Here is a 107,980-nt window from a genome sequence, read left to right as displayed (position 1 = left end):
CTGTAGAATAACTCCTCCTTTCCCAATAAGGATTACTTACTGTAGAATACACTCCATCCCTTCCCAATAAGGATTATTTACTGTAGAATACACGCCTCCTTTCTCAATAAGGATTACTTACTGTAGAATACACTCCTCCTTTACCAATAAGGATTACTTACTGTAGAATACACTCCTCCTTTCCCAATAAGGATTACTTACTGTAGAATACACTCCTCCTTTACCAATAAGGATTACTTACTGTAGAATACACACTCCTCCCATAGAATAAGGAATAACTTACTGTAGAATACACTCCCCCTTTCCCAATAAGGATTACTTACTGTAGAATACACGCCTCCTTTCCCAATAAGGATTACTTACTGTAGAATACACACCCCTTTCCCAATAAGGATTACTTACTGTAGAATACACGCCTCCTTTACCAATAAGGATTACTTACTGTAGAATACACACCCCTTTCCCAATAAGGATTACTTACTGTAGATACACCCCTCCTTTCGCAATAAGGATTACTTACTGTAGAATACACTCCTCCTTTCCCAATAAGGATTACTTACTGTAGAATACACGCCTCCTTTACCAATAAGGATTACTTACTGTAGAATACACTCCTCCTTTCCCAATAAGGATTACTTACTGTAGAATACACTCCTCCTTTCCAATAAGGATTACTTACTGTAAATACACCCCCTTTAAATAACGATTACTTCTGTAGAATACACGCCTCCTTTACCAATAAGGATTACTTACTGTAGAATACATCCCCCTTTCCAATAAGGATTACTTACTGTAGAATACACCCTCCTTTCCCAATAAGGATTACTTACTGTAGGATACACGCCTCCTTTCCCAATAAGGATTATTTACTGTAGATACACGCCACCTTTACCAATAAAGATTACTTACTGTAGAATACACTCCTCCTTTCCCAATAAGGATTACTTACTGTAGAATACACTCCTCCTTTCCCAATAAGAATTACTTACTGTAGAATACACGCCTCCTTTACTAATAACGATTACTTCTGTAGAATACACGCCTCCTTACCAATAAGGATTAATTACTGTATAATACATCCCCCTTTCCCAATAAGATTACTTACTGTAGAATACACGCCTCCTTTACCAATAAGGATTACTTACTGTAGAATATACGCCTCCTTTCCCAATAAGGATTACTTACTGTAGAATACACACCTCCTTTCCCAATAAGAATTACTTACTGTAGAATACACGCCTCCTTTACCAATAAGGATTATTTACTGTAGGATACACGCCAACTTTACCAATAAGGATTACTTACTGTAGAATACACTCCTCCTTTCCCAATAAGGATTACTTACTGTAGAATACACGCCTCCTTTCCCAATAAGGATTACTTACTGTAGAATACACTCCTCCTTTCCCAATAAGGATTACTTACTGTAGAATACACTCCTCCTTTCCCAATAAGGATTACTTACTGTAGAATATACGCCTCCTTTCCCAATAAGGATTACTTACTGTAGAATACACACCTCCTTTCCCAATAAGAATTACTTACTGTAGAATACACTCCTCCTTTCCCAATAAGGATTATTTACTGTAGGATACACGCCACCTTTACCAATAAAGATTACTTACTGTAGAATACACTCCTCCTTTCCCAATAAGGATTACTTACTGTAGAATACACTCCTCCTTTCCCAATAAGAATTACTTACTGTAGAATACACGCCTCCTTTACTAATAACGATTACTTCTGTAGAATACACGCCTCCTTTACCAATAAGGATTACTTACTGTATAATACATCCCCCCTTTCCCAATAAGGATTACTTACTGTAGAATACACGCCTCCTTTACCAATAAGGATTACTTACTGTAGAATATACGCCTCCTTTCCCAATAAGGATTACTTACTGTAGAATACACACCTCCTTTCCCAATAAGAATTACTTACTGTAGAATACACTCCTCCTTTCCCAATAAGGATTACTTACTGTAGAATACACGCCTCCTTTACCAATAAGGATTACTTACTGTAGAATACACTCCTCCTTTCCCAATAAGGATTACTTACTGTAGAATACACTCCTCCTTTCCCAATAAGGATTATTTACTGTAGAATACACGCCTCCTTTACCAATAAGGATTACTTACTGTAGAATACACTCCTCCTTTCCCAATAAGGATTACTTACTGTAGAATACACTCCTCCTTTCCCAATAAGGATTATTTACTGTAGAATACACGCCTCCTTTACCAATAAGGATTACTTACTGTAGAATACACGCCTCCTTTCCCAATAAGGATTACTTACTGTAGGATACACGCCTCCTTTCCCAATAAGGATTACTTACTGTAGGATACACGCCTCCTTTACCAATAAGGATTACTTACTGTAGAATACACGCCTCCTTTACTAATTAGATTACTTCTGTAGAATGCAGCCTCCTTTACCAATAAGGATTACTTACTGTAGAATACACACCTCCTTTCCCAATAAGAATTACTTACTGTAGAATACACTCCTCCTTCCCAATAAGGATTACTTACTGTAGAATACACGCCTCCTTTACCAATAAGGATTACTTACTGTAGAATACACTCCTCCTTTCCCAATAAGGATTACTTACTGTAGAATATACTCCTCCTTTCCCAATAAGGATTATTTACTGTAGAATACACGCCTCCTTTACTAATAACGATTACTTACTGTAGGATACACGCCTCCTTTCTCAATAAGGATTACTTACTGTAGGATACACGCCTCCTTTCTCAATAAGGATTACTTACTGTAGGATACACGCCTCCTTTACCAATAAGGATTATTTACTGTAGGATACACGCCTCCTTTACTAATTACGATTACTTCTGTAGAATGCACGCCTCCTTTCCCAATAAGGATTACTTACTGTAGAATACACACCTCCTTTCCCAATAAGAATTACTTACTGTAGAATACACTCCTCCCTTCCCAATAAGGATTACTTACTGTAGAATACATGCCTCCTTTACCAATAAGGATTACTTACTGTAGAATATACGCCTCCTTTCCCAATAAGAACACCCATATCTTTCATGTCCTCCCATATACCATTGACATCTTCCACAGGTAGAGGTGTTTTTGTAGTCTGTACCAATAAATACAAAACATTTCAGTAACAATTTGTTGTCAAATTCAATTTTACATCAAATCAAAATTAATATTTTTTTTAAGAAAGCATACTTCATTGACAATGCCCGTGTATTAATGAGGTCACATGATTATCTAGTGCATGAATTACGATTGTTAAGTTGTCAAGTTGTAGGTTTGCCTACATGTATTGAAGTGAAGAGCCCAGCTCATACTGCTGGCAATCTCGGGCGTAGTAAAAAACACAGAGGGCAACCATGGGATAGGGGTTTTTCCTAGCAACCACAGGATAACTCTTATCAATTATTGGAGAAAAAGTAAATTTATCATTCCTTTCTGCCCCACTTTCCCCTCCAAAAACAAAAGTAACTAACTTTTGGGTTACAACTCTTTATCTGTGAAACACTTAATTGGTTATTGTTTTACAGAGAGTTCAGGTTCATAAAGTTCATTCATTCATTCATTCATTCATTTATTCCGTAGGCCTTTCGACCTATAGTTGAACACAACAAATAAAATTAGAGCATACAATCTGTCATACCCTAGTGATTGACAAATAAATACAATGTATCTCATCTCTTTAACCAGTGACAAATCAGTGAATGGTGGGAGAACTGTCTATCTTAACCCAAATGTGATCAGAACCTTTTCTCCTTCACCTAGTTTTTTCTATTAGAAGGAACATTACCAACCTTATCCTGAACCATCTCCACACCAATCATAAGTCCTTTTCCACGAACATCTCCAACAATCTCAAACTCATCACGTAACTTTCCCAGTTCTTGTAAGAAAAATGATCCAACAACATGGGCATTGTTCTGGATTCCTTCCTCCTCAATGACCTAAATAACAAAACATTATACATTATATTACTATATTGATATTATTATACAACATTTCCTATATAGCTGAAAAAAAGGCTCTTGATTTCAACACAAAAGTGACCATCATCAATATCTTATTATACAGCTACTGTATTCACCATAGTTAGTGCCACTCTCCCTATAGACGCCCCCCCCCCCCCCCTCCCTCCCCCCCCATCGAATGGAATAAGCAATGTTTTACGCTGTTTGATGCTAAATATAACATCGGAATTGTACCCAAAAAAACATGATATTCATGTTATACCATGAATATAAATCTATGCAATGTTTTAATGGTTTTTTTTTTTGGTTTTTTGGGTTTTTTTTTTAACAAAGCAAAAAAAAATTTTTTTAGGACTATGAATTTTCGTTTTTGAAAGAAAACTAGTCGAATGACAACTTTGAATCGACTTATTATTTTCCTGTAATAAGAAAAAAAATCAACCAATCAAAAATTCTACCAGTGAATTCTTACCAATATCAGTTTTCGTGCACACTTTTTTTTTTTTACCAAAACCAAATTTTATTCATATAAATGTTTACTGTGGAAAACTATTGAAGGTGCCATGATCTTTGTTTCATTTCTAAGCACCCTGGGAGTTAATAACATTGAATACAGTATTGTAAGTTATCAATTGAAACCTTCAAAGTATTTTTATATTTACTACATGTAAATCTTACATCGAGCACAGATGAACCGACAGCACAGGACAGAGGGTTGCCTCCATATGTATTGAAGTGAAGAGCCCGGCCCATACTGCTGGCAATCTCGGGCGTAGTTACCACTGCAGCTAATGGGAAACCATTACCCATACCCTTAGCCATAGTAACTGTAAAAAATACAAAAGACTCAGCAGATCACGTCATAGTGCATAGTAATGGAGAGATAATTCACCTCACTACAAAATGTATAGTATTAAGGCAGATTCACTAGATCATTTCATAGTGAATAATAAAGGGGAGATAATTCACCTCACTACAAAATGTATAGTATTAAGGCAGATTCACTAGATCATTTCATAGTGAATAATAAAGGAGAGATAATTCACCTCACTACAAAATGTATAGTATTAAGGCAGATTCACTAGATCATTTCATAGTGAATAATAAAGGGGAGATAATTCACCTCACTACAAAATGTATAGTATTAAGGCAGATTCACTAGATCATTTCATAGTGAATAATAAAGGGGAGATAATTCACCTCACTACAAAATGTATAGTATTAAGGCAGATTCACTAGATCATTTCATAGTGAATAATAAAGGGAGATAATTCACCTCACTACAAAATGTATAGTATTAAGGCAGATTCACTAGATCATTTCATAGTGAATAATAAAGGGGAGATAATTCACCTCACTACAAAATGTATAGTATTAAGGCAGATTCACTAGATCATTTCATAGTGAATAATAAAGGGGAGATAATTCACCTCACTACAAAATGTATAGTATTAAGGCAGATTCACTAGATCATTTCATAGTGAATAATAAAGGGGAGATAATTCACCTCACTACAAAATGTATAGTATTAAGGCAGATTCACTAGATCATTTCATAGTGAATAATAAAGGGGAGATAATTCACCTCACTACAAAATGTATAGTATTAAGGCAGATTCACTAGATCATTTCATAGTGAATAATAAAGGGGAGATAATTCACCTCACTACAAAATGTATAGTATTAAGGCAGATTCACTAGATCATTTCATAGTGAATAATAAAGGGGAGATAATTCACCTCACTACAAAATGTATAGTATTAAGGCAGATTCACTAGATCATTTCATAGTGAATAATAAAGGGGAGACAATTCACCTCACTACAAAATGTACAGTATTGGGGCAGACTGAGTCTGTCACAGAAAAGGGGAGATTATTCACATTAAAACAGTTTTAAGAGAAGAATTTACTTGACTGCTTCATAGCATATATCAAAAGAGATAAAATTCTCTTCAAATTAATGGGAAGAGGAGATAATTCAAAAGATCACTTAACGACAATGAACATACTAAATGTGGGAATCATTAAGACTAAAAATAAAAAAAAAGATAGGTTATGTATCACTGTATTTCTAGGTAGGTAATGTGTTGTTAGAGGGAGATAATTCAGCTCATCATTACATTTAAACAGCAGAAACTCATGATGATAAAAAGATTTTAACATTACCAATATCTGGTACAACATCATGTCCCTCAAATCCCCAGAAATGTGTACCAGTCCGGCCAAAGCCTGTTTGAACCTGACAATAAAAAGCAGTTAGGGTATAGATGATCACGATAAAGGCAGTCTAATAGTTTTCCAAGGCGAACATGCATACTTAATAAAATGTGAAATAGATAACTGTAATGTTTTATCTCATGAAGATGATATCAATTCCATTTTTTTCATATTAAGCTGTTATTGACAATTATAAAGGCCCACTTCCTCAAAAATTAAATGTTTCTTAAAACCAAGAAGAAAGTACATATCGCCGGCCTAAGATGAGGTAACAACATTTAACAAATGCAAAAATTTCTTGCTAATCTATATTAACAATGAAGATCGATTTCGCTGTTTTGACATATGGCGCAGTTATCATAAGTCAACCTACATGCAGGAATGAGGACGATGGTAGGAAATAAGATGACTCGCATTATGAAAATCAACATTTCATTTATTTCAATTAAATTGTTCAACAGGTGATGATAAGTGTAAGTGGTATGCAAATAACTTAAACAACTCTACAAAATTATCAATCTCATTTTACATTCCCATTAAAGAATTTATGTTGTAGCTGCTCACACCCATCTCACCTCATCAGATATACAGAGACCTCCATGTGCTCGTACTCTCTCAAACGCCTGCTTCAGGAAGTTCTTAGGGAACTGGACTGTTCCTCCAACTCCCTAGGAACAGATACAATAAACAAAAACAGTCACCTGTTTTATACATGTACAGTGTAAAGAACAGAACTATTTATTGTTTATATGCCAATTGCTAGGTTTTGTCTTATTAAGACAAATCCCAGTCAACTGTATGTGTATACAGTATATATATGCTTTTGATAAATGTCTGTATAATAAATACACATTTTTCAGAATACAGCTTCATCTTTTTAGAACATGAGATAACATTATTCACAAAAACAGCATGAGTATGTATGGGCTTGTATGGGAGTTTAACATTAGATTTTTAACCTTTACAGTAAGTACTGTAACAGACAATATTGATGCTATTAATGATTTTGGAAAACATTTATTCCTTCTTTGCATATTATTAAGTTACCTCCCTTACAGATAGGTATCCATTACGATGTCTTTATTTTGTGAGCAAAATCCATGTTGTTTTCTCTGAAAAGTATGATGTTGCGCTCACAAACACATGACATCACAATCAAAACCTATCAAGGGCAAATAACTCAACACCAGAGCTATAGAATATATAGAGTATAAAACTATTTCTACCTGAATAGATTCTGCAAAGAAAGCACCAACTTTGCCCTTTGGCATTGAGAACCTTAGGACATCCTCCAACTGATCAACGTATCGATCACCAGCCTCACATTGACCCTCGGCACAGTCACATGACCTCTGGACCTAGAAATGGAATTGAAAACTAAAACACGAGTCTGACTAATCCTTTAAATCATGGACTTTTTCGTTTTTGCAAAATACTTTGATAAATCTATGCAATTTATTGCATAAATACCATGATACAGAATTTTCATTTTTTTATCAATTTTTGTTTTGTTTTGCAGGGATATTATTTTTACTTAAATCAATTACAGCCAATCCATGTGAATGGGATAATGTGGTTAATGACAAGAACTTGACTAGAAATCAACAGTTGCAAGATACTGACCAATGGGTTGGTGATTTTTCTATAAGTATTCTGGCTTTTCTTATAAGCATGGCTGTTAATAGAACGAAAATTACAGGCAAACAAATGAAGCAATTATATTCAAAGTTTAGATCACTGTAAGTGCTACTTGATGTGTTACATTTGCTTTTGTTCTTTAGACACTCTTCCAAAACCATATAATAGCTAGATGTCGGTGTTTAATCTCATGACAAAGAGGATACTCTCACCTGACAAGGGGAGTCCCGACAATTTGCCCCTCCCCAGGGGCCACGGTAAGGATCAGGGTTCATCGTCTGTAAAACACAGATAAAATTATCAAAATTTCAGTATCAATCTCCGTCATGTACAACAATAATTCCTATTAATTATCTGATAATAATATCTGAACAGTTTATTAAAGCTTGTTTAATTCCTTACTATATTAGCTATAGAATTTAGAGCAGTCAGTGATCTAGGCACAGTTAATCAGTATGGTTTTGTAGAAGAACAGGGAAAATTACGCATGATTCCTGTCAGGAACCCTGACCACACCGACCATATTTAACACTATATATTAAATCTACACTGACCTGCTCATTTTACAGTTTCATAAATACAGCATCAATAGATAATCTGGGGAGATTGGATGCAAACAATATATATACCATCGATATTTGATGAATATCCATGGTATATATCATTACAAATATAATTAAACTAGATATATCTTTAAAAGACTACTATCTTTCTGAAATATAAGAAAATTTATATTGATGGCCCAAGATGAGGTTAAAAACCAAACAAATGCAGGTTCCCTGCTTAATCTATGTTAACAGTGAAAATTCATTTTGCTGTTTCACCGTCTGGCACAGTTATATTCAACTAACGTGTGGTAATTAGGACGACGGTGGGAAACATAATACGACCTGCGTTATGAAAATCAACTTTTAATTTATTTGAATTAAAATTGTTCAGAAGCTGATGATAAGCGTAGTATTAACTTTAAGATAATAATTTTTGAAACTCTACAAAATTATCAATCTCATTTTACATTGAATTCCCATTTCAAAAAACAAAAGTCATTTTGGAAAGGTAATGGGTCTTAAAGAGATAAATATCCACACTTTCATATATGAAAGTGGTACAGTACAGTACAGTACAGGACGTGTCAATAGGAGGCTGACATATGGCTAGATAACACTATATGCATCGATATTGTAGAAGAATATTTTTGTAATTTTTTATTTTTTCAAATTTTGTAACACATTTGACATGACAAACGAGGACACTTTCATTCTTCACATACACACACATACACCTTATACTATCAAATATACACACAGAGAGACGAAAGACAAAAAAAACAACAGAAAAGAAAAACAAAGAGAAGGGAAAGAAAGATAGAGAGATAGAGAAAAAAAAGATAGATAAAGGGGAGGGATAGACAGAGAGATGGTATTTAGAGTGGCACGTACAGTAAGTGAAGATCGAAATAATAAAAAGTTATATCGGCAAAAACAAAAAAAAATGATAATAATGGAAAAAAAATTAGATAATTAGAAACAAAGAACAAAAAAAAATCTAAATATATCCAAAAAAAAAAAAGTATACATCTATGATAATCATATTGCGAGTATTTCAAGGTGAGGTGTACTAATAAAAGATTAAAGTTTAGCTATTTTTTCCCATTTTTTCCAGTCTTTCTCAAATTTAATTTTTGCTCTTTCTCCTTGGCTGTAAGCTATATATTTCTGAGTATTATAATAATCTTTTAAAATATTGACAAGACCATTAGTGCTGAGTGACTTATGGAGACATCTCATTCTATAAATATACTGTTTTATAACTAGCAGAATTTCATTGTCAGCTTTGAAGGAAATGGAGTTGGAGGAATGTAGACCAAAAATAAAAGTTTGTTTATTGAAACCAAGAGGAATGAATAAAACATCAAGTAGAGCTGTGAAACAATCTAAAAGATTGTGTACTTCTTTACACTCCCATAAAATATGAGTTATTGTTTCATTTTCAGAATTACATAGATTGCAGTAAGGAGAAACAGAAAGATGTGCTTTAAAAAGAAAAGTGTTTGTTGTTAAGATGTGGTGATTTATTCTGAACTGTAGCCACTGTAACTTTGTATTCTTAGTAATATGGAATGGAATTTTGTAAATTTTAGACCAAGTTGCATCATCAAGATCAAAGTCTTTGTTCCACTTAACTTTACCAGAAGGCACAGCTTCGTTATGTATTAAAATATTATAAAAATCTTTAGTACCTTTTCTTTCCTTTAGAAAATATTCAACGCTAATTGGTACAAATGGATACTGAAGTTTTGATTGGGGAATTACAGCCGATGATAAGAACTTTTTTAAGAACAAAATTTATTGGACATGATAATGAAGAAAGTTGGTATTTACATTGTACCTGTGAAGAAACTCATTGAAAGTGTAAAAACTCTTTGTAGTACTGTCTCTTAATAGATCATTGATTGTAATAACATTTTTTTCAAAAAGATTTTTATCATAAATGAACTTCTTATCAACAGTTATATTTTTATTAAACCAAATAGGGGTTTTCAGAATAGATACCTCTGTAGTAGTGTTCTTATCATTCATCTTGATCAGTGTATTCCATGCTTTAAAAACATCAATCCAAAATTTATTGGACATTTTTTTCTGGCAAATTTGTAAATATTCATTTCCACCATTAACTAAAATATCTACATTTACCAAACTCTTAAAAACAATTTGCCATTTAGCTGTAGTTTGAAAAAATCTTCGAATCCAACCAAGTTTTAAAGAACACAAGTAAGCTTTCAAATTAATCATTTTCAGGCCACCATTTAAAAAATCTTTAATAATTACATCCCTTTTAACTTTATCAACCTTGCTGTTCCATAAAAATTCAAAGATAGTGGTATTCAATTTTGAGATAAATGATTCATCAGGATTTGGCAATGCCATAAACAAATGATTAAATTGTGAGATCAGTAAGGATTTGATTATCTGAATTCGTCCTATTGGAGTAAGTGATCTTCTTTTCCAAGTTTGTATCAAAGACTTCAGTTTTATCAATTTTTTGTCATAGTTCATTTTTGGCATCTCATGTAAGTTAACATGGAAGTCAATACCTAATAGAGTAAATCTCTGTTTGCCCCACTGTAAGTTCAACTCTGGGAGATAAGTGTCTTCAGAGAATTTCTTACTGCCAATCCAAATTACATTTGTTTTAGAGACATTCATTTTTAAACCAGATATTCGTTTATAAAAATTAAGTTCAGTAATGGATTCTTTTAGTGATTGTTCTGAACCATCAAGAGCGAGAGAAGAATCATCAGCATATTGTGACAGAAGAAGAGGACAATTATTAATTTCAATACCTTTGATATTACTATTCTGTCTTAATCTTAAAGCTAAAATTTCAGCACAAAGGATAAAAATGTAAGGTGCAATAGGGTCCCCCTGCCGACAGCCTCTTTGTACCTTAAAAAAAGTTGAAAGATTTCCACCCTGATTGATTGTTGCACTAACATTACTATGGAAAACTTTTACCCAATTTATAATATCTGAGCCAAAACCAAAAAATTTAAAGACCTTTTCAATGAAATTCCAAGACACTGAATCAAAAGCTTTCTCAAAATCAATTAACAAAAGCATTCCAGGAATATTTTTTTCTTCTGTGAATTGCATTAAATCATAAATCAGCCTTGTGTTTTCCCCAATAAAACGTCCCGCAAGAAAACCAGTTTGATCTTTATCTATAATCTTATCTAATACAGTTTTTATTCTACGAGTTATTGTACCTGAGGCAATTTTATAGACAACAGTGAGCAGAGTGATAGGTCTCCAGTTTTTGATGAAGTGTCTTGGTTTATCTCCCTTAGGTATACACGTTATAATTCCACGTCGTTGAGAAATAGAAAATTCACCATCATAAAACCCAGAATTGATTGATCTAACAACAAAGTTACCTAAAAATTTCCAAAAACATTTAAAAAATTCAACTGTAAAACCATCAATACCAGGACTTTTGTTATTTTTCATGTTTTTCAAAGTTACCCCTGCTTCGTGTAAAGTAATTAATCCTTCCAATTTTTCTGAGTCATTTTTATTAATTTTGCAAACATCATAATCTTTAAATACATCATTTAAATCAATATCTTCCAAATCAAAATCAGGGCTGTAGAGATTTTTATAAAAATTTTGAACCTCATGTAGAATTTCTTCTTGCTGTGTAATAACCTTTCCATCATCCAATTGAAGTTTTGGTATTATTTTAGAAGTGAAGTTCCTATTTTCTAAGTTAAAAAAATAATTTGTGGGTTTTTCACCTTCCTCAATCCATTTAGCTTTAGATCTTATTAGACTGCCCTTAACTTTTTGTTCTCTTATTTTCTCTAATTCTTTCTTTTTTGCTTCAAGCTGAACTAAATTAATATTATTTTCCTGCTCAAGTTTCATGATATCATTCTTAAGTTCATCTTCAATTAAATTTTTCTGTTTTTTCAAGTGAGATGAGTATGATATTGTTTTACCCCTAATGTGTGCAAGCAGAATCTCAAGAAAAGTAGGATCAGAAATAGAAAGTTGAATATTCTTATCTTCTATAATGTTGATGTTATCTAAGTTATAAACTGGAAGACAAAACATTGTCTTATACTCTGTAATACATTCTTTTACTAATTCTAGATAGTTCAAGTCTTGTAATAAACTATTATTGAATTTCCAAACACCTTTTCCTGCCTTAAAATCTGTTAGTTTTAGAGATATACTAGGGAAAGAGTGGTCTGACCTGTAGCCAGGCTCAATATTTGACTTAACTACACTGGAGAGAAGATTATCTGAAATGAGGAAAAAATCAAGACGAGCCTGTTTAAGCGGATTACTTTTTCTCCATGTGTACCTTTTCAAGTTTTCATGATGCTCCCTATAAATATCAATAAGTGCAAAATTCTCTATAATTTCCAATACCTTATCTCTGGCTTTATAATTATTAATTTTCTTATAGCTATTATCATAATCTTTTTCTGGATCTAAAACCAAATTGAAATCTCCACAGACAATAACATCGTTATTTCCAAATTCTTCTATAGTTTCAGTCAAAATATTATAAAAATCTGGATTGTCATCATTGGGACCATACAAGCTGATAAGTGTGACGTTATGAGATTCTAATTGAATTTCAATTGCTATAAATTAAATTACCATCAGGCTCACCCCCTTTTTTCACTTTGATAACTTTGAACTCAAAATTGTTTCTAAACAAAATGGCCACACCCCTGGAATTGGATTTAAAGGAATTAAAGAAACACTGAAAACCCCATTCATTTCTAATAACATTTTCATTTTCTTTTGTGAAATGTGTGTCCTGTAAACATATAATGTTAGTTTTCAAAACTCTAAAATAAGAGAAAAGATCTTTGCGTTTTAGTTTTTCACCTAAACCACGACAATTTGCCGATATAATAGAAATATTATTATCTGTCATAATAAAAATAGTATGGAGTGAAATAATTGAAGTGTGATAGTACATGTGCCGACTCGAAGAGATAGGAAAGGAGCGGAAAGGAAAGATGTGTAGATAGAAAGAGAGAACATTTAAAACAAATAAACATAAGGTCACGATACTCGTGAACACTGTCAACCAGCACACTTACCCTCAAAAACATACCAATGCAGTAATACTGTTATAATAGAATATAAACATGCACGAATCTGCAATAATCTCATACCGGAAGTAAAACACAGTAGTATAAGTGATAGATCCATATCCGACCTCAAGATCCGGAATTATATCAGTATATATATAAAATATGAAGCAACACATGTATACATTGTCTTAGTTTTCTAGTAAGTTAAAAGGTTGCCGAACTGTTGAAATTATAGAAAAGATTTAATCACTTGCAGCAGTAATACTATCATATTACATATAGAGTATGTTATAGTAGTTAAGCACGTAGAAAATCTACATGTACGAAAAATTTAATAAATAAATATATTGAACATAGAGCAGATCAAGTAGTAATGCAGTCATATACAAGTATGAAAATCGAAATAAATAAATAAAAAAATAAATGAATGAAAAAATAAATAAATAAATAAATAAATAAACTCTTACCTGTAGTATGGAAATATTTAAATCCCCAAAATCACTTTCAATCATGACACTGACACACAAAACGAAGAATTAACACACAGAAAAAAAACTCATAATAGTTAAAATTTCGGTATATAATCCAGAAAAAAAAAATCCTGGTGGCACCATAGTGACATATGGCTAGATAACACTATATGCATCGATATTGTAGAAGAATATGATAGGAATACCTGGTGCATGCCGAAGCCTGAGGGTACATTATAACGCCAGGTATTCAGAGCAGTGAGGCCCATCAGGTAAGGGCTGGCACCATGGTAACAGTTTCTGAAACGAAAGATGCAAAAATTAATGAAATTCTGCTAATTTGTTACATATGACCTAAAAGTCAAAAAGGTTCTGACTATCTGGTATACCACTCACTATTTGGTATGCTAAGTAAACTTGCCAAAACTGCTCATCTATCTATATACGATTATGCAATAATCACAATTCTTTTCTTTTTTTTCAACAAAAAAAATTATGTAACACACGTTTATTCTTGTATTCCAAGTTTACTATTAAATGTTGTTGTGACATGTGATATCACGCCACAATTAAAATGGAACAAAACTCACAATTCAGTCATTCTTTTTTTAACTTTCTTCTTTTACTACAGGTGGATCTTTAAAGAATTGAATCAAAATACCTGAGGGAAATGATATCATAATTGCCTGTATACATTCTGGCCATGAGAACAGCCATATCATTAGCTTCTGACCCACTGTTTGTGAAGTAACAGACCTGAAACAGATACAACACTGTATATACACTATAATACCAAACTTTGAGGGCTAAATAATCCACCACCAGGAAACACAATATCAATATGCAGGGTCCAGTGAAATGACCAGATTTCTACGTAAGTATTGTATGTTTAATTGGGGAAATGTTGATGTAACTTTCTCCACATACTCATGTATGACTGAGTATAATGTTTACAGAGTACAAGATCTACCTTGAGATTGCCCAGTAATGTTCAGGTAAGTTTCTCCCCATACTCATGTATGACTAAGTATAATGTTTACAGATGTAGAAGAACTGGGAAAATACACATTCCTGTCGAGTGCTCCGACCAGGAATCGAACCCGGGTCTCCAGCATGGAAATCTATGGCTCTACCGACTGAGCCAGAGGAGCATGCTCCGTCAGCTGAGTGACAGAGATCGTATTTAACACTATGTACAAACCACACCGACTCGCTCCTTTTACACTACTCCCCCTGTTTTTCTTGAGATTTCCTAAATCTCTAACCCAAGACTCTTTAACCACCTTCCATGGGTTATTTAGTTGGACGCCAATGTAGAAGACCAGTAAAAATACACGTTCCTGTCGAGTGCCCTGACCAGGAATCGAACCCGGTCTGCGGCGAGGAAATCTACGGCTCTACCGACTGAGCCAGAGAAGCATGCTCCATCAGCTGAGTGACAGAGACCGTATTTAACACCATGTACAATCCACACCGACCCGCTCCTTTCACACAGAGTACAAGATCTACCTTGAGATTGCCGGGTAATGTTGAAGTTAGTTTCTCAGCATACTCGTGTATGGTTGAGTGAAGGTAGATGTTAGTTGTGTGCCACAACTTTCCCAACTGATCTTCTGCTCTCTTCCTCACTGTCCTAAACAAAAGCAGAAGAAAATAAATTACCCTAAAGAATGTTTTGGAAACATTGCCTTCAAAACTTTCGTCAAATCATCTTTTTGAACATTTGACTAATTTAAAATTCTACAGACTTTGATTCAAACTATTCTATCAAAATGACAAAACATTTGATGTCAATCCTTTAGATCATAATTTTTAAATTTTTACCTTCGTCCTGTGAAAAATTGGTTAATGACCTATAGCTTCTACACAGCCATCTTTATGGCCTTTGATATTAACCTTTTTAATGACAAATTAGATTCTTATTTTGATAAAATGTTAACAACATCAAAGTTCAACAATATACATGATCCTGCGGTTTGTTTATATTATGATACGTACGGATGACAATGACCAACACTGACAGTGACAATTCCCCCGAACAAGTCTAGGTAACGGGTGCCGTCCACATCGTACAACCACTGCATGTGACCCTGGTGTACTAGTAGGGGTTTCTTATAGTAGGTAAACAGGGCTGGATTCAGGTTGTCACTCCTCACCTGCTTCACTTTGTCCATCTCCATGCCCTGTCAATACATACTGATCCATCAGAGTAACCTCCCTTTCCTTTCACTCGATCAGACGATATCATAGAAACTCTTGTTAGCAGAGGATGTATATGGGACCGAAAATGTGTAATGAAAATCAAATTATAATGAATGCATGCATCTCTAACTTATAGCTAAACATATGTAAAATACAGTATAACAGATTTATAATGAAAATGCCTACATAATTCATGGTTATAATATAGGAATATTCATTTCCCATCAATGGTCCTTGAATGAATACATTTGTAAAATTCGTAAAACAAATAGTAAAATAGTGAAGTGATTTTGTTGGTCCTTAAGGGTTCTTTATAACAGAGTTTTACTGTATATCTGATTACCTTCACTGAAATTAATTTGGTCAACTAATAAATATGTTTATGTTTGATTAGGAAAGACATGTCAGATTGTTTTCTCATTTGCACTGACCTTGTATGTTTCTGGCTGGAAGTCACACGCAGGCATTGATGGAATTGGGGAACTAGTCATACCCCTCTGGCATGTCCCTGAAGAAAGAAATACATTGGTATATCATATAGGTCAATATGAATTTTTGTACTTAAAATTTCCACATTTTCTATCTTCATGCAAAGACAGAATATATAGGTATTGATTGTGACGTCATGTGTTTTGCGATCATAATGTCATACTTTTTGGAGAAAACATTGTGAATTGCACCCACAAAATAATGGCGTAACAATAATGGATACCTACCCCCAAGAGAGCTAACTCTGTAATGCAAAGACAGAATTTTGTAACAAAACAATTAGATTGATAAAACAACATTTAACATGCTATGTCTATCCCGCACCTCAAATTTCCATATTTTCTCCATAAAAATAAAGCGAAATGCGGATGGAAAAAGTTTTCTACATTTCCTCTGCATTTTCAAGTGGAAAAACTGTGGAATTCTACATAAAATGTGGAGATCTAAAGTACGGGATATCAAAAAGAACTTTTTCGATGATTTCTGAGTCTTAAACTAAAAATTAAAAATAAGCAAATGGGCAAATAAGTTGCAAGTTTTCCTTTGTGTTTTTTATTACCAATTTATTGTCAAAAGCATCAGATATTTAATGATCATGCTTATGTCTGTGAAAAATAGATCTGAGAAATATTATATTATGTGTTTATGCTTTCCATCTGTGTGACACAACAGCTTAATAGAAACCAGACTGCTATACATATAGGAATATCAAAACTTCAAGCGATGCAAACATTTTATGAATCAATATTAAGTCTCTAATTCTGTAACATGTGTTAGGAGTGGAACTGACCAGTTATTTTATCTGAGTCATATTAAAATTCAATCCCAGTGTAGAATTTCAATACATATGTGTATATATATCCAGTATCATGCATTAATGTAATAATTATGTGAACCAGATGTACAATGTATATCATGTCACAAACAGGTATCATTATTCTAACTTATATGTAATTATTACTACACAATTGTATATTACCATTGGTGTTAGCTCTTTTGTCTATGGAATGCTGCTTTTCATTTGATATTATACAAATATTTCTGTTATGATTCGTTTCCATGGAAGTAACAAAATAGAAGCCTGTGATCATGATCATGATTGGTCAAAATCTAATTAGTGCTAGAAAAAAGAAAGATGAAAATTGGTACATAGGGGTTATAAGGAATAAATAATAAGTCCAGCTTCCAGATGTTTTTTTTAAAGATTTTAATTTTAACTTTTAGCACTTTGTATTAAAATATAATTTAATCATAATTAAGCATGGTGTACAGTATGTGGCTAAAGCACTTAAAACTATTTGTGATTAAAGTGTATAACAAAACTGTATATTGTACATGTATCAAATGGAGGAATTAAACTTTTAAGTACATCTTAAGATCTCAAATATAATATGCTTTAAAATCCATTACAATCACTTGCAGACACTTTGGGTTTTTTTTTCTTTTAAAATTCTGACTTAAGATGTGAAGACATTTAAAATTTTAGTTAAAATAAAAGAGTCGTAAAGTTGAGTAATCATTCAGCTCAATAATGTTATACAGGCTTGTCATGGTTGTGAATATTTATCAATGTAACAAGGTAAATGTTGTGGTGGGCATGACTTGCTCTGGATAATCAGAAAGGCTTTATAAAATATGTAGATAACATACACTCTTTTTCAGCCATTTCTATACAGGTTTTCCAGTTGTGTATGCACAGACACGTGTGCACAGTAAACACACTTATCACACATGTGTGTCTTGGATATAGGGCATTTTGTTATAGCCTGTATACAACATTTGCCTATAGCTACATGTGGTACACTGACATATGTCAGTGCCCTATTATTTTTGTATATGATCTTAGCTTTTAATTAAATTAGGGTGGTCCGTTTATGACTTTTTTAAGAATCTATCTCGTGTTTTTTATTTTGGATATCAATACTCTTAAAATTTTATCAATTGTTTAATTTGTGTCTAAACAGTTTAAAACTACTTTATATGCAACCGTCAGCTTTAATTAGATCAAGCATGCTCCACCAGCTACCATAAAGCTTTTAATCCTCTAGAATATGGAATCTTGTATCAAAGCTTAGATTGAACTTTACTTGAATTTTAAGAATCATTAATCTTTTAATCTGTATTCAAAGTATGTTGTGGATTCAGAGATCAGTGTATTAACATATATAAATGTTGACCCAATATGCTGTCAGAAACTAGGTCATGTTTACGTGAATTGATTAAGGAAGCTTTGCATTACTACTGAACAGGAAGAATGCGCGTGGTAATTGATGCTCATAATCTAAAAATAGAATCAATCGAAAAATGTTATCTAAAATAAGAATCCATACTTACATATTCGAGAACCTAGGCAAGTCCTAAAGAATCGAGTCCTGCTTGCGAGAGCCATGTTTTAAAATGTGTGTACATATGATACGGACTGTAGCAGATAGCGTACACGAGAGTGGCCTTTGACCTAGACCTTTTGACCCATATGCTTGCATTGGCGCGCTAGCGCTAGCTGGATGCTGCAAAATTACAAGTTGCAGAGCCTGGAACTACATGTACGTGAACTATTCCCGCGCAAATTTCCAAGGATTTCACCACGTTAATACTTTGTTTATCAATATGCATTTTCTACTTGTTTTAAGAGTTATTTGCAAGTATACAGCTGTCTATTGATTCCGAAAGCCATCTGTCTCTGCGGTTGCATCTAAAAGGCGACTACATTTGGAATATTTCTTTTCACTTCAACCAGAAACATACATATTTTTATATGTTTCTGCTTCAACTGATCGATATTCTTAATACTACTCGTCTCTCTTGACGTCGTCTCATTTTAGACACAATGTGCACTATCTAATGCTGTCGACCTACATGTAGCTGTTATTGCGATTTTGACCGTTTGTTTGTTTGTTTTAACGTCCTAATTAACAGCCAGTGTCATTAATTTTAAAAACGAAAAATAGGAGGGAAACCAACGAAAAACGGAGAGTATTTCTGGCAAATGGCCCACATGGTATTCGAACTCACAACTCAGAGTTTGTGATGGCTACCGCAGTCCCTCTAATTATCAACCAGAGCTAACCGAAAGTACCCGAACCGAAGTGATAAAACTAGCAAAAAATATTTCAGGTCAGTACTAAATTGGGCGTGTACCTTTCAAACACACGGTTAAATAGTTTACGTTTTCAAACTAACATTCTTATTCTTCAATCGACCGTATACCATTTTCACAGACATGTACATAGTGTATGTATAGAATGAGTCATACAAGTCAACATCTATAACGTAATTGTGTTGAATAGATACCGTATTTAGTGTTATTAAAGCAGTGCTATGGCACGTAAAACGCTGCATTATTCAACAATTGTTAATCTACATGTAGTTTCATTGATACTGCATGTAAGAATATAACTTAATATTCAGTAATTGTCACATGATTTGTAATTATATTAAATATTTTAGGATTTTTATTATTTAATTACGCATTGATATTAAGATTTCATAAAAAAAGATTTCCTCAAGAAATTTGAAATTTTACGGGTTCAGATTGAATCTACTTTCGCGCACGATTTATTTTCGCGAATTTCGTGATAAAGATACTGTACATTGTAAATTGATGAAAGTTTATCTCCGCGAATCGTTAATTCAGAGGTCTTCGCGAATATGTTGTGAAACGGAAATTGCGAAATAATGTAGCTGCAGAAGAAAGTTGGTTTACAGCTTAAGATTCACTCGAAGACAAAGGAGTAATTGTTCAAGGTTATAATCAAATCTCTCGATTTTCATTCATTAACAATTTGGTATAATGAGATACAACGATAAAATGACATTGTCTTAATAATAGTTACAATTATTTTTTGCATCAAATGTCCAGATCAGTCATGCAGTTTTATTAAAAGAAGGTGAACATGTGCAAAGGCTAATAATTCATGATGAGTGACTATGATTTATCATTTTTAAAGATTTTCTCAATCAAAACACGAGCAGGCAAATTGGTATTTTTAGCTACTTACTTTTAGTTATTTACTTTACCACGATAGGGAATGTACGTCACAAACGTTACTAAGAGAACAAAGAAATGGCTGCCGTGAGGTGAGGGTAAGTTTACCTCTGTTTGTATTTTTATCAATAAATCTATTAATTATCAATGCATTCTGAAGTACTGTTAATTCATTCAAGATTAATCGGTTGTTACTGGATTTCTTACAGAATGTGGTTAGCTTAAATTCCTGGTAGCAGCTATGATCATCGAAGGACATGTCAATTTTGCTGGCGGAGGAAGCAGGATCCAGAGAAAAAATACTGACCAGCGAGTACCTGCCCCACATTGGATTCGAACGTACTACCCAGAGGAGGTGGGATTTTGGTAAATACATTTATATAATATGTGTGTTGGGATATCTTTTTCCCCTAAGGATAAAAATCATTTGATTTTCCCGTCAATAGGGACCCGGGGTTGATTCCCTCGAACTTCACAAAACAAACGAATAAAATAACTAAATCAGTATCTACACTATTAACTCTAAATACAGCAATACATAGTCTAGAGAAACGAAAGTGATTTAGGAATAAGGTCATGTAAGGACGGCCCCTCATGTACATATATGCGGTGTGTTGCGTGTATGTTGTGCGAGGTTCGTGTTTTGGGAGATCGAGTGATAAAAATAGGGTAATGATCTTGATCACAACCATGAACATCTTTTTAAAAGTACTTAATTCCGAATATAGGTCTCTTCACACTTTCCATTATTACCTTAAAGTGAATAGTCGGGCAAAGAAAACCAGTCTAAATGCGGTCATTGGCCTTCCAAAAGTTCTCACATATTAATACGACGGTCAAGTTCTGCTTAGTTTCCCAGTTCTGACCATTAAAGTAAAGAAAAGTTGAAAGCATTGAAAGCGAGGCTGCGTGGAAATGTAACCACGGACATAGTGAGCCGGGAGGACGTTTTAGAATTCACAAACTTTAAATCAATTTCTTCGTACGCAGACAGATTTTGACGAGAGATTTTATTTTTCCATTTCATAAGAAATTATACTGGATACATTCACACAATTTTTACCGACTTTAGCCATCCTTGCCCGACTGTTCACTTTAATACAGCTGTTGGTGCTCATCAGCCAGGTCCATCCATCTTCGAGGGTTTCAACCCTTATCCTAGAACTCTCTCCGGATGGTGTAACAGTAGGGGTGATCAGTCCCGACTCTGCGACGGTTGGCTTTCAGCTACTCTCGCCTCTGCATATCCACAGCCAGCGGGATGCTCTCTCTGCCCTTTTCCCCAACTCTCTAATGGTAGTCTTCCTCGATTTCCCCGCAATGCAGAAAGCACCTAACATCCTCCAGCATGACTGGCTGGGGAATTCTCGGCAGCCTATATTGGGAAGTTCCATGCCTGACAGCCTTTTTTCCTCAATCGTCTGCCAATTCAGCATACTTTGTCTTAATTCGCTCGTGCGCCAATTCTCATATTGTTTCCCAGGACACAGTCAATCCAACCATTACCAGTTTCTTCTTGCTAGAAGGTATTAGTATTATGTCTGGTCTTAGTGCTGTCTCTACCACCTCTTGGAAGGCCAATTTTTTCCCCTCCCAGATCAACACGCACCCCCCTCCACCGTCTTGCACATCACTGGATGCCTAGATTGTTCTTCCACCATACACCATTTCACCATTTGTGAATATTGGTAGGTATTGGAAGCACATCCTAAACTGCTCTCACGATGAACTGGAGCTGTCATGGCATATATTTCCAGATCTCTGCCTAGGACATTTTCCTCTCTTCTGTTTCCCACCGGGTCCACGCCCTCTGTCTATGAGTGTCATGACAAGTCTTGCTTTCCCGGTCTTGAACTTCTCCACTAATGATGTTAATGGGATCTGTAGTTTTGATGTCCGGCTTTTTAGTCCTGTTGATGAGATGCACTTATTCTCCTCTCAGGTCCATTGACTGTTGATACGGATATCTCGTATAACATAAACGGCCAGGATAGCCGTGGTAGTAGTCCTTGTTGGAATATCCATGCCTTGAAATTTCCTGGTAGGCCTGTCTTGTCGATATTCCTCAGTCCTTCACAAACGTGCTGCTCTTCCTTGTTGTTGTTGGAGTCTTTCAAACTGTCGTCGTACCATTTCCTAATACACTAAATAGGATGACCAACTATAGATGGAATTTTCCTCTCCCTGAATAAAAAGGCGAAATTGTCTCGTCACTCGGCCTTTCTTCACTATCAGATATCTGAATTGACTGGTTTACATGTCATCATAGCCGAGGATACTGTGTCCTTCAATGTTGTTAGGATCCATCTTTCATGGAAATGCGTTGTTGCGGTGATTGTCAGATCATCCATGAAATTCCCTGCTCGATGGTTGTCTAATGTTTGTCCTGGACAGCGGGCCTCTCGTCCCTCTTTTCGCTGCTACGATGACAATGTTCATAGCCATAATGAACAACAACACCACAGAAACTGTGCAATCTGTCGCGATCCCCTTCTTCAATTTCTGCCATTATGTTACATTATTCTTGACCGTAATCGCAGACGAATTCCTTGGAAATAACTTTGGTTGATTTCCTTCACCTTTAAGGGATTTGGTACTGATCGAGAGGCCGTCTATCAATCCGTGTGGGGCGGTGGCATACGCATTCGCCAGGTCAGGTCAGGTATCCGCGGTTCACATTCGCTTTCCTGATCAATTGACTCAACACACTTCCAGAAAAACCGGGTACTCCACCTTTCTGTGCTGATGTATCCACATACTCGTTACAAGTCATGTATGCTGTCATACGCCTGGCAAATATAGATAAGAAGATCTTTCCTTCCACATTCAACAATAGGTTTTTATGAACAGTCCTACCATTTAGAATTTTCCTCCTTTGGTCTTTCCCGGAAGTCACCTGTCTTTCCAGAGGCCACCGCCCTATTCTTGGTTGTCAACTAGTCTTTCCTAGTGACCACTGGATTCCTCCAGATGTAGAATACTACCTAAATACAGCTGTTGGTGTTGCTGTTCAATCGTCGTGCCGTCAGCCAGGTCCATCCAAAATAGAAACATTATTTTCCGCGAGTCAGTGATACAATAAATTGTGCATTTGTAAACATATATTAATACCAAAATAGCATATTTGAAATACGATTAGAATGATAATGTTTCGCCAGATGTTTTCATAAAGTATTGATTTTTGCTTTATCTGCATTACCGAACATCATTTTAATGGTGGGTTCATTGACAACTGTTCTGAAATCTCTTGCTTTAGGAGAGTCCTTATGTCATAACTTTAAAGTAAACACTATCCAATACTACCTGTATTTTCTCAACAATTTGTTTTTAAAATAAATCATTGTTGTAGATAGTTTGTAGTATTAGCTTAATTCAAAGTTTAAGGTCAATGTTCATTACGGCAATATCATTCTTGAGGTTCAGCCATTTAAAGAGGTAGTCGGTCTGTATATTGGCCATATCATAGTTGATGCACGACCCTTTTTGTAGACAAATCTTAGTTGATGTACGACTCTTTAAGAAAGTAGTTGGTATATGTATTATGAAGTACGACCCTTTTGATAGTCGGTCTATATATTGGTCAAATTATAGTTAAGGTATGACCTTTTAAGAAAGTAGTCTATGTGTGTTTTGGTCAAATCTTAGTTTAGGTTTATCTATATGTATGACCATTGAGGAAGTTTGACACTGTAAAAAGGCAGTCGGTGTGTCAATTAAACTAGCCAAATCCTAGTTGAGGTACGACCCTTTAAGAAAGTAGTAGGTGTGTATATTTGTCAAATCGTAGACAGACAAATTATTATTTTTTTAAGCTACAAAATTTACACCATTACCACCATTGAAAAGTTTAAGCTTCTTAAGATAATAATATTAAAAATATTTAATTGCATCCCAGAAAAAATCGATGACACTTTGCTCCTTATGGAATAAAATACTGATTGAGCATGCATCAAACAAAAAACTTATTTATTTCATGTGTAATTTTGTGTTAATTTGACAAATTTATATACGATTAAACACCAGTTATTGTTCAAATGGTGTGTATCGTTTATCGATAGAGCATCTTTAATAAGATAGTCGGTGTGTAAACATCCACGTTGAGGTGTCTATTTTAGACAAATTCTCTTTAGAATGTTTCCCAAATTTGTCGAATGTAGACTATGATTGACAGATTTTTGAGGATCAATGCTGATGCGTATCTTTGTTTCATTTCGAGGGGACACAGAACATTAACTATTCTTCAGGCTAATTTCCAGCTCTCCAAGAACCATCGTAATTCAACGCATTTGTGTCCTGTTCATGGCATTTGAAAAACCAAAATCTTGTCCATATTTGTCAGGTAATTGTGAAATGACATGCAGTTTTATCATCGAACCTTTCATGGTCGGTTACTCTTGTAAGCAACCTGCACTTGACATTGGTTTCTGAGGGCGTATATACTTTTGTGGTCGATAGTTCTTATCCCATCTGTTGACAATATGCCTATCATAAATTCTATGATATCAAATATTAGGTATTATGATTCATTGTCATGCTATTCGCTAACTGAAACAAAAGTCTTGTTTACTCGAATAACATTTTTATTTGCCAAACAAACACGATACAGCATTAAATGGCTCCTGCGATATTTGAATACACAGACGAGAAACATAATGGCGTATTTTACCATTTGCTAAACTACAAGTACTCCGTGTATTTTCTAAGGTCTTACAGGAACAAATATTTTATAATAGTTTGAAATTCTGGTACGATTGTTATGACCGAATTTATGGAAGTAAAGTCCAATAATGATATTTAGAACACAAAAGACTAAGAAGATTGCTGACACAATACAACATACTCATAGATCACCATCCATGTTTGTTCAACCGAAATGCACTAGCCATTTATATCTACATTTGTATTTGTTATATAAAGCCGGTAAGAGTGGGTACTGGAACTATTTGTTATTGTCATTCTTTTCTGCGTTTTAACTACACAGTTAGTGTACCTAGTATATTTTGGAATGTTACCTTCAATCACCACAGCTGGTAGAACTCTTCTTTCATGTTGGTTTAAGTTTTATACTCTCTTTTTCTGTATATATTTAGTTTTTTTTTGTAACAAAGGGCTGGACAAATCGTTGGTGGCCAATTTTAATTTTCGCAAATACAGTAATTAGATATGTAAAAATAATGGGGAAAACATAATAATACATGCATGAAATGTTTGTAAATAATTATTACACTAAACTTACAACCGATCTATATTGTCCGCAATAACATAATTTAACGTTCATGAGTACAAATATCTAATACTTGTACAGTTTTATACAACTATTCGTTCCCACATTTCTTAACTTTAAAAGATCGTTTTGAAGACAAAATCACATTTTTTGTTAGAGTTGAGCTTCAAGAATTCATTAGAATTAGATATTTTATCTTAAACAGAAAATCAGCTTGCACACTGAATTGATATTTGTTTAATGTTATCAGACTACTGATTGCTTCAGCGTTACTTATTTGCTATTTTTTCGTCCAACTTGTCATACATATTGCATATGCTTTTTCTAATTCCCACTTACTTCACGGTTACCCGTTTGCTAGTTTTTGTGTTTACCTTGTCAACAATCTTGTATATGCATTTTCTAATTACCAATGACTTCACTATTACGCATTTGTTTATATATGCCTTCTTATTACCAGTGACTAAACCATTACTCGTTCGGTCTCTTATCGTGTCAATTATCCTTTATATATACTTTCTAATTCACCATTTCCGTTTGCTCATTTACCATATCAAATAACCTTTATATTACTTTCTAATTACTAATGACTTCATCATTACTCGTTTGCTCTCTTACCTTATGAAATATCCTTTATGCAGTCGAGACTGTCATATGTGACTTTCCAAGGGACCGTTAATTATAAGTAACAAAAGACAGGGAGTCACTTTAGACAGTTCAAGTTCATCCGCAACATCACTGTGCAAAAAACTTTCATGATCCGTAGAAACTGGTTACACAGTAATGTACTCTTATCATAGTCAACAGTCAATGTTTAGTTCGATGTTCATACCTCTTTATCGATCCTAACGCGCTACATTGAATATGTCTGTATCCCATTGCGTTCATACCATCTTAAACGCATCCAAAACACCGTTCAATCTCTACATGATTTCTCTTGAGAAAACAGGATGTTTTGTCAGATATGTCAGAAAGAGATTTGATTTTTTATCGTGTGGTGTAGATGTGGAATCGTACGAGTTTGTGTGCCAAATTAAACAATGCAATAGCAAGTTATCGCAAGGGGAAGTTTAGGCCCATTGTCAATTAGAACATTTAATACATTACGTAAACACACTGGCCGACTTTGCCAAATTTAAAGGAAGTTGTATGACTATGAGAATTAATAGAAAGTTAACGAACACATTGTATAATTTGATAATAATTCCTTTAATATTGACCGATATATAATGATAATAAACGTTTTAAATGTTAAGATTAAAGAGAAGCATGTATGTTGTAAAATCAAAGAATTCTTACTGAGAAATACTGGCAAAACTTGTCAGTTATCAAAATCACACTCAACAAAAGCACATACGTGTAAACGGAAGAAGAATGATACCACGAAAGAATAGTAATTTGAATTTAAATTGTTTCAAAACCATGGGCATTTCCACTTTACTGTACTGAAACGTATATTTTGTTGCGGGCTCCTGTGTTGAAACTAAAGATGTGAATTGTTTTTACCATTACTTACACACTGAAATAAAGATAGGGACCAACTGGCATTAAACTGACTTAACACACTGAAATGGGAATGAGGAGAGTTACAATCAGTCTAGCTACACAGTGATTATAAACACTGATTTTAATTCGGGTTTTCAAACACTGAAATTGAGGAGAAGACCTGTGTCCATCGCTCAAACTACAAACACTGAAATTGAGGAGGAGACCTGTGTCCATCGCTCAAACTACAAACACTGAAATTGAGGAGAAGACCTGTGTCCATCGCTCAAACTACAAACACTGAAATTGAGGAGGAGTACTTTGTCCATCGCTCAAACTACAAACACTGAAATTGAGGAGGAGTACTTTGTCCATCGCTGAAACAACAAACACTGAAATTGAGGAGAGACTTTGTCCATCGCTCAAACTACAAACACTGAAATTGAGGAGGAGACCTGTGTCCATCGCTCAAACTACAAACATTGAAATTGAGGAGGAGACCTGTGTCCATCGCTCAAACTACAAACATTGAAATTGAGGAGGAGACCTGTGTCCATCGCTCAAACTACAAACACTGAAATTGAGGAGGAGACCTGTGTCCATCGCTCAAACTACAAACACTGAAATTGAGGAGGAGACCTGTGTCCATCGCTCAAACTACAAACACTGAAATTGAGGAGGAGACTTGTCCATCGCTCAAACACAAACACTGAAATTGAGGAGGAGACCTGTGTCATCGCTCAAAACTACAAACAACTGAAATTGAGGAGGAGTACTTTGTCCATCGCTCAAACAACAAACACTGAAATTGAGGAGGAGACCTGTGTCCATCGCTCAAACTACAAACACTGAAATTGAGGAGGAGACCTGTGTCCATCGCTCAAACTACAAACACTGAAATTGAGGAGGAGTACTTTGTCCATCGCTCAAACTACAAAACACTGAAATTGAGGAGGAGACCTGTGTCCATCGCTCAAACTACAAACACTGAAATTGAGGAGGAGAGACCTGTGTCCATCGCTCAAACTACAAACACTGAAATTGAGGAGGAGTACTTTGTCCATCGCTCAAACAACAAACACTGAAATTGAGGAGGAGACCTGTGTCCATCGCTCAAACTACAAACACTGAAATTGAGGAGGAGACCTGTGTCCATCGCTCAAACTACAAACACTGAAATTGAGGAGGAGTACTTTGTCCATCGCTCAAACTACAAACACTGAAATTGAGGAGGAGACCTGTGTCCATCGCTCAAACTACAAATATTGAAATTGAGGAGGAGACCTGTGTCCATCGCTCAAACTACAAACACTGAAATTGAGGAGGAGACCTGTGTCCATCGCTCAAACTACAAACACTGAAATTGAGGAGGAGACCTGTGTCCATCGCTCAAACTACAAACACTGAAATTGAGGAGGAGTACTTTGTCCATCGCTCAAACTACAAACACTGAAATTGAGGAGGAGACCTGTGTCCATCGCTCAAACTACAAACACTGAAATTGAGGAGGAGACCTGTGTCCATCGCTCAAACTACAAACATTGAAATTGAGGAGGAGACCTGTGTCCATCGCTCAAACTACAAACATTGAAATTGAGGAGGAGACCTGTGTCCATCGCTCAAACTACAAACACTGAAATTGAGGAGGAGACCTGTGTCCATCGCTCAAACTACAAACACTGAAATTGAGGAGGAGTACTTTGTCCATCGCTCAAACTACAAACACTGAAATTGAGGAGGAGACCTGTGTCCATCGCTCAAACTACAAATATTGAAATTGAGGAGGAGACCTGTGTCCATCGCTCAAACTACAAACACTGAAATTGAGGAGGAGACCTGTGTCCATCGCTCAAACTACAAACACTGAAATTGAGGAGGAGAGACCTTGAATGTCCATCGCTCAAACTACAAATATTGAAATTGAGGAGGAGACCTGTGTCCATCGCTCAAACTACAAACATTGAAATTTAGGAGAAGACCTGTGTCCATTGCTCAAACTACAAACACTGAAATTGAGGAGGAGACCTGTGTCCATCGCTCAAACTACAAACACTGAAATTGAGGAGGAGACCTACTTTGTCCATCGCTCAAACTACAAACACTGAAATTGAGGAGGAGTACTTTGTCCATCGCTCAAACTACAAACACTGAAATTGAGGAGGAGACCTGTGTCCATCGCTCAAACTACAAACACTGAAATTGAGGAGGAGTACTTTGTCCATCGCTCAAACTACAAACACTGAAATTGAGGAGGAGACCTGTGTCCATCGCTCAAACTACAAACACTGAAATTGAGGAGGAGACTTGTGTCCATCGCTCAAACTACAAACACTGAAATTGAGGAGGAGACCTGTGTCCATCGCTCAAACTACAAACACTGAAATTGAGGAGGAGTACTTTGTCCATCGCTCAAACTACAAACACTGAAATTGAGGAGGAGACCTGTGTCCATCGCTCAAACTACAAATATTGAAATTGAGGAGGAGACTGTGTCCATCGCTCAAACTACAAACACTGAAATTGAGGAGGAGACCTGTGTCCATCGCTCAAACTACAAACACTGAAATTGAGGAGGAGACCTGTGTCCATCGCTCAAACTACAAACATGAAATTGAGGAGGAGACCTGTGTCCATCGCTCAAACTACAAACACTGAAATTGAGGAGGAGACCTGTGTCCATCGCTCAAACTACAAACATTGAAATTGAGGAGGAGACCTGTGTCCATCGCTCAAACTACAAACACTGAAATTGAGGAGGAGACCTGTGTCCATCGCTCAAACTACAAACACTGAAATTGAGGAGGAGACCTGTGTCCATCGCTCAAACTACAAACACTGAAATTGAGGAGGAGACCTGTGTCCATCGCTCAAACTACAAACACTGAAATTGAGGAGGAGTACTTTGTCCATCGCTCAAACTACAAACACTGAAATTGAGGAGGAGACCTGTGTCCATCGCTCAAACTACAAACACTGAAATTGAGGATGAGACCTGTGTCCATCGCTCAAACTACAAACACTGAAATTGAGGAGGAGTATTGCACGCTGTCTTTGTCCATCGCTCAAACTACAAACACTGAAATTGAGGAGGAGACCTGTGTCCATCGCTCAAACTACAAACATTGAAATTGAGGAGAAGACCTGTGTCCATCGCTCAAACTACAAACACTGAAATTGAGAAGGAGACCTGTGTCCATCGCTCAAACTACAAACACTGAAACTGAGGAGGAGACCTGTGTCCATCGTTCAAACTATAAATATTGAACTTGAGGAGGAGACCTGTGTCCATCGCTCAAACTACAAACACTGAAATTGAGGAGGAGTACTTTGTCCATCGCTCAAACAACAAACACTGAAATTGAGGAGGAGACCTGTGTCCATCGCTCAAACTACAAACACTGAAATTGAGGAGGAGACCTGTGTCCATCGCTCAAACTACAAACACTGAAATTGAGGAGGAGTACTTTGTCCATCGCTCAAACAACAAACACTGAAATTGAGGAGAGACCTGTGTCCATCGCTCAAACTACTAACACTGAAATTGAGGAGGAGACCTGTGTCCATCGCTCAAACTACAAACACTGAAATTGAGGAGGAGTACTTTGTCCATCGCTCAAACTACAAACACTGAAATTGAGGAGGAGACCTGTGTCCATCGCTCAAACAACAAATATTGAAATTGAGGAGGAGTACTTTGTCCATCGCTCAAACAACAAACACTGAAATTGAGGAGGAGACCTGTGTCCATCGCTCAAACTACAAACACTGAAATTGAGGAGGAGATCCGTGTCCATCGCTCAAACTACAAACACTGAAATTGAGGAGGAGTACTTCGTCCATCGCTCAAACTACAAACACTGAAATTGAGAAGGAGACCTGTGTCCATCGCTCAAATTACAAATATTGAAATTGAGGAGGAGTACTTTGTCCATCGCTCAAACTACAAACACTGAAATTGAGGAGGAGACCTGTGCCCATCGCTCAAACAATAAATATTGAAATTGAGGAGGAGACCTGTGTCCATCGCTCAAACTACAAACCCTGAAATTGAGGAGGAGACCTGTGTCCATCGCTCAAACTACAAATATTGAAATTGAGGAGAAGACCTGTGTCCATCGCTCAAACTACAAATACTGAAATTGAGAAGGAGACCTGTGTCCATCGCTCAAACTACAAACACTGAAATTGAGGAGAAGTACTTTGTCCATCGCTCAAACAACAAATATTGAAATTGAGGAGGAGACCTGTGTCCATCGCTCAAACTACAAACACTGAAATTGAGGAGGAGACCTGTGTCCATCGCTCAAACTACAAATATTGAAATTGAGGAGGAGTACTTTGTCCATCGCTCAAACTACAAACATTGAAATTGAGGAGGAGACCTGTGTCCATCGCTCAAACTACAAACACTGAAATTGAGGAGAAGTACTTTGTCCATCGCTCAAACTACAAACACTGAAATTGAGGAGGAGTATTTTGTCCATCGCTCAAACTACAAACACTGAAATTGAGGAGGAGTATTTTGTCCATCGCTCAAACTACAAACACTGAAATTGAGGAGGAGACCTGTGTCCATCGCTCAAACAACAAATATTGAAATTGAGGAGGAGTACTTTGTCCATCGCTCAAACAACAAACACTGAAATTGAGGAGGAGATCCGTGTCCATCGCTCAAACTACAAACACTGAAATTGAGGAGGAGTACTTTGTCCATCGCTCAAACTACAAACACTGAAATTGAGGAGGAGACCTGTGTCCATCGCTCAAACTACAAATATTGAAATTGAGGAGGAGTACTTTGTCCATCGCTCAAACTACAAACACTGAAATTGAGGAGGAGACCTGTGTCCATCGCTCAAACTACAAATATTGAAATTGAGGAGGAGACCTGTGTCCATCGCTCAAACTACAAACCCTGAAATTGAGGAGGAGACCTGTGTCCATCGCTCAAACTACAAATATTGAAATTGAGGAGGAGACCTGTGTCCATCGCTCAAACTACAAACATTGAAATTGAGGAGAAGACCTGTGTCCATCGCTCAAACTACAAATACTGAAATTGAGAAGGAGACCTGTGTCCATCGCTCAAACTACAAACACTGAAATTGAGGAGAAGTACTTTGTCCATCGCTCAAACAACAAATATTGAAATTGAGGAGGAGACCTGTGTCCATCGCTCAAACTACAAACACTGAAATTGAGGAGGAGACCTGTGTCCATCGCTCAAACTACAAATATTGAAATTGAGGAGGAGTACTTTGTCCATCGCTCAAACTACAAACACTGAAATTGAGGAGGAGATCCGTGTCCATCACTAAACCTACAATCATTGAAATGGTGAAGGAGTACTTTGTCCATCGCTCAAACTACAAACACTGAAATTGAGGAGGAGACCTGTGTCCATCGCTCAAACTACAAATATTGAAATTGAGGAGGAGTACTTTGTCCATCGCTCAAACTACAAACACTGAAATTGAGGAGGAGACCTGTGTCCATCGCTCAACCTACAATCATTGAAATGGAGAAGGAGAACTTTGTCCATCGCTCAAACTACAAACACTGAAATTGAAGCAGAAACAAGTTTCCATCGTTCTAACTACAGACACTGAAATTGAGGCGAAGACCAGCTTCCATCACTCTGACACGTGACCTGCATACTGCCTGGATTAGTAGATGTGTAACTACTGTCACACGAGTAACTCACGACCCCTTGGTATGATAAAGATCCATAGGACATTCCAGTAACTCCAGGAGGCCAGCCCGGATCTCCACAATCTAAACGTAAAAAAGTAACTTCTAGATAATCTTATATAGAAATAGTATTGTGACCTCACTTCGAGGCAATGTATCACTAACGTATTAGTGGTTTCTTGTTGATATTGCTAACTGCAAAAATAATTACAAAATTATGAATGATGGTTTTAACACTATGTGGTGTTTTTATACTTCTTAGTTATGGCTATAACTCGAAAGCTGTACAATATGTTGGAGAGAGAAATAAATGGAAGCCCGCAAGGACCGAGAACTGCTATCTCTTACACATTTTACACGGTTTGCAAATTTGCTAGCCAAGGCTATTCAGCACGACACTCCCCTTGGACCCTTGGGGGTTTCACGTCAAAATTGAAGTTCCAGCTATGAAGCTCTTCGCTGGATCACCAGTGGCGTTCCTTCCATTTATGTAATAAGCAACCAATGCAACAGCTTGATATAAAGATTGAGAAAATGACAACGCTCTTTGCAAAATAAAAAAAAAGAAAAAGAAAAAAGAAAAGAAAACATATGCGACTGATTCAAAATACTAAAGCTTTGCTTATTTGTGAGTTATTTGTTCGGACACCAGTACTTGTGTTCCATGCTTCATTGGGAAAAATTATCCCGAGCGAGATTGAACAATACGGTACTCTCTCTGAGTATCACATTATGATTGGATGCGGCTAGGTTCAGCCGACCAATGAAAACGCGCTTTCCATATGTGAACAACACTGAACAGAAGTGATGGCAGTGACCATTGAGGCATGGTATATCTGTCAACAGCATCTTCCAGCGAATTCAAGAAGGGTTATATTTACTATTTATTAAATGTTTTAGACCAACTATATCAGGTAGTTGGATGCCTTTCAAGCAAGGAAATAGATGCATACGTGGTTTCTATTTCACAACGTTAAATAAAATGTTTAAAAAAATAGACTTAAATCTCATAAGATTGGATACACTGAAGCATATCTAACAATTAATATATCTTAAATAAAAAGGGTGAAACTGCGGTGATCCAGCAGATGGTTCAGTGCGGAACATTTTGACGTGCATCCGCCAAGGGATTCAGAAAGAGTAAAGTGGTATACAAAAACAGGAATGTTTCAGAAGGCAAAAATTGGAGCTAGTGCTGTAGATGGGTATACAATGATGAAGTTATAGAAAGAAAGAAAATCCCTGGGGCTTACACAGAAATTCTATGGATATATTTAATTCTGTTCCGGCTATATTGAGGATAAAACTCTCTTCATATTCATTGTGTGAGATTGTATTTACATATGTATTAATTTTTTTTTAATTCCTGGATATGTATTGTGCTTTATCATATGGAATTATGCATGCCCGGAAACCTATTCTCCCGTATTATGTAACTCTCCCATAGGTTACATTTTACTGTCAAATATGTGAGAGTCACATTAAAGACAGTAAACGGTAACATACGAGTATAGGACAGATACGGGTAATTATCTGAGAATTATATACAGAAAGAACAATAGATGACTTTAATTAATGCGCTATTGTTGATATCTTTACATATCAGTTACAATCAAACCAAGAATGAGACTATGTTCAGCTTAGACATAGATATACGAGTTAGGTATCATACATAAACTATGGGACACGGAACACTAAACTACATATACCTGATGTTAATTTTATTTGCAAAATTGCTATCCCAAATGCAAATTAAAGGAGGGGGCTTTGATAGACTTGCCCTACTCTTGTTATCTTTACATCATACAATAAAAACAATCTGAAAGGGAATACCAATTAATCATCATTTTAGTTTCACCTAGTATGCTAGATCAATAAGTTTTATATTTGTATGACGTTATTACATGTTTACTCACATACTGGGTTACACGTGATATCCAATGTTTGCCAGATTCCCTGAGAGTTACAGAACCTAGTTCCGGTCCCAGATACATGTGTATATCCTGTGTCACATGTGTAGGTGATAGTACTTCCGGCAGGTGCCGCAGTTGCCGTTGTTACCGCATTCTGGATTGGTGATACGATCACGCAATCTGAAATTTGAAGGGTTGTTATGTTACAAATTATCGATGTTAGTCTTTCTTTCATTGAAACTTGTTACTAAAATGCTTAGAAACTAAACAATTGAATACGAAACAAACTGGTACTGGTTTCAAACATTTAGCATCTACAACAAAAATGCTTACCTTCTTGATTATAACAAACTAAATAATGTCAATTTATTTACGCGTGCAACTAAATTATATTTTGTGGGCGTGCGCAATTTGAAAAAAATAATCGCCATGAAACAATGCCAACTACAGGACTTTACTCGCGCGTGAAAATGTTATTAGGCACGAATAATGCAAATTCACGTTGCCGCGATAACATAGTGATTTGCAGTAAAAAAAGTTGATTAATTTATGTTAGAGACTATGGATTTTCAAAACAATGAGAAAATTTGAGATGCGTCAAGCCATTTCTCCTTAAAGATAATAACTAATACCAAAATATCAATGACGTGATATTACCCAATTCAACAGTGGAAATAATTCTCAAGATATGATCGAGGTCACTGAAAACTGGGGAGATAATGCAATTAGATTATAAATCGTTCCGTAAATCATGGACGAAATCAGTCATAAAATGTAGGTCAACTTCTTGTCAAATAAAAGTTTCAAATCAGAATCCAGAGAATGCTAGTTTTCAGCACGCAACCCTTTCATATACGATGTTGTTTGGTTTTTATTATATATAGACAGTTGATTTAATTTCATTAAAATTACCATATTTTAGGGCCTGGTGGTTCAATATATGATTAGCTTAATTATTGCATTTGTTTTATCATTGTCAATTTATGACATAAGTTTGATTTACTACAATGAATAATGAATGGATCAATAAACATCATAATTCACTGTTGACATAGATACCTGGTATACATTCCAAAGACGCTTCGGACCAATCTCCATTCGCTTGACATAAAATGTTACCGGAACCGGAAGCGGTAAATGTTGGTCTGCATTGAAATGTCCTATTTGAACCTATCGTTGTATCCCCCGGTGCAATAACTGCATTTGAAACACTTGGAGGTGACCCACAGTCTAAAATAAGAAGAAATACTAAAATCAATAGATATATTACAATTCATTCAGAAATAATAGGGGGATTCACCTGTCTAGATGTATCCTGACACATAGGCACATAATTATTTTGTTACAAAAACCGACCAATATTAAGATAAATTTATAAATTTGTTATGTTCAACATCAACAAACTATATAAATCTCGGTTAAAGAACTCCTAAAGATATTTCCCAACAACGTTGCTATTCACAAAGGACCGCAAAACAATACAATCAAAACAGGGAAAAAGCAACATCCTTGCCATTGCTGGTTTACGTTGCAGACGACGTCTACCTCCGGTCACGTGCTGAGGTTCGAAGGAGTTATTTCACTTGGGATATTTCCCTCAGGGGTTATTTCCCTGGGGTTATTTCACTCGGGGGTCATTTCCATTGGATTATTTCACTCAGGTGTTATTTCCCTTGGAGTTATTTCCCTCGCCTTCCAATTCCGGTGAAATATCTCACTTATTCAATTTCATGTGATCAAGTTTAATCCAATCAGAATATTTTAAATGAAAGTGAGATGTAATAATACAGATCATGAAATGAAGAGAGTCTTATTGTTTTGTTTGTTTTTGTTTTCATTAGAACATAACTTATTTTATTACACTAGCAAGCTTGTTGACTATATATGCTATAGCTAATTTTTGGGAGGAAGCCAGAGTCTGTGGGAGAAAACCTACTGGGACGCTTCCAGTAGTCGTGAAGAACCAGAAGTCGTAATTTCGGGAAAAGATTATTGTTTGCATCTCATGAAACGCACTATCTTCACATAAACAATACAACACCACCATGAAGTACTCTTGAGCAGCTCCAGACAATCGGAAATCTGGACGCACAGCAGAATATGCCCAAAATCACGACTACTGCTGGTTGTATCCCAGTACCTGGTGCATCTAAATTCATCGCTCAGCTCAGAATGCAATCAGAGAATAAGTCATTTAATCTCCTCAAAATGTGGATATTTTATTGTAATTCATATTCTAATGATTATGCTATTAATCATGAAATCAGAAAACAAAAAAAGAACTGTCAAAATCAAAATATCTTATTTCTATATGGCAAGAACAGATTTGTGGTCATGTTACATCTACCTAGTTCTGGACAGGAATATGATATTTTACAGCATGATACGATGGGATTGACTTAGTGTGAGGTTAACTTTTCCAGTGTTTTATTCTACATATGAATTATATGAATTACCTGTACAATGATCATTCGTTTCCGACCAGTTTCCGTTTGCCAGACAGGTGACAGACCTGTATCCTATGTAGCCCGTATCACAATACATGTAGCGTTTGACCCCGACCGAGGTCATTGTGTCAGAATTGTCATATGAGTACCCTTGGCCGCGATGTGAAGGTTCTATCGTAGGCCCGCATGCTGAAACAAAGACAATGGAAAATGGTAATGATTTCTACACACTGTTAGGCTGTCGCTTGAAATTGATAAATATATTAAAATGTTTCCATAAAAGCAGTTATTATTATTGCACAGTGCTCAAATGTTGCCCTCCGTACAGAGTATATTGACAGTAGATGTGGAATTACATATGTCACCATAAGATGAAACAAGACATGGTACTTTGATTGAGTATTACTCAATCAGTTGAGTGGGGTTTCTCAGTTTAAATGACAGTGGAAACTGTTGTATATTTCTTTCAAATTCTAGACTTCATTATTAACTATTTTGATGAAAGGGATCCAGAGGGCACCAACCATATGCTAATCTATGTCAGACCAAGAAGAATACTCTTGTCCCTCTTTCCTTTCATCCTTTTAAATGTTTGGTACAACCATAACGTAAAGCATAACACCAAGCTACCTCAAGTGGCAGGCAAACTTCAATATGGATCTCGGATAAGGTTGAATTTATTTAAAATAGATGTGCATTGGACGAAGAGAATTGGCAGTGAGAAGCACAATCCTCACAACAGTGCCGCATCGATACACCAGAGAATACTTTCATCGATATGCTACCTATTTGGTTTGTTTTAAAATAGATATGATGCATATTTAAATGGCCATAAATCGACGCTTATTTATTGTTTTTTCCACATTCACATTGATGTTATTGTGCAAGATCTACATTACTTAGTGTTTGTGTCATTATATCTATACTTAGTCTAAAAATGTACATTCTATTATCGCCTAAAATATTTCGCACATAGGTGGATGCAACAAAGGGTTTATTCAGATGGTAACCAACTCTACGATTAAGAAATTAGCATTTGTAATAAGTTAGTTACATAGTTCTTTGTAAATGGCAAAAAATAAATTTACTCGAATATACCACAGTCTCCAAAAGTATTTATATAATAAAAAATAAATAAATAAAATTTCGCGTATTTCACAGACAGCCGGAATTCACGAACATTAATCGCCACGAACGAGCACTAACTAGTTATAAATGTTATAAGTGACAAGATTTTATAGAACACCACAAAGTTTAAGTTGCCACGAAAATCATTAGGTTTTAGTATACAAAGAGTAAATACAGCCCTGATAGGTATAACAGAACAATGTAGTATAGTCTGGTCACTTACCTGTTACAACACACACACTGGACCCGGACGACAGAGGGACACATGAAGTGTAATTTGGACAGCTGTGGTCTCGGCACGGTCCCATCAAAGAATTCTGAGGAAAAATGCCTGCTGTTTAACACGATTAACGAATGTGGAGTGATCTAGAGTTAATTTTGCCTTGTTTTCTATAGTGTGTAGAAAACACAACTTGGAACCGTTGCAATTTTTTTTCTTTGTACCGAGACATAGTGTTCGTAATATCGGTTGCATGCATGCACTCAGCGTTGGAAAACGGAATGACAAGGTTGTCCACACTACCAGTATAATGGGGGGAGGGTGTTGTCGGGTAGCCAGAAGAACGTGTATCCTGATTGGGAAGATAAAAACCTGTTAAAGAGGGCTATGCAAATATTCTACAATTAAACAAAAACATCTCTAAATTTGGGTTATTTTTGAGCATCAACTCTACAGCAAAATTTGCCAAGAGTTTTTGTATCTTTTTGGAGACGCTATAATTCTCATTCAACATTTTATAATAGCGAACACTCTTAATAGTGCCGTAATGACACTGTCCTATTCATATGTTACGGAGTATAACTAGTGGATTCCAATAAGGAGCTTAATTCATTTCCTATGTGATCTTACAGTTTAGCATCAAAGCTCACGTTTTGCATCGCTTATCTAGCTGACTTACTCAGCTGAAAATTGTATTTGTTGTTTCGGCACCTAAAGCATGTATCTATATTTGCTTTTAATATAAGATAAGGACAAAATGATTTACATCTCTGCAAGCTCTGCACACATTTTCGCCAAATTAAATTTACCTTTAAAGATGCTACACCGCTGACGAATGATATTTTGCTCTATCAAAAAAAGGAACAGACGAATCTATGCTGTCCTCAGTTACAAAAGTTACTTACTTTACACAATTACCTCCATTGAAAAGTTTGAGCTTCGTATTTTACTTCAAAATATTACAAATAATTGATTATGTACCGAAAAAGCCCATGGTACTATTGAATGAAGTAGTGATTGCACATTCACCAAAAGCATAACAAGTTTTAAGTAAATTATTAATAAAATTATTACCCACTGATCGGATGTTGTCAGATCCAAGTGATAATAAATATCCGAATTTTAATCAGTTTAATGAACCTGGGTTAACGATATTGCAGGAAATGATGAGATGCAGTGATAATAATTATACAAAAAACAGCCCCATCTTTGTATAAAAGGGGTTCTTATTATGATGGTACAGCTATGTGTCAACAGTTAACCTTTACACTTTTGTACTAAAAGTGTAATTGAGTTTTAAACTTGATTCACTCTCAATCATGGTTTCTGTTATTATTAGCCCTTTTTACAAACTGAGCACATCTTTTCTAAGTCACTGATGCATGACTTAATAAGTTTGTATAGTAATATAATACCATGTAAACACTGGTCACGTCGAAATCTTCATCATATCATGCTGAAAATGAACAAGGCTGATTAGATACCAGTAGTTTACTTTATTATCAATTATATTGTCCTCTTCATTTCTGGATTATTATTGGCTGATGTCATCACAATACAAATTCGACCTCTGCTTACATTTATATTATCGTATTAAAATGAATGATATGGTAATTAAATATAGAAAATAACAGTACTAAATACAGTCATTGTGTAAGTAAATTGTCTAGAAATAACCAGGCTCTTGAAAGCTTTCGAGAATGGATATATTCATCATTACATCAACCGAAAAGAAAAATATAGTAGAAGTAATTAATCAATTAAAAAAAAGTTAAAATTAAAAAAAAATAAAAAAAAAAAAAAAAAAAAAAATCAAAAGTGAACAAATCAAAAAATAAATGAGACATGTAACACTCCTTATATAGGATTTTATCCAAAGGAGGATACCAATTCAGAAAAAGGTTTTAGTAAAGAGTACAAATGTCGGTAATGTTTTTCCTTTTTACGTTTTAGTAATGACAGGTATAATAAATACATTTGAATAATTATCCTAATTAATAAGACTAACGTGATGTAATTGTTACACTTTCAGGTACCATTAAGACTACAAATAGCATTAACTTCTAAAACATCCACAACTGAAGAAATTTATTTCTGTTATTATTAGCGGAATGACGTTGGCCACGTTTACGTAGCTCTTTGCTTTCACTTTAATTTAAATTTCCAAAGACAAATTATCGTCAGTGTGGGTTAGGTTGATATCATGAAAGGAAAGAAAAAATGTCAAATTCTAAAGATGCTAACTGTAAGATGATTAACTATATAGAAAGTTGAACAGTTTTAAATACATGACTGTGATAATATTGACTTACCGAGATCACAGATGATCTGTCTCCATAGACACAGTTCAGCTCAAATCCAAAATATTGTGGTGCTGAATTGGCGTCGTCCTCAATAAGTCGACATCTTAAATCTGTTTTATTGAAGGTGAATGACTTACATCCGGTGTCCATTCCACAATACCGGGCACATCTATGTAGACTAGTCCCATTTCTAGACCAGTACCCAGTCTTAGACAAATAAGAATCCTGTAGGAACTGAGATAAATCTTGATGTATCCCAAGGGTCACAGGCGAAATATACAATAACAGTAATAATTTTGTTATTTTCGTCATTTTCACATTACTTTTCACTTAACTTGATTTTTTTATCGTAGATGTCGTGTGATTTTAGAAGATACGTTTGCGAAAACGAATATAGCACATTGAAACACGGAGAGAAGCAATCATTACTTAGAATGAAAGGGACGAGCGTCAAATTATGCTGTTATGGTAACTATCCTATACATCAGGTATTTTTAAGTGATGTTTCCGTTTGTCCACATATCTCAGATTGATCATTGAAGCATAAAACCGTGCTCTCTGTACAAACAAGTCTAATGATATGAGTTTAATTTGTATCACAATACGCTGTTTAATGCTACTTCCATGACCAATGAATGGATGTGTTTACTTTTGCAAAAATACGTCGATACCCTACTTACTGTATAGAATGAGCTTACCATCGTTTTGAATGCTCAATATTATTAACTTTGGTCCTAACTATCTTGTTTTCTCATGTTACATAACCATTCCTTAACGAGACCGATATTCTAAAGCATTCTAAACATGTTTAAAACATTCCTTCTGCGTATATATGCATCAACTGCATAAGACACAGTCTCTAAATTTCTTCTGCTGTGATAATAACAAAACTCATCCAGAAATTTTATAGTTTGTTTGACAGGGATCATCCAGAACGTTAGGTTTCGAATGCTTCGATCGTTTACTTTTATATAACATCGTGTTGTTGATTTTGTGGGTTTTGTTTTATTTACATCTATGAATTAAAAACGAAAAACGGGCATGAGCTAACGAAAATGAAAGTACGCTTTTTCCACGAATACAGTTCTCAGCGGACGCTTACATTTTATAACGTTACGTAAAAAATCCATTTTGTGGATCAAACAAACCAAATTGCGAGGTGGTGTACAAAATATTTTTACGTACGGATTGAGGGGTCATATGGTCATTTAGGGATAGTCTCCACATAGTTATTTGCTGAAATACTAAGTAGACAGATTTACAACTGAATTGTAGCTTTTACATAATATTTCAATGTAATAATGATAGTTTCAGTAAGCAGGCCAATCCATGCTGGGTAAAGCTTATACTCAGGTCTTTTATTGTACACTAAGTTTAGTTATATTCGATTGTTTATACATAACATAACAATTCCTTTTGGCGTTTTGGTGTTTGCGTCCTGTAGTTCGAAGCTTACATATTGATGCCTATATCTCGATACATATGATACATAAACCCCATCGCGTTTTTGTAAAATTATGATTATTGTTTATCAAAGTTTCCCCAGTTTTCATCCATATGGCGATATCAGTTGACGAAAAAATAAATTAGTTAATCAGACATCCCCTCGAACATTTATTATGTGGCAAATCTACCATTGGGCCTTGTTTGCATTACCGTTATGTTTGTCAATACATTGGTAGTTATTTTGTTTTCATCAGATTTCGATGAAAGTCCATATCAAAACCTCTCGAAATCTAAAACTCCTTTACAAGACATCAACAGATTAGATATGTGTAAAAATAGAGCGCAAGTGAAAAGCAAAATACTTTAAATATAATTTAAATATAAATTATTATATATATGTATTTCTTAAATAAAAACAACCATGCAATGATATAAGTTTCTTTCATATGTGAATATAAAGGAGAGAGATATTCCACCCGAGGGTCACACAATATTGTTAAACCAGAGGCTAGCCCAGGGTTTTACAACATTCTGTGATCCCGAGGGTAGAATATCCCTTCATATCCAAATATGAAAGAGTATTTTTCTCTTATACCTCCACGTTTGATATCAATTCGACAGAAAACGGGACTGCTATTTATTTTAGTATTCTAAACAAATAGCTCAAATAGGTGTCATGTACAATAATGATGAAGCCAATTAGGAGGGGAAGGGGGGGGGGGTTGCAACCTCCCGTCTCCATTTCCCAGGATGAGGGGGGCAAACATGTAACCCCCCCCCAATTTTCGCCGAGCGAAATGTTCTAAATAAAATAATTGACAGAAAAAAGGGTCCTGCGCGATATGTTCAAATGTTCAAGCACGTAATATTCAAACCTTTAATAATAAAAGTTTAATACATATGAACTAGATTGAAAATGTCTATGAAGGGATTCTACTATTTCAAAAAATGTCTCTTAAAAGATAAATCTGCTTATATGTCTTAGCAGGACAATTAATTCATTATTATTTTCTGTTACACAACAATGTGCCGACGGTGTGAAGCTGGTATGCTCAGATCGAGCAGGGTTGTACTATCATCTTTCTAAATGCAGGTAACTTTAAATCGGAAAATTACCATGCGGAGAACGCTTTAAAATAATCAAAATACATCATAAAACTCATCTCAGCCATTCTAAATCGTGTTAATTTTTCCCGACAGAGACCCCCTGGACCCTCAAACGCCTTCAGCGCTAGCGAATTCATCAGAATGCAATATGCAATATAAAACTCATCTCAGCCATCCTAAATCGTAATATTTTTTCCCGGGAGAACCTTTTGTGTGCCAAATTAAACAATGCAATAGCAATTATTGTAAAGGTGTGATTAAGCCCATTGTCTATTAGAACATTTAATAAATTACGTAAACACACTGGCCGACTTTGTCAAATTCAAATAAAGTTGTAAAATTACGCGGACTAATAGAAAATTAACGTACACATTTTGTGATTTAATAATAATTCCTTTAATATTGACCTATATATACGGTGGCTGATTTATGCCATTTCGTCTTTTCGCCCTGAAAAGACGAAACTTAAATGTCTTGATTCTCGTCTTTTTGTCTTTTCGCCCGAATGACGAAAATTAACAAATTTAAATTTCGTTTTTTCGCCGCGAAAAGACGAAAGTCAAACACGAAAAGTTGAAAGTGATATACGCTAATTAGCGCCTTTAATTTTCGTCTTTTCGCCTTCAAAAATCGGGGCGAAAAGACGAAAATTAACAAACCTTCAACTTTGTCTTTTCGCTCCGAAAAGACGAATATTGACAAATTTTAAATTTGGTCTTTTCGTCTTTTCGCCCCGAAAATTAACAAACCTTAATTTTCGTCTTTTCGTTTTTTCGTCCCGAAAAATTACAAATTACAGATATACTTCATATACGACGGAGATTATAATGTAATTTCTAATGTACAATTATGATGAAGACCATGCCAGGTATCGATTGATTGATGGGGCTTAATGTCCTTGTTCCGGTTATAACATAGCCCAGGACACACCATGTCATGCATGTAGTTTAAATGTCTTTTCAAATAATACAGTACATTTTACCTACTGATTGACTGTTATGATTAACTGTATTTGAGCAATTTCTTGGTACAAGTCCTTCCTATAAAGTCAAAGTCTTGACGAGTTGTCTTTCATAAATTATTTTGTTAACAAGTTGATCTGTGGTCCAAACGCTTTCAATATTACCCGCCGACAATTTTTTTTCAATTTGTGTTGGGGAGGCAACTCCAGTAAGTGCTATGTTTAGCATTTAAAGTTCATAATGTGGCTTACATATACAAGGCAATGTTTTGATAAGCGTAATTACTAAATAGGGCGATTAGAACACAAAAAAATAAGATATTAATAAATTTAAAAAAATGTATCAATCAAGCTAAAAGATTTGCGGAATGATGAATCTGTTATTGGCACGTGCCACTTGTGAGAAATCTACGTAACTGCTGTAAACATATATGTTTACTTCTGTTTTAATTCTTCTAATCTTAGTTATTGATTTAGAACCTGGTAATACTTATCAATTTAATAAATCGATTATTATCATAAACTACTTAGATGCTTCCATATTGAACAATTAACTCAAAAAGAAAAAAAAAATCAAAATGGCTTCCACACTGAACCGGAAGACGAAAAGACGAAAATTAGGGTTTGTTAATTTTCGTTTTTTGGGGCGAAAAGACGAAAAGACGAAAATTAAGGTTTGTTAATATTCGTCTTTTTGGGGCGAAAAGACGAAAAGAAGAGATTTTTGAAGGCAAAAAGACGAAAATTAAAGGAGCTACATGTAATTAGCGTGCATCACTTTCGTCTTTTCGTGTTTTATTTTTCGTCTTTTCGCGGCGACAACACGCAATTTAAATTTGTTATTTTCCGTCTGTTCGGGGCGAAAAGACGAAAAAACCAAATTTAGGGTTTTATTAATTTTCGTCTTTTCGGGTCGAAAAGACGAAATGGCACAAATCAGCCACCGTAGATATATAACGATAACAAACGCTTTTAATGTTAAGATCACAGAGGAGCCTGTATATTATAAAATTCTGAAAAATACTGGCAAAAAATCACACTCGACAAATTCACACACGTGTAAACGGATGAAGGATTGTACCACGGACGAATATTGGTATGAATAGTACATTGGCTAAAATCTACATTGAACAACATATTTACATCTAACTATTGTATCCTACAATAAATAAACAAAACCATGTCCTCAAAACACAAACATACAAGAAAGAACAAACGAACTTGATGTAGATCAACAATGCTGAAATTGTTGTCTATACAAGAACTTCCAGCGGTAATAATACATAAAACATTTTTTTTCTAAATTTTATCATTATTTGGTTTGAAATTTAATCGAGTATTTTCATTGGTGTCGATTTTGTTCGTCAAGCAAGGGAAAAATGATGTTCCCGTTTGTAAAGATTGACTGATACTGTGGCATAATGATTTCATATAAAAATAGAAAATAAATTGATAAATAAATTTCAATTTTGAAGATGGTATCCATAGTAGATTAACTCATATGAATTAGGTTTTATGTTATTGAGATATAACATCCAACTCTTATGATATTCATCATAAACCGTTTTTTTCATGAGTACGCTCAAGTTTCTGTGATAGCATCTCAATTATTAACATAGGTTAATACGCAAGTAAAATAATATGAGAATAAAAAATGAAAATTTCATTTCGCTTCTCCGCTTGAATCACGTTTTATTTGCATCTCAGTATTCTAAGTACACAATTTACACCCGATTTTATAAAACTGTATACCCAAATATATACGTAGTTCCTTAAAGAGTATGACCCAACTACACAATTAAATCTTTCTAAACGTAAACATAATACATATCACGAAACATACTTGATAATACATACCTAGCGATTGATCATTAATGGCTGAAGCGCTTACGTTGTAGCTTGTTAGATTCTAACATTTTATGTCAACCTCTCAACGTTTCACGAGCATTCCTTATCATAGGAAAATTCCTTGACCTCAAATCATATTAAGCAAAGCATAACAGAAATTAAGGACAAATCTAAACTCTTTATTTCTGAACTCAAGTAATGTTTTCCTATTGACAGGTAAGGTAATACATGTTTTAACGAATGTTCATAAAACTAGGTCTTAATTGGCTAGCTTCAGGTTTCAACATTCATTCACAGCAGGACAATGCCAAGCCACAAACAAGTGATCTTAGTAAAAGTATTTTACAGCTGATGAACATTCATCCTATCGATGATCTTCTTTCAAAGAGTTTCTTTCAACACGGGTTCCAATTAGCATTTGTCAAGTCTCTTGTTATTGCGTTTTAAGATTGCATAAAAAGATTAATCAAAGCGTGAATGTACTGTTTCAAAAAACTATATTAACTGTATATCTTACTACGGCCTACTGTGTTGAAATTAAAGAGGTGGGGGAGATCTTACCATTACAAAACTGAAATAGAGCTAATAAAACTAGGTGGCACCAACCTGATTTAAAACACTGAAATTGTAACGAGAAGAGTTACTGTCAGTCTAGCTATAATTTGATTATAAACACTTATATTAAGGAAAGGACCATTTATCATTGATATGAGTTCAAACTCTGAAATCGAGGCGGGTACCAGTTCCCATCGCTCAAACTACATACAATCAAATTGACGCGGTGACCAGTTTCCATCACTCTGACACGTGACCTGCATACTGCCTGGATTAGTTGACGTGTAACTACTGCTACACGAGTAACTCACGACCCCTTGGTATGATAAAGATCCATAGGACATTCCATTAACTCCAGGAGGCCAGCCCGGATCTCCACAATCTAAACGTAAAAAAAGTAATTTTAATGTTATCTCTTTTATTTGTAAGAAAATTTTACTGTGACCTCACTTCGAGGCAACTTATCACTTACGTATTAGTGGTTTCTGGTTGATATTGCTAACTGCAAAAGGAATTACAAAATTATGAATGATGGTTTTAACACTATGTGGTGTTTTTATACTTCTTAGTTATGGCGATAAGTCGAAAGCTGTACAATATGTTGGAGAGAGAAATAAATGGAAGCCTGCAAGGACTGAGATCTGTTATCCCACACACATTTTACACGGTTTGCAACTTTGCTAGCCAAGGCTATTCAGCACGACACTCCCCTTGGAACCCTTGGCGGATCTCACGTCAAGATTGAAGTTCCAGCTCTGAAGCTCTTCGCCACCTGCTGGATCACCACAGTGGCGCTCCTTCCATTTATGTAATAAGCAACCAATGCAACAGCTTGATATATAGATTGAGAAAATGTGGCAACGCTCTTTGCAAAAAAAAAAGATAAAAACATATTTGCGACTGATACAAAATACTAAAGATTTGGTCATTTGTTAGTTATTTGTTCGGACACCAATACTTGTGTTTCATACTTCAGTGACCAATAGTGTCACGATCGAGATCGAAGTTCAACTTCGCTAGCCAAGGGTAACAGTACTATACTCTCCCTGAAGTTCTAGCTTTCACATTATGATTGGATGTGGCTAGGTTCAGCCGACCAATGAAAACGCGCTTTCCATATGTGAACAACACTGAACAGAAGTGATGACAGTGACCATTGAGGCATGGTATATCTGTAAACGGCGACTTCCAGCGAATTCAAGAAGGGATATATTTACTATTTAACAAATGTTGAGACCAGCTATATCAGGTTGTTGGATGCTTTACAAGCAAGAAAATAAATGCATACGTGGTTTCTGTTTCACAACGTTAAACAAATTATGCAAAGATAGACTTAAATCTCGTGACAAAATTGGATACACTGAAGCATAAAACACCAAACAACTAATAAATAAATATCTCATTAATGTTTGGTATTTTGAATCAGTCGCATTTTTTTCAAAGGGTGCTTTTTATCGGTTGCTTATTATTTAATTGAAAGAGGTGAAACTGCGGTAATCCAGCAGGTGGCGTAGTGCGGAGCATATTGACGTGCATCCGCCAAGGGATTCAGAGAGAGTAAAGTGGTATACAAAAACAGGTTTCAGATAGCAGAAATTGGAGTTAGTGTTGTAGATGGGTGTATAATGATGAAGTTACGGAAAGAAGGAAAATCCCTTAATTCTGTTAAGTCTATATAGAGGATAAAATTTCATATAGAAGATAAAACTTCATATTCACTGTGTGAGATTTTTTTTTTAATAACGAAATATTCTTGGTTATGTATTATTCTTTATCATATGGAATTATGTATGCCCGGAGACCTATTCTCCCGTATTGTGTAACTCTCCCATAGGTTACATTTAACTGTCATATATACTAGAGTCACATTTAAGACAGTAAAAGGTAACATATAGGACATTTACAGGTAATGATCCCATTATCTGATAATTATATACAGAAAGAATGATAGACGACATCACAACTGTGTTTCAATCGATGCGCTATTGTTGATATCCTTAACTATCTGTTACAATCAAACCAAGAATGAGACTTTGTTCAGCTTAGACATAGATATACGAGTTAGGTTTCATACATACACTATGGGTCACGTGACCCTAAATGACAAATACATACAGCTGATATTAATTTCATTTTAGAAATGGCTATCCTCAGTACAAATTAAAGGAGGGGGCTTTGATAGACTTGCCCTATTCTTGTTATCATAACATCAAGCAATAAAAACAATCTGAAATGAAATACGAATTACCATCCATTTAGTTTCAACCTAGTTTGCTAGATCAACAAGTTTTATATTTATATGGCGTTATTACAGGTTTACTTACCTACAGGGCTGCACGTGATATCCAATGTTTCCCAGAATCCCTGAGAGTTACAGAACCTATTTCCGGTCCCAGATACATGTGTATATCCTGTATTACATGTGTAGGTGATAGTGCTTCCGGCAGGTGCCGCAGTTGCCGTGGTTACCGCATTCTGCATTGGTGATACGATCGCGCAATCTGAAATTTGAAGGGTTGTTATATTACAAACTATAGATGTTTTCCCCTCATTGGAACTTGTTACTGAAATGCTTAGCAACTAAACAATAAAACGCGAAACAAACTGGCACTGGTTCAAAACATTTAGCATCTACAACGAAAATGCTTACCTACTTGATTATAACAAACTAAATAATGTTAATTTACTTTCGAGTGGGACTACATTTCGCGTATTTTGCGCGCGTGCGGAATTCGCATAAATTAATTAAGAAACAATGCCAACTAAAAATACAATACAGGACTTTACTCGCACGTGAAAATGTTGTTAGACACGAATACGCAAATTCACGTTGCCGCGAAAACATAGTGATTTGCAGTAGTAAACATCGATATTATCAAAATTATGCACACATTCTGTATATATGTCTTAGTTTGTTTGCTATTTAATCTCTGTGCTTTATTTTACATTTTGTGCCAATAACATAATTTATGTTAGAATTTACAAAACAATGAGAAAATTTGAGTTACGTCAAGCCATTTCTCCTGAAAGATAATAACTAATACCAAAATATCAATGACGTGATAATATCCAATTCAACAGTGGAAATAATTCTCAAGATATAATCGACGTCACTGAAAACTGGGAAGATAATACCATTAGATTATAAATCGTCGCGTAAATCATTGACGAAATCGGTCATAAAATGTAGGTCAACTTCTTGTCAAATAAAAGTTTCAAATCAGAATCCGAAGAATGCTAGTTTTCAGTAGTCTGCAAGCAAACCTTTCGTATACAATGTTGTTTACATATTGGTTTGTATTATGTATAGAGTCTGTGGGAGAAAACCTACCTGGAGCATCTAAATATCATCGTGACCAAGAGAAAATCTTTGAACCTTGGCTACATTACCAATAATTCAGTCAACTGAGTTCCAATACAATTGTTGTTGTTGTTGATAATTTAGTAACGAATGTCACTCCATATTTACATGTCTACTAGGAAAACTAGGATATAATAAAAATCCTTCTGGAATATCTCAGCTCAGAATGATATCCGAAACTTAGTCATTTTATCTCCATAAAATATGGATATTTTTAATGTTATACAAGCTCTAATAATTATTTGCGCCGTGTTTCACCTACCATGATTATTTGTTTTACTTATGAAATCAGAACTGTCAAAATCAAAATATCTTATTTTAAGTAACAAGGATAAGCCAAATGGCTTAAAATAATAAAGAACCTGAACCCGAACTTGAAACTACTTACTTACCATTTGTGATGTCATTATGAAAACTCAACACATGGCAATAACGGATTTATGGTCATGTTACATCTACCTAGTTCTGGAGAGGAATATGATATTTTAAAGCATGACACTATTGGAATAACTTAATGTGAGGTAACCTTTCTAGTGTTTTATTCTAAAAATGAATTATGTAAGTTACCTCTACAATGATCACCCGGTTCTGACCAGTTTCCGTTAGCCAGACAGGTGACAGACCTGTATCCTATGTAGCCCGTATCACAATACAAGTAGCGTTTGACCCCCACCGAGGTCATTGTGTCAGAATTGTCGTCAGAGTTATGGTAGCCACGATTTGCATGTTCTATCGTAGGTCCACACGCTGAAACAAAGGCAATGGAAAATTGTTATGATTTCTACACACTGTTAGTTATCGCTTGAAATCGATACATCTATTAAAATATTTTGATAAAAGTAGTTATTATTATTGCACAGTGCTCAAATATCGCTCTCCGTACTGAGTTGTGCATGATACAAAGAAGACGAACAGAAGAATTGATGTTGTTTAGGAGCATATGTCACCATCAGATGAAACAAGGCATCGTACTTTGATTGTGTATTACTCAATCAGTTAGATGACAGTGGAAACTGTTGTGTTTTCTTTCCAAATTCTCGACTGCATTATTTTACTATTTTGATGAAAGGGATCCAGAGGGCACCAACCATATGATAATCTATGTCAGACCAAGAAGAATACTCTTGTCAGTTTTTCCTTCGCCCTTGTAAATGTTTGGTACAACCATAACATATACTCTGCATAACACCAAGCCACCTCAAATGACAGACAAAATTCAATATGGCCATACTCATCTCGGCTGAGGTTGACATATGGACCAGGCACAGGACGAATGGAATTTGCAGTAAGAAGCGCACAATACAGTATATCATCGATACACCAGGGGATACTTTCACTATCGTTATATCCATTTCTGGACTCGTTCATAATACAACTGGAGACAGTTTCTTCTGAAAGCAATCCCTGGTCTATCGAGCTATAAGTATTATACTTGTCACCATTATCTTATCTATCGTTCTTTCTCCTGTTTTATCATTATTAACTATGTCATTTACAGTGTTTTTCTTTTATAAATTCATCTAATTTAGAGAGAACTGTTTGAGACAGTTTCCTTGGTGGGATTGAGCTGAAACCTTGGGATTCAGCGGAAACCTGTCTTGAATGATCGTAATTTGGTCAAGAAAATTGCTATCTTCCGGTTTCAAAAATCAAGGTTGCCAGATCATACTGCAGACAAAGTTATTTTCCCTTGCGATGAAATTTCGCATACAGTCGGAATTCGCGAACATTATCGCCACGAAAGATCACCAACCAACTACATTGCAAGATTTTTAAAGAACATCACGAAACTTAATTGTCCCCAAAATGTTGCTAAACACGAACACGTGAATTAAGTCGCCACAAAAACAATTAGGTTTACAGTATACAAAGAATTTCATCTGGGACAAGATTCAGTCCTGATGGTTATAACAGAACAGTGTAGTCTTGCCTGTTACAACACACACACTGGACCAGGACGACAGAGGGACACATGAAGTGTAATTTGGACAGCTGTGGTCTCGGCACGGTCCCATCTAAGAATTCTGAGGAAAAATGAAAAATGCCGGTTATTTAACAAGCTTAACGAATGTGGAGTGGTCTAGGATTAATTTTGCCTTGTTTTCGACACAGTGATTTGCTTGTATCTACCTTGGCACCATCACAAATTGTTGCTGACACCTATAAATAGCCGCACTTAACCTTTCGGGTTATAGAATTCCCAAACGAACTCGCCTAAACATAACAACAGCTGAAAGTGTGACGCTACGGAAACCTGTCCGAGATATCCCGGTTTTACCTACTTGACAAGTTCACAAGTTACCTGATTTATAATCTCTAGTTGTGTTCAGCAGACGACATATGTGTGCACTATAAAATTTTACACAAAGTCAACATTATCGGTTTATAACAAACATTTTGATAAGAGAAAATCACACATTTTCTGCCAGGCAACCCAGATTGCTTGAATTTCCCGCGATGTGTTTTGATTGTCATCACCAATGTAAATAACATGGCGACGATTCCAATCACTCTACTGTCAGTAAAATACAAACCTCAGAAAATAAGATGTCTAACAATTTTTACATGCCATGAACATTGGTTCTACATCATACACCGTGCAGATAGTTTCGCCTATATACCTACCAGATAAAAAGCCAGTCTGATCTTCATTTATTATCTTACCTAAAACTGTTTTGATTCTTTTTGAGATTACCCCTCAAGCAATTTTATATGTGATATTTAATAGTGTAAATTGCACTCCCGAAATATAAAACGTATTTACAGCGAGACCACCATGTCGCTCAATCGGTAAAGCTCTTGGCTAGTTTTCGGATGTCCCAGTGTTTGAGCTCCGGACTGGCCTCTATACACTTGTCTCTGTTGTATATCAATATATGCGTTTACCATATTTTTAGGTCACCTGAGCCGAAGTCTTAAGTGACCTATTCTAATCGCCTTTGTTCGTCGTCGTCCGTCGTATGTCCGTCGTCAATTTACATTTTCGACTTCTTCTTCTAAACCACTGAAGCAATTTTAATGAAATTTTGCACAAATCTTCGTCGGCATAAGGCCAATCACAATTGTGAATTGTATGGTCCCCACCCCCCAGGAGACTGTGGGAGGGGCCAAAAGTTGTAAAATTGACGTATATTTCAAAAACCTTCTTCTCCACTCACAGATGTGGTAGAAACAAATACTATTCATAGATAGAAAGGTCTTAAGGTCCTTAACAAAAATTGTGAATTATATGACCCTGGGGTCTCTCGTTTCCCCCTGGGGAGAGGGTCAAGTTTACTAAAATTTATATAGGGGAAACACATTTATGAGCATTTTTTGTCATTTGTAATAGGAAATAAGCCAAATATTGTCAGAATTATCAGTATTAAACGGCCATTGAATCCTATTAACAAATATTCCATGACTGACCCCAAGGGGCCTTAGGGGCGGGTTCAAAAGGGGTCAAATAGGTTAAAAGTTCAAAATCTTCTGCTGAAATTCTGGAAATGGTAGGGAATCAAATTCTTTTCATAGAAGGAAATGTCTTAAGGTCCTTTACAAAAAATGTGAATTATATAACCCTAGGGTCTCATGTTTAAGAAGCTAAGATGAGACAGTAATTATTTAGTTAATTTTCCTTTGTGATGAAACATACATCATAATACAACATCACTAGATGCTGACACGTTTAAGTACTTGCTTGGTACCACATTAATTAATTAACATAATACATTTGATCTTCACATTAACATAAGAAAGAAATCTTGTGGGTATTAGGTACCTGCCCACATGTTAACTATTCTGTGTTTGCATATTACAGGGTTATCTCCCCTTTCTGGTAGGTAATCATTTTGACATCATTGCTTTGTGTGCAAATATGAATTACACGGAAAGAGAAATATTTCACAAGATATGATTGGCCAGTTGGTTTTCAAATCTGCTAACATGAGGGAGGAAGGTCAAGAACGGAGATAAATATCAATGGAAACTCCTCGGATGTGACACAAGAGCATCCATTTTGAAACTAAGGGAGCATTTTCATAACAACTGGTTGCCACTTAGGACACAACCTCTCGAAAAGTGTTAGTTCATCAATTTGTTTGTTGTCCGTCTCGAGGAAGATATTGTTAAATTCGATCTTTTAAAATACGACAATTGAAGTTGAACATTACAATATCTATTAATTTTCTTATGCGCAATTAAGGCGTAATTAGGTTTTCCGACGATGAAAATGTTTGATTTTCTTAGATATTCTTACACCTATCACATCCGAGGTAATGTTTCACATTACAGGAGTACCGATTGGACAAATATAGGTTACGACTAACTATCTGTCGGGGTGTATAGGGGTATGCAACTCGCTGGATATCTATTAACTATGTTAAACTTCCGGTAATATATAAAATACGGAATGGGTAAATTAAACGACGCAATGAACATTACACTATGAATTGAACATACATAAAATAGGGACGAAAGTGAGGGTCTAAAACCTATTTCGTCAGTGTTTAGAGTATAATTTTAGAGTATGTTACGTTTTTTGCTGGATGCCTTTTCCTGTATGCTTCCAACGAACTATGTTGTGTGTTATCATTGTAATGGATTTACTCTTGAAATTAATGAATTGCGGTCTTGGCTTCTGAAAAGCTCTTCGGCTGAACAAAAGGAAAATCAAGCAAAATATTAATTTCCTGTCCTGGAGCCGAAATCCTTACAAAAATGTTTCCCGAGTCATTTAATATAGAGTATAAGATAAGAACTGTACGCGTACTTATATAGTAGTATATATATACATAATAGTTATATGTAGACAATAGAATACTAGGAAAAACATGGAATGTGATGAGCATTTTGAGCAGCAGAAAGTTTGGATTGGTATATAAGTAATTTAAGTCATTAGATGTCTAATCATTGTAGCATATAGATGTACACATCTTCGTCTTCGTCCTACGATCGAGTCTTTGGGGTGGACGGGCGTGAGGTCCTCTGACAGAGGTCAGTTATAAAATATCCTCTTGTATTTGTTCTATGCGACTTAAATAAAAACAAAAAGTTGTTCCATACATATCTATGAATCTATCTTAGATTAAATAATCACATTGCTCCCAAGGATGAAATATCGTCAAGTCGGACGACAATCTCAAAACACATTGAGCTACAATATACATGTATACTAAAAAAATTACAGTAGTACAGTACACGAGCATATTTCCAGTGCATCTTATAGAGATCGATACTTTTCATATTTAGAGTCATAAGAATGTAATTTGTCCTTTCTATTTATAGTTCTGCTATAATAGCTATTATGAGGATGAGTTCAATGAATAATTAACCGGAACCACATTTTCCCCTACAGTTGATCTGGTTTACCTGGTGATCACCCGAGGAGGGACGTACCGTCATATATACCTTATGTATAGACAAGCACATTTACATGTTCTATTTTTGTTTGTTTTTAGATATGCATTTTCTGTGAAGATTTTAACAAAACAAAGCATTAGGAATATAGTGAACCCTCAATAATTCGGACACCTTGATTCCAAGCCTAAATAGTCCGAATTACGAATTTTCTGGACAGACGAATTCTATGTTCTTACTCAATATTTAACGACACGTAATCTTAACTCTGACATTTCCGTCCAGACTATCGGTGTCCGGATTATCAGGGGTCCACTGTATTGATGTTTAATACGTAGAACATTTACTTTTGCTGTTAAAATATATTGATACTTTAAATAATTTACTCGATGGCCGGCAGCGACTGGCAAAACACAACTCCTACAAAATGTGTTTCGTAGCTAAATATTCATTGAAGTACAAATCACAAATAGAAATATTTTGTCATGTATCAGAAAATATTTTCTAAAAACATATTGCTTGCTATGACAAATAGTTATGTAAAAATAATTATGTACCGAAACTATTTCCTAAAAATGCTTTAAACAAGCCAAATGGGACATTCACTGTTGCCTTACTCATCGCTGTCGACTACCGTAGTGTGTCGTATGTAGAGTGGATTTAAACCAACTGAAGCAAAATTAATGTCTTGGTAAAATAAAGATGTGGAAATCATCATATACTTAGAAAGCTTTCTCAATTATTGGATGTCAGAAGTCACAACAAGATTCAGTGTTGTGCAGGACATGGTACATGTATATTACAAAGCAAAGTTCTTTGAATGTTTCAAATAAAATCAAAAGGTGTCAGATGCATAAAAAATTAGCTGTTCAATTATGTACATAATTTCTAACTAAAGATATGTTGCTTGCCCTTCAGTTTTTAATCAAATTTCATACGTATCATTTTTGTGGGTGTTTTGAATGTGCATTTACATTATTTTATGTAGTATTTCTCGACAAATACACTAAACGTTTGCTATACACTCTAACCAGACTTTACCCCTACAAGTAATCATTAAATTTTGTCGTCGAAGTTATAGAATTTTTAAAATAAAAAAAAATAAAAATAAAAAAGGAAGCATTTTACGACTATTTTATTTTTTCAGTAAAATATAAAATTGAAAACATTGGAAAGCACACGCGTCATAAAAGCAAATTATGTTATGTATAATCACTTGAGAGATATAAAAAATACATCTATATGACGTGAATTATGGAATAAGGCAAAATATAATAAAATCGTCCTTCGGAATGCTCTCAAGAAATTATGCGAAAATATGTGTCACGCACGCGAAATAAAAGTGGTTTACAGTGGAATGCACGTGAATTGTGGCTGTGTCCAGGTACCATCACTTTGACACGTGATAAACTGATTCGAGGGATCGCTAGATGAATAGAGCATCCCACAATATAATGTGGCAATGCTTGGGTACGTATAACCTTCAGTAGTATCAATGCCGACTATTCCAGTAAACAGCGTTGGAGGCCCACAGTCTGAATAAAAACAAACAAAGTATTGTTTAAGAAATGACTGCTGTAGGATATACAATGTAGATGTTTTATTTTCATTGTGATATTGGGAAAAGGAGTTCATAACATAGAAGAAATTTAAAGAGAAATATGTCAGTGTGCTTGTTTTTGAGCTATTGGCACTCAAAGATACCTTCATTTTATTTCACGAAAAATTGGGATTTTTTTGTTAATTTGCCATTTTGTTACACGATTACTGAAAGCCATCACTTCCAAAATATTTGTTTAATGCATATGTGTGGATATTTGTTTTACCATGGTCCCCATTAAACATACAGCAGTTATGTTTAATAAAATAGAAACATGTGCTACCTCTTACCCTTAATTTTACTTTTCATATACAAAATGCTCTTTTTAAGCCAGAGTTATACTGTATAGAAGAAAGTTTTAATACAAGCTTTGAAAATACCGGTAATTTGCATATCAATAGGGAAATATTGTTCTCTCTAAATAAGGCAGAGAATGTGGGGTCCGTGTGCCAACTTTTTGCCTTGTTTAAATATTTGTAATATTTCAATATTAAGGAGTCAAAATAAAAATAGTCAAATTGCACGATTATGTAAAACAAAAATAAAAAAGTGACAATAGACCTCGTAAAAACATACAGCAAAACTTACCTGGATACAGCTAAAAAATACTGACACAGGGATAATAATTTAAGTAAAAAAATTGTAAAATCTGACTCTTCTCAACACAAAAATTGCAAATGACAACTTGCTACAGATATCAATAAATCTTATTTGAAAATCTCAAATTTTCTTTGATCTAGATCGAAACAAGACTGAAATCTTACAAGGACGGATTTTTAAGTCCGGAAACAATATTTCTGTTTCTCGTGCATGAAATCTACTGCTTCAAGTATTGAAATTGGCTAAAAATTTAGATATTCTGTCAGTAACAACAGAAATTGATCAGCATATTTAATATAGTATTAATTTCAATTATTTTATCATATTTACCAACTGGATCACATGTCATATCCAAGTCTTCCCAGACTCCTTGATTGTTACAGTATCTTGTTCCGGTTCCGGCCGTAAATTGATATCCTGTGTCACATACGTAAGGAATGGCACTTCCGGCAGGTGCAACGGTCTCCGTGGTGTACGCATTATGTATATACGGTTCGATCAAGCAATCTTTAAATGGACAAGATTTGAAAAATGGTATCATCACACACTGTACATGTTTAAAAAATGCAGACAAAATTATAAAAAGCTGAAACAATCATTTTACCTGGTACACATTCAAATGACATATTGGACCAATGACCATCCTGTTGACACTCAATGTTAAGGGGGCCGGAAGCGGAAGTTGTTAATTCACACTCGTATGCCCTGGTAGATCCTATTGTCGTTTTACCGTTGGAAATGACTGCATAGGGAATACTAGGCGGCGTTCCACAATCTATCAAGCAACATGACTGTGATTATTTTATGCTATTTTATGGCAAAGAAATACATGGATTTCTCATATTTTGCTCAGTTATTAGGCATGCAAAATTTCTAAAAACAAATATTTAATGCGTTTACCCGAAATTTAGAGCGCCGTGGAATTTTGGCTAATTGTCTCGGTATTCAACTTCAACTATATCTTCCGAACTTTTGTCACTTTCTTTGATGGATTACGTGGCAATATGTGGATATGGAGAAAGGGCTGTTCCCGGAGGATGGGTACACTACGGTTTTCGTAATGCTAGGTTTACACTATGTTCCCAGTGGCCACGGCAGCCCCGTTTCGGGCCACCGTGGAGAAAACGTGATGACCGCGACACAACGTGAAACAATGCAGATGGACGTGATAGCCAAACGTGAGCGGCCGTGATTAACGTGGATGCCGTGTCAGATTTTTAAACTGTCAAAAAATTTGCCACGGCAGTCACGGTACAGATAGTAAACGTAACATGACGTTATTAAACGGGATTGACGCAACAAAACATAACAGTGCGTACGAAGCCGTAACAGAACTTGCAGACGGTCCGTGGTGGAACGGGCAGCAAGCACGTTCCCCAATAACTCACGGACCAACGTTCTGTTTCGTTTTTTCCAAGTTTTATCACGTTTGATGTAGAATGGCTGCACGTTTTGTCCCGTGTTTTCCAGGTTTGTCACGATTTTCACGGCAAGCAAAGGTGGATGGTCACCGTTTCGATGCGTTCTGTTAAAGTTACTAAATCATTAGATTTGCATATTTTTTAGGGGTTTTGACTTCCTACAAACGTTCTTATACCTGAAATTAGAAAGTTTTCAAAATTACAACATCTTATTTGAAATATTGACAATGTTTATCAGCGTTAAAATATCGCCAAACACAACAAGAAACTGTATCTGTCGGCATTAGCTGTTTATAACGGAAAGAACCGAGTGCAGCTTTGAGTTCAAAATCGGGATCGCTGAAAATCTCATCCGCCTAATGGATATAGATGTAATAACACCACTATAAGAGGCCACTTATATTTTATCTGTTATATTGGCCTGATTCAGTGAAACAGCCGATACATATTGACAAGTAAATCAGCATACGTTCTATGAAGCTTTAGAGTATGTGATGAAAATATGACAAGAAGTGAGAGGTATTTTCACCCGTTAATTATGTATATATTATACAGGAGTATATGTACTTTATTAAGCAAACATATACATTTTACATAAGTCTACAATGTATATGTAAAGTATATTTTTGCTTTGAATACATAAAAATACCCATGCAATTTAGATATATAGTTCGGTTGATTTTTTTAAAGATTTTTGATGATAATGATTTTATTTGCTCCATCGCTGACAAATGGTATTTTTTCACTGTCAAAATCAGGAGCAGACGGTTTAGTGTTTTTCTTCAGTTACAAAAGTTATTTACTTTACACAATTACCAACATTGAAAAGTTTGAGCTTCTAATTTTACTTCAAGTTAAAAATATGAAAAATAATTAATTGCATCCCGAAAAAAATCCGTGGCACTATATCTTATATGGAATTAAGTACTGATTGCGCATGCACCAAAGGCAAAAGAAATTATTTTATACATTTTTTGTGTTAATTAGACATATGTACACGATTAAACATAAATTATTGTTCAAGTGATAAATATCATTTATGCTCTGTCGGCTCTGGAGCATCTTAAGTAAATCAGATGGAAAAAGGTTATATAACTAGTGACATGTAGCTATATAGGGAAATGTCCATTAGACGGATAGAAATTATAACTAGGGATATATATATGGAATGTCCATTAGACGGATAGACATAATAACTAGGGGTATATATAGGGAATGTCCATTAGACGGATAGACATCATAACTAGATATATTTATTACATAATTTGTTTACACCAAATTATATTCGAGGAAATATAATATTTTCATCTATTAATATAAACTTCCGAGGAATCGCGCGTGAGTTACGTTATTTTGACATCATAAAGGTTCACGCTCAATTTTCGCGCTAGCTTTATAGATCCCGAATCAAGCACGTCATGTACACCTTTATCGAGGACGGACACGGCGAATGTATTAGATTAAAAGGCTGCATGCAGGTCTAATAATGTTAAAGAAGACAATAAGACATTAAAACGGGAGTTACAACGAGCGTGACGTACGTGGGTAATACGTCAATCTTCAATAGGACTTGAAGTTTCTCCGTACGGTACGGTGCTGTTGATTTTGTTAAGTGATTGTCGTATTCGTTTTATAAAATAATAAAACAAATATTTCATGGGTTTCTGTGCTCTAGTTCATAATATTTACCACTCGGTGGTGGTAATCAACAAATATTATATTGCACTCGGCCTTCGGCCTCGTGCAATATAACATTTGTTGATTAAAACCAACTCGGGTTAATATTATGAACTAGTAACCCATTCAATATTTGTATAATAGGGAATTTCCATTAGACGGATAGACTATAACTAGGTATCTATAGGAAATGTCCATTAGACGGATACAGTTGTATATATTTTAACTAGGGCTATATAAGGAATGTCCATTAGACGGATATATATTATAACTAGGGCTATATAAGGAATGTCAATTAGACGGATATATATTATAACTAGGGCTATATAGGGAATGTCCATTAGACGGATATATATTATATAACTAGGGCTATATAGGGAATGTCCATTAGACGGATATATTATAACTAGGGCTATATATGGAATGTCCATTAGACGGATAGAGACTATAATAGAGATATATAGGGAATGTTCATTGGACGGATATATATTATAACTAGGGCTATATAAGGAATGTCCATTAGACGGATAGAGACTATAACTAGAGAAATATAGGGAATGTCCATTAGACGGATATATATTATAACTAGGGCTATATAGGGAATGTCCATTAGACGGATATATTATAACTAGGGCTATATAAGGAATGTCCATTAGACGGATAGAGACTATAACTAGAGATATATAGGGAATGTCCATTAGACGGATAGACATTATAACTAAGGATATACAGGGAATGTCAAATATTGATATAATGATAAAAGAAATACATGTACCTCATTAGTCCGCTAAACATGCCTATATTATTAGTTTTTCCTTATTATAAAGTTTATATATTAGGCCATTTTTTTAAACCTAATAATATTGACAGGTTTAGCGGACTAGTACCTAATATCATAACAACTGAAAATAAAATAATGGTAGAAGCAAGTATAAAACCACATAATATAATGAAAACTCTTCTTTAAAGCTGCAAAATCCTGTACAATATATGAATATTTACACTTAGAAACTCTACACAAAACTTCTGCATACGTTTCAACGTTTATTAAATTTAACACAGCAATCAGGTACTTGTAGTCGATAAATTGGTGTTTTCAGTCGATAGCAGATATGTCCATTACACAGATGAGATTTCCTTCGGTAAATGTTCCCACATCGCGCATGCACACCGGGATTGTTCTCCAAAAACACTGCGCTTACCGCTAATAATAACAACATAACTCACAAATAAAATGCAAGGGCTCGACCACGCCGAGGCACAAGGGCTCGACCGCGCCGAAGCTGATTTAATTAACCAAAAACTAAATCACCTTTCACAATACACAAATCCATACCATCCTAAATACACATGAATAATTGCCAAAAACTTGTATATAAAAAAAATAATAAAAATTTTCCTGTAAACTAGCGTGTGAGCCGGTCAACGTGGTCTCGCTGAATGAAAAAAAGCACGTGCCTCGCACTAGTCACCTACACGCGTACCTACACGCCACTCGGTAAAACTCGTCACTTTCCGTAACCGACCGTGCTTGCCACGTGGCGGTTCTCTACGCTTAAGGAGAAAACAATTTCAGTCTAATTCATTACATTCAAACGAATGAAATTATATTTCTCCAAAAAAACACTGCGCTTACCGCTAATAATAACAACATAACTCACAAATAAAATGCAAGGGCTCGACCACGCCGAGGCTGAATCAAAGAAAGGGAAGAATATTGACGTAAAAATTATAAGCCCAAATGTTTTGACACCGAAAGCCTGTGTCCTAAGGAATCTTTTACGTAGCCGTCTTTGGCGTTCTCGGAACGCCACCTGCCGTGTCTTTTGAATAACCTATCTGATATACCCGCGTTAGCCGCGCTCGTTGCTCCACCAGAACGTAAACTATGAAGCCCATACCGTTTTATATCTGGGACAAAAGGACTGAAAGCCTCCATAAAAAGCTCCCTCATTCTGGTGTAAGATACTGCTTTGCTATCCAACCGACAAATAAAACCATTGGCAGTTTTCGATAACGCCTGGAAAATGAATTCGTTTGAATTGAAGCTAGCTGAGGCGAAAAATCGCTCAATATTTGCCACGGGACAAAGCCGAGTCCCTGTGCGCGCAATAACCACCCGGGCTCCATCTCTGTAAACATCTGTCTTACTTTTGCGAACTAGAACCAGCATATGTGTCTCAAAAAACTGAAAATCAGATCTCTTTAATTCTAACAGTTCAGATACTCTGAAAAAACCTGCATATCCAACCAAACATGCGCACACGGTGCGCTGGTTGTAAAGATTATTGTCACTACTGTATTTATCGAACATTCTGCCAAGAATTTCCGGAGTAATAGGATCTTTCTTCATCTTAGGTACCGACAAACGTCTCTTTGCCCCTTCCAGTGTGTTCTTAACTAAGACAGACTCTGTAGGAGAAGATATTCCCACTACATGATGAGCCCATTGTAAACTATAAAAAGCCGTTAACACAGGACTTGGAGAATTCACTTGTTGAACCAGAGATGCTATATACACTGATACGTGAATAGGATTGGCGGGAAAGCAATCACTGTCTGTCAAACCGTTGCTTTTGGCCCACCTTTTCCATCTTAGAAATCCGCGATGATACGTCTTAGCGGTAGTAGTGGCTTTACACTCAGTCAATAAGTCCGGAACTAAGCTCACGGTATCAGCTAATTCACCCGGTAGTTCTGATATATCGTCTCTGAAAGCCTGCAAAAACATTCGTATAAGGAATCCTTAATGCATATACAAACGATTAGTCAAAACACGGCTTACATGTATATACCAGAGTCATTATGTATGTACATGTATCTAAGCTAATCAATAGCAAAACAACAAACGACTTAATTTGACGCCCTAGTCTTATGTCTACCTAGGTCTACTGTACACACTGTGCCATCACCATACCACCACCAATCCGGATTAGTATACACCACTACCACCACCACGAAAATCTAGCCTCAATGCCAGCATTCTGAATGGGAGGTCCACGTTTCCAAACAAATATTTATTCCCCCTCCCGGGCATATACGATTGTTTGTTAGTAGGCAAATACACCATTCCCACCACCTCAGGGATATAGCCATCACCAGTGGGGCATAAAAAAGGCCAAAAACTCGCGGACCTCCACAACGGAACCACCATAGTCCCGTACGCACTACACTGACGCATATATTTCAGTACCCTGTGCACAATACACACGGGTGGCACAAACCAGCCGTTTACACCAAACCAATCGGCTGTAAATGCGTCTACGCCATTACTCTCAATACTCCAATGACGAGAGTAAAAAACTGGGAGTTTACTATTAATATGATTAGCAAACCAATCGATCTCATGAGGGCCCCATAACCCCTCCAGCCACTGGAAAATCTCATCAGAGACTGACCAATCGTCAGAATCAACTAGTCGGCTCAAAACATCAGCCTGGTCATTCAGATCTCTAGGGATCCATTCAACGTCTAAGGAAACATTAGTTCTCAAACAGGTACGAAAAATCGTGTAAGCAATTTCTTGTAAACATGGCTTCATACTGCCTCTAGATACAATTCGTACTACATTTTGGTTATCCGTGAACCACTTCACTCTCTTGTCTCTCAGCAAATGCTCCATAGACATAAACACATTTCTCACTGCTGTAAGTTCCCGCCAAGTAGAACTTTGCTCCTTCTCAGCATCTGACCACATGCCGTGAGCGGTGCCGTTCGGCGTATCTACAACGTAACCGCCATAACCTGTGTTACTGGCGTCACTATATACAACCGTGTGACAAGCACAGTCTTCTGTAAAATTTCTAACATTCAAATCCGACACATTATCTCCCCAAAAATTCAATTGCTTAACACTGTCATCTGACAGCGATATAGCACTGTTCCATGATATAGATTCAGAGATATCTACACTTAAACTCTTTGTCATAATGTACACTACGTTGCCTAAGACATAGGACATTGACACAATCTGCCCTACAGCAGATGCTACCTTACGTACAGGTACTCGCCCACACATACGTATATCTTCCAAAACGTCACTTATATACATAGACAATTTGTCAAGCCTGGGCTGTGTAATACTTAAAATACCTTCAACAGTATCAATGGAGTTGCCCAAAAACACTAGTTTCCTAACAGGAATCCAAGTCGATTTCTCGGGCTTGGGTACAAAACCGCTAGCTATCAGGTCATGCTTGACCTGACTCGCCATATGTGCGCACGCGCTCTCGTCACTATGCACACCTAACCCGTCATCTAGGTACATGAGTATTTGTTTACCCTCGCCACGCCACTTTTTCACTAGTGGTCTGGTGACTTTGGTGTAAATATAACAAGCTGAACTCAACCCAAAAGGCAGTACCATGAATTTAAAATATCTTACTTTGTTTCCGAAAACCCAGGAAAAACCGAGAAAATTAGTATGCGGTTCAAATATTTCGATATGATGATAAGCCGAATGGATGTCAAATTTGAAACAATAACAGCCCTGCGTAACAAATTGCATAGCAGTTCTCATATCTTCAAATTTCACACTGGACTTCCAGATATGTTCATTTACGTGTCTTAAATCTAATATTAACCGTTTTTTTCCCCGGAATTTCGGACAGAAACTGTCAGAGGATTTACAACAAACGGAGGCGTCTCACACTCAACAATCAAAGATCTAACTAATAAGTCATTAATTGCATCTACCACAAACTCTGCTTGTTTTAGAGACGAAACATTGTTCTTCAAAACAATCGAGGGAGGCGTGGAATAAACAGATAAAACGGAATTTTGTAACCAAGTTTCAACGTCTCAATAATGAAATCACTACTGCCAATATATTCCCAAAACCTTATACTGTTCCTGAGTCTACCTCTCACAATTATCTTGGCTTGCCCCTGTTCATATTCGTAATAATCTTCCGTATATTCGGAAAGTTTATCTGATAAATGACAGTTCTCACTGGTATACTTATCTTTTACAAACTTGGCCTCATCACTGTGGTTTTGTCCGGGTAGATGCTGCTGCTGAGGCGTTCGATCTTTGGTTGTTCGGACACTCACTCCTCCAATGGTTGAAGGATCCACAGGAATAGCATGCTCCGTGTTGCTGTCCCCTCCGTGCGTATAATCCAGAGTTCCCGTGAAAAATGGCGGTCCTGCAAACCATTCCTGCACGGAGGGCCCTCTAAAGGGCTGCTGAAGAGGACCAGAAGAATGATTCCCGCCATTGCCCACGCTGCTACGCCCACTAATTTGCCTCTTAGAATTAGCGGCCTTAGATTTCTTCTTTTTGATAGCCCTATTCTCGGCTCTGTTGATCTTTCCCTCATCCTCGCTGTCACTCGCTATAGGATTAGATTCGTATTGTCTAACGGTTTCCCAACCGCCTTCGCTGGAATCTGCTATCTTAATTAGTTTGTTTCTCCTTGAAACTTTGTCCTTCAAGGCACATATAATTTCACTGGCGTACGAATGTTTGGAGTTCTCCAGGGCCCAGTTAACCTGGTCAAAATCCTCACCCAGTTCTGTGTTGAAGGTGTACTGAACTTTATTGCCCTCGTATTTCCACTTATATGAATGCTCTGTTTTAATTCTTTTCACTTGTGACGACACAGACACCGCCGCGCCTTTGACTTCCTCGCGAAGGTCGCCAAGTTCTTGCGACAATTTAGAGTCTATCGCATTAATATTTTTCCCTTGTGCTTGAACTGCGTCCCAAATATCCGCAAGACTAATAGAAGCGTTGCGGGAGCTTGAATTGTCCTCCATGTGAAAAAAAAAAAAAAATTCAAGTAAATGCGATGAGAAAAATTTCCTGTAAACTAGCGTGTGAGCCGGTCAACGTGGTCTCGCTGAATGAAAAAAGCACGTGCCTCGCACTAGTCACCTACACGCGTACCTACACGCCACTCGGTAAAACTCGTCACTTTCCGTAACCGACCGTGCTTGCCACGTGGCGGTTCTCTACGCTATAGGAGAAAACAATTTCAGTCTAATTCATTACATTCAAACGAATGAAATTATATTTTACCTCGCCGAAAGCTAATAATATGAAATAGTGACTATGTCGTTTATATTTATTTTTAGTTTTTTCTTCATTTTGAACAAAATGGTTATACAAACTTTTAAATTTTGTTATTAACACAAAGTACACAACTTTTACCATTATTTTCAGTTCTATAATTCGTTTTATCTTTTAATACATGATGTTTTAACGATTTAGTCCCTTTAAGGCACATCACGGCTTGTAGCGGTTGAAAGCCCGACGCGCTACGGCGTGTTGCGTCATATTACGGTCTTACGTTGCAAGCAATATATGATTGAGTATCATTCCTTGGTCTGGTACATATTTGATACTTCATGGAAAATTTATATTAATGGATAATAGAAATAGTCCATATTAAACACATTTTAACCATCAATTTATACCAAAACTATCATTAAAAATGCCTATTAAGTGAGAACCATAACATAAAAATGATTTGCGTTTAAACATATTTACTTATTACTTAGCTGCTATATAATACATTAAACATATAGAAATGATATATTTATACAATTCTAGTTAAGATTTTTCTTTTCTATTAATACATTCTGTAATTAAAATGAGTTTTGAAGAAATTTTCGGCAAAAGATATTGTTTCATTTCTGAGTGTTTCATTTCAACTTTAATACTCTGAGCATACACCTGCTCCTAAGAGCCCGTCATCAGCTAGCATTGTTTGAGACAATTTACCACTGTTTGTCGTTGCAGAAAAAAACACAACTCCTGACATGTTTTCAGATATGTTTCTATTTCAATTATTTGCTGTTGGACTTCCTTAAAATACTTTCTCTGAATCCTACTACTAATGCACCAAATTATCGTGCAAGTGCTCAATATTAACATCAAGATGGAAAATTACAATAAAATCGTCATTAAGGTTGTCAATAGTTTAATATGACCAAGTGTGGCTACGCAAATCTTTTTTTCTGTAACGTTTCTAAAATTAATTAATCTGCGTTTTGTAATAATAGCTTTGATATCTTTTGTGGTTAAAACGTGTTTGATAAATATTATTTCTATTTATAAATACAAATAATTCCAAGAAGTATCTGATATGTACCAGGTTAGACAATGATACTCCAAAATATATTGATTATTGATAGTCCGTAATAGGACTCATCATGCAGTAGTGCGTCGGGCTTTCAACCACTGCAAGCCGTTATGTGGCTTGACAGAACGCATCGAAACTGCTATCATCCACCTTGGCTTGCCGTGAAAACCATGACAAACCTGGGCAAAACGGGACCAAACGTGCAGCCAATCTACATCAACCGTTATAAAACGTGAAAAAAAGGCAACAGGACGTTACAAAACTTGAAATCAACGTGAGATGTTGATCCTTCAACCACGGACCGTCTGTAATTTCTGTTACGGCCTAGTACGCACATATACGTTTTGTTGGTCTGAAACCTAACATAAAATACGAAAATCTTTAAAATGTATTTTGTCAACACGGATCACAAAACATCTCATATGCTGCAAAATTGAAATTCATTGTGAAATACACAAAGGTTCGAAACAACATTGTTAGTTTTTACTTATCACTTGTGTTAATGGCATAGTGCGCCGTCACGGTTTTGAGACAAAGTTACATATACATGTACAATTGTATTTAGGTGAACTCAATCATACATAATGGTTCGCGAAACATTACAGCATTACTGCAATTTATCACAATGTAAATTACCTCTGCAATGATCTTCCGGTTCAGACCAGTTACCGGACTCCTGGCAGACGACAGACCTGTATCCTATGTAGCCAGTACCACACGACAAGTAGCGTTTGACTCCCACTTTGGTCATGGTGTTTGAATGGACATCGGTGTGCCAGTGGCCACGATGTGAATTTTCTGTTGTTGGTCCACATGCTGAAATGATGTGTACAATGACGAACCTTTGTAATAACATAGCAACTGACGGATCGCCAGTTGTTCCTCAAACTGCTCGGGTACCACGCATTTCTAATGTGTATGCTACGGTATTTGCTATAACATTGACATAGGTTTGGCACACTCCCACATATGACCTTAAGTCCTGCATTTGAGTAATTAATTAGTTCCCAAATGCAGGATTCTATAAAATGAAAATTGATACCCATTTAAGGGAGAGTTTCCAACCTATTGAATAGGTAGCAAGCGTTTGCTAGCACGAGCAATTGCTGCATAATGGCTGGCGATCGGTCAAATTGACACATGGACTGGAACGTTTGCCAAGAATGTCAATAATGTGTAATACTAATGTCTATACTAATATTGGGGAAATGTCGCTAGCCAAATTGGTGTGAAGATATCTGGTAATTCTAATTGAATATCTAGTGTATTTCATGCATTAATAGTGCATTGTTATGGGCTGTGTCGATGGCTGTCTACCGGGTAGCGCAATGGGTATAGCAACCTAGTAACGTCCTGGATTCCGTTAAAGAATCTGGGTCTGGTCGTTTCTACATTATCAGTTTTGTGACTTAACCTTGTTTCAAATAAGATAAATATTATTCTAGATAAGTGAATATGTTTTTTACAATAGAATGAGTGATCAGACCCCAAGATCATAAAACCGACGTGCGTCTAAAACAGTCTTAGTTCATTATTAGCCAATCACAAACGATGTAACAAAATGATACGTCATATTTAATTTGCTGAGCAAAACATAAGTTTAAGAATTTTAATGATCCAGAGGTAAGAACATTAGGTAACAAGAAAATAAAATACTGTAAACTTTACATACACGTCTTCAAGGAGGACAAAAATGTCAGATTGCTGTTATAAAACCGAATCTATCTGTTCACGCAAATTTGTGAAACTTTTTATGTCTTTTCAGGACTGCGTTAGTTGAGTTGTCCCGATAAATTACCATAAGCCCTCCACCTCTTGGTTGCGAGTTCGAATCCCAAGTGGGACAGTTGCCAGGTACTGACCGCTAGTCCTTCACCATCTAAACATGAAACTTTCTGAACATAAAACTAAGCAAATACAACCAAACTATTTGACCGAACAAGGCTGCCCAGCTAACAGTTTTTTTGACCCTCACCAATGAACCCAAGACCTAGTTGAAAAACGGATGACACACGTTATGTAAATAGGATAGTTACCTGTTTTAATACAGACACCGGACCCGGACGACAGACGGACACATGAAGTGTATTTTGGACAGTTATGATTTTGGCAAGCACCCATCAAAGATTCATCCTGCAATGAATGAAAATAGAGAACAATTCGTTAATAAATAAGTTTGCCTCTCAGTAAACAAAATAATATTAGTTATATAATGTTTTGTACAGGGGTTACACGGAAATAATTAGGTTCATGAAAATGCTGAATTCGGCCAGGCGAAGCCAAGACTTAATACTGCAAGTTATATAGTGTTTTACAAGGGTGATATGCAAATATATTAGGTACACGATTTTTTGAAAGCAAAATTTAAAAATAGCTGGAGAAAGTGGTAACCTCTTCACTATACAATTTGATGAATGAACTCTTTTAAATTATGCATAAAATTAAACCAATGATAATTATTTTTTCTTTATTATTTTTACCATAAATATCTACCATTAGATAAAAATTACTTAAAATGTACATCTCGACTCATTCCTCCTTAACAACTACTTCCTGTCTAATCTAACTTCTCCGCCTCTTCTAAATGTCATATATGTCTGAATGAATGTGGTGTACGGAAATCTTTGAATGTATGTAATAATGAAAGTAAACTCTTAGGTCTATATGTATGTGTGCGTGTGAGTGTGTACTTGAAGGTGTGTAAAATTGGCCCAAATGAAATACTTTTATTTTTTGTTCCTGTTATGTTCACTTGTTCTCTATCTTTGTCTGTAAAATTGAAAATGATTTTAAAAGAAAAAAAAATTATAAAAAATGAGATTCTAGAAAGAAAAAGTAGCAGTAATATTAATTTAAGTTTTCAAAGAGAAACATAATAATTAATGCCTGTGTCAAGCTACTTGTAATGTTCTGTAATTGTTTTTAGAATATTGAATTAAATTCCATTCAAATTGATTTTTTATATTATTTTTATCTTAATATCATAACGGATATATAAACAATACTTAACAAATTTCAAAGTGCATTTAGAATACATACAAAACAAATTCAATGAATAGAAATCTATTACGGCTTGTTTTTGTCAAAAAGGGAATTTCGATGATGAATAGAATACGTCGGTTGCGCTATTGAAAGCTTAAAAAACTAACAATGATGCTGTGTTGTGAATAGACGACTACCCTATATATATTGTATGGTGTAACAGGTAAATACACAGTAAATACCGTGGGTAAACGTACGTGGTGCATGTCACGCAAAACCCTTTGATATTTCTTGTCACTAATTTATCAAATGTATCATAATTGAATAAAAAAAACTTTATCGCAATGAGTCAATTTCTACTTTGAAAAAAACCATTGTAAAACTAGTAATAATTTTATTTAAGGATGTACTCCTCTGAGAAGTCAAAATTTTCTTGTATTAGGCTTCTTTTCTCATAAAGATTTTTGGAAATAGGAGTTCATACCATAAAAAAATGAAAAAAAAACAACATTTGTTTGTGTGCTCGTTTTTGAGCTATTGCCACTACTTAACAAAATATTGGATTTTATGGCAATTTTGCAGTTTCGACCATATAACAAGTGATTAAAGCCATAATTTTCTAATGAGGTATTTGATATGCATAAATGCTTATAGAATTTATTTCCCAGTATTCTTCTTTAAAAATATACCAGTTTTGATTAATAAGACTAATATTTTTTTCTCAGAATAACAACAAATGCTACCCCTACCCCTTAATTTTGAGCTACAAAATGTACCATTTTTAGGGAAAGAGTTGTTCTTTTTTAATCAGACAGAAAAATGGGGGTTCGTGTGCTTACTTTTTTGCCCTATTTGAATATTTGTTATTTTTCTGTTATTTAGAGTAAAAAGTAAAGGTGCTCAAATTACCATTAAATGTGAAAATAAAAATGCAAAAAGTGTATCATTTCACACATTAATGCTCAATATTTTAACTGCCACGAACCTTGTAAAGATTTAAAGCAAAAATTAGCTCGGTACAGCTAAAAATGCTGGCGCGGTAATGATTTAAGTAAAACATATTTCAGTAATAAATGGTAAAACTGTGGCTCTGCTCAAAGCGAAAAAGACACAATTTCAACATGGCCGCCAAATGAGCCTTTTCTTAAAATTCTAATATAAAAGCATCTACTCAAAATAGAAATGTAATAAATGTAATTTTTCGACAAAATTTGCAACTGACAATTCACTACAGATATTGATAAATTGTATTTGAAAAATATCATAACTCTTTGATCTTTGTCTAAAGGAGACTTCAACGGGACTGAAACCCAGAAGAAAACATCCTTAGTTTACCGATATTACAGCACTCCTGTCTCCATAAATAGAACCTTGAGAACCGCCATATTGTTCTGGTGCTGTGTCGGCGTCATCCTCGATTAGTCGACACCTTAGATCTGTTGTGTTGTAAGTAAAAGATTTACATCCGGTATCCAAGCCACAATATCGGGCACAGCCGTACAGACCAACCCCAGTGATCGAGTGGTACAACGCACTGGACAAATAAAAGTTGGGTACAAACTGGGGTACCTCAAGCTCTACTCCATGGGTAGTTATAACTAATACGATATATGTCATTATTAATATCATTTTGGATTCTATATTATATAACCAAAAATGATGGTACGTTAATACCACACTATTCGAACTTGTACTTCTGAAGTAATATGAAAGTTATAGCGATGATTAGTATTATACTATACTTACAGATATAAACGTCCTCTTAATGGACAAATCTAAAAAATTATTTGGATCATGGCGATATGGACACTTCTTTTTTATTAAGCATTAATGTTATATGGTCATCGAACTTCTCACCTCACGATTGTTCTATTTTTATATATAAAAAAGTCTTTTATTAAATGTTTACTTTTGAATGTGATGGTTCCGTTTCATTTTGATGTGTTGAATTCATAAATACAGTACATATTGTGCATTATGTTTTAATGTACCTGATACGCGTGTACCTACCGACATTAGCGTAAGTGTGGTGATCGCCCGGTGTATATATCTCAATCATATCCGACGTCTGTTTGTGGAATGGGAAATGACATACTTATCCACAACTGAATGATCAAATACTAATTATAAAATCAATACATGAACGTTAGTTGTCAAGCTTAAATGTTTGTTCATTTAAACGTTTAATGGGCGATGGACATCAAAAAGTAATTGACAAATATCGACGTAGAATGACCCGACCTCAAAATCGATTACACCAAAGAAAACTTTTACAAAACAGGACCATTACTTTCAGAGGAGTATCCTCGTCTGATACCCTCGTTATCAGTCCACACTTGCATAATGTAATGACGTCACTGACGTTATCATTCACCAATCAAATGGATCGTAAAACCGGAGTATTTATATCCCATATCCTCGGGTGTCTACATCAGTCCTTTTCCGTTTTTTTAGAATCAATGTTTCCATTGCCAGTGCACATTGCATAGTTCAATCAATTGAACCAAATGTATCTTAACTCTCTTTGAAGTCAATTTCTATATTTACATTTTCACTGCAGTCCCACTATGTAACCTACCAACGCAGTTGGCATTCATATCTATGAACTATATCCGCTTATTATGACGTCTTTACCACTGCGATGTCACAATTGTCGTACCAGCGATTACGGAAAATGGCTGTTCAAAGGGCTGTTCCATCCTTGACGATAACGAATGATTTATTCATTATAAATGCAAAATCCCTTGGGAAAAATGTAACAAATTTACAAAATGTAAATATAAGCATTGAACGTCTTTCAGTTGGCATTCATAGCCAAAATGAAGACAAGTGGGCAGAGGCAAATTATACATGAAGCGCTAGTGCGCTTCATTGACTTTGCATCTGTCCACGCCTATTGGCAATGAATGTCAATGCTTAAATGACTTTATAACTGTAACGTTTATAGTTTATAATATTCGATTGTCAGTTGCATGCTGGCTGTTTTGTCTAGATTCACACTGACCCTAAATAGTGTAGACTGTATATGCGAAGACTGCAGTTAATAACAGTTGTGTGTGCATGTTTTGCAAATAAAAAGATGCAATACCCTATCTACATGTACATCTTTACGACCAACATTTTTAACATGATATTAAGGATCTGCTATGGTGAAAGGTCTTTTTTCTGATGACTAACGTTTTTTCTAATATAGATTTTTGGAAATAGGAGTACATACCAAAGTTGAAAACGGAATAAAACTGATATGGTGGTGTACTTGATTTTGAGCATACATGAATCAAAGATACCTATTTGACACAAATACACAAATTGTGATTTTTATCGGAATTTCACAGTTTTGTGCATACACACAAGAAACTAAAGCACTACTTGCAAATTGGTTATCTGGTAAGAAATTATAAAATTGTACAGTGAAACCTTCATTTTTGCTAAGAATATCTGTATATATTACCCCTACCCTCTAAATTTTGAAGACTAAGATACCTCGTTTTTAACAATTTGTTACAGATTCAACGCTTTACGGAAAATGTTTTGATGACTTACTTTTTCTAAAATGTTGCAGTTCAAAAGAACAAAGTGACTGTTTCTAGAATCATCATGAAAAGTGGGGCAGTGTGCTTATAATTTGTTGTCCCGATACAAAATGCACTATTTTTCATTATGTCATAATTTCACACTTACATGTTAAACATGTTCATCTCAGTGATCAATAAAAGGTTTTACAGCAAAAATTAATTTGATATAGCTAGAAATGTTGCATAGGCGATTTCAGAGAAAATATTGAGGTTAAAAAAATGGTCTGTGTAATTTCATCTCTGCACAAAATGTAACAAATACACTTTTTTTTCAAAATGGCCTCCAAATCGATCAATGTTGAAATACGTGGATAAAAAATCTAGCAACAACAGCTGTTAATTTTTTGACATATTTTCTATATGACAACTTGCTACCAATAGAAACAATTATTTTTTGAAAATTACAAAAAAAACCCTCTTTGATCAATACTGAACCCTCACTGGAGCAGATCCGTACCGTTGTCGTAAACAGACGACAGTAAAACGTGCCGTCTCATCTCGTTGTCGATACTTGACAAGTTTACAAGTTACCTGAATAATGATCAGTTGTGTTCAGCAGACGACATATGAGTGCACTTTAAAATTTTACGCAAAGTCAACATTCTCGGTTTATAACAAACATTTTGATAGGAGAAAAGTACACATTTTCTGCCAGGCGACCCAGATTGCTTGAATTTCCCGCGATGTGTTTTGATTGTCATCACCAATGTAAATAACATGGCTACGATTGCAATCATTCTACTGTCAGTAAAATAGAAACCAAAGAAAATAAAGATATCTAACAATTTGTACATGCCATGTTCTACATTATACACCGTGCGGATATTTTCGCCTATATACCTACCAGATAAAAAGCCAGTCTGATCTTCATTTATTATCTTACTTGAAACTGTTTTGAGATTACCCCTGAAGCAATTTTATATGTGATATTTAATAGTGTAAAATGCACTCCCGAAATCTAAAACGTTGTATTTACAGCGAGACGACCAGTTCGCTCAATCGGTAAAGCACTTGGCTAGTTTTCGGATGTCCCAGTGTTCGAGCTCCGGAATGGCCTCTACACTTGTCTCTGTTGTATATCAATAAATGGGTTTACCATAATTTTCGACTTCTTTTCCAAAACTACTGAAGCAATTTCAATGAAATTTCGCACAAACCTTCTTCGGTATGAGGCCAATCAAAATTGTGAATTACAAGTCCACACCCCCCAGGGGACTGTGGGAGGGGCCAAAAGGTGTAAAATTGACTAAAATTTCAAAAATCTTCTCCACTCACAGATGTGGAAGAAACAAATACTCTTCATAGATAGAAAGGTCTTAAGGTCCTTTACCAAAAAAATGTGAATTATATGACACTGGGGTCTCTCGGTTCCCCCTGGGGAGAGGGTCAAGTTTACTACAGTTTTTATAGGGAAACACATTTATGAGCATTTGTTGGTCATTTGTAATAGGAAATACGTCAAATGTTGTCAGAATTATCAGTATTAAACGGCCATTGAATCCTATTAACAAATTTTCCATGACTGACCCCAGAGGCCATAGGGGCGGGTTCAAAAGAGGCCAAATAGGTTAAAACTTCAAAAATATTCTTCTGAAATTCTGGAAATGGTAAAGAATCAATACTTTTCATAGATGGAACGGTCTTAAGGTCCTTTACAAAAAATGTGAATTATATGACCCTAGGGTCTCATGTTTCCCCCTGAATAAGAAGTTAAGATGAGACAGTAATGATTTAATTAATTTTCCTTTGTTATGAAACATACATCATAATTCAACATCACTAGATGCTGACATGTTTAAGTACTTGCTTGGTACCACATTAATTAATTAACATAATACATTTGATCTTCACATTAACATAAGAAAGAAATCTTGTGGGTATTAGGTACATGTACCAGCCCACATGTTAACTATTCTGTGTTTGCATATTTCAGGGTTATCTCCCCTTTCTGGTAGGTAATCATTTTGACATCATTAATTTGTGGGCAAATATGAATTACACGGAAAGCGAAATATTTCACAAGATACGATTAGCCAGGTGATTTTCAAATCTGCTAACATGAGGGAGGAAGGTCAACAACGGAGATAAATATCAATGGAAACTCCTCGGATGTGACACAAGAGCATCCATTTTGAAACTAAGGGAGCATTTTCATAACAACTGGTTGCCACTTAGGACACAACCTCTCGAAAACTGTCAGTTCATCAATGCTGTCTGTTGTCCGTCTCGAGGAAGATAGTGTTAAATCCGATGTTTTTAAATACGACAATTGAAGTTGAACATTACATTAACTATTAATTTTCTTATGCGCAGTTAAGGCGTAATTAGGTTATCCGACGATGACAATGTTTGATTTTCTTACATATTCTTACACCTATCACATCCGAGGTAATGTTTCACATTACAGGAGTACCGATAGGTTACGACTAACTATTTGTCGGGTTTAACAGGGGTATGCAACGCGCTGGATATCTATTAACTATGTTAAACTTCCGTTAATATATAAAATACGGAATGGGTAAATTAAACGACGCAATGAACATTACACTATGAATTGAACATACATAGAATGGGGACGAAGGTGAGGGTCTAAAACCTAGTTCGTCAGTTGTTAGAGTATGATGTTAGAGTCTATATATGTTATGTTTTTTGGTGGATGCCTTTACCTGTATGCTTCCAACGAACGCAGGCCTATGTTGTCTGTTATCATTGTAATGGATTTACTCCTGAAATTAATGAATTGCGGTCTTGGCTTCTGAAAAGCTCTTGGGCTAAACAAAAGGAAAATCAAGCAAAAATATTGATTTCCTGTCCTGGAGCCGAAATCCTTACAAAAATGTTTCCCGATTCATTTAATATAGAGTATAAGATAAGACATTTACGCGTACTTATATAGTAGTATATACTGTGTTAGTATAGTATATATATTCTTATATAATAGTTATATGTAGACAATAGAATACTAGGAAAAACATTGAATGTGATGAGCATTTTGAGCAGCAGAAAGTTTTGGATTGGTATGTTAATGCTTTAAGTCATTAGATGTCTAATCACTAAAACGTATAGATGTACACATCATCGTCTTCGTCCAACGATCGAGTTTTTGGGGTGGGCGGGCTTGAGGTCCTCTGACAAAGGTCAGTTATAAAATATCCTCTTGTATTTGTTCTTTGAGACTTAAATAATGTGTATTATAAAACATGCACCGCAAGTAATCCACTCGTTAACAGTTACGCGTCACCACAAATATATTGTATCCATCGAACATTAGTGAAGTTGTTCCATACATATCGATGAATCTATCGTAGATTATATAATCACATTGCTCCCAAGGATGAAATATCGTCAAGTCAAACTTATAATATACATGTATTCTAAAAACATTTAGAGTAGACAGTACTCGAGCATATTTCCAATGCATGTTATAGAGTTCGATACTTTTCATATCTATTATGCACAGACATTTATACATACAGTCATAAGAATGTAATTTGTCCTTTCTATTTATAGTTCTGCTATAATAGCTATTATGAGGATGAGTTCAATGAATAATTAACCGGAACCACATTTTCCCCTACAGATGATCTAGTTTACCTGGCACATTTATATGTTCTATTATTATTTGTTTTTAAATATGCATTTTCTGTGAAGATTTTAACAAACAAAGCATTAGGAATATAGTGAACCCCCAATTATCCTGACAAGTTGATTCCAAGCCTAAATAGTCCGAATTACGAATTTTCTGGACAGACGAATTCTATGTTCTTACTCAATATTTACCGACACGTAATCTTAACTCTGACATTTCCGTCCAGACTATCGGTGTCCGGATTATCAGGGGTCCACTGTATTGATGTTTAATATGTAGAACATTTACTTTTGCTGTTAAAATATATTGAGACTTTGAATAAGTTACTTGATGGCCAGCAGCGACTGGCAAAACACAACTGCTACAAAATGTGTTTCGTAGCTAAATATTCATTGATATTAAGTACAAATCACATTTTTCTAAGAATAAAAATATTTTGTTATGACAAATAGTTATGTAAAAATAATTATATACCGAAACTATTTCCTAAAAATGCTTTAAACAAGCCAAATGGAACATTCATTGTTGACTTACTCATCGCTGTCGACTACCCTAGTGTGTCGTATGTAGAGTGGATTTGAACCAACTGAAGCAAAATTTATGTCTTGGTTAAATAAAGAAGTACAAATCATCATATACTTAGAAAGCTTTCTCAATTATTGGATGTCAGAAGTCACAACAAGATCCAGTGTTGTGCAGGACATGGTACAAGTATATTACAAAGGAAAGTTCTTTGAACGTTTCAAATAAAATCAAAAGGTGTCAGATGCATAAAAAATTAGCTGTTCAATTATGTACATAATTTCAAACTAAAGATGTGTTGCTTGCTCTTCAGTTTATAATCAAATTTCATCAGTATATACCACACTCTACGTATCTTTTGTGTGTGTGTTTTGTATGTGTATTTTTATAGTTTTATGTAGTATTTCTCGACAAATGCACTAAACGTTTGCTGTATACTCTAACCAGGCTCTTACTCCTACAAGTAATCATTAGATTTTGTCGTCGAAGCTATAGAATTTTTAAAATAAAAAACACAACAAAGGAGGCATTTTACGACTATTTCATTTTTCAGTAAAATTTAAAATTGAAAACATTGGAATACACACGCGTCATAAAACCAAATTATGTTATGTATAATCACTGGAGAGATATAAAAAATACATCGATATGATGTGAATTATGGAATAAGGCAAATACACCATAGGTAAGGAACATAAAACGCATCAACTTGTATACGTATATACTGCATATCGCATTGGATGTTATTTTTCTTTTTAAATATAAACAAATCGTCCTTCAGAATGCTATCAAGAAATTATGCGAAAATATGTGTCACGCACGCGAAATAAAAGTGGTTTACAGTGGAATGCACGTGAACTGTGGCTGTGTCCAGGTTCCATCACTTTGACACATGATATACTGATTCGAGGAATTGGTAGAATAATAGTCCATTCCACAATATAATGTAGCAATGCTTGGGTACGTATAACCTTCAGTAGTAGCAATGTCGACTATTCCAGTAAACAGCGTTGGAGGCCCACAGTCTGAATAAAAACAAACAAAGTATTGTTTAAGTAATGGCTGCTGTAGGATATACAATGTAGATGTTTTATTTTTATTGTGATATTGGGTAAAGGAGTTCATAACATAGAAGAAATTCAAAGAGAAATATGTTAGTGTGCTTGTTTTTGAGCTATTGGCACTCAATGATACCTTCATTTTATTTCACAAAATATTGGGATTTTTTTAAATTTGCCATTTTGTTACACGATTACTGAAAGCCATCACTTCCAAAATATCTGTTTAATGCATATGTATGGGTGGATATTTGTTTTTCCGTGGTCTAAATAAGGCAGAGAATGTGGGGTCCGTGTGCCTACTTTTTGCCTTGTTTAAATATTTGTAATATTTCAATATTAAGGAGTCAAAATAAAAATAGTCAAATTGCACGATTATGTAAAACAAAAATAAAAAAGTGACAATGAACCTCGTAAAAACGTACAGCAAAACTTACCTCGATACAGCTAAAAATACTGTCACAGGGATAATAATTGAAGTAAAAAAATGTAAAATCTGACTCTTCTCAACACAAAAATTGCAAATGACAACTTGCAACAGATATCAATAAATCTTATTTGAAAATCTTAAATTTTCTTTGATCTAGATCGAAACAAGACTGACATCTCAAAAGGATGGATTTTTAAGTCCGGAAACAATATTTCTGTTTCTCGTGCAGGCAATCTACTGCTTCAAGTATTGAAATTGGCTAAAAATTTAGATATTCTGTCAATAACAACAGAAATTGACCTGCATATTTAATATAGTATTAATTTCAATTATTTTATTATATTTACCAACTGGATCACATGTCATATCCAAGTCTTCCCAGACTCCTTGATTGTTACAGTATCTTGTTCCGTTTCCGGCCGTAAATTGATATCCTGTGTCACATACGTAAGGAATGGCACTTCCGGCAGGTGCAACGGTCTCCGTGGTGTGCGCATTATGTATATACGGTTCGATCAAGCAATCTTTAAATGGACAAGATTTGAAAAATGGTATCATCACACACTGTACATGTTTAAAAAATGCAGACAAAATAATAAAAGAAGCTGAAACAATCATTTTACCTGGTACACATTCAAACGACATATCGGACCAATGACCATCCTGTTGACACTCAATGTTGAGGGGGCCAGAAGCGGAAGTTGTTAATTCACACTCGTATGCCCTGGTAGATCCTATTGTCGTTTTACCGTTGGAAATGACTGCATAGGGAATACTAGGCGGCGTTCCACAATCTATCAAGCAACATGACTGTGATTATTTTATGCTATTTTATGGCAAAGAAATACATGGATTACTCATATTTTGCTCAGTTATTATGCATGCAAAATTTCTAAAAACAAATATTTAATGCATTTACCCGAAATTTAGAGAGCCGTGGAATTTTGGCTATTTGTCTCGGTATTCAACTACAACTACATCTTCCAAACTTTTGTCACTTTCTTTGATGGATTACGTGGCAATATGTGGATATGGAGAAAGGGCTGTTCCCGGAGGATGGGTACACTACGGTTTTCGTAAGGTCTACCAAGGATACCACTACGTGCTCTCTCTAGGCATGTCACGATCTGATGAGATCTGCTACGTTTTGCACGTTTTGATCCAGCTCTTATACGTTCTTCACGGTCTGCCAAGGCTTATTTGGGATGAACGTGTGATACTGGGCTTCTGTGGTGCAGGCGTATGCCCAGAGAATAAAGGTTGAAATGAAATAATCAGAAATGAAACAGTGTAATTGCCGAAAATTTGATTTAAAACATAAAAAAGAAAAGGAAACCTAAACTATAAACTATATTTATATGAATGTGTAATTATAATATATCTAATGTGTTGTATAGCAGCTGAGTAAAATGAGGCAGCAGATATGCAACAGTAACGGATTTGTCAATGCCTTCCTACTACTCTAGACTTCTTCAATGACATCGAGATACATGAAACAAGGTAAATAATGTACTTAAGCTATCATTGTTTGAGACAATTTACCACTGTTTGTCGTTGCAGAAAAAAACACAACTCCTGACATGTTTTCAGATATGTTTCTATTTCAATTATTTGCTGTTGGACTTTATTAAAATACTTTTTCTGAATCCTACTACTAATGCACCAAATTATCCTGCAAGTGCTCAATATTAACATCAAGATGGAAAATTACAATAAAATCGTCATTAAGGTTGTCAATAGTTTAATATGACCAAGTGTGTCTACGCAAATCTTTTTTTCTGTTACGTTTCTAAAATTAATTAATCTGCGTTTTGTAATAATAGTTTTTATATCTTTTGTGGTTAAAATGTGTTCGATAAATATTATTTCTATTTATAAATACAAATAATTCCAAGAAGATATGTACCAGGTTAGACAATGATACTCCAAAATATATTGATTATTGATAGTCCGTAATAGGACTCATCATGCAGTAGTGCGTCGGGCTTTCAACCGCTACAAGCCGTGATGTGGCTTGACAGAACGCATCGAAACTGCTATCATCCACCTTGGCTTGCCGTGAAAACCGTGACAAACCTGGGCAAAACGAGACCAAACGTGCAGCCAATCTGCACCAAACGTTATAAAACGTGATAAAATGGAACAGGACGTTACAAAACTTGAAATCAACGTGAGATGTTGACCGTCTGTAAGTTCTGTTACGGCCTAGTACGCACATTTACGTTTTGTTGGTCTGAAACCTAACATAAGATACGAAAATCTTTAAAATGTATTTTGTCGACACGGATCACAAAACATCTCATATGCTGGAAAGTTGAAATTCATTGTGAAATACACAAAGGTTCGAAACAACATTGTTAGTTTTTACTTATCACTTGTGTTAATGGCATAGTGCGCCGTCACGGTTTTGAGACAAAGTTACATATACATGTACAATTGTATTTAGGTGAACTCAATCATACATAATGGTTCGCGAAACATTACAACATTACTGCAATTTATCACAATGTAAATTACCTCTGCAATGATCTTCCGGTTCCGACCAGTTACCGGACTCCTGACAGACGACAGACCTGTATCCTATGTAGCCAGTACTACACGACAAGTAGCGTTTGACTCCCACTTTGGTCATGGTGTTTGAATAGACATCGGTGTGCCAGTGGCCACGATGTGAATTTTCTGTTGTTGGTCCACATGCTGAAATGGTGTGTACAATGACGAACCTTTGTAATATCATAGCAACTGACGGATCGCCAGCTTTTCCTCAAACTGCTCGGGTACCACGTTTCTAATGTGTATGCGACAACATTGACATAGGTTTGGCACACTCCCACATATGACCTTAAGTCCTGCATTTGAGTAATTAATTAGTTCCCAAATACAGGATTCTATAAAATGAAAATTGATACCCATTTAAGGGAGTGTTTCCAACCTGTTGAATAGGTAGCAAGCGTTTGCTAGCACGAGCAATTGCTGCATAATGGCTGGCGATCGGTCAAATTGACACATGGACTGGAATGTTTGCCAAGAATGTCTCGGGGTATTGGTCAATAATATGTAATACTAATGTCTATACTAATATTGGGGAAATGTCGCTAACCAAATTGGTGTGAAGATATCTGGTAATTCTAATTGAATATCTAGTGTATTCCACGCATTAATAGTGCATTGTTATGGGCTGTGTCGATAGCTGTCTACCGGGTAGCGCAATGGGTATAGCAACCTAGTAACGTCCTGGATTTCGTTAAAGAATCTGGGTCTGGTCGTTTCTACATCATCACTTTTGTGACTTAACCTTGTTTTAGATAAGATAAATATTGTACTAGATAAGTGAAGGAATTTTTTTTACAATAGAATGAGTGATTAGGCCTCAAGATCATAAAACCGACGTGCGTCTAAAACAGTCTTAGTTCAGTATTAGCCAATCACAAACGATGTAACAAAACGTTACGTCATATTTAATTTGCTGAGCAAAACCTAAGTTTAAGAAGTTTAATGATCCAGAGGTAAGAACATTAGGTAACAAGAAAATAAAATACTGTAAACTTTACATACACGTCTTCAAGGAAGACAAAAATGTCAGATTGCTGTTATAAAACCGAATCTATCTGTTCACGCAAATTTGTGAAACTTTTTATGACTGTACAGGACTGCGTAATCTGAGTTGTCCCGATATATTACCATAAGCCCTCCACCTCTTGGTCGCGAGTTTGAATCCCAAGTGGGACAGTTGCCAGGTACTGACCGCTAGTCCTTCACCATCTAAACATGAAACTTTCTGAACATAAAACTAAGCAAATACATCCAAACTATTTGACCGAACAAGGCTGCCCAGCTAACAGTTTTTTTACCCCGACCAATGAACCAAAGACCTAGTTGAAAGACGGATGACACACGTTATGTATATAGGATAGTTACCTGTTTTAATACAGACACCGGACTCGGACGACAGACGGACACATGAAGTGTATTTTGGACAGTTATGATTTTGGCAAGCACCCATCAAAGATTCATCCTGCAATGAATGAAAATAGAGAACAATTCGTTAATAAATAAGTTTGCCTCTGTCAGTAAACAAAATGATATTAGTTATATAATGTTTTGTACAGAGGTTACACGGAAATAATTAGGTTCATGAAAATGCTGAATTCGGCCAGGCGAAGCCAAGACTTAATACTGCAAGTTATAAAGTGGTTTACAAGGGTGATATGCAAATATATTAGGTACATGATTTTTTTAAAGCAAAATTTAAAAATAGCTGGAGAAAGTGGTAACCTCTTCACTATACAATTTGATGAATGAACTCTTTTAAATTATGCATAAAATTAAACCAATGATAATTATTTTTTCTTTATTATTTTTACCATAAATATCTACCATTAGATAAAAATTACTTAAAATGTACATCTCGACTCATTCCTCCTTAACAACTACTTCCTGTCTAATCTAACTTCTCCGCCTCTTCTAAATGTCATATATGTCTGAATGAATGTGGTGTACGGAAATCTTTGAATGTATGTATTACTGAGAGTAAACTCTTAGGTCTATATGTATGTGTGCGTGTGAGTGTGTATTTGAAAAAAAAATGAAAAAAACATATATAAAATAAGATTATATATTTTTCTAGGAAGAAAAAGTAGCAGTAATATTAATTTAAGTTTTCAAAAAGAAACATGATAACCAATGCCTGTGCCAAGCTACTTGCAATGTTCTGTGGTTGTTTTTAGAATATTGAATTAAATTCCATTCAAATTGATTTTTTATATTATTTTTATCTTAATATCATAACGGATATATAAACAATACTTAACAAATTTCAAAGTGCATTTAGAATACATATAAAAAAATTCAATGAATAGAAATTTATTACGGCTTGTTTTTGTCAAAAAGGGAATTTCGATGATAAATAGAATATGTCGGATGCGCTATTGAAAGCTTCAAAAAAACGAACAATGATGCAGTGTTGTGTATAGACGATTTCCCTATATATATATCATATGGTGTAACAGGTAAATACACAGTCAGTAAATACCTTGGGTAAACGTGGTGTATGTCACGCAAAACGCTTTGATATTTCTTGTCACTAATTTGTCAAATGTATCCTAATTGAATAAAAAAACTTTATCTCAATGAGTCAATTTCTACTTTGAAAAAAACCCTTGTAAAACTAGTAATAATTTTGTTTAAGGATGTACTCCTCTGAGAAGTCAAAATTTTCTTGTATTAAGCTTTTTTTCTCATAAAGTTTTTTGGAAATATGAGTTCATACCATAAAAGAAAATGGAAGAAAAAGCATTTATTTGTGTGCTCGTTTTTGAGCTATTGTCACTCATACCTACTTGACAAAATATTGGATTTTATGGCAATTTTGCAGTTTCGACCATATACACAAGTGATTAAAGCCATAATTTTCTAAAGAGGTATTTGATATGTATAAATGCTTATAGAATTTATTTTCCAGTATTCTTCTTTAAAAATATACCAGTTTTGATTAATAAGACTAATATTTTTTCTCAGAATAACAACACATGCTATCCCTTTTTTGAGCTACAAAATGTACCATTTCTAGGGAAAGGGTTGTTCTTTTTTAATCAGACAGAAAAATGGGGGTTCGTGTGCTTACTTTTTTGCCCTATTTGAATATTTGTTATTTTTCTGTTATTTAGAGTAAAAAGTAAAGGTGCTCAAATTACCATTAAATGTGAAAATAAAAGTGCCAAAAGTGTATCATTTCACACATTAATGCTCAATATTTTAACTGCCACGAACCTTGTAAAGTTTACAGCAAAAAATAGCTCGGTACAGCTAAAAATGCTGGCGCGGTAATGATTTAAGTAAACCAATTTCAGTAATAAATGGTAAAACTGTGGCTCTGCTCAAAGCGAAAAAGACACAATTTCAACATGGCCGCCAAATGAGCCTTTTCTTAAAATTATAATATAAAAGCATCTACTCAAAATAGAAATGTAATAAATAATGTAATTTTTCGACAAAATTTGCAACTGACAATTTACTACAGATATTGATAAATTGTATTTGAAAAATATCATAACTCTTTGATCTTTGTCTAAAGGAGACTTCAACGGGACTGAAACCCATAAGAAAACATCCTTAGTTTACCGATATTACAGCACTCCTGTCTCCATAAATAGAACCTTGAGAACCGCCATATTGTTCTGGTGCTGTGTGGGCGTCATCCTCGATTAGTCGACACCTTAGATCTGTAGTGTTGTAAGTAAAAGATTTACACCCGGAGTCCAAGCCACAATATCGGGCACAGCCGTACAGACCAACCCCAGTGATGGAGTGGTACAAAGCACTGGACAAATAAAAGTTGGGTACAAACTGGGGTACCTCAAGCTCTACTCCATGGCTAGTTATAAGTAATACGATATAGGTCACCACTAATATCATTTTGGATTCCATATTATATTACCAAAAACATGTTAATACCACACTATTCGAACTTGTACGTCTGATGTGATATGAAAGTTATAACGACGATGATGAGTGTTATATATTCCTAACTGAAACGTACTCTTAATGGCCAATCTAAAAATAATACTTCTTTTTTAATTAAGCATTAATGTTATTCGTTCATCAAACCCATCAGCTCACGATTGTTCTGTTTTTATATATAAAAAAAACTTTTGTTAAATGTTTACTTTTGTAAGTGATGGTTCCGTTACATCTTTCCTCTGCTCATTTTAATGCGTTGAATTCATAAATACAGTACGTATTTTGCATTATGTTTTTAATGATACCTGATATGCGTGTACCTACCGACATTAGCTTAAGTGCGGTGATCGCCCGGTGTATAGATCTCAATCATATCCGATGTCTGTTGTGGAATGGGAAATGACATACTTATCAGTAAATAAGTGATCAAATGCTAATTATAAAATCAATACATAGACGTTACTTGTCAAGCTTAAATGTTTGTTCATTTAAACGTTTAATGGGCGGTGGACATCCAAAGGAAATTGACAAATATCGACGTAGAGTTTAAATGACGAAACCTCAAAATCGATTACACTAAAGGAAACTTTAAATAGTAAAGCCTTTTATCAAAGTACTTGCAGAGGAGTATCCTCGTCACTTACCCACGTTATCACTTCACACAAGGGTTGAATAGTATAGTGACGTTACTGACGTAATCATCCTTCAAATAAATGTAGGGTAAAACCGCAATATTTTCCGTTCTTTTTAGAATCAATATTTCCATTGCCACTGCACATTGCATAGTTCAATCTATTGAACCAAATGTATCTTAACTCTCTTTGAAGTCATTTTTTCTATATTTACATTTTCACTACAGTCCCACTATGTAACCTTACCAAGCGCAGTTGGCTTTTACATCATCTATGAACTACATCCGCTTATTATCACGTCACAATTGTCGTGCCAGCGATCACGGAAATTGATAGCTGCAATATTGTAGCTTAAAAGATTTCAACATTGAAACGAGACTAAAACCTCACTGGATACTTGACAAGTTTACAAGTTACATGAATTTAATCGAATTACAGATTAAATTGGGTTATCAAATGTAAACCGAATGTTTTCCGGCTCTTTAATTAGTAGGTCTAAGCTTTGGTTAAGAGAGTTAGTTCCCCTTTATGGAACTCTCCATTTTCTCTGCTCAGCCGGACAGACCAGGTGAAAGTATATTCAGGGAGTATAAAACTTTATACCCTCCCTCCCTCCCTCCCTGTGTTTTATATCCAGATACTGCTGTTGTTTTTCTTTACTGTTTTAGTGTGGCAGTCTCCTGAATTCACTACCCGTCATGGCTTCCCTGCGCATTACGGACTTGGCGGAATTTTTTATGAACCGGAAATGCTTCCAACAGATTTTGGACTTATCGGATTTATGAACAAGTGTTTGATCATTTTCGTGACTGCCTAGCTTCCAAAATAAATTTGGTTTGTTATCAATATTACCCATATTCATGGGCTTCTGTTCCCAGAGCTCATGAGGGTATTTGTCTGTGAAGCCTCATATGACCATTTTTGCCAATTAAAAATCTAAAGGTAAATTGTTTATTGTCTGGTTTTCTGTGACTATTTGATAACTGATTTATGATTAGTTGTGTTCAGCAGACGACATATGAGTTCACTATAAAAATTTACACAAAGTCCACATTCTCGGTTTATAACAAACATTTTGTACACATTTTTTGCCATGAGACCAAGATTGCTTGAATTTCCCACAGTGTGCTCTTATTATCATCACCAATGTAAATAACATGATTGCAATCATTCTACTGTCAGTAAAATACAAACCTCAGAAAATAAAGATTTCTAACAATTTGTACATGTCATGAACAATGATTACTGTTGACAAAGATGTACTCACCAATTTGTTCGCATAAAATATCCAATGGTCCCCATACACCCTGATCATAACAATGTTGATTTCCGGTTCCTGATTTTAATTGGTATCTTGATTGAAATGTGTAAGAAATGGTACTACCAGCAGGTGCAACAGTTGCTGAGGTGATTGCATTTAGTTTGGGTGATTCGATGACACAATCTAAAAAAAATTAGAAGATTTATGACCAGCGAAGTAAACAAAAACCTTTAAAATGTCCAAGTCATTCTGGTGGGACTTTATTTAAGGATTGATTTTTATTTTTTGTTGTTTAATGGTGTGTAAACTGTATTTTTTGTACAGATAATTTTAAATGACGCGCGTCAAAAAATTAAAAACATTCCATATATTAACATTTCGACCGACCATTTCATTTAAATTTAGTGTTCCGGTGAAATAAACCTTCGTTTTTTCAACGTTATACGATTGATGGAACAGCTGAGTAATTGGTGGAATCGCGAAACGGCTGGCTCCAATTTGGCGGGAAAATGTGTCAGTTCCGGGAGTAAATAAAATATAGTTCCACAATAAATTTAGCGTTTTTAATCCATTTATTCCATATGTTTTCATTTTTTTTATTGTTTTGATATTAACACAATGTTTTCCATTCCATTCAAACTGATGTTGATATCGAACCTTTGTCATGGTATATATTTTGGCCTAACCGGATGCGCATTCACATAAGGGCGGAAGTCAGTGTTTCGGTTTGTGTTGTTGTGCAGTAGCCCCTCTGCGTTTGCGCAAGTGTAAACGATTGCCCGGTTAGTAAGGCTATATAGGAAGGTGAAAACGGAAATGTAAATATATAATTGTGTTTTTTATTATTAAAATAAAGATAATCATAAAGTTACATCATGCCTCTTTACTATGATATAATAATTAATGTATAGTTGCTCAATTTCGCTTAATTCTCTCATCCACCTAAGGTCGCAAAGTTTAACACCTCGCGAAATCTCCAAATCATGGCTTTATATATTACAGCTTGTGATGTCACCGGAACCGGAAGCAGTATAGAAAGACACTCGTAGGTCCTAGTAGATCCTTCTACCATGCTTCCGTCGGAAGTGATAGCATTGGTAACACTTGGCGGGGTTCCACAACCTAAACATGAACAAAAAATTACACATAAAAAATACATGATACAATGTTTGTTGTTTAATATACCTTTCAACATTATAAATGAAATGATTAGGTAGCTTTCTCCGACTTCGACTAGATTCTGACTGCCAAACTATCTTGTCTTAAAAAATATATTAAAGAAAAATAAATAGGCGTTGCTGTTTGCAACGTCGCCCCTGGTTTTCAGAAGCGTATTGGTTTGTTAGAATATAATGCTTCCCAATAAATTTCAAGAGATTGTATAAATACAAATTTATCACATGATCTTTCCATTGAAAAACATACATAATTATGGCTTATAGTTAAATTCATATTACACAATACAACTGTATGTGGGTGTTATTTAAATATCATGGTATCTTATAAGCGGTTAGAGCTAAACCCCGTGACTTTTGTAACTTTAAAAAATAACTCACCAGTGTGAAATAGGTTCCAAATATAACATCTACTCTTTGTGTAACCTCTATTTCTTGTATAATTTGTTCATATTGTATGTTTTGATATTCGTATTGTATCTTTATTATTCTTTGCTATATGTATTGTGTATTTACAATTCATGTCATTATTGTTATTATCAATATTCATATTTCTCTCATACCTACACGTCTAATACTGGCTGGTCTAGGGCAATAAATACACTCATGTCGCCTGAGACTGTATTGCATGGCTCCACATGCAATAAAGCCTCGTGATGTCACAGCATTAACAAAATTGCTATTTTCTAGGTACAATTATAACATTTTCAATCAGAAACTAGGCTGGATTTACTTTAAAAGATACAAACAACAGGATTTACGTTGAAAATATAAAGATGGAGAATTAACTTGCAGTCGCGTTTTTATCGAATTCATTTCAAAATGGCGGAAAATCAAGAGTAGTAAAATTGCAATAAAACGTCAAGGTATGAGAGAAAATACTCTTTTATGCGTAAATATGGAGGATAGGGATATTCTACCCTCGGCAAGCCTCGGATTGTACAACATTTGGTGATCCTCGGGTAGAATATCCATATCCTCCATATCCACATATACAAGAGTCTACAAGGCGTTATCAACAAAGGTCAATAGTTGATGTGTATACTTTGTTGTTACACGGCAGCCAACAAACATATATCGTCAACTTAAACGTGCTTAATGTGTACCACTGTTTCAATAAAACAGTCAAGTCTATGAATTGGAGTAGAAGGAAAGACCTGGAAAACTAATGTTCGTGGCAGCCAAAAAGCTTTTAGATTATCATACCCTAAATTAAAGCTATCTGACTGATAGTGAGTCTATATTTTAGTTTTTTTCCCAGAACATTGATGGTTCTTGTCTATATTCTTTATACCAGTTGGCTGATCTCATCACGACTCCTGGGATAGCAAGGAATTGCAATGAGTGTTAATCTGAAAACACAATTACTAACCGAGTCATAACGACCCAAAAGTTTTGGGGAAATCCTTTCTCAATATCACCGTCCTTTTGATATACATTCTCTGGAAGGGAAGGACTAAATACCTATGTAAGAGGTACACAGAAACAGATATAGCGTGGAATCTTCCGGGTGAAGTGCCAGTCATCACTAAACGGTTATAAGAACACACAAGATACGGACATGGATGGATTAGCAAATGTTCATTTCACCTTTAATTGCAAACTTTGGTCACTTTTCATAGTGAAAAATAGTGTTAAATTATTTTGTTTTATTTTTATCTGAGATTTACATATTAACTTTACTAACAAAAAAAGCAGATATAAGGCAGGTTATCTCCACCGTACATTAAGTTTTTGCCTGTGTCAAACCAAGTTCGTCTAGGTCAAACAGATAAGAAAGGCTTCAGAAAACGAATATCAGTTATTCTGTAAACAAGAATATGGCCGCCATGTTTGTGAGGATCATTGTGATCTGGTGTATATCCGCTTCTCTCAGAACCATCAACGGAGAAAACAATGTCGATGGAAAATATTCTGATGGAGGACGGGATTTCGAGATATTTGTTTACAAGAAGATAAAAGCTTTGGAACACCTTATGAAAGAAAAGGATGATCAAATAGGTGAGCTTGAATCCCGCCTTACAAACCAGGATACTGAGATAACGAAACTTAAACAAACTGTGACATCTTTAAAACGGGATATCTTACAAAAGGACGACGAGTTTGAAAGACTAAAACAGAAGTTCATGTTCATGGACACTCCTTTACAAACATCAGTGTCTCAATTATCCGAAAACTACGTAACTCCGCTTCGTCAGAACGTTAATGTTTTTGTTCCTGACAACGGAACTGGTCTTCACCATGATGGTAGGACCGAATACCATCAGAATGGAGAGAGGAGTAATCCAGTTGTACACCAAATAGCCGACATCAACACCACTCCATGAATCCAACATAAACGTAAGAATTTTTAAACAAAATTTGCAAATGGCCACTTGCTACCGATACTGGTGAATTTTATTTGAAAATCTCAACTCGTCTGTGATCTATGTCAAAATGAGACTTCAACAAGTCTGAAACCTCTGAGGCGCGTGTTCTTAAGATTGACACTTAAGTCAGATGTTACTATGTTGCCCGATTTTTTTATTTCAAAATCGCGCAATACAGGAAAGAATCTTCTGATCTTGTTATGTGGTCACAGCTCCACAAAATGACGAGAAATTTATAGATATGTGCCATTGGTTGACTGCATTGTTTTTTGTGATGTCTTGTTTCCTTCTTTGTTTTAAAAATGAATGTTGTTAATCTGACAATCGAAGAAGATGTGGATATTTTTATTTATTGTAGGTTTGAAATAAATCTGAGAAAGAGCTATGAGTTAAATTAATGCATCACATTTACATTCCGGCAAAAGTATACAAAAATATGTAATCCATTTTTTTACTAACGTTTTATATTAATTCTAGGTGTTGCTGAAGTGCCAAAACAACGTACAGCGTTTTATGTAGTACTCGCAAACGACGCACATTTGAATGCCCATGAAAAAATTGTGTACAACCAGAAAAATCTGGACCATGGAAATGGTTATAATCCAACAAGTGGAGTGTATACTATCCCGGAAACAGGAACATATGTCTTCACCTGGACGACGATTGCTGATGTCGAGCAGTGGTTTCAGACTGTGTTAACTGCAAATGGATCGCATATGGCGTACTCGTGGCTCGAACCAGAAGATGTTCATGATCGTCACCAAATTACGTCCGTCGCCATAATCCACTTGATTCAGGGCGACTACGTCGACATCCGTATCGGTAACACCCGTGGCAATCAAATGGTAAGGATTCTATCTGATGCCAATTATGCGTATTCAACATTCTCTGGATGGAAACTTGACTGAAAAAGATGAAATAAAAGAATCAATGTTCTATGTCAATGTTTTTGAATAAAGTAGCAGCTTCCCTTGCATTCGTTTATTTCACTATCCTGTTCACTGTCCCATGAAGCAGATATTGTTATTCGTCAACGTTGTTTTTTTAGTTGTTTTTTTTTTTTTAGAATTTTCGTAATTTTATCTATTGATAGATTTTCATCAAATCACTTATACAGAATTGTAAATACTTTAAGCTCATAATATTTGCATAATTTAAGGTTTCATTTTCAAATTATTTTGTGCTGTGCTGACGTCATTTTCTTAGACAATTCTCAAACAACCAACTTGCTGATTTTGGTTAATTTTTATCGATAGATAAGATCGGGAAAATTTAAAGAAAAAAATAATAGAATATATAGGGAAAGAGCAACAGTCACGAAAACTTATTCCCCATGACTGCATTTCAGAATACGTGTAGCGATGTAACCAAACGTATTCAAGTTTGTGTTTTGCAGTCTTTGTTACCGAGATAGATTTTTCTAATCTGCAGGATGTGAAGTAAGATTCACTAGTTAAAATGAACATTCCATGAGGAATCAGAATATTATTGTACATTGTAGATGTCGATACTGCCCCTACAATAGTCGATAAAAGACATATTATTACCCCTGTGAGTAGACGTATTCATCATGCATGCAGGAGGTTGAGGTAATTTTGACTATCGCCATTATTTAATTAGGCATCATGTCACAAAAGATAAATGACACAATATCTTAAGCTACTGGAATATAAGGAACAACCAATTAGATACTTTTACATAGAGCACAGTTAAAGTTTTGTAATGTATCATTAAAACATAGAATATTAGTTAGCTATTGTGTTCTATAATTAAAGTCTAGGTTCTCATATACAATAGATAGAAAAAAAGTTTGGGTCCTTCAGCTTAAACTCCAGTCAGGGTGGCCATGTTGAAATCGGGCGTATTTTGCACTAAAAAATACTGAAATTCTAATGTTTTTACCTATTCATTATCTAAATTGATATTTTGAACCTAAACATTTTTAATTTTGAAATTCATAATTAGCCAACCATTCAGCGGCCGGGTTGAAATTCTATCCTGGGCTCAATCTTGAATACACCGAGCCGTTTCAAAGGTTTTTTTTTCATTTAGTTGATTGTTCCCTGGAAATCACTTATTTTTACGACGACTTGATTTCGCGTTTTCTTGCCTAATGCCATTTGAACGAAGTTAAATTTTCCTGATGCACAGTTATATGATCTGTTGTATTTGTGGTTAAAACATTTCAATTAACAAATCAATATGTTACGTGTTTACGGGTGTTACATAACCCCAGGTTCGCCCCCGTCCAATATTGTTACAATATCAAACATTGTAAAACAAATGTAAATACAAGAAAAACAATAATGATTTATTTGTGCGGATGAAAATAAGAACAGTTCGGTGTATCAATGCCGGACATATTATAATACAAAAATTAGCACTGTACTTGACTTAACCTTTCATGGTCAGTGCTAAAGAAGCTAACATAAAAGTACCGCTAGAATAAATACCTTTACAGAAGATTTAATGGACCATTAATAGACAGACAGCAAACAGAAACAAGTGCTCTGGAAGAATTTCCAGCAGTGAAAAGCCGTCAAACATCAGGCCAGATTAAGGTCAAATAGGACGACAACGATGTTTTCAGCATAAGAGAGACAAATTTTGTTTCCTCAATGGAAATATAAACAGGAAAACAGAATTAGCCTGTGATATCAATGTCAACCGTACATCTTCTTCACGGCCAACTAGGACCTGTTCCAAACCTCCGTAGTGTATGTTTCTGCGTTAGATGTCGCATCGTCGGTTACCCACGTTTATCAGCCTACGGTCTAATATAGACGGAGCGTAGTGGAGTTTACACACTGGGGCCGTTTTCGTTTATTCGGAACAACCGGTTCGATCGTTGGTTAAAGTCATTATTTCAAGTATAAATCCTGACGAACCTTTAGTTTTTGATATAGGCCTGTGAGGGCTTTGTCAAGGCTCGTCCGAAAACAATATAAAATCACCAGGTCCGTTTTAAATTAATAAACGAACAACTGGGTCCAACCAGTCAAACCGTAAATAAAAAGAGTTACAAGTGTAATGTAATGCCCTTGCGTATGTCATTGTATTTAGTATATTTTAATGAAATGTACACTGGACAAGTACAAATACGGTCTAAAAATCATTTAGTATGAACTCATTTTACTGCACTGTATGTGTAACTATGGCATTACTCAAAAATCATTTTCAGCTCTTTTTTGTACTTGTAAAATTAAAACCTGTGCATTGTATGTTTTGACACTATCAAACTGTTGGTATTGTTTTGGTGCTGAATGATTAAAAAAACCTCTTCTTTATACATGAGGATGAATATTACGGTACACATAAGTTCAATCTCTGTAACGTTGGGATCATGGCCATCTCCGTTATTAAACATGTACGATTTCACTGTACTTGACAAGCTAATAACGCTTGTCAGAAATGTTACCGATTAGCATGTGTTCCGGGGCCAATCAACATCTATACACCTAGTGGAAATATACTGTATAGTTGCTAATATTGGCGGAGGTTTTTGTTTCGCTAATTTAATAAATCCAGGAAATTAACAAAATCATTGTTTTACATATCCAAGCCTGTGGTGTGAACGTTAATATCAAAGGCTATAAATATAGTTCACGAAAAAGACCCCGTCGTTTCAAAGGCGCAACGTTTTACACCCTCAAAATTTAAAGATGATCTACCGCCGATATTAGTATATTTCCACTAGGTGTATTTAATATAGCTTGTCAAGTACTGTGAAATCGTACATCTGTAATAACGATGTTAGACGGAGATGGCCGTCGGTCTCAACCCCTACCTTACAGACATTCAACTAATGTGTGTCGTAATATTCATCCTCATGTATCAAGAAGAGTTGGGTTTTTTTTAAATATTTCATTCTGCACCAAAAACAATCCCAACAGTTTGATAGTTTCAAAACATACAATGCATAGGTTTTAATTTTACAAGTACAAAATGATTTTGGTAGTAATGCCATAGTTACACATACAGTGCAGTAAAATCTTATACTTGCACTTGTCCAGTGTACATTTCATTAAAAGATACTAAATTCAATGACATACGCAAGGGTATTTCATTACACTTGTAACTCTTTTTATTTACTTCCGGCGAATCTTATGCTTACAACTTGTAAAGGATTTATTTAAAGATTTTACGTTATCTGTCGGCATTAGGTCGTCACTTAATAAAGATTGAAATAAACAATATTTGATAATCTTTTCTTTTTATAATTCAAAATATTGAATTTTAAAAAAGTAATTGAGAAGAGAACCAAATTATGTTTGTAAAACAACGTTTTGCTAGGAAGTATATCTGGACAAGATTTTCGGTGTTCATATTTACACGTTTTGTTTGATTCGATATTGTTTTCTTTATCAAGGTACTAGGTATCGAGAGCTACAACTCCGGAAACCCAGTGTCTAAACTCCACTTCACTCCGTTTATATTAGACCGTAGGCTGATAAACGTGGGTAACTGACGATGCGACCTCTAACGCAGAAACAAACAACACGGAGGTTTGGAACAGGTCCTAGTTGGCCGTGAAGAAGACGAACGGCTGACATTGATATCACAGGCTGTTACTGTTTTCCTGTTTATATTTACAATAAGGAAATAACATTGTCTTCCTTATGCTCAAAACAAATGTCGTCCTATTTGACCTTAATCTGGCCTGATGTTTGACGGCTTTTCACAGCTGGAAACTCTTCCAGAGCACTTGTTTCTGTTTGCTGTCTGTCTTTTTATGGTCCATTAAATCTTCTGTAAAGGTATTTATTCTAGCGGTACTTTTATGTTAGCTTCTCATGTACAGTGCTAAATTTTGTATTATAATATGTCCGGCATTGATACACCGAACTGTTCTTATTTTTATCCGCAATAATAAAACATTATTGTTTTTCTTGTATCTGCATTTGCGTCAAAATATGACTGCACTAAAATAAGTGCATTAAAAGTACCAATTCATTTTCTATATCAAACACATATATCGTACCAAACCCGATAAACAAGCGATCATGGCTATAATAGTCTTACATCAACATTCGAATTAGTTGTTATGCTGTATATAGATAAGAAACACTCCAGGACACGATTATCAGTCATTCTGTAAACAGGAATATGGCAGTCATGCTTGTTAAGTTCGTTTTAATTCTGCGCATTTATGCTTCTTTGTTCGAAACAATTCAATGTATAAATAATGTCCAGGATGTTGAAACAATAATTAACCAGAAAATCGAAGCTTTGGAATATCTATTGACAAACCAGAATATTGAAATAGCGAAACTCAAACAAAGAGTAAATTCTCCAGAACAGGATACGCTACATTTTTTTGGTTTGTTTAGTTATACGTCCTATTAACAGCCAGGGCCATGTAAGATGCCAGGTTTATTAGTGGAGGAAAGCCGGAGTACCCGGAGAAAAACCACAGCCAGCGGTCAGTACCTGGCAACTGCCCCACATGGGATTCGAACTCGCATCCCAGAGGTGGAGGGCTTGTGGTAATATGTCGGGACATCTTAACCACTCGGCCACCTCGGCCCCCAAATGATGAAATCGTAAGACTTCATGAGAAGGTGAAGTTTATGGAGACGGATTTGGTGAAATCAGATACTCATCTACAACCACATTTTTCTCAATTGTCCGTAAACGAAATATCTTCGCTCCGTAAAAACGTTAAATTTCTCGTACCCGAAAATGAAATTGGACTCCATCATAACAATAGGTCTGATCATCGCCAGAGTGAAGTGATGAATATCCAAGATGTGAACCAACAAGCCAGCCACTCGGGTGAAATTACTCCGCGAATGAAACAAAAGCGTAAGTATTTACCTGCCAATTTAAGTGAAAATTAACGAAACCCGGAAATTGGATTTTAGGGTAGAAATCATCAGATCTGAATGGTATTTTTTTTTCAATTTCATATAACTAAATTCAAAACATTTACTAGAGGTAAATAATGTTTATCATAAAATCAAGAAACTGTTCCATTTTATATAAGAAAGGAATTTCTATTGAGACGACATATTGTTAGGATCTAGAGTAAATACAACAATCTTTTCATTTTTTAACAAAGGTTAAGAATATTATATTTTGTCTGTTTTTGTTTCCCTAAGTTTGTTAATGACACTTCCTATTTTTTTATGTTTTTTTTCTACTCTTGACACGGTATTTCTTTTAAATGCCTCCTCATATTTATTGTATTCTGCGGCTTTAATTTCTTTTATACCATCAAAGTATATGGTAAAAATTAAAACATTTTGATACCTCGATTTTCGGTTGAAACCTGCCAATATGCATAGCAAATCTTGATTTTTTTTTAATTAATTTTTTAAATTCATTTAATTCTTCCTTAATCCTATTGATATTTCGGCGGCGTCTGAACAAATTATTAGTCTGGGAAGAAGGAAACAGCAGCAAAGGTGTCCAATTTTGAAAGGTGCCAGATAGTTACGTTCATCAGTATTTCCAAACTGTCTTAGTAGTAAACGGAGCCGGAATGACGCATTCGTGGTCAGAAACACAGGACGTAGGTGATCGTCACAAGGCAACTGCGATTGTTGTGCTCTCGCTGAATCAGGTAGACTACGTTAACATATACATGGGGAACGTTCCTCAACCAGTCAAGATCATGTCGGATTACGGATTACGGAGAGTCAACTTTCTCCGGTTGGAAACTTGACTGAGATAGACAGTGTAAAATGATAACCTTTTACAGAGTCCACTTTCTCCGGTTGGAAACTTGACTGAGATAGACAGTGTAAAATGAAAACCTTTTACAGAGTCCACTTTCTCCGGTTGGAAACTTGACTGAGATAGACTGTGTAAAATGAAAACCTTTTACAGAGTCCACTTTCTCCGGTTGGAAACTTGACTGAGATAGACAGTGTAAAATGAAAACCTTTTACAGAGTCCACTTTCTCCGGTTGGAAACTTGACTGAGATAGACAGTGTAAAATGATAACCTTTTACAGAGTCCACTTTCTCCGGTTGGAAACTTGACTGAGATAGACAGTGTAAAATGAAAACCTTTTACAGAGTCCACTTTCTCCGGTTGGAAACTTGACTGAGATAGACAGTGTAAAATGAAAACCTTTTACAGAGTCCACTTTCTCCGGTTGGAAACTTGACTGAGATAGACAGTGTAAAATGATAACCTTTTACAGAGTCCACTTTCTCCGGTTGGATACTTGACTGAGATAGACAGTGTAAAATGAAAACCTTTTACAGAGTCCACTTTCTCCGGTTAGAAACTTGACTGAGATAGACAGTGTAAAAAGAAAACCTTTTACAGAGTCCACTTTTCTCCGGTTGGAAACTTGACTGAGATAGACAGTGTAAAATGAAAACCTTTTACAGAGTCCACTTTCTCCGGTTGGAAACTTGACTGAGATAGACAGTGTAAAATGAAAACCTTTTACAGAGTCCACTTTCTCCGGTTGGAAACTTGACTGAGATAGACAGTGTAAAATGAAAACCTTTTACAGAGTCCACTTTCTCCGGTTGGAAACTTGACTGAGATAGACAGTGTAAAATGATAACCTTTTACAGAGTCCACTTTCTCCGGTTGGAAACTTGACTGAGATAGACAGTGTAAAATGAAAACCTTTTACAGAGTCCACTTTCTCCGGTTGGAAACTTGACTGAGATAGACAGTGTAAAATGAAAACCTTTTACAGAGTCCACTTTCTCCGGTTGGAAACTTGACTGAGATAGACAGTGTAAAATGAAAACCTTTTACAGAGTCCACTTTCTCCGGTTGGAAACTTGACTGAGATAGACAGTGTAAAATGAAAACCTTTTACAGAGTCCACTTTCTCCGGTTGGAAACTTGACTGAGATAGACAGTGTAAAATGAAAACCTTTTACAGAGTCCACTTTCTCCGGTTGGAAACTTGACTGAGATAGACAGTGTAAAATGATAACCTTTTACAGAGTCCACTTTCTCCGGTTGGAAACTTGACTGAGATAGACAGTGTAAAATGATAACCTTTTACAGTGTATGTTTACACCAACAATAAAGGTGACACTTCCCCCTGATTGCTTGTTGTTACAGTGCCTTCATTTTTTTACATTAACACTTGTTTATTATACATAAACGACATTCATGTCTTTAACGATATTCAAAATGAACAAAATATTGTATGGACAATCAGTATCATAGATCAACAACAACGTATACTAAATTATAAATCGCGGTATTTTAAGAATGCACATGGCTTGTTATACATAACTATTGTATACCCCCTTCAAAGTGTAACACAACATACAAATGATGTGACTTGAAATAATATTTACTATAAATTCATTACAATATGCATGATTTCTGTAAAATTACTTTTAAACTTACATTGTATTTCAATGATTGACCTTTTTTTTATATCAGTAAGTGTCTGTTTGGTGCATTCTATATATCATAGTAAGATATTTTCCTACGATAATTCTTGCCATTAAAGAAATGAAATTACTGTTGAAGTCGTCTGGATTCCGACTACTTTTGAAAAGAAGCGATACATCAAAGTCACAAATTTAGGTATTTACTTTCTGTCTTTTTCACATGAACATTTTCAAGGTCTGCAGCGAATTAAGTTTCCTGTATAATTGTTATGTAATTTATTTCAGATTTCATTTTACAGTATAAAACATTAATACATTTTATAACGTTCATTTATAAATATAACATATTATGTCAATAGCGTTTTTTGATTCGATTTAGGTTTTTTTCATCCAAGAAGCGAACTGAACATCCTTCCCAATATTGTCCTTTTACGGCCATCATAGAAAGCAGCATTCATCGCAAAACATCGTGCCGCCATGGAATCACACATGCACGATCGTCTTTTACATATGTCTAAGTCCACTGAAAAGAAAAATTCAAATTAAATACATTTAATACTCAGAATTCATAACATCCTTAAATTAGTATTCGAAACCATGAAAAACATTGATATACTATGTCGAGAGACCAGATGAATACCTAAAAAAGGGTTGAGCAAACGACTTGTTCATAAACGAAACTTTACCTTATTACATGCGTGTTCTTGTCTAAAAATAATTTTGACAACTCCTCAGGGGTTATGTATTGCATTTGTTTAACGTGCGTGTTATACCTGCTTAATCGTGTTGATTTCAACGGTATCAATCAAAATACTTAACAATGTCGTGAAATTTGTCAATATTTCTTTTTATAAGATTTATAAGGAATGAAGAACAATACATTTATGTCATATTTTGCTTTGTGGTTATGTAACAGAATTAGCCTCACTGAATTGTCCCTTTAAATAATTATCTTATATTGTTAATGCCCTAAGCCCTCTTAACGTTATCTAAAAAGGAAGAGTGCGTGTTGGTGGATCACCATCAATTTGTTATTGCCTTTACTAAGAAACCAACACAGTGATATATAATCAGTGAATCATGTCACGTTCATTATTGAACCTAACTTTGGGTGTCACAAAGTCAAAGTTGGATCGTTTATTTATCAGTTTCCGTCCAGCAAGTAGGACGTGAGAATTTTACCTGCTGCTTCTTATTATAGTTATAATCAAGATATTCCTTCGTTGAATCCCTTCCATTGTCTTATACATAGATAATATTTCAAAAGAAGGGCTTTTGTTTTTGTTGCTCGCCTGACAGCAATAATTAAAGGCCCAATACTTTTACAAATCGCAAAGGTTATTAGCTTTCCATTAATGCTACACATATCATAACCTTCTTAAAAAAATTAATTAAAATTGATTTATTGTTTATGTTCATAACGCCGATATTATTATGTTTCCCGAATTCGTCATACGTATATTTACCGAGACTTAGTTGACTATATATCATTGCGCTAAACGACAAAAAGCGAAAGAAATCTTCACTGTTAACATAGATTATGCAGGGAATTTGTTTGGGGTTGTAACCTCATCCTAGGCCACCAATATCAATTTATATGTTAGTATTAACGTTTTAGAGAAACGCCTAATTCCTGTTTAGTAAAGGCAGTGTTCTTTTCAAGGGCAGGCTATTTCCATGATTACATTACTATTTAAAGTGATGTGAAACGCAATACAACTAATCCCCTGGATCTTATACTTGGATGACTATAGGAACATGTAAACTTCTCTTCATTATTCTACAGATATAAATTAAGATAGCAACATTTTGCCTGAAAAATAAAACATGACAACAATTACTTACCACATTCGAAATGGTCATTCTCCATAAACCACCTGTACCGTGCTGTATATGGCTTCATGCGCACGAACGACGGCTCGGCAGCACAGTCATGCAGGTTCACCTGATCGTAACACCGGTCATGATGCATGCAGCACCTGCAATGATGTCAGAGAAACGTGTGTACGCGTGTTTACAGAATCATTTTAATAGATATGATTAATTTTGATTTTATATCGTTTAGTCGAATATATATAATGTTGATATTTACATACAACTGCTTCTGACCTTGTGCATATCCGGTTTTGTCTTTGACTTTAAACGTGTTTTGTAAAGCAAAAGTACAAAAGGATAAGACATAAATTGTATAAATGTACATCAAAACGAAGCTATTAACTTATGAACAATTACTTACACAAAACGTCATATAGGTCAACATTATATGGTAAGAATAACGAAATGCGTTGAGATACTGTGGTACCGTGAATATTTATGTATCTATGCCATAGTAAACCGTGCATTGATGTTGAGTTGCCATGATTACGTACTCGTCAATGGGATCTAGTGGGATGCCGCTTCCACCCATCCCACAGTAGTTTCCGTATCCATTGAAGTCCAATCCGCTCCTTCCGGTCAGAAGCTTGATCATGGTGCCGAACTCCCGAATGCTCCGTTTGGATCTACGGGCTTCGGCTCCTACAGTAAATCATGATGATGATATCATATATACATGAATAACCATCCTCTATATGTCAGGGGTTACTATCACTGACGTTATATCCACCCACGGACTAATTAGTCCATAGTGAACTGGAGGCAGTTCAGGAGAAAAAAAATGACCAATCACAGGTCTGCAAAGACTTTCTTCGAAGTTTATAGAGAGAGCGACGTCCGTGTTTAAAGCAACACAGTCAACCACAATGTACTGTTATACTTGAATTACATCTGTCTTTTGTTACCTCCAGTTTTCCAGATAGTACATGGATGGGTGAACATGGACGTCAGTGATAGTAACCCTTGGGGAATCAACGATGATGAGTTACATAACAATATAGGAAACACACTGAGGGTTGAAATACATAGTGTATTGTGATTTTTCTATATCTCGAGTACCTTACTGAAGTCGATTTTAGTACATTATATTATATTAAAGCTATATCTCCTTTTAGATAGTAGTCTTGTTCCACCAAACGCTTGATGTTACATCTTGTCCCGATTTCTCGAAACACAAATCACTGAAATAAGTCAAAATATAGTTTTTGTTTCGGGAAATCGTGGTCTGAGCATGTGTAATCAAGAACAGCAGATAATCAGCAGCGAAAATTATCAAATATGACGCTACGTTCTTAAACCTATTATGTAACAATCAATGCTTCCCACATGTGGAGATAAAATTGTAATTTGAAAATGCAAATCGTGGCAGTGCGTTTAAAAGATTCACACCATGTGTATCGTAAAATAAACCAAATGTCCTAATAAATGTCCTTATTTCTATTTTATCGAACATCAAACCTTTCTCTATCACCTACCGCATCGTAAAATCATTTTAATACAGTTTCGCTTTTGTCATTATCTAATGGATCAACATAATATGTAAAAGTCTAAAACATTTTAGTTCATAAATGTATAAGATGTTCATAAACAGAGGATCTTATATGAGTAACTATGTAATATAGCATTTATTTAACGAGGTTCATAACTCGATATACCACAAGCCTTTAGGAAAATATATGTCATTCAAGACAATGCAACTTAAAATGACTGCCATAAATATAGATCCGTACTATATCAATGGTACATTTAATATGACATACCATAACATTGCCCCGACAGCAACAGAATGAGAGTTAAAATCCAGCTTAGGCGCATTGGACCTCTCAATCCTGAAAGTAAAAAAACGAAAGTAACATTATACTATTGAACCTCTCTATCCTGAAAAGTATCGTCCTCCAGTGGTTACTTCGATCAATCATTCTCTGGACTATCACATTGTAGACCTACAGACAGTAAAGGGAAAAACTGACCAATCACTGACCTGCAGATATTTCCTTTGATGTACATCAAAAGAATCGAATAACGGCACACTGTTGTTGAGTGTATGGCTTTCAAGTTGGGCGTCGCTCCCCTTGTAATATTCAAAGGCCAAGCCTGTAATTGGTCTGGTTGATATAAAACGATAGTAATAGTAACCACTGGGGTATCAAGGATGAAAAAAGTGTAACAACGAACATAATGAGAGTTAATATCCAGCATAGCAGCATTGGACCTCTTATTCCTGGAAAATAATGAGAGTTAATATCCAGCATAGCAGCATTGGACCTCTTATTCCTGGAAAATATCAAAACGAAAGTTACACAGTTTAATCTGGCTTAGGCACATTGGCCGTCACAATCCTGGAAACAAAAGTTAATTTAAAATTCATGAAAACTTCCTAACATTGCATACATTAAGTGAGCTGACAAGTTCGACTTGACAATATCAAATTACAGAGTTAGTGTTTCCATTAAATGAAAAAAAAAATCCTTAAAATGCCATCAAATTGCCATGAGTGAGGTTGCCTTAACTACTGAGAACATACTGGAAAAATATAGCATACAGTGTGAAATACATTCCTATAAACTCACGTGCTGAATATTCGACCATGGTTGTGTTTTTGATATCGTGCGTGTCTCCAGAAATACTGACCACTAGATACACAAGCTACACTGCTAAATACGGTGACTTCGAAGCTAGGTCATGCATAAACCCCGTTATCGATCTTCATCAATTGATAGGTTTATGGTTTACGCCCTTTATTGTCGTTTGTTTATTCCCGCACATCATATATATATTTATATATATATATAGTTGTGTATACTGTGAATTTACTATTTTCGCGAGGATTTCCTTTCGCGGTTACTACATGTTTGTAAGCTTTATTGAAATTATTTCGTGGTAATTTAATTTCATGAATATAAAATACCGACAGAATACGCGAAATGTAATCGCGCATGAAAATAAATATGAAAATTACATTATATATATAGTTGGTGGATCATTCATACAAAAGGTCAGATAATAAAATAAGAATTCTGATTTCAATAATTATGTCGTAAAAATGGGCGAACTTTAACAAAATCGAACAGTATACAGGGTTATCCAATTATTAATGCCAATAAAAAACATTGCTTCAATTGCAAAAAAAAATATATTTAAATTATTAAAAAAAGTAATGTTTTTTTTTTTTTTTTTTTAGTACGAAATGTTGATTCTCATAATTACATTGCTATCTAGTTTATGTGAATTCAATTTTCGGGTCAAAGTAACATAGTACCTTTGTAATAAAGTAGAATTTCGTATACATACTTCTGTTAGCAAAGGTCAAGGTCATTCCTCGAAATAAATCGCAAACATGCTATTTCATTTTCTTTTTTCATTGTTAAAGGCCAACTACCTTTTCGAAACAAAAAATAAAAGTTTCTTTGAAACAATAATAACAAAAAAAAAACAAAAAACACACACACACACAAAAAAATGCATTATTTATACAGTGAAGATTTCGTTTTGCTGTTTTCCCGTCTGGCGCAGCGATGGTCAAACAATGCGCTGTAATTTGGACGATGACGGGATACATAATACGACCTGTGTTATGATTTATTTAAATTAAATTGGCCAGAAGGTGATAATAAGTGTTGCATTAACGGTAAGCTAATAACTTTTCAAAAGTGTCAATTTCGTTTTACATTCCCATGTTAAAATTTAAAAGCCGATATGGAAAGGTAGTGGAACTTTTAGATATATGATTTGAATGCGAAATGTGTGTTTATGTATTTATTTTTACGATATCGTTCGGCAACTCTACATATTAACCGTATAAACTGTCAATCATACTATATTGATGGCCACACGTGACGGCTAGGACTATACACAAAGCGTGCATTCTCGATTTTATCGGTTATTAGTGTTGATAGATATGTCTTTATTCCACATATCGCTAAGTCATGGTGACAAACTAGGGAACAGCTGCATGACCGAAAATAATAATAAAAAAGTGTCACATATCAACAATAAGAAACAGGAGTTGGAAACATGTTTAAGGCTTATATTAATGCATATCCTATGCAGAAAATACATCGGTAATATTGAGGACTAAACTTAATATATCATATATGAAAAGTAGCGTCAAGTATCAATAATAAGAAACAATTTGGAAAGATTTATTTTGGTTAAGTTTAAAACTTAAATTCATCCATATCCATTGGAGAAAAATACATCGGTAATTGAGGACTAACTTAATTTGTCATATATGAAAAGTAATAATACGAAATAGGTTTTTAAAACGAGTTTCAAAAAAATAATATTATTCCATATCCTATGCAGAAAACGCATCAGTAATCTAGGACAAACTTAATATATCAAGTCAATAGCTGCAATATTGTAGCTCAAAAGACTTTTAGACAGAAAACGGTGTCGTCTTTAGAGCTACAATTGGTGCCTATTTCTACTAATGGAGCAAAGAAATGTTTGTGCAAACCATTATTAAACCATTATTAAAACGTCTGTATGCATTTTATCTTGCTTGTTTGATACCACTTACCTACTAGGCATTAAACCTGAATCGCATAAAATATCAAATTTTTTTCACATATATATATGATTGTCTTTTCGAAGTAAAATTATATGGCAAGTCTACAAGTAAGAATTTGACGTCTTATGAATGGTAAAATAGATATTGAGAATGGTCGTTATGTTGTTTTTTCTTGGGTTCTTTTTTGGGGGGAACAATAATAATATATCAATGCATGTATACGCTAAAAATAATTGCAAACCAACAACAAGGTACTGAAAACTGTGCCCGAGTGATATTCTGAGGCAGTGCTCCTTTACGACATAGGGACCATTTCGTAACCGGCCGAGTACGTATATTTCTAATGCGGAAAGTTATCACATTGTCGACAGAGTCTATATGCACTGACAATATCTAGTAATATGAAGAGGCATGTAGGCGATATCCAATTATTAAAGAATTGAATGTTATCGTATTATCACTGTAATAAATGGTGCAAATTGCATGAATATCAAATAAAACGTGAACCGTCGTATAGTTGTTAGAAATGAAATATTTACAGTACTCATTAAATAGAAATGAGACTTGCATAACATAAAATCCAACGTAGTTTGCGCCTAAAAGGTCAAGTGACTGATTTTGTATCTAAAACAACACATTATGTCAATGCATAATTGCAACATTACATACCATTCATATACAAATACACAAAGTACAAAGATAAACAGAATTACGTACCGAATGTTTCAACATAATCCAAGCCAACAGATGGATAAACAGATCACTTTGTAAGTAAAATGGCAGCTAACCCCGGAGGTAGCTTAGCTGTCACGTGATCTTTGAATGATGGAGCAATTCTCTGAGGTTTACTTCCTAGTACAGAAGGTGAACATCTATCTGTAATTGACACGTTGGTGATATTATACATCATTACATACCCGTAACACGTAATTACACGTCATGTGCAAAGGGTTGACGGGTACTTTACTGGAAAAAAATAAAGATATTTACAAAAATTGGACAAGCATTATTTAAACAAAGAAAACTCATAGTTTGAACACAGTTACCATGATGATACATGATTGATCCGAGAAAATATCCATAAATGAATAGAAGATTACATAAATTTTGCCACAAGGTAAACTGTAATTTATTGATTCATATTAAGTATACATATCTGTCTACATAAGGGAGGTGTACATGTACCTGTATGCATGTGTACTTATAT

General features: G+C 35.2%; 9 protein-coding genes and 1 long non-coding RNA gene across 15 annotated transcripts in view; 1 reads left to right on the top strand and 9 right to left on the bottom strand.

The window, feature by feature from the left end:
* LOC138315359 (alanine--glyoxylate aminotransferase 2, mitochondrial-like) overlaps window positions 1–19,124 on the bottom strand; it is a 21,955-nt gene extending 2,831 nt beyond the window's left edge. The window contains exons 1-13 of the mRNA XM_069256320.1: window positions 18,950–19,124; window positions 16,558–16,634; window positions 15,923–16,107; window positions 15,434–15,557; window positions 14,586–14,680; window positions 14,131–14,224; window positions 8,053–8,118; window positions 7,429–7,560; window positions 6,778–6,870; window positions 6,152–6,224; window positions 4,665–4,813; window positions 3,813–3,962; window positions 3,020–3,118 (exon numbers count right to left, since the gene is read on the bottom strand). Of these exons, the coding sequence (XP_069112421.1) occupies window positions 3,020–3,118; window positions 3,813–3,962; window positions 4,665–4,813; window positions 6,152–6,224; window positions 6,778–6,870; window positions 7,429–7,560; window positions 8,053–8,118; window positions 14,131–14,224; window positions 14,586–14,680; window positions 15,434–15,557; window positions 15,923–16,107; window positions 16,558–16,634; window positions 18,950–19,004 (1,392 nt within the window). The 5' untranslated portion in view covers window positions 19,005–19,124. The remainder of the gene's footprint in view (window positions 1–3,019; window positions 3,119–3,812; window positions 3,963–4,664; window positions 4,814–6,151; window positions 6,225–6,777; window positions 6,871–7,428; window positions 7,561–8,052; window positions 8,119–14,130; window positions 14,225–14,585; window positions 14,681–15,433; window positions 15,558–15,922; window positions 16,108–16,557; window positions 16,635–18,949) is intronic.
* Window positions 19,125–32,900: 13,776 nt separating this feature from the next.
* Window positions 32,901–41,504, bottom strand: LOC138315357 (sushi, von Willebrand factor type A, EGF and pentraxin domain-containing protein 1-like). The gene is made up of 6 exons (XM_069256318.1): window positions 41,021–41,504; window positions 38,712–38,805; window positions 37,370–37,549; window positions 35,973–36,143; window positions 34,917–35,093; window positions 32,901–33,084 (listed from the first exon to the last, which is right to left on the bottom strand). Exons 1-6 carry the CDS (start codon window positions 41,321–41,323, stop codon window positions 32,906–32,908), a joined length of 1,104 nt encoding a protein of 367 aa, XP_069112419.1. The 5' UTR covers window positions 41,324–41,504; the 3' UTR covers window positions 32,901–32,905.
* A 4,903-nt stretch (window positions 41,505–46,407) lies between these two features.
* LOC138315358 (E-selectin-like) lies at window positions 46,408–53,363 on the bottom strand. Its single transcript, XM_069256319.1, has 4 exons — window positions 52,220–53,363; window positions 50,857–51,036; window positions 49,253–49,429; window positions 46,408–47,310 (listed from the first exon to the last, which is right to left on the bottom strand). Exons 1-4 carry the CDS (start codon window positions 52,302–52,304, stop codon window positions 47,132–47,134), a joined length of 621 nt encoding a protein of 206 aa, XP_069112420.1. The 5' UTR covers window positions 52,305–53,363; the 3' UTR covers window positions 46,408–47,131.
* A 3,389-nt stretch (window positions 53,364–56,752) lies between these two features.
* LOC138316628 (sushi, von Willebrand factor type A, EGF and pentraxin domain-containing protein 1-like) lies at window positions 56,753–73,052 on the bottom strand. Its single transcript, XM_069258302.1, has 7 exons — window positions 72,985–73,052; window positions 72,329–72,689; window positions 70,048–70,144; window positions 68,648–68,827; window positions 58,431–58,601; window positions 58,157–58,333; window positions 56,753–57,161 (listed from the first exon to the last, which is right to left on the bottom strand). Exons 1-7 carry the CDS (start codon window positions 73,050–73,052, stop codon window positions 56,974–56,976), a joined length of 1,242 nt encoding a protein of 413 aa, XP_069114403.1. The 3' UTR covers window positions 56,753–56,973.
* On the bottom strand, window positions 62,654–63,655 carry LOC138315356 (integrase/recombinase xerD homolog). Its single transcript, XM_069256317.1, has one exon. The coding sequence runs from the start codon at window positions 63,653–63,655 to the stop codon at window positions 62,654–62,656; it is 1,002 nt and encodes a 333-aa protein (XP_069112418.1).
* LOC138315355 (uncharacterized) lies at window positions 63,857–66,022 on the bottom strand. Its single transcript, XM_069256316.1, has one exon. It carries the CDS (start codon window positions 65,441–65,443, stop codon window positions 63,857–63,859), a length of 1,587 nt encoding a protein of 528 aa, XP_069112417.1. The 5' UTR covers window positions 65,444–66,022.
* LOC138312706 (uncharacterized) lies at window positions 65,658–66,937 on the bottom strand. The gene has a single exon (XM_069253489.1). It carries the CDS (start codon window positions 66,681–66,683, stop codon window positions 65,658–65,660), a length of 1,026 nt encoding a protein of 341 aa, XP_069109590.1. The 5' UTR covers window positions 66,684–66,937.
* Window positions 73,053–79,259: 6,207 nt separating the features above from the next.
* LOC138315354 (E-selectin-like) lies at window positions 79,260–87,607 on the bottom strand. 4 transcript variants are annotated; one of them, XM_069256313.1, is made up of 6 exons: window positions 86,951–87,227; window positions 86,288–86,388; window positions 84,086–84,182; window positions 82,685–82,864; window positions 80,515–80,961; window positions 79,260–79,704 (listed from the first exon to the last, which is right to left on the bottom strand). In XM_069256313.1, exons 3-6 carry the CDS (start codon window positions 84,168–84,170, stop codon window positions 79,517–79,519), a joined length of 900 nt encoding a protein of 299 aa, XP_069112414.1. In that variant the 5' UTR covers window positions 84,171–84,182; window positions 86,288–86,388; window positions 86,951–87,227; the 3' UTR covers window positions 79,260–79,516. The 4 variants fall into 4 exon arrangements, with proteins under 4 accessions (XP_069112414.1, XP_069112413.1, XP_069112415.1 ...); XM_069256312.1 differs by lacking the exon at window positions 86,951–87,227 and having other exon boundaries at window positions 80,515–80,691; window positions 80,791–80,961; window positions 86,288–86,875; XM_069256314.1 differs by lacking the exons at window positions 86,288–86,388; window positions 86,951–87,227 and adding an exon at window positions 87,271–87,607.
* A 3,088-nt stretch (window positions 87,608–90,695) lies between these two features.
* Window positions 90,696–93,037, top strand: LOC138316984 (uncharacterized). The gene is made up of 2 exons (XR_011207694.1): window positions 90,696–92,034; window positions 92,541–93,037. It is a non-coding gene; the product is annotated as an uncharacterized lncRNA (long non-coding RNA).
* A 7,289-nt stretch (window positions 93,038–100,326) lies between these two features.
* LOC138315352 (acidic phospholipase A2 Cc1-PLA2-like) lies at window positions 100,327–107,648 on the bottom strand. 3 transcript variants are annotated; one of them, XM_069256309.1, is made up of 5 exons: window positions 107,491–107,648; window positions 104,021–104,089; window positions 102,755–102,902; window positions 102,231–102,364; window positions 100,327–100,908 (listed from the first exon to the last, which is right to left on the bottom strand). In XM_069256309.1, the coding sequence occupies exons 2-5, from the start codon at window positions 104,073–104,075 to the stop codon at window positions 100,772–100,774; spliced, it is 474 nt and encodes a 157-aa protein (XP_069112410.1). In that variant the 5' UTR covers window positions 104,076–104,089; window positions 107,491–107,648; the 3' UTR covers window positions 100,327–100,771. The 3 variants fall into 3 exon arrangements, with proteins under 3 accessions (XP_069112410.1, XP_069112409.1, XP_069112411.1); XM_069256308.1 differs by lacking the exon at window positions 107,491–107,648 and adding an exon at window positions 104,831–104,942; XM_069256310.1 differs by lacking the exon at window positions 107,491–107,648 and adding an exon at window positions 104,242–104,437.
* Window positions 107,649–107,980: the final 332 nt, after the last annotated feature.

This window comes from Argopecten irradians, chromosome 2 (assembly GCF_041381155.1).
Source record: "Argopecten irradians isolate NY chromosome 2, Ai_NY, whole genome shotgun sequence".
Classification (NCBI taxonomy): domain Eukaryota; kingdom Metazoa; phylum Mollusca; class Bivalvia; order Pectinida; family Pectinidae; genus Argopecten; species Argopecten irradians.
This window is presented reverse-complemented; position numbering and strand designations above follow the sequence as displayed.

Coding starts and splice junctions, on each gene's coding strand:
- LOC138316628 (XM_069258302.1), bottom strand. CDS start 73,052: ATGATTGAGATATATACACCGGGCGATCACCACACTTACGCTAATGTC. Junction 70,145..72,328: donor ACAGGAGTGCTGTAATATCG/GTAAACTAAGGA, acceptor CATTCATTGCAG/GATGAATCTTTGATGGGTGC. Junction 68,828..70,047: donor CGGTGTCTGTATTAAAACAG/GTAACTATCCTA, acceptor ACATCATTTCAG/CATGTGGACCAACAACAGAA.
- LOC138312706 (XM_069253489.1), bottom strand. CDS start 66,683: ATGGAGGACAATTCAAGCTCCCGCAACGCTTCTATTAGTCTTGCGGAT.
- LOC138315352 (XM_069256308.1), bottom strand. Junction 102,903..104,020: donor GCTGTCGGGGCAATGTTATG/GTATGTCATATT, acceptor GATTTACTGTAG/GAGCCGAAGCCCGTAGATCC. Junction 102,365..102,754: donor CCACTAGATCCCATTGACGA/GTACGTAATCAT, acceptor ACATCATTGCAG/GTGCTGCATGCATCATGACC.
- LOC138315355 (XM_069256316.1), bottom strand. CDS start 65,443: ATGAGAACTGCTATGCAATTTGTTACGCAGGGCTGTTATTGTTTCAAA.
- LOC138315358 (XM_069256319.1), bottom strand. CDS start 52,304: ATGGGACCGTGCCGAGACCACAGCTGTCCAAATTACACTTCATGTGTC. Junction 51,037..52,219: donor CAGTGTGTGTGTTGTAACAG/GCAAGACTACAC, acceptor CCTTTGTTTCAG/CGTGTGGACCTACGATAGAA. Junction 49,430..50,856: donor ACCGGGTGATCATTGTAGAG/GTAACTTACATA, acceptor TTCAAATTTCAG/ATTGCGCGATCGTATCACCA.
- LOC138315356 (XM_069256317.1), bottom strand. CDS start 63,655: ATGTTTTTGCAGGCTTTCAGAGACGATATATCAGAACTACCGGGTGAA.
- LOC138315354 (XM_069256311.1), bottom strand. CDS start 86,593: ATGGAATCCAAAATGATATTAGTGGTGACCTATATCGTATTACTTATA. Junction 80,962..82,684: donor ACCGGAAGATCATTGCAGAG/GTAATTTACATT, acceptor GTTGCTTGATAG/ATTGTGGAACGCCGCCTAGT. Junction 79,705..80,514: donor TATGACATGTGATCCAGTTG/GTAAATATAATA, acceptor GTTTTTATTCAG/ACTGTGGGCCTCCAACGCTG.
- LOC138315357 (XM_069256318.1), bottom strand. CDS start 41,323: ATGACGAAAATAACAAAATTATTACTGTTATTGTATATTTCGCCTGTG. Junction 35,094..35,972: donor GTCTTTGGAATGTATACCAG/GTATCTATGTCA, acceptor TTCAAATTTCAG/ATTGCGTGATCGTATCACCA. Junction 33,085..34,916: donor TATCACGTGTAACCCAGTAT/GTGAGTAAACAT, acceptor TTTTACGTTTAG/ATTGTGGAGATCCGGGCTGG.